Source organism: Coregonus lavaretus (assembly GCF_964263955.1).
Source record: "Coregonus lavaretus genome assembly, chromosome: 33".
NCBI lineage: Eukaryota > Metazoa > Chordata > Actinopteri > Salmoniformes > Salmonidae > Coregonus > Coregonus lavaretus.
In genome coordinates this window covers 28957530-29079425 of record NC_140020.1, presented here as the reverse complement: position 1 = coordinate 29079425, position 121896 = coordinate 28957530, and the positions used below count along the sequence as shown (strand labels likewise).

General features: G+C 43.6%; 4 protein-coding genes across 4 annotated transcripts in view; 2 read left to right on the top strand and 2 right to left on the bottom strand.

Annotated features, from left to right (window-relative positions):
• Nucleotides 1-575: 575 nt before the first annotated feature.
• Nucleotides 576-41910, bottom strand: LOC311108809 (kinesin-like protein KIF26B; the record flags this gene model as incomplete). The annotated part of the gene is made up of 15 exons (XM_084151572.1): nucleotides 576-775; nucleotides 5944-6094; nucleotides 7413-7582; nucleotides 14795-18239; nucleotides 18576-18735; nucleotides 18920-19076; nucleotides 19713-19908; nucleotides 23152-23405; nucleotides 29941-30034; nucleotides 30371-30598; nucleotides 35358-35541; nucleotides 35699-35787; nucleotides 39338-39832; nucleotides 41262-41627; nucleotides 41848-41910. The coding sequence occupies 15 exons, from the start codon at nucleotides 41908-41910 to the stop codon at nucleotides 576-578; spliced, it is 6252 nt and encodes a 2083-aa protein (XP_084007698.1).
• A 9742-nt stretch (nucleotides 41911-51652) lies between these two features.
• Nucleotides 51653-61899, top strand: LOC311108853 (heterogeneous nuclear ribonucleoprotein U-like). Its single transcript, XM_084151622.1, has 14 exons — nucleotides 51653-52281; nucleotides 53247-53361; nucleotides 55172-55251; nucleotides 55555-55694; nucleotides 55925-56024; nucleotides 56308-56420; nucleotides 56802-57065; nucleotides 57307-57426; nucleotides 57651-57779; nucleotides 58048-58216; nucleotides 58664-58942; nucleotides 59238-59542; nucleotides 59866-60051; nucleotides 61226-61899. Exons 1-14 carry the CDS (start codon nucleotides 51813-51815, stop codon nucleotides 61274-61276), a joined length of 2520 nt encoding a protein of 839 aa, XP_084007748.1. The 5' UTR covers nucleotides 51653-51812; the 3' UTR covers nucleotides 61277-61899.
• Nucleotides 61900-65225: 3326 nt separating this feature from the next.
• Nucleotides 65226-66805, bottom strand: LOC311108294 (left-right determination factor 2-like; the record flags this gene model as incomplete). Its single annotated transcript, XM_084150922.1, has 4 exons — nucleotides 65226-65550; nucleotides 65680-65919; nucleotides 66038-66281; nucleotides 66538-66805. 4 exons carry the CDS (start codon nucleotides 66803-66805, stop codon nucleotides 65226-65228), a joined length of 1077 nt encoding a protein of 358 aa, XP_084007048.1.
• A 4462-nt stretch (nucleotides 66806-71267) lies between these two features.
• Nucleotides 71268-121896, top strand: part of cdc42bpab (CDC42 binding protein kinase alpha (DMPK-like) b) — a 90374-nt gene continuing 39745 nt past the window's right edge. The window contains exons 1-5 of the mRNA XM_084151330.1: nucleotides 71268-72254; nucleotides 103012-103103; nucleotides 108647-108730; nucleotides 116487-116582; nucleotides 117463-117611. Of these exons, the coding sequence (XP_084007456.1) occupies nucleotides 72077-72254; nucleotides 103012-103103; nucleotides 108647-108730; nucleotides 116487-116582; nucleotides 117463-117611 (599 nt within the window). The 5' untranslated portion in view covers nucleotides 71268-72076. The remainder of the gene's footprint in view (nucleotides 72255-103011; nucleotides 103104-108646; nucleotides 108731-116486; nucleotides 116583-117462; nucleotides 117612-121896) is intronic.

The window sequence follows — 121896 nt, the reverse complement described above, 5'->3', positions numbered from 1 at the left end:
TTGTATTCATTTGTAAACATTTGTAGAATTTTCTTTTCACTTTACATTATGGATTATTTTGTGTAAATCAATGACAAAAAATATCACAATTAAATCCATTTCAATCCCACTTTGTAACGCAACAAAATGTGAACAAAATTCAAGGGGGGTGAATACTTAAGAAACCCACTGTAACAGTGAATATTGACCTGTATCCTGTGTCAGAAGAACATACATCATTCAGAGTAAGAGTGCTCTGTGGCATTCAGAGATGTAGATTCCACTCCCTCTTCTTCAGGAGAAGTCAACACTGAGTGATACTTCTCACTACTGTTAGGGAGTTGAAATGCAAATACCTGTGTATGTTTTCAAGTGGAATTCAGATAAGCATAAAAAAACGATGGTATTCCATCTCTCTCTCTCCTCGCTCTCTCTCTCTCTCTCTATCTGTACATCTCTCTCTCTCTATCTGTACATCTCTCTCTCTCTCTCTCTCTCTCTCTCTCTCTCTCTCTCTCTCTCTCTCTCTCTCTCTCTCTCTCTCTGTAAAGCTCTCTCTTTGTACATCTATTAACAACAATGGGAACAAAATTACACTAAATTCCCATGAATCCTTGCTGCTGTTCCGTCCGGCGGCGTCTCCTCGCTTGCCGGCGCTTGGTGGCGATGTCAAAGCACGTGACCATCATGACGTTGGCCTTGCAGAGGTTGACCCTGCTCTCCAGCCTTGCCGTGACCACCTCCAATGCTTCCAGGTGTTCCAGAGAGTCAACCTCAAATGTCTGCCACAGGTCAACTACACAAACAACACAGTGATCAGTGATGACTGGCCACCAAATAAACATTGTAAAAAACTGGCTATTTTAGCTAGCCATCATCTTACTATAACATGAACTACAGAGGCCTCTCAGGATCAACATTAGCCACATAACACCCTTACAAACACACCAGACTGTCACACCCTGGTTCTGGGGACTCTATATGTTGAGCCAGGGTGTGTAGATTCCATGTGTTTATGTTCTGTGTGAGAGTTCTAGTTGTTGCTTTTCTATGTTGGCCAGAGTGGCTCCCAATCAGAGGCAACGAGTGTCAGCTGTTGCTGGTTGTCTCTGATTGGGAGCCATATTTAAACAGTCTGTTTCCCTTAGTGTTTGTGGGATCTTGTTTCCGTTTGGTTGTTTCTGTGTTAACCGTAGGACTGCACGTTTCGTTTATTGTTTTGTTGTTATATTATCACTTAAGATAATAAAGTTAAGTATGTTCGCAACTAACGCTGCGCATTGGTCTACTCTCTACGACGATCGTGACAGAAGATCCCACCATATCAGGACCAAGCAGCGTGTCCAGGAGCAGGCAGCCTGGACGTGGGAGCAGATCTTGGACGGGCAGGGGTCCTGGACCTGGGAGGAAATCCAGGCCGGGATGGATCGCCGTCCATGGAGTGAGACGGTAGAGGCGCGACGGAGAGAGGAGCAACGGCGTCAACAGTGTCGTCGTCGGACGGACGAGAGGCAACCCCCAAAAACATTTAGGGGGGGGCACATGGCATGGACGACGGGGCTGCTGGAGGCAGATAAGGGGCGAATTCAGAAGGCCACCAGATTACGGGAGCCATTGGTGAGAAGAGGGAAGGAAGATGTAGAGGCGCGGCGAGAGGTACTGAGGTGTATTGCCAGTCCGGTCCGGCCCGTTCCTGATCCCCGTTTAAGGCCAGTGGTGTGTGTTCCCAGTACGGTCCGGCCTGTTCCTGCCCCTCGCACCAAGTGTACGGTGCGCGTCGCCAGCCAGGCCCGGCCTGTTCCTGCCCCTCGCACCAAGTGTACGGTGCGCGTCGCCAGCCCGGCCCGGCCTGTTCCTGCCCCTCGCACCAAGTGTACGGTGCGCGTCGCCAGCCCGGCCCGGCCTGTTCCTGCCCCTCGCACCAAGTGTACGGTGCGCGTCGCCAGCCCGGCCCGGCCTGTTCCTGCCCCTCGCACCAAGTGTACGGTGTGCGTCGCCAGCCCGGCCCGGCCTGTTCCTGCCCCTCGCACCAAGTGTACGGTGCGCGTCGCCAGCCCGGCCCGGCCTGTTCCTGCCCCTCGCACCAAGTGTACGGTGCGCGTCGCCAGCCCGGCCCGGCCTGTTCCTGCCCCTCGCACCAAGTGTACGGTGCGCGTCGCCAGCCCGTCCCGGCCTGTTCCTGCCCCTCGCACCAAGCCTACGGTGCGCGTTGCCAGCCCAGCCCGGCCTGTTCCTGCTCCCCGCACCAAGCCTACGGTGTGCGTCGCCAGCCCGGCCCGGCCTGTTCCTGCTCCCCGCACCAAGCCTACGGTGTGCGTCGCCAGCCCGGCCTGGCTTGTTCCTGCCACTCGCACCAAGCCTACGGTGCGCGTCGCCAGCCCGGCCCGGCCTGTTCCTGCCACTCGCACCAAACCTACGGTGCGCGTCGCCAGCCCGGCCCGGCCTGTTCCTGCCACTCGCACCAAACCTACGGTGCGCGTCGTCAGCCCGGCCCGGCCTGTTCCTGCCACTCGCACCAAGCCTACGGTGCGCGTCGCCAGCCCGGCCCGGCCTGTTCCTGCCACTCGCACCAAACCTACGGTGCGCGTCGCCAGCCCGGCCCGGCCTGTTCCTGCCACTCGCACCAAACCTACGGTGCGCGTCGCCAGCCCGGCCCGGCCTGTTCCTGCCACTCGCACCAAACCTACGGTGCGCGTCGCCAGCCCGGCCCGGCCTGTTCCTGCCACTCGCACCAAGCCTACGGTGCGCGTCGCCAGCCCGGCCCGGCCTGTTCCTGCTACTCGCACCAAGCCAGGGGTGCGAGTCGTCAGCCTGGTAAGGCCCGTTCCTGCTCCACGCACCAAGCCAGTGGTGCGTATCGTCAGCCCGGTCCGGCCCGTTGCTGCTCCACGCACCAAGGCAGGGGTGCGCATCGTCAGCCCGGTCCGGTCCGTTCCTGCTCCACGCACCAAGCCAGGGGTGCGCGTCGTCAGTCCGGCACAACCCGTGCCTGGGTCACCGGTGCCTGATCAGGTACCGGTCAGCTGCTCCACAACGGAGCTTAAGCAATCCGCTCCTTCGATGTCCAGTCCAGCTCCAGCCAGCGGGGCCAGACCGGACCAGGGGCGCTACGGGGGAATTATTGAAGGGTGGTGGTCAAGCCCGGAGCCGGAACCGCCTCCGAGGAGGAATGCCCACCCAGCCCTCCCCTGGTTTATTTATGTGGAGGCGCGGTCGCAGTCCGCGCCTTTGGGGGGGGGGGTACTGTCACACCCTGGTTCTGGGGACTCTATATGTTGAGCCAGGGTGTGTAGATTCCATGTGTTTATGTTCTGTGTGGGAGTTCTAGTTGTTGCTTTTCTATGTTGGCCAGAGTGTCTCCCAATCAGAGGCAACGAGTGTCAGCTGTTGCTGGTTGTCTCTGATTGGGAGCCATATTTAAACAGTCTGTTTCCCTTAGTGTTTGTGGGATCTTGTTTCCGTTTGGTTGTTTCTGTGTTAACCGTAGGACTGCACGTTTCGTTTATTGTTTTGTTGTTATATTATCACTTAAGATAATAAAGTTAAGTATGTTCGCAACTAACGCTGCGCATTGGTCTACTCTCTACGACGATCGTGACAGAAGATCCCACCATATCAGGACCAAGCAGCGTGTCCAGGAGCAGGCAGCCTGGACGTGGGAGCAGATCTTGGACGGGCAGGGGTCCTGGACCTGGGAGGAAATCCAGGCCGGGATGGATCGCCGTCCATGGAGTGAGACGGTAGAGGCGCGACGGAGAGAGGAGCAACGGCGTCAACAGTTTCGTCGTCGGACGGACGAGAGGCAACCCCAAAAATTTTTTAGGGGGGGGCACATGGCATGGACGACGGGGCTGCTGGAGGCAGATAAGGGGCGAATTCAGAAGGCCACCAGATTACGGGAGCCATTGGTGAGAAGAGGGAAGGAAGATGTAGAGGCGCGGCGAGAGGTACTGAGGTGTATTGCCAGTCCGGTCCGGCCCGTTCCTGATCCCCGTTTAAGGCCAGTGGTGTGTGTTCCCAGTACGGTCCGGCCTGTTCCTGCCCCTCGCACCAAGTGTACGGTGCGCGTCGCCAGCCCGGCCCGGCCTGTTCCTGCCCCTCGCACCAAGTGTACGGTGTGCGTCGCCAGCCCGGCCCGGCCTGTTCCTGCTCCTCGCACCAAGTGTACGGTGCGCGTCGCCAGCCCGGCCCGGCCTGTTCCTGCCCCTCGCACCAAGTGTACGGTGCGCGTCGCCAGCCCGGCCCGGCCTGTTCCTGCCCCTCGCACCAAGTGTACGGTGCGCGTCGCCAGCCCGGCCCGGCCTGTTCCTGCCCCTCGCACCAAGCCTACGGTGCGCGTTGCCAGCCCAGCCCGGCCTGTTCCTGCTCCCCGCACCAAGCCTACGGTGTGCGTCGCCGGCCCGGCCTGTTCCTGCTCCCCGCACCAAGCCTACGGTGTGCGTCGCCAGCCCGGCCTGGCTTGTTCCTGCCACTCGCACCAAGCCTACGGTGCGCGTCGCCAGCCCGGCCCAGCCTGTTCCTGCCACTCGCACCAAACCTACGGTGCGCGTCGCCAGCCCGGCCCGGCCTGTTCCTGCCACTCGCACCAAACCTACGGTGCGCGTCGTCAGCCCGGCCCGTTCCTGCTACTCGCACCAAGCCTACGGTGCGCGTCGCCAGCCCGGCCCGGCCTGTTCCTGCCACTCGCACCAAACCTACGGTGCGCGTCGCCAGCCCGGCCCGGCCTGTTCCTGCCACTCGCACCAAGCCTACGGTGCGCGTCGCCAGCCCGGCCCGGCCTGTTCCTGCCACTCGCACCAAACCTACGGTGCGCGTCGCCAGCCCGGCCCGGCCTGTTCCTGCCACTCGCACCAAACCTACGGTGCGCGTCGCCAGCCCGGCCCGGCCTGTTCCTGCCACTCGCACCAAGCCTACGGTGCGCGTCGCCAGCCCGGCCCGGCCTGTTCCTGCTACTCGCACCAAGCCAGGGGTGCGAGTCGTCAGCCTGGTAAGGCCCGTTCCTGCTCCACGCACCAAGCCAGGGGTGCGTATCGTCAGCCCGGTCCGGCCCGTTGCTGCTCCACGCACCAAGCCAGGGGTGCGCATTGTCAGCCCGGTCCGGTCCGTTCCTGCTCCACGCACCAAGCCAGGGGTGCGCGTCGTCAGTCCGGCACAACCTGTGCCTGGGTCACCGGTGCCTGATCAGGTACCGGTCAGCTGCTCCACAACGGAGCTTAAGCAATCCGCTCCTTCGATGTCCAGTCCAGCTCCAGCCAGCGGGGCCAGACCGGACCAGGGGCGCTACGGGGGAATTATTGAAGGGTGGTGGTCAAGCCCGGAGCCGGAACCGCCTCCGAGGAGGAATGCCCACCCAGCCCTCCCCTGGTTTATTTATGTGGAGGCGCGGTCGCAGTCCGCGCCTTTGGGGGGGGGGGTACTGTCACACCCTGGTTCTGGGGACTCTATATGTTGAGCCAGGGTGTGTAGATTCCATGTGTTTATGTTCTGTGTGGGAGTTCTAGTTGTTGCTTTTCTATGTTGGCCAGAGTGGCTCCCAATCAGAGGCAACGAGTGTCAGCTGTTGCTGGTTGTCTCTGATTGGGAGCCATATTTAAACAGTCTGTTTCCCTTAGTGTTTGTGGGATCTTGTTTCCGTTTGGTTGTTTCTGTGTTAACCGTAGGACTGCACGTTTCGTTTATTGTTTTGTTGTTATATTATCACTTAAGATAATAAAGTTAAGTATGTTCGCAACTAACGCTGCGCATTGGTCTACTCTCTACGACGATCGTGACACAGACAAGGACATGAGATAAGAAGAGATACCGATTCTATGGCAATATGAAGACTCCATGGCAATTGTTGCTATTGCATTGGTCAATAATGAAAATATGATTGTTAACACACCTTGTAATGTAAGTCCAGTTGCTTTGAGGAATAAACTGACTAGTTAATTAATAACGGATTAATCTATAGTAAACACTCACACTCTTGGTTCCATTTCCCTGGCTCCAGCATGAGATTCTGTTTGGCCAGCTCCAACTCGCTCTTCAGGCTGTTGTACTTGGCTCTCACCTCTTCGATCCTCTGCTGACGGTGCTCCAGGAACTTGAGTTTGGCACTGAAGCAGGCTATTCCCTGTTAACAACAACACAGCCAAGGACAATGAGAGCTTCAGCTAAACATCAGTTTACACAGAGAAGAGCCTCTTCAGAACAACAAACCTAATATTATGGATGCGAATACCAAATGGCACCCTATTCCCTAAATATCGTAATACTTTTGACCACAGCCCTATGGGAATAGGGTGCCATTTGGGACGTATCCTCGGACTATACCTTAGAGATCGGAAAATAGTCAATTTTCAAAGTTTAGTGTATAGTGTATATGTATTGTATTCATATACAAAAGAAAATATGTGGACACCCCTTAAAATTAGTAGATTCGGCTATTTCAGCCACACCCGTTGCTGACAGGTGGATAAAATCATGCAATCTGCATAGACAAACATTGGCAGTAGAATGGCTCGTACTGAAGAGCTCAGTGACTTTCAAAGTGGTACCATCATAGGATGCCACCTTTCCAACAAGTCACCTTTCCAACAAGTACATTTCTGCCCTGTTATTGTGAAGTGGAAATCACGCTTCACCATCTGCCAGTCCGACGGACGGATCTGGGTTTGGTGGATGCCAGGACAACACTACCTGCCCGAATGCATAGTGCCAACTGTAAAGTTTGGTGGAGGAGGAATAATGGTCTGGGGCTGTTTTTCATGTTTCGGGCTAGGCCCCTTAGTTCCAGTGAAGAGAAATCTTAACGTTACAGCATACAATGACATTCTAGATGATTCTGTGCTTCCAACTTTGTGGCAACAGTTTGGGGAAGGCCCTTTCCTGTTTCAGCATGACAATGCCCCTGTGCACAAAAGCGAGGTCCATACAGAAATGTTTTGTTGAGATTGGTGTGGAAGAACTTGACTGGCCTGCACAGAGCCCTGACCTCAACCCCATTGAACACCTTTGGGATGAATTGGAACTCCGACCGCGAGCCAGGCCTAATCGCCCAACATCAGTGCCCAACCTCACTAATGCTCTTGTGGTTGAATGGAAGCAAGCAAGTCCCCGTAGCAATGTTCCAACATCTAGTGGAAAGTCTTCCCAGAAGAGTGGAGGCTGTTATAGCAGCAAAGGGGGGACCAATTCCATATAAATGCCCATGATTTTGGAATGAGATGTAGTGTATGTATGTATGTATGTACTGCACATGGAGATTATACATGTTAGTATCATGTAATGCATTGTACGCTTGCATTGTAAGTTTGCCATTGTTCTTGAGTTGTGTTTGGCTATTTATGTGTTTGTACACAAACTCAAGAATAGCCCTGATTTCCCCTGATAAACTAAACGTGTATCCAAGCCTATCTTAAAACACCAACACTGACATCTCTTCCCCTCACCTGTTTGCCTGCTCCTCCTCTCCTCTGCAGCCTCTCCACGTCATCTATCTCATAGACCTTGATCTCGTAGGCCTCTGGGATGCCCCTGTCTACCCAGCGAGACCTGGGCCCACTGGCTGGCCTCCTCAGAGACAGGGACGTGCTATGGGACAGATGCCGCGGGTGTGAACCTACAGGTCAGATGAAATGGAATAAGATAGAGTAGAGTAGAGTAGAGTAGAGTAGTGTAGTGTAGAGTAGAGTAGTGTAGAGTAGTGTAGAGTAGTGTAGTGTAGAGTAGTGTAGAGTAGTGTAGTGTAGAGTAGAGTAGTGTAGAGTAGTGTAGAGTAGTGTAGTGTAGAGTTGTGTAGAGTAGTGTAGTGTAGTGTAGAGTAGTATAGTGTAGAGTAGTGTAGAGTAGTGTAGAGTCGTGTAGAGTCGTGTAGTGTAGTGTAGAGTAGTATAGTGTAGAGTAGTGTAGAGTAGTGTAGTGTAGAGTTGTGTAGTGTAGAGTAGTGTAGAGTAGTATAGTGTAGAGAAGTGTAGAGTAGTGTAGAGTAGTGTAGAGTAGTGTAGAGTAGAGTAGAGTAGTATAGTATAGTATAGTGTAGAGTAGTGTAGTGCAGTGTAGAGTAGTGTATTGTAGTGTAGTGTAGAGTAGTGTAGAGCAGAGTAGTGTAGAGTAGTATAGAGTAGAGTAGTGTAGTATAGTGTAGACTAGAGTAGTGTAGTGTAGAGTAGAGTAGAGTAGTATAGTGCAGAGTAGTGTAGAGTAGTGTAGTGTAGAGTAGAGTAGTGTAGAGTAGTGTAGAATAGAGTAGTGTAGAGTAGTGTAGAGTAGGGTAGTGTAGTGTAGAGTAGTGTAGAGTAGTGTAGTGTAGTGTAGAGTAGTGTAGTGTAGTGTAGAGTAGTGTAGAGTAGAGTAGTGTAGAGTAGTGTAGAGTAGAGTAGTGTAGAGTAGTGTAGAGTAGTGTAGAGTAGTGTAGTGTAGAGTAGAGTAGTGTAGAGTAGTGTAGAGTAGTGTAGTGTAGTGTAGTGTAGTGTAGTGTAGTGTAGAGTAGTATAGTGTAGAGTAGTGTAGAGTCGTGTAGAGTCGTGTAGTGAAGTGTAGAGTAGTATAGTGTAGAGTAGTGTAGAGTAGTGTAGTGTAGAGTAGTGTAGAGTAGTGTAGTGTAGAGTAGAGTAGTGTAGAGTAGTGTAGTGTAGTGTAGTGTAGAGTAGTATAGTGTAGAGTAGTGTAGAGTAGTGTAGAGTAGTGTAGTGTAGAGTAGTATAGTGTAGAGTAGTGTAGAGTAGTGTAGTGTAGAGTTGTGTAGTGTAGAGTAGTGTAGAGTAGTATAGTGTAGAGTAGTGTAGAGTAGTGTAGAGTAGTGTAGAGTAGTGTAGTGTAGAGTTGTGTAGAGTAGAGTAGAGTAGAGTAGAGTAGAGTAGTATAGTATAGTGTAGAGTAGTGTAGTGTAGTGCAGTGCAGTGTAGAGTAGTGTATTGTAGTGTAGTGTAGAGTAGTGTAGAGCAGAGTAGTGTAGAGTAGTATAGAGTAGAGTAGTGTAGTGTAGTATAGTGTAGACTAGAGTAGTGTAGTGTAGAGTAGAGTAGAGTAGAGTAGAGTAGAGTAGAGTAGAGTAGTATAGTGCAGAGTAGTGTAGAGTAGAGTAGTGTAGAGTAGTATAGTGTAGAGTACAATAGAGTAGAGTAGAGTAGAGTAGTGTAGAGTAGTGTAGTGTAGTGTAGTGTAGTGTAGAGTAGAGTAGTGTAGTGTAGAGTAGAGTAGTGTAGTGTAGTGTAGAGTAGAGTAGTGTAGTGTAGAGTTGAGTAGTGTAGAGCAGTGTAGAGAAGAGTAGTGTAGAGTAGAGTAGTGTAGAGTAGAGTAGAGTAGTGTAGAGTAGAGTAGAGTAGTGTAGTGTAGAGTTGTGTAGAGTAGTGTAGTGTAGAGTAGTGTAGTGTAGTGTAGTGTAGTGTAGAGTAGTGTAGTGTAGTGTAGTGTAGAGTAGTGTAGTGTAGAGTAGTGTAGTGTAGAGTAGAGTAGAGTAGTGTAGTGTAGTGTAGAGTAGTGTAGTGTAGTGTAGAGTAGTGTAGTGTAGAGTAGAGTAGTGTATAGTAGTATAGTGTAGAGTAGTGTAGTGTAGTGTAGTGTAGAGTAGTGTAGAGTAGTGTAGTGTAGAGTAGAGTAGTGTAGTGTAGAGTAGTGTAGTGTAGAGTAGTGCAGTGTAGTGTAGGGTAGAGTAGAGTAGTGTAGAGTAGGGTAGAGTAGAGTAGTGTAGAGTAGTGTGGAGAAGAGAAGAGAAGAGAAGAGAAGAGAAGAGTAGTGTAGTGTAGTATATTATAGTGTAGACTAGAGTAGTGTAGTGTAGAGTAGTGTAGAGTAGAGTAGAGTAGAGTAGTGTAGTGTAGTGTAGTGAAGAGTAGTGTAGAGTAGTGTAGAGTAGTATAGTGTAGTGTAGAGTAGAGTAGTGTAGAGTAGTGTAGAGTAGTGTAGTGTAGAGTAGTGTAGAGTAGTGTAGATTAGTGTAGAGTAGTGTAGTGCAGAGTAGTGTAGAGTAGTGTAGTGTAGAGTAGTGTAGTGTAGAGTAGAGTAGAGTAGAGTAGCGTAGAGTTGTGTAGAGTAGTGTAGTGTAGAGTAGAGTAGTGTTGAGTAGTATAGTGTAGAGTAGTGTAGTGTAGTGTAGTGTAGTGTAGAGTAGTGTAGAGTAGTGTAGAGTATAGTAGTGTAGAGTAGAGTAGTGTAGAGTAGAGTAGTGTAGAGTAGAGTAGTGTAGAGTAGTGTAGAGTAGAGTAGAGTAGTGTAGAGTAGAGTAGTGTAGAGTAGAGTAGTGTAGAGTAGTGTAGTGCAGAGTAGTGTAGAGTAGTGTAGTGTAGAGTAGAGTAGAGTAGAGTAGTGTAGAGTAGAGTAGAGTAGAGTAGAGTAGAGTAGAGTATAGTAGTGTAGAGTAGAGTAGTGTAGAGTAGTGTAGAGTAGTGTAGTGCAGAGTAGTGTAGAGTAGAGTAGTGTAGAGTAGAGTAGAGTAGTGTAGAGTAGTGTAGAGTAGTGTAGAGTAGTGTAGAGTAGAGTAGTGTAGAGTAGTGTAGTGTAGTGTAGAGTAGAGTAGAGTAGCGTAGAGTTGTGTAGAGTAGTGTAGTGTAGAGTAGTGTTGAGTAGTATAGTGTAGAGTAGTGTAGAGTAGAGTAGTGTAGAGTAGTGTAGAGTAGTGTAGTGTAGAGTAGAGTAGAGTAGAGTAGCGTAGAGTAGCGTAGAGTTGTGTAGAGTAGTGTAGTGTAGAGTAGTGTTGAGTAGTATAGTGTAGAGTAGTGTAGAGTAGAGTAGTGTAGTGTAGAGTAGAGTAGTGTAGAGTAGAGTATTGTAGAGTAGTGTAGTGTAGAGTAGTGTAGAGTAGTGTAGTGTAGAGTAGAGTAGAGTAGTGTAGAGTAGTGTAGAGTAGTGTAGTGTAGAGTAGAGTAGTGTAGAGTAGTGTAGTGTAGAGTTGTGTAGAGTAGTGTAGTGTAGTGTAGTGTAGAGTATTATAGTGTAGAGTAGTGTAGAGTAGTGTAGTGTAGAGTAGAGTAGTGTAGAGTCGTGTAGAGTCGTGTAGTGTAGAGTAGAGTAGAGTAGTATAGTGTAAAGTAGTGTAGAGTAGTGTAGAGTAGTGTAGAGTAGTGTAGAGTAGTGTAGTGTAGAGTTGTGTAGAGTAGTGTAGAGTAGAGTAGAGTAGTATAGTATAGTGTAGAGTAGTGTAGTGTAGTGCAGTGTAGAGTAGTGTATTGTAGTGTAGTGTAGAGTAGTGTAGAGCAGAGTAGTGTAGAGTAGTATAGAGTAGAGTAGTGTAGTGTAGTGTAGTATAGTGTAGACTAGAGTAGTGTAGTGTAGAGTAGAGTAGAGTAGTATAGTGCAGAGTAGTGTAGAGTAGAGTAGTGTAGAGTAGTATAGTGTAGAGTACAGTAGAGTAGAGTAGAGTAGAGTAGTGTAGAGTAGAGTAGTGTAGTGTAGTGTAGTGTAGTGTAGAGTAGAGTAGTGTAGAGTTGAGTAGTGTAGAGTAGTGTAGAGTAGAGTAGAGCAGTGTAGAGTAGAGTAGTGTAGAGTAGTGTAGTGTAGAGTAGAGTAGTGTAGTGTAGAGTAGTGTAGTGTAGTGTAGTGTAGAGTAGAGTAGTGTAGTGTAGAGTTGAGTAGTGTAGAGTAGTGTAGAGTAGAGTAGAGCAGTGTAGAGTAGAGTAGTGTAGAGTAGAGTAGTGTAGAGTAGTGTAGTGTAGAGTAGTGTAGAGTAGTGTAGTGTAGAGTTGTGTAGAGTAGTGTAGTGTAGAGTAGTATAGTGTAGAGTAGTGTAGTGTAGTGTAGTGTAGTGTAGTGTAGAGTAGAGTAGTGTAGTGTAGAGTTGAGTAGTGTAGATTAGATTAGAGTAGAGTAGAGCAGTGTAGAGTAGAGTAGTGTAGAGTAGAGTAGAGTAGTGTAGTGTAGAGTTGTGTAGAGTAGTGTAGTGTAGAGTAGAGTAGTATAGTGTAGAGTAGTGTAGAGTATAGTAGTGTAGAGTCGTGTAGAGTCGTGTAGTGTAGAGTTGTGTAGTGTAGAGTAGTGTAGAGTAGTATAGTGTAGAGTAGTGTAGAGTAGTGTAGAGTAGTGTAGTGTAGAGTAGTGTAGAGTAGAGTAGAGTAGTATAGTATAGTGTAGAGTAGTGTAGTGTAGTGCAGTGCAGTGTAGAGTAGTGTATTGTAGTGTAGTGTAGAGTAGTGTAGAGCAGAGTAGTGTAGAGTAGTGTAGAGTAGTATAGAGTAGAGTAGTGTAGTGTAGTGTAGTATAGTGTAGACTAGAGTAGTGTAGAGTAGAGTAGAGTAGAGTAGTATAGTGCAGAGTAGTGTAGAGTAGAGTAGAGTAGTGTAGAGTAGTATAGTGTAGAGTAGAGTAGAGTAGAGTAGAGTAGAGTAGTGTAGAGTAGAGTAGAGTAGAGTAGAGTAGAGTAGTGTAGAGTAGTGTAGAGTAGTGTAGTGTAGTGTAGAGTAGAGTAGAGTAGAGTAGTGTAGTGTAGTGTAGTGTAGTGTAGTGTAGTGTAGAGTAGAGTAGTGTAGTGTAGAGTTGAGTAGTGTAGAGTAGTGTAGAGTAGAGTAGATCAGTGTAGAGTAGAGTAGTGTAGTGTAGAGTTGTGTAGAGTATTGTAGTGTAGAGTAGAGTAGTGTAGAGTAGTGTAGAGTAGTATAGTGTAGAGTAGTGTAGTGTAGTGTAGTGTAGTGTAGAGTAGAGTAGTGTAGTGTAGAGTTGAGTAGTGTAGATTAGAGTAGAGTAGAGCAGTGTAGAGTAGAGTAGTGTAGAGTAGAGTAGAGTAGTGTAGTGTAGAGTTGTGTAGAGTAGTGTAGTGTAGAGTAGACTAGTGTAGAGTAGTATAGTGTAGAGTAGTGTAGTGTAGTGTAGTGTAGAGTAGTGTAGAGTAGTGTAGTGTAGAGCAGTGTAGTGTAGAGTAGTGTAGAGTAGTGTAGTGTAGAGTTGTGTAGAGTAGTGTAGAGTAGTGTAGAGTTGTGTAGAGTAGAGTAGTGTAGAGTAGTATAGTGTAGAGTAGTGTAGTGTAGTGTAGTGTAGTGTAGAGTAGTGTAGAGTAGTGTAGAGTAGAGTAGTGTAGTGTAGAGTAGTGTAGTGTAGAGTAGTGTGGAGCAGAGCAGAGAAGAGAAGAGAAGAGAAGAGAAGAGAAGAGAAGAGAAGAGAAGAGAAGAGAAGAGAAGAGTAGTGTAGTATATTATAGTGTAGACTAGAGTAGTGTAGAGTAGAGTAGTGTAGTGTAGAGTAGAGTAGTGTAGAGTAGTGTAGAGTAGTGTAGAGTAGAGTAGTGTAGTGTAGAGTAGTGTAGATTAGTGTAGAGTAGTGTAGTGCAGAGTAGTGTAGAGTAGTGTAGTGTAGAGTAGAGTAGTGTAGAGTAGTGTAGTGTAGTGTAGAGTAGAGTAGAGTAGAGTAGCGTAGAGTTGTGTAGAGTAGTGTAGTGTAGAGTAGAGTAGTGTTGAGTAGTATAGTGTAGAGTAGTGTAGTGTAGTGTAGTGTAGAGTAGTGTAGAGTAGTGTAGAGTAGTGTAGAGTAGAGTAGAGTTGAGTAGAGTATAGTAGTGTAGATTAGAGTAGTGTAGAGTAGAGTAGTGTAGAGTAGTGTAGTGAAGAGTAGTGTAGAGTAGTGTAGAGTAGAGTAGAGTAGAGTAGAGTAGAGTAGAGTAGAGTAGAGTAGAGTAGAGTAGAGTATAGTAGTGTAGAGTAGTGTAGAGTAGTGTAGAGTAGTGTAGTGCAGAGTAGTGTAGAGTAGTGTAGTGTAGAGTAGAGTAGAGTAGTGTAGAGTAGTGTAGAGTAGTGTAGAGTAGAGTAGTGTAGAGTAGTGTAGTGTAGTGTAGTGTAGAGTAGATAGAGTAGAGTAGCGTAGAGTTGTGTAGAGTAGTGTAGTGTAGAGTAGTGTTGAGTAGTATAGTGTAGAGTAGTGTAGAGTAGAGTAGTGTAGTGTAGAGTAGAGTAGAGTAGTGTAGAGTAGTGTAGAGTAGAGTAGAGTAGAGTAGTGTAGTGTAGAGTAGAGTAGAGTAGAGTAGCGTAGAGTTGTGTAGAGTAGTGTAGTGTAGAGTAGTGTTGAGTAGTATAGTGTAGAGTAGTGTAGAGTAGAGTAGTGTAGTGTAGAGTAGAGTAGAGTAGTGTAGTGTAGAGTAGTGTAGTGTAGAGTAGTGTCAAGAAGTGTAGAGTAGTGTAGAGTAGCGTAGTGTAGAGTAGTGTAGAGTAGAGTAGAGTAGAGTAGTATAGTGTAGTGTAGTGTAGTGTAGAGTAGAGTAGTGTAGTGTAGTGTAGAGTAGTGTAGAGTAGAGTAGAGTAGAGTAGTGTAGTGTAGTGTAGAGTAGATTAGTGTAGAGTAGTGTGGTGTAGTGCAGAGTAGAGTAGAGTAGAGTAGAGTAGAGTAGTGTAATTCAGAGCCAGGGGAGGCATGAGACAAATACAAGCCCCACTAATATCTTGACTATTTTCACTTGACAATTCAATCACTTTTCTCCTTGGGCTCATTTATTAAAGATGAGACCTATACAAAATCTTTGAAGGTAAATAAGAGGACAGGAAATGCAATGAATAGTAATCTGTGAAACACCAATGAATTACATAAAAAGCCAATATTACTGTAAAAGGCATACTCTGAAAATGCACGTCGCACACATAGCTGTTCCTCACTTCATTGCACATCAGTGTTTTTATTGTTGTTAACACAAAGGACCTTGTTTACCGAATCCACACAGCTCACACCTGCTCTTTATTTTAACACAACACAAAACGCAAAGCAGAAAACATGAATCACACACTTGTAACTACAGCGACTTACAATATGACCAGCTGGTAAAACTGGTTAAAATGCAGTCATTACCAGGTAATTTCAACCAGTTTTGTCCAGTTTTGCTCGCTGTGTATTCAATTAAGGAATTACCCAGATCAGATCTTACCGTTGCTGCTCCTCCTTTTGGGGTTCCTCTCACTGCGGGTCACACTGATCATAGAACAGCTCTTATCGCTGATAGAGTCTCTGTTGGAGGTGCTGCTCCCTGTGGCTTCGCTATCCCTAACCATGCTCTCATATCCACTGCTCACCAGGCTGTTCCTATTGGTCAATAACGCTGTCTTACCCATGGCCGGGGGCAGCTCCCCGCTCAACACGCTAGTGACATCACTGGCGTGCCCGCTGAGGTGGTTGGGCCTGCGAGGTGCTGTCACCCTGGCATAGGGCGAGGGTACAGGGTGAACAGGGTGAGCCTCTCCCATGGATCTACAGGTAGCTCCAGCCGCTGCCGCCATCTTGTCTAGAACTAGTCCTCCGGAGGCCCCGCCAGAGGGGTAGGGCTCTCTGCCGATCTGGAGGAGCTCTGAGATGCGCCCGTTGATGACCCGGACGGGGGACTTTGCTACGAGGCGTGGTGGTAGGGTCTGGGGCGAGGGGGTCTGGTTTCGGCTTAGAGACTGGGTGGACCAGAGTGGACCATGCTCAGGGCTCCTCCCATCAGGGGACAGACTGGCACTCCTGTTGATGGACTGATGGAGTTCCTTGGGAGAGAAGCTGAGGTTCTTGGTCCTGGGGATGGATATCCGGCGGACCTTAGGGCTGGTCATCATCAGTTTCCCCACCGCGGAGAGCTTAGATCGGCTGGTTCTAGGAGACTGGAGGGCTGTGGAGGTGGGGGTGTTGGGCTCAGTTATAAAGGTTGACCTGCTGGTTTTGGGAGAATGGGGTGTGTTGGGGGTGTTCTTGTCAGTCAAGGGGATGGACCTAGGGGCCCTTCTGGGGCTCCTGCTGGCCCGGGGTAGGGTGGGGTGGCTGGACTCCCCTTCCCAACTCCCCTTGGAGCTCCCCATGGAGCTCACAGAGGACAGGCTACTGCCTCGGTCCAGAGTGTGGAACTCCAGCGGTATTCTACCTAAAGAGTTGGTCCTGCTAGCCAACTGCTCTAGTTTAGCACTGAAAAGCCTACTGCTTTCCTCTATGGGGGATTCCATCTTACCGCTATCATGTCTAACACTCCGAGTGGATGGCATGGGCTCCAACGGTGAACTACTGGCTGTGCTGAGAGGACTGTTACTAGTTCTCTGTCTCTGCTGCTGCTCCAGGCTGTACTTCCGAGCTGGTGAGAATGGGAGAGGGAGGCTCTCCCTGGCCCAGGAGAAGATCCCCTGCCTGGCTGAGGATGGCCTCCTCTCCAGGGTCACCCAGGGACTACCAGGGGTGGATGATTTAAAGTCTGGGGCTTTATCTTTATACTCCTCGCTCATTACATAGCTCTCCTGCTTGTTGATATTATACCAGCCTCTTGGTAGACTGGCTGTTCTGTGGTGGGTAGCTGCAGGGTAACCAGGGATACAGTTCTCTGGTGTATTCCTGCTCCTTTCACTACTGTCTCCTGGTGTCTTTGGAGTAATTAGGGAAGATGGAACAGGTAAGACCCGGTCATAACAGGTGAGGGAACAGGTGGTAAACTCCCCTCCTCTGGGATAGCTCCTTTCTGCTTGGTTGCCACTCCTCCCACTGGCCCTATTCCCTGATGACATCATCTCATAGCAACCGGCCTCCTCCCAGGCATGTGTGTCACATGATGCAATACTATTAGTTTGACCTGGGAAAGGCATCAAAATGCTCTCGTTGGTATTCCTCACGTGATTCCTCTCAGTAATAAAGAACGCACCTTCTGTCTCCATCGCCGTTTTATTTCCTGAACCTTTTAGATTATCTTTCTTCTTGGGTTCAGCATAAGCATCCACTCGCATGAAACGGGTGTTAGAAACCCCTCGGAGATGACGAGACCCTTCCACATCACTACTCCTCCTACTGAGGTCAGCGAGCGAGGGGTTTATAAAGGAGGGCAAGACCCGGTTCTCCACCCTGGAGAGAGAAGACATGGCCTTGGGTTTGGTGTTGACTTCCACAGCCATGGTCTTAGTGGTATTAGCAGGGTCCATGGCCTTGATAGTGGAGCCTGTATTAGTAGTAGTAGAATCTTCACTAACGTTACTGATAATCCTGATGGGAAGGGAACCCAGTCCAGACCCTGAAGAAGCCTGGCCAGAGGAGGAGTGGGCATCCCTGATCCTGATGATATTCCCCGCCTGGCCTCCTCTCTCCAGTGCCCCACTGATGGTCACCTCCTCCACCATGGTGAACACCAGCTCGTCCTGACCCGTCTGGTCCAATGGCTGCTGGACCATCACCGTGATGGTGGCCTTCATTTCCTTCAGGTCCGACTCTCTAGTAGGCAGCTGGGAAAGCTGAGGAAGGATCCTCTCTCCTAGGAGAACACTGGTAGCCAAGGAGGAGGTGGTGGAGGACGAGGAGGATGGAGAGAGAGAAGGGGATAGCGGAGAGCTCTTGCCCGCCGGAGGGGTCCTGGTCTGGTGTTGCAGCAAGCCAGGCCTCCCTGGGTATCCAGCTGGCTCCAGAGACAGGGGAAGAAGAGACAGAGGAAGAGGAGAATGAGAGCTTGGCACAGGGCTGTTCTGAGTGTAGATTTCACTGTGCTGCGGCAGAAAGCTGTACTCAGGGGGGTTGCCTTGGTTCTGGCAGGCTGGATGTAAACTGATAAAGCCACAGGGGTTTGGTTGGTCCTCGTTGGAGCTGGCTGCACTTCCCTCCTCACAGTCATACAGACCAGAGTCCTCTCTCTGAAAACTGTCGACCGGAAAACTGCCATCTGTCACCAGGCTCTCTTTCTCACCCACAATGGAAAGCTCACTATACTTCACCTTCATATTCAGTGGTTTCAAGAAGGAGGTATTTTCCTCAGTCTCAGTTCTGCCTGAGCCATCTTGGGGGACTGGAGGGGACTCGGTCATGGCAGAAGGTTCTTTTAAGGATGACTTGGTAACTGTCTCACTGCCGTCGATGCACCCGAGTCGCTCCTGCAGCTCTGCAAACGTGTCACACTTAAGATTTAAGTACCTCTCACATTGGCCCACTTCTGCTGTATTCTGAGGAAGTTGTTCTTGGATGATGCTCTCATTCTTCTTCCTCTCTCCCTGCAGTCTGGGCACGATGTTTAGAAGGTGCTGCAATAGCTCTTGCTTTAGAGCAGAAAGCTCGGCGTCCTCCGATTCCGCTTCAGCCTTATTCTGTTGTAGAGAGTGGATGATGGGGGTAAACTCCGGCTGGCCCTGGCCCTGATGGGTCAGCTCCGCACTGGGCTGCTGGACCGAGCCATCGGGGTTGATGTGGATGACCGTGTCACAGGACTGGTCGCTGCTGGAGTGGTCATCCAGCAGGTCACCGTCGAGCCTGAGCTGGGGCAGGTCACTGAGGTCAGAGTCCACAGCATTGGTGGAGTGGAACGCTCTGAGAGAGAAGGGACGACTCCCTCCACTCCTCTCTCTACTCAGGCTTCTACCACTGGGAGAGCAGGATGTTGAATGCTGAGAGAGAGAGAGAGAGAGAGAGAGAGAGAGAGAGAGAGAGAGAGAGAGAGAGAGAGAGAGAGAGAGAGAGAGAGAGAGAGAGAGAGAGAGAGAGAGAGAGAGAGAGAGAGAGAGAGAGAGAGAGAGAGAGAGAGAGAGAGAGAGAGAGAGAGAGAGAGAGAGATGAAAGTTAGTGATAATTGTTTGCCTTGTCACAGAAAATAATGCTGCTAAACTGCTTAAATTGTTTACTAACAGTTAGGCCACCCAAGGTTAATTGAATAATACTTTTGACACCATTCTTGGCACCAACAATTTAATGGTAAGTAATCTATAATTCAGTAGTTGACATACTTTTGCTTTCTTCTGTGTCCTGCGGATGCGCGAGGCAATTTGGACAGTGGAGAGTGTCTCTGAGAAGTGTTCTGGTGAGTCAGTCACATGGGCCAGCACGGTAGTATGACAGTTAATATTACCCAGAGACTCCTGTAGCAGCATGGTCACTTTACTGTCTCTGTGGTGAGCACAACATACAACCATCACCATCACCATCATACATTGTACATAACACATACTGTACAATTCTATTACATACCAGTATTAAGGACTAAATGTCATGATCTACTGCTTGAATCAATTGTTTCCTTTTGTTCCATTGCAATGCAATCAAATGCAATTGAGAGTCTCCAGTATCTAACCTGTTGGGGATGTTTTTGTTTCCATTGTTGAGTAGGGCCAGTATAACACTGCCCAGTTCAGACTCAGGACGTCCAGTTCTGCTGTCACTGGTTCTACTGGTCCCTTTTATACTGTTAGCCAGGTCTATCATAATCAACCTGCTATGACCCCCTGGTACTGAGAGGAGAGAAGAGAAGAGAAGGAGAGGAGAGGAGAGGAGAGGAGAGGAGAGGAGAGGAGAGGAGAGGAGAGGAGAGGAGAGGAGAGGAGAGGAGAGGAGAGGAGAGGAGAGGAGAGGAGAGGAGAGGAGAGGAGAGGAGAGGAGAGATAATTCAATAGAGGAAATGAAGGGGGGGGGGGGGGGAACTGAGATCACCAGAGAGAGTAGTTGAGAATAGAACAAAGAAAATAATAAAAATAAACAAGGTATTCCAAGCATTCTTAGAAAACAAATGCGGTACAGTTTATTCAGTCAGCCGTATGCAAATTACATCTCCAGATGCGTATTAGCTTGATAGCTTACTCACGAGTCCGTAGGGTGACACAGTGCAAGCTACGTACAGGTCACTGACCAATAATGTAAAAAAAAGAATACGATAAAAATACAGAGTGTACAGACATTTTTACTGTCACTTTCTTGAAGAAGTACTATGACCGAAACGTTGACACAATAAGCAATGTGCATAGGTAATAACCTTATTTCCTACATACTGTAGTGCACTATAGATATAGGGCCCATAGATATTTCTATCTGATCTTTATAGGGAATAGCATGCCAGAGTTATCTTTTCTACAATGTACAGAAATAGCAACCTTTGCCACTGCCCTCTGAGAGCTGCTGTTGGACGTGCAGAGTAAAGAACATATGGGAGGAGGACGATGGTGTGGTGATGTCACTGCGAGTTCCACTCGTCGGGCCATCGGCACGGTGACGTGATGCGATGGCTGCATCCAGGAGGAAGGCAGCTCTCTCGGCGTTGGGGGCAGATACCACACTGTGGTGCCGAAGCTGGAAGAGAGGAAGACAGCATGTTTTACTTTATTTTTTTACATTTTTTTGTGTTGATTTTCATGACAGAACATAGAGAGGGAGAAAGGAGAATAGCGGTACAAGGGCACAGATGGGGAAAGACACCGGCACAGCAAGGCATGAATACAATATTACATGTTGTTCAATGTGACAATGCCAACGTGCATGTCAAAAATGTTATAAATTGATTTGCATTTTAATGAGGGAAATAAGTATTTGACCCCCTCTCAATCAGAAAGATTTCTGGCTCCCAGGTGTCTTTTATACAGGTAACGAGCTGAGATTAGGAGCACACTCTTAAAGGGAGTGCTCCAAATCTCAGCTTGTTACCTGTATAAAAGACACCTGTCCACAGAAGCAATCAATCAATCAGATTCCAAACTCTCCACCATGGCCAAGACCAAAGAGCTCTCCAAGGATGTCAGGGACAAGATTGTAGACCTACACAAGGCTGGAATGGGCTACAAGACCATCGCCAAGCAGCTTGGTGAGAAGGTGACAACAGTTGGTGAGATTATTCGCAAATGGAAGAAACACAAAAGAACTGTCAATCTCCCTCGGCCTGGGGCTCCATGCAAGATCTCACCTCGTGGAGATGCAATGATCATGAGAACGGTGAGGAATCAGCCCAGAACTACAAGGGAGGATCTTGTCAATGATCTCAAAGGCAGCTGGGACCATAGTCACCAAGAAAACAATTGGTAACACACCATGCCGTGAAGGACTGAAATCCTGCAGCGCCCGCAAGGTCCCCCTGCTCAAGAAAGCACATATACAGGCCCGTCTTAAGTTTGCCAATGAACATCTGAATGATTCAGAGGAGAACTGGGTGAAAGTGTTGTGGTCAGATGAGACCAAAATCGAGCTCTTTGCCATCAACTCAACTCGCCGTATTTGGAGGAGGAGGAATGATGCCTATGACCCCAAGAACACCATCCCCACCTTCAAACGTGGAGGTGGAAACATTATGCTTTGGGGGTGTTTTTCTGCTAAGGGGACAGGACAACTTCACAGCATCAAAGGGATGATGGACGGGGCCATGTACCGTCAAATCTTGGGTGAGAACCTCCTTCCCTCAGCCAGGGCATTGAAAATGGGTCGTGGATGGGTATTCCAGCATGACAATGACCCAAAACACACGGCCAAGGCAACAAAGGAGTGGCTCAAGAAGAAGCACATTAATGTCCTGGAGTGGCCTAGCCAGTCTCCAGACCTTAATCCCATAGAAAATCTGTGGAGGGAGCTGAAGGTTCGAGTTGGCAAATGTCAGGCTCGAAACCTTAATGACTTGGAGAAGATCTGCAAAGAGGAGTTGGACAAAATTCCTCCTGAGATGTGTGCAAACCTGGTGGCCAACTACAAGAAACGTCTGACCTCTGTGATTGCCAACAAGGGTTTTGCCACCAAGTACTAAGTCATGTTTTGCAGAGGGGTCAAATTCTTATTTCCCTCATTAAAATGCAAATCAATTTATAACATTTTTGACATGCGTTTTTCTGGATTTTGTTGTTGTTATTCTGTCTCTCACTGTTCAAATAAACCTACCATTAAAATTACAGACTGATCATGTCTTTGTCAGTGGGCAAACATACAAAATCAGCAGGGGATCAAATACTTTTTTCCCTCACTGTAGTTCTTTTGACAATGCATCTGAATAAGGAATTAACTAGTGTATTCTAGTTCCTGACTGTGGTAGTACCAAACAAAACAAAGTAATCATATATAGTGCCTTCAGAAAGTATTACACACCCTGACCTTTTCCACATTTTGTTGTGTTACAGCCTGAATTTAAAATGGATTAAATTAAAATGTTGTGTCACTGCCTACACACAATACCCTGTAATGTTAAAGTGGAATTCTAAAAAAAGAAATCATGTTTTTCGAAATTTTTACTAATGTATTAAAAATGTTAAGCTGATATGGCTTGAGTCCATAAGTATTCAACCCCTTTGTTATGGCAAGTCTAAATAAGTTCAGGAGTAAAAATCTGCTTAACAAGTCACTCAGGGATTTCACCATGAGACCAATGGTGAATTTAAAACAGTTACAGAGTTTAATGGCTGTGAAAGGAGAAAACTGAGGATGGATCAACAACATTGTAGTTACTCTACAATACTAACCTAAATGACCGAGTGAAAAGAAGGAAGCCTGTAGATAATAAAAAATATTCCAAAACATGTATCCTGTCTGCAAAAAATGTGGCAAAAAAATGAACTTTATGTCCTGAATACAAAGCGTTATATTTGGGGCAAATCCAACACTCTTCATATTTTCAAGCATGGTGGTGGCTGCATCATGTTATGGTTATGCTTGTCACCGGCAAGAACTAGGGAATTTTTTTGGATAAAAAGAAACAGAATAGAGCTAAACACAGGAAAACCTGGTTCAGTCTGCTTTCCAACAGACACTGGGAAACATTCACCTTTTAGCAGGAAAATAACCTAAAACCCAAGGCCAAATATACATTGGAGTTGCTTACCAAGACGGCATTGAATGTTCCTGAGTGGCCTAGTTACAGTTTTGACTTAAATCGTCTTGAAAATCTATGGCAAGACTTGAAAATGCCTGTTTAGCAATAATCAACAACCAACTTGACAGAGCTTAAAGAATCTTTTTAAGAATAATGTGGAAATATTGTACAATCCAGGTGTACAAAGCTCTTAAAGACTTTCCCAGAAAGACTCACATCTGTAATCGCTGCCAAAAGTGATTCTTACCTGTGTTGACTCAGGGTTGTGAATACTTATATAAATGAGATATTTCCGTATTTCATTTTAAATACATTTGCTAACATTTCTAAAAACATGTTTTCACTTTGTCATTATGGGGTACTGTGTGTAGATGGGTGAGAAGAAAATCTGTTGAATCCATTTTTAATTCAGGATGTAACACAACAGAATGTGGAATAAGTCAAGGGGTATGAATACTTTCTGAAGGCACTGTAAGATACCCTTAGTGTGACATGACACCTTAGTGACATATGTAGTAGTAACAGTGTAACTACAGTAGCATGTGTCTTTCTGTGTTCTTAAGACCTGGGGCTTCATTAAGAAAATGTTCTTATGCAGAGATTCTACACCAATGCTGCACATAGAGAAGTTCAATAGAGAGCTGACGATTCCATATTCTGCAGAACAAAGATTCAAGTCTGTTCTATAAACGTTACACATTTCTATCTGATCTGAACCGTCCACAACAATAAGCCCCGGCATCATCATTTACCTGCATTCCATAGATGGGGTCCTCGTAAAGATAAAGGTCTGCTGATGGGCTGTCCTGGAGATTGCCTGACAATAAGTCCCTGAGGGTCTCGTCCTCCCCACAGACCTCCATAGCGGACACAGACACAGCCAGGCTGGCCCCAGTCCTCTCCCTTCTCCTCCTCTCTGTGTGACTGTAGAACCAGGAGATGGCATACGGGATGACCCCTAAACTCTGGCTGCTGCTATCGCTACCCATCATGGTGTGGGACATCCCTGTTAACCACAGTAATAAGGCACACACAACACAGTCAGTTTGGGTGCTCTGTTTGTGTGTCTGTATGTGTGTGTCTGTGTGTGTCTGTGTGCGAATGTGCGTGCAAACTTGTGTGTGTGTGTGTGCGTGCATGAGAAAGAGAGAGAGAGAGAGAGAGAGAGAGAGAGAGAGAGAGAGAGAGAGAGAGAGAGAGAGAGAGAAAGAGCGAGAGAGCGAGAGAGACAAAAAGAGACAGAGAGTATCTTGGTAAACAGCTCTCGGGGATGGGGGGGGGGGGGGTGGCGCCTGAGTTGGTTTAATACACTGCTTGTTAAGACAGACATGATCTAATTACACAAACCACAACACGCTCATTGGAACTGTCAGTACATGTCCCCATTGTAAACTTGGAGGACAGAGGGGATGGAAAGGGCAGATTTCCCCCAAAATTAAGGTTCTAACAAAGCAGTGTTAATTGTCCACACCCAAAACACTGTCAAAATACCATCCTCTGAAATGGAAGTTATTTAAACAATAAGCCCCAAGGGGGTGTGTTATATGGCCAATATACCACGGCTAAGGGCTGTTCTTATGTACGACGCAATGCGGAATGCCTGGATACAGCCCTTAGTCGTGGTATATTGGCCATATACCACAATCCCCCGAGGTGCCTTATTGCTATTATAAACTGTTTATCAATGTAATTCTCATACACAAGGTATATGTTCTGATATACCAGGGCTTTCAGCCAATCAGCATTCAGTGTTCAAACCACCCAGTTTATAATAGAGAACATATTTCCTCTATTTTAAGATAATATATATATATAATATCGGATTGGATTTACATACGGCCTTTACATTGTATGCCACTGCCACTTACTAGCAGACACTTTTATCCTCCTCCATTACAGTCTTTGAAAATAAATGCCACTTAGTACCAAAAAGGGTTCTTCCCTGACCCCCACAAGGAACCCTTTCAGAACCCTTTTTTATAGAGTATACGAATGTGTAGAAGCCACCTAAGTGATCCAGTATAGAGGAGAGAGGGAGGGAGAGAGGGAGGGAGGCTCGGGAGGTACTTTTGTCCCGTATTACAGTACCATAACTCTAGTGATCTGTGTCCTAGGTTTACTCACTCTAATCCAAATGCTAATTGAATTAGGGTAAGAGAATTGGTTTTGTCCAATTAAAGGCAAACCAGCCTGCCATTATTCATTCCAGAGGGTCATTCTATGGAGGGAGAGAGATTGATATCCCCTGGCAGCCGACCTGCCGCCGTCTACACCGCCCGACTAATTCAATCTGATTTACGGCCAGTGGCGTCATGTGTAGTAGAAAGGTATAGCTCCAAGGAGACACTGCCCTTACAGGAGAGAAAGGGTTTTTATGTATTTGTGTCACACAGACAGTCGTCTATTAAAAGCCTTTAGTAAAGCTAAGTGGATTCCATTTTCCTAATAATGGAGCAGTGAGCATCTTACAGTCCATTTAGATTTTAGTCCCCTCAGCCTTCTCATCCTGACTGACAAAATATTTGCGTCTCGCCTCGTCATGTTGACGTGTTTTGCAGGCAGAACGAAGGCAGAAGAAGCTTAAAAACACTTGTGATGTATTATGGATGAATCTCCTCCTTTTATTTATCGAAGAGGTGGAAAAAGAATGGAAGATGGGATGAATACAGGAGAGGACGGATGGAACACCTCCATGTCACCACCACCACCCCCATAAGGAAAAGAGAGATGAAAGAGATGGATGAAGCACCTCCCATGCCACTGCTCATAGGAAATAGATGGATACAAGCGATGTATAAAAGACATTGATGAAAGAGATAATAGCCACTCTCCTTATGAGGTTTGGTCTTCATGGTCACTTAAAGCAATGCTACTACCCTGATGAAAAAAACAGCATAGACCAGCATAGGCTGGTCATCCTGATCAACAGCATACATGTACAGTGCATTCGGAAAGTATTCAGACCCCTTGACTTTTTCCTCATTTTGTTACTTTACAGCCTTATTCTAAAATGGATTAAATAGTTTTTTTTTTCCTTTCATCAATCTACACACAATACCCCATAATGACAAAACAAAAACTGGTTTTTAGACATTTTAGCAAATGCATTAAAAATAATAAACTGAAATATTAAATTTACATAAGTATTCAGACCCTTTACTCAGTACTTTATTGAAGCACCTTTAGCATTGATTACAGTCTTGAGTCTTCTTGGGTATGACACTACAAGCTTGGCACACCTGTATTTGGGGAGTTTCTCCCATTCTTCTCTGCAGATCCTCTCAACCTCTGTCAGGTTAGATGGGGAGCGTTGCTGCACAGCTATTTTCAGGTCTCTCCAGAGATGTTCGATCGGGTTCAAGTCTGGGCTCTGGCTGGGCCACTCAAGGATATTCAGAGACTTGTCCCGAAGCCACTCCTTCGTTGTCTTGGCTGTGTGCATTGTCCTGTTGGAAGGTGAAGCTTCGTCCCAGTCTGAGGTCCTGAGCGCTCTGGAGCAAGTTTTCATCAAGGATCTCTCTGTACTTTGCACCGTTCATCTTTCCCTCGATCCTGACTATTCTCCCAGTCCCTGCCGCTGAAAAACATCCCCACAGCATGATGCTGCCACCACCATGCTTTACCGTAGGGATGGTGCCAGGTATCCTCCAGACGTGACGCTTGGCATTCAGGCCAAAGAGTTCAATCTTGGTTTCATCAGACTAGATAATTTTGTTTCTCATGGTCTGAGAGTCCTTTAGGTGCCTTTTGGCAAAATCCAAGCGGGATGTCATGTGCCTTTTACTGAGGAGTGGCTTCCGTCTGGCCACTCTACCATAAAGGCCTGATTGGTAGAGTGGTGAAGAGATGGTTGTCTTTCTGGAAGGTTCTCCCATTTCCACAGAGGAACTCTGGAGCTCTGTCAGAGTGACCATCGGGTTCTTGTTCAGCTCCCTGACCAATGCGCTTCTCCCCCGATTGCTCAGTTTGGCCGGGCGACCAGCTCTAGGAAGAGTCTTGGTGGTTCCAAACTTCTTCCAATTAAGAATGATGGAGGCCACTGTGTTCTTGGGGACCTTCAATGCAGCAGAAATATTTTGGTACCCTTCCCCAGATTTGTGCCTCGACACAATCCTGTCACGGAGCTCTACGGACAATTCCTTCGACCTCATGGCTTGGTTTTTGCTCTGACATGCACTGTCAACTTTGGGACCTTATATAGACAGGTGTGTGCCTTTCCAAATCATGTCCAATCAATTGAATTTACCACAGGTGGACTCCAATCAAGTTGTACTAACATCTCAAGGATGATCAATGGAAACAGGATGCAACAGAGCTCATTTTCGAGTCTCATAGCAAAGAGTCTGAATACTTTAGATATTTCAATTTTTTTTTTTTATACATTTGCACAAATGTCTAAATACCTGTTTTCGCTTTGTCATTATGGGGTATTGTGTTTAGATTGATGAGGAAAAACGTGTAATCCATTTTAGAATAGGGCTGTAGCGTAACAAAATGTGGAAAAAGTCAAGGGGACTGAATACGAACGCACTGTATGCTGGTGGCTAGTGCTGGTTTTGCTGATGACCAGCCTTCGCTGTGTTTTTGCTGGTGACCAGCCTTAGCTGTGTCTTTACTGGTGACCAGCATTTGCTACGTTTATGCTGCTGACCAGCCTATGCTGGCTTGCAAAGTGATATTTAAATCCAATTAGAATCCAGCCGAGTGGGAATATCCAACTATTTGAACTTTTAATCACCCACAATCTGCCAGGGTTAGAAATATGAATAAATAACCTAAACTACTAAAACAATCTAAACTGGAACAACCATTTCAGTAATGGGTGCAACTAACAGATTGGATTAGTTTAGAACAATTATTTATGTTTTTTTATCTTTGTGTAGCATAAGATTAATTAATCAATCAACATACAGTTGAAGTCGGAAGTTTACATACACTTAGGTTGGAGTCATTAAAACTCGTTTTTCAACCACTCCACAAATTTCTTGTTAACAAACTATAGTTTTGGCAAGTCGGTTAGGACATCTACTTTGTGCATGACACAAGTTATTTTTCCAACAATTGTTTACAGACAGATTATTTCACTAATAATTCACTGTATCACAATTCCAGTGGATCAGAAGTTTACATACACTAAATTGACTGTGCCTTTAAACAGCTTGGAAAATTCCAGAAAAGGATGTCATGGCTTTAGAAGCTTCTGATAGGCTAATTGACATCATTTGAGTCAATTGAAGGTGTACCTGTGGATGTATTTCAATGGCTACTTTCAAACTCAGTGCCTCTTTGCTTGACATCATGGGAAAATCAAAAGAAATCAGCCAAGACCTCAGAAATAAAATTGTAGACCTCCACAAGTCTGGTTCATCCTTGGGAGCAATTTCCAAACGCCTGAAGGTACCGCGTTCATCTGTACAAACAATACTACGCAAGTATAAACACCATGGGACCACGCAGCCGTCATACCGCTCAGGAAGGAGACGCGTTCTGTCTCCTAGAGATGAACGTACTTTGGTGCGAAAAGTGCAAATCAATCCCAGAACAACAGCAAATAACCTTGTGAAGATGCTGGAGGAAACAGGTACAAAAGTCTCTATATCCACAGTAAAACGAGTCCTATATCGACATAACCTGAAAGGCCGCTCAGCAAGGAAGAAGCCACTGCTCCAAAACCGCCATAAAAAAGCCAGACTACGGTTTGCAACTGCGCATGGGGACAAAAATCATACTTTTTGGAGAAATGTCCTCTGGTCTGATGAAACAAAATTAGAACTGTTTGGCCATAATGACCATCGTTAAGTTTGGAGGAAAAAGGCGGTGGCTTGCAAGCCGAAGAACACCATCCCAACCGTGAAGCACGAGGGTGGCAGCATCATGCTGTGGGGGTGCTTTGCTGCAGGAGGGACTGGTGCACTTCACAAAATAGATGGCATCTTGAGGAAGGAAAATTATGTGGATATATTGAAGCAACAGCTCAAGATATCAGTCAGGAAGTTAAAGCTTGGTTGCAAATGGGTCTTCCAAATGGACAATGACCAAGAAAACTTCCAAAGTTGTGGAAAAATGGCTTAAGGACAACAAAGTCAAGGTATTGGAGTGGCCAAAGCCCTGACCTCAATCCTATAGAAAATTTGTGGGCAGAACTGAAAAAGTGTGTGCGAGCAAGGAGGCCTACAAACCTGACTCAGTTACACCAGCTCTGTCAGGAGGAATGAGCCAAAATTCACACAACTTATTGTGGGAAGCTTGTGGAAGGCTACCCGAAACGTTTGACCCAAGTTAAACAATTTAAAGGCAATGCTACCAAATACTAATTGAGTGTATGTAAACTTCTGACCCACTGGGAATGTGATGAATGAACTAAAAGCTGAAATAAATAATTCTCTCTACTATTATTCTGACATTTCACATTCTTAAAATAAAGTGGTGATCCAAACTCACCTAAGACAGGGAATTTTTACTATGATTAAATGTCAGGAATTGTGAAAAACTGAGTTTAAATGTATTTAGCTAAGGTGTATGTAAACTTCCGACTTCAACTGTATATGTAAAAACACAACAAACAAAACAGATATTGAAACAAACAATTCTAAAAATCGACTGCAATAGAGCATGCTGGAAAATATGATAATGATGGGCATGGTCAGACCAGCTTGACCAGCTAGACCATGCTGGACCAGCATAGACTAGCATGGACCAGCTTGGTCACCAGCATCACCAGCATAAACTGGTATATGTCCAAAAACACAAAGGCTGGTCACCAGTGTCCAAAACACAGCGAAGGTGTAAACCAGCATAGCCATCTATACCATGCTGGTCAGACCAGCTAGACCAGGGATGGGCAACTTTTGTAGGCCCGCATTTCTTTTTTGAGAGTTCGAATAGTAGAATACACAAGGTGCAATTTCAAAATCTTGTTAAGTCAGTCACTGACAGTCACTCAATTAGTCTGTGTCAGCTAACATTTCTAAGATTGGTAAATTAGTCTAGCCAGCTATCTAAACTTGTATCAATCATTGATTATTTTAGTCACTCTCACTCAGATATAGTATTAAAGATTGTAAACATTTCTCTCCACCCTATGGCAAAATCAGTAGAATTGCATGCAATTAGTCATGAAATTGCTAAATCAAAATGTGTTTTCTCTCCACTGTAAAGAGGAGAGAAAACAAAATGTCACTTAGGAAAATGTCAAACAACTAAATTTCACTTAGGGCCCTCAAAAGGCTAGGGCCGGCTCTGACTGCATGTGTAGGTACGCAGACCTGGGAGCCACTGCAGCCCCTCATGAGGAGTTCAGAGTTTTTGTGGCCCCTACCCCAATCAAAGTTGCCCATCCCTGAGCTAGACCATGCTGGTCAACCAGCATAACCAGCTAGACCATGCTGGTCAGACCAGCTTGACAAGCTAGACCATGCTGCTCAGACTAACTTGACCAGCATCAGACCAGCACTGACAGCATAAACCAGCATGGACCAGCATAGATCAGCATGGACCAGCTTGAATGTATGTTGGTCTATGCTGTTTTTTTCATTACTTACCCACTTCACCATGTCCAAAACACAGAATACATCCGTCTGCCCCATTGACCACAGAACGGATGACGTCAGGCAGAATACCTACACACACCTCCGCCTAGCAGAAGGGAAAAAGGAGGGACAGAAAAAGAGGGTGAAAAAAGAAGAAAAGAGGGTGAATCCATCCATCCACCTTAGCGTTCATCCCGCTGTTAAGAAACAGAAATAAAACTACATTTGAGCAGAATGAATTAATAAAATGGCTGAGTGTATCTGATCCATCAAACAACACTAACACACACGGCTGGGAAAGGAAAGAGGCTGAGAGGCTAAGATAACAGTGCTTGATATAGCGATAGCTATCTGGGAAACTGCATTTGAAGTCCAATCAGTTTTCAGGTAATCAGACAGAGATAACAAACCAACCGTACTGTACTGTACTGTACCCACTGACCTGGGTTGACTCTGGAGGGTAGGCTGCATCAAAGACATATGTCTTAGAGTGACCCTTGGCTTCCCCAACGTGTGTTGGCATGGATTCGGAGTGTGGCTGTTGATTGTGGGTGGTGGTAGGATCAATCATGGTGACCCTTCTCTTGGCTGGGTCCACTCTAAAAATGGGTGGCTTGGGCTGGGAAGGGGGTACGGTGGGAGAGGGGCAGACTCGCAGCACCACTTTGACCTGTACGGAGAGAGGAAAGCTGGTGGTGAAGATGTGATCATGTTCTTTTTCAGGGGGGCAGTTGGGAACTGGGATGAATAGATGTTGAGTGGATAAGGGAAATTATACCGTATGCATGAAGTTATGTATTTTATTTTATTTTGTATTTAGTTATTTGCGCCAAAGAAAACAAGTGATAGACAACAATACAGATAAAAACAAATAAAATAAAATAAACGGTGTGCAGGTGTGGTTGGAAGCCCAAGGGTTTATATGAAAACATCACCACAAAAAAACAATATACAATAAATAACTACAAAAATAAAAAAGGTTTGTTAAAACAGGTAACAAAGCCTACTAATTATAAATGTATAAATGAATTGATCAGTAATCAAGAAAAAATATTTATATCTGTTTTGTTTAATGTGAGTGTGCATGTGTGCATGTGAGTGTGTGAGAGTGTCACGCTCGTTGTGTTTTGGATCGGACCAAGGTGCAGCGTGGTATGCGTACATAGTCGTTTATTATATAGACTAAATAACAAAATCCAACAGAATGTGACGTTCACGAAGCTACACATACAACAAGCCAACCCATAATAGAAACAAGATCCCACAACTAAGGTAGGCAACATGGCTGCCTAAGTATGATCCCCAATCAGAGACAACGATCGACAGCTGCCTCTGATTGGGAACCACACCCGGCCAACATAGAAATACACATTCTAGATCATCACATAGATATTCACACCTTGACCAAACCAACTAGAGATCTCTATGTCAGGGCGTGACAGAGAGTTAGGCTATATGGAGGAGGTTACTGAGTATTTTGGTCAGGCTGATCCCCAGTCTTCACTTTAAAAAAAAGTATTATTCAAGTTGAATCTCGATTATTCAAGTTGGATAATGAAGATTCAAGTTAGGACTTTACCATAAGTCCTAACTTGAATCTTCATTATCCAACTTGAATAATGGAGATTCAACTTGAATAATACTTTTTTTAAATGTATTTGTCTAGTTTTTACAATAAATAAGATCGAAGTCAAGATCTACAGGTAACTCCATGTAAAGAGCATTTTCTAAAAGGTTTGGTGGAAGCTAAATGAGTATTTAAATATTCCATTTGGGGAAAAACACCAGTAAAAGCATTTTCTACACACAATAAAACTGATAGAACCAAGAAGGAAAGCATAAAAATCCATGCATTATTAAACAATCTAAATCCTAAACAATAATATCTAAAGCATCAGATGTGATCGTAGAATAGTCAAAGCAGCTGTCAATATGGGTCACAGGCAGGATGTTCTCGTTCTTTTAAAGCAGGTTGGAAATGACAGACACAGCAGTCGCATTAAACCCTATGAGTTTCCCAGCTTTCCTGATTCTATTTCCTTCTATCCACTGCTATTTATATGTTTCCTTTGAAATAGGTGTAAGAAGACGTTAAGCTAAACAAAATAGGGATATCGCACCGCTAGGCAACTGAGGAGAGATTTCAAACGTCACTGGTAAATAGCGACAAAAAGGCAGCATACTGCTGTTCACCCCTGTGAGATGGTGTCTCTTTTATACCAACCTGAACAGATAAAAGCAAAGTGTCTATCGCTCTGACTTAAACACCCATAGACTAGTGTTAGAGAGGGGATATAACTGTAGTAATTGTTATTATAGGCTACACAGTTTACACTTATGTACTATAAAGCATTGAGATCCTATAATTCAGTGTAGTGAGTCTATGTAATTCTATGCTGTTAAGTTTTAAAAACTCTTTGAGTGTCTGTAAAAGCACTATATAAATCTAATCAATGATCAATTATTATTAATTCATGTAGCTACATCCTATATATCCTGAGTTGGAACGCCACATTAACAGGTTTCTGCTGGTCCAGACATTAACTTAGATCTACTGGAAACACAGTGGATTTAAAGGCTATGAGAGGTTCTATGTTAAGTTAGCTAAGACCTCAACAGCCACTTAGATCTCTTTTGGACAGGTAACTAGTAACTGTAATGGATTACATTTAGAATGTAACCTAACCATCTATGTTTCTGTGTTTGACTTGTTGGGTCTTGATTGTCTACACCTGTTTCCCATTATGTTGTATTGTCTTCCCTATTTAACCCTCTGTCTTTCATTGTGTGTTGTGTGTGATTGTATTTTCGTCATCGGCAGTCGTTAGTGTGCGGGTTATTTTCCTCCCTGTGTGGAGGTTGTATGTACCCAGTTTACTTTCTAGTAAAGTACGTTTCCAGTAAGCTCTCTGTCCTGCGTTTGACTTCGCCCACCGCATTTCACTGACGCTTATGACACTATATTTCCATATTTCCAAGTCTATTCTTGAAGATCAATGGGTTTTTAATTAATTGAAATGACTGTAAATCTGACAGACTAGATTTTAATGTAAATATATAGCCTAATCGTTTTATTATCTGTATTGAAGTAGAAAGCAATGGGTCAGAAGCCTACATAACCCAACATCCATTTCTGGCCAGCTATGTAAACTCTAACATTGACTTATCTTGTAATAGATGTCGTTCAATTGGTAATATTCATTTTTGTCTTCTTCTAATGCCGCTTAAAGGAAAGTAATCTAAAAGTAAATTAAAGTAATCAGATTACGTTACTTTGGGTAATCCTAAAGCTATGTTACTGATAACAATTTTGGACAGGTAACTTGTAACTGTAACAGATTACATTTAGAATGTGACCTACCAAACCCTGGACATAATCCATCAGCCTTGATTATGATGATGAATCATAATAAAAGCAAGTGATGGTAGCTAGTCTGTCTACTATCTGTTGGAGGGAGGCTTGCTTTGTAACTCCTACCCTGACTCCATTCTATTGAGCTTGTGTCACGCTATATTTATGGGGGCTGAATTATTCAAGAAGCCATATACTGACATAGAGGAGAGAGGGGGAGAGACAGAGCGAGAAGGGGGGAAGGAGAACCGGAGAGAGAAAGGGAGAGGGGAGAAAGAGCGAGAGAGAGAGAGAGAGAGAGAGAGGTTCTCCCTGCATTGTTCTGGGCTGAGTGCAGGTGGGATGGAGGGATGGGATGGAGGCCTGTTATCTGTAACTCTAGACCAGCCCAAGCCGATCGTCTATGAAACACGAGGGCAGCCATATTGATTTCCACTACAGTATACCCCAGAGGGGAGGGCAGAAACAGAAAGGGCATTAACACCACATTATAGCATTTCATAAAGATGGGGGTAGTATTATGAGTGCCGATATAGGATCTTCTTCACTCCTCGACACAACCACTCTCACTTGCTTAATGACTCTGGAAACACTTTAAAAAGTAGTTATTTATACTGAACAAAAATATAAACACAACATGTAAAGTGTTGGTCCTATGTTTCATGAGCTGAAATAAAAGATCCCAGAAATGTTCCATACCCACAAAAAGCTTATTACTCTTACATTTTGTGCACAAATTTGTTTACATCCCTGTTAGTGAGTATTTCTCCTTTGCCAAGATCATCCATCCACATGACAGGTGTGGCATATCAAGAAGCTGATTAAACAGCATGATCATTACACTGGTGCACCTTGTGCTGGGGACAATAAAAGGCCACTGTAAAATGTGCAGTTTTGTCACACAACACAATGCCACATATGTCTCAAGTTTTGAGGGAGTGTGCAATTGGCATGTTAACTGCAGGAATGTCCACCAGAGCTGTTGCCAGAGAATTGAATGTTCATTTCTCTACCATAAGCCACCTCCAACTTTGTTTTAGAGAATTTGGCAGTACGTCCAACCGGCCTCACAACCGTAGACCACGTGTAACCACGCCAGCCCAGGACCTCCACATCCAGCTTCTTCACCTGCGGGATCATGTGAGACCAGCCACCCTGACAGCTGATGAAAATGTGGGTTTGCACAACTGAATAATTTCTGCATAAACTGTCAGAAACCGTCAGGGAAGCTCATCTGCATGCCTGTCGTCCTCACCAGGGTCTTGACCTAACCGTGTGGGCGCCATGTGGGCGAGCGGTTTGCTGATGACAACATTGTGATCAGAGTGCCCCATGCTGGCGGTGGAGTTATGGTATGGGCAGGCATAAGCTACAGACAACGAACACAATTGCATTTTATTGATGGCAATTTGAATGCACAGAGATACCGTGACGAGATCCTGAGGCCCATTGTCGTGCCATTCATCCGCCGCCATCACCTCATGTTTCAGCATGATAATGCACAGCCCCATGTCGCAAAGATTTGTACATTTATTCCTGGAAGCTGAAAATGTCCCAGTTCTTCCATAGCCTGCATACTGACCAGACATGTCACACATTGAGCATGTTTGGGATGCGCTGGATCGACGTGTACGACAGCGTATTCCAGTTCCCGTAATATCCAGCAACTTCACACAGCCATTAAAGAGTGGGACAACATTCCACAGGCCACAATCAACAGCCTGATCAACTCTATGCGAAGGAGATGTGTCACGCTGCATGAGGCAAATGGTGGTCACACCAGATACTGACTGGTTTTCTGATCCACACCCCTACCTTTTTTTAAGGTACCTGTGACCAACAGATGCATATCTGTTTTCCCAGTCATGTGAAATCCATAGATTAGAGCCTAATGAATTTATTTCAATTTACTAATTTCCTTATATGCTGTAACTAAGTAAAATATAAAAACAATGTTGCATGTTGCATTTATATTTTTGTTCAGTGTAGTCAGGTAAGTCAAAGAGAACAAATTCTCTTTTACAATAACGATCTGGTTGGTCAAAACCCAGGTGAACAACTGAGTACAGTTGGTTACCTTGCCAATGTTGGGTGCGTCTTTGAGTCGGTTGGCAGCTTGAAGGAGGCAGGTGGGGACTGTGGGTGGAGACCTCTGGATGATGTCCCTGTAGCAGGTGGTGTAATGGGGGGGAGGAGACACAGGAGAGGGGGCGGACATTTGGCCCTTCCTTCTCGACGTCAGGCTCAGTTTCTGGGCTGCCCTGTGGAAAAATAGGATGTGGACATTTCAAAAATACAGTAGGTACATCCTCAATTTCAGAATGATTATGTAAGACTTTTTATTAATCAATAAAAAAAACGACCTGCAGGAACCCATGTCTACTCTGTAGACATCTAACTGACTAGTTTTACACGTACCTGACCAGAAAGGAGAAAACTGCAGGAGCCATTGGACTGCTCTGGACAGCCACAGTCTCATTCTGTCCCTCTGAGAACTCCTCTGAAAACTGGAGAGAAGTAGAATGATCATCTGTATTAGAATATCCATAGCCTGGGGGTCCAGCCTGTTTCGGCTATTAGCCAACTCCTCTTTGTGTTCGTTCAATGTCATGCCAAAGTACGGCTTGGCAATGATAGAAGAGTTGCCAACAGCACATCGTATAGGACAAGGCAATGGTTGCGTCCTAAATGGCACCCTATTCCCTATTTAGTGCACTACTTTGGATCAGGGCCTTTCAGTAGTGCACTATATAGGGAATAGGGTGTGAGTTGGGACGTAGACTATGAAATAGATTAGCTTGAAGATAAATTAGTTTGATAAAGGCATTTTACTTTGATATCAACCAAGATCCTGACTACATTCTCTTACACAGATCACATAGAAGTAGAGTAATTAGACCAAGGATGAATCCAAAATGGCATCCTATTCCCTATTTAGTGCACTAGTTTTGACTAAGGCCCATAAGGCTCTAGGGAAAGCTGCCATTCGGAACGCAACCCAAGAGAAGAATCAGTGGTTAATCTGTGGATGTGGGGCATTAGAACGAAAGCACATTAGGTAAATGGGACATTCATCATTTGCTCTACATATAGACTAGTAGTGTCACACATGGGACACATAGTTCCAGGGTTTAATGGAGACATGACTCAGACAATCAGACTCAGAAACACTACTAAACCTATTCTGACCGCACTGCATCTGACTATTACACACCACATACCCCGAGGATGTGCATGAAGAGTCTGACTCTTCAACCCAACCCTGCTTTCCCTTCCCTCCAGCCCTAGGGTGTGTGTGTGTGTGTATGTGTATGTGTATGTGTATGTGTGTGTGTATGTGTATGTGTATGTGTATGTGTGTGTGTGTGTGTGTGTGTGTGTGTGTGTGTGTGTGTGTGTGTGTGTGTGTGTGTGTGTGTGTGTGTGTGTGTGTGCGTGCGTGCGTGCGTGCGTGCGTGCGTGCGTTTGAGAGTACGCTTTGGCCTACTCCCTACTCTGTATATCTACTGAAATGAAGTCACAGAGCTTGGCCGCGAGCGAAAGCGACAGCCAGAGTCTTGTTTTATAGTGTCCCCCTCTGCAGCTCTATTGTCTCATCAATGTTTCAGCTTTTTAGGGCAAGATAACAACCCTGTTCTCCTCCCTTTATTGCTACTGCCACAGGAAACATCCAGCCATGTAATGCCAATTAGAGCCATGAGGCACCCTGGGGCATGGCTAACATCTGGAATGAAATGGGGGGGGGGGCGGAAAAGTTCTACCTCTACTCTTATTTTTTTTATACCCCTCCTTTCTGACTCTGAACCCCCTGTCCCCCACACCCCGAAGATCTCTCTCTCTCTCTCTCTCTCTCTCTCTCTCTCTCTCTCTCTCTCTCTCTCTCTCTCTCTCTCTCTCTCTCTCTCTCTCTCTCTCTCTCTCTCTCTCTCTCTCTCTCTGTCTTCACCCCTCTCTCTCTCTCTCTGTCCCTTTCCTCATCCTCTCTTCTATCTCAAACTGGAATGGTGGAAACACTTCCATTACCATGAGGTCACCATAGCTTTGACTGGCATTTGCTCTGCTTCCTCCAAGTGGAATATCACATGAAAACACATCAATAACCACATTTCCATCCACAGTTTTTATGCGAGTGAAGTCATACCATATAAAAAAAATCACAACAGCTGGGAGGGAAACAGGAAGTTTCAGTACAATTTTATAAATGCCGACAGATTATTTGTTCGTTCGACATGGTGGGATCTTTTGTGTCTGTAAAATTAGTTATGCGTGGAATAGAGGTGGAAACACCTTTATGCGCAAATATTGATATAATAACCATCATATCAAAGTAAACTTGGAGTCACGCGATGATATGGTGTGTGGTCCTCCCACTACAACTCGGGAAACCATGCAGTTTATTAGGCTACAGAGGAAATAAGATATGATGAACTTCACAGGGCGGTGAAAGTGCATGATATGAGCTTGATGCTCCTTTGCAATAAATGTTGAGGGTCTTATTCTGGTGACATGATGAACGACGCTTGACTGCCGTTTTGACAAATAAAAGCATTCTTGCTCTTATCCATAATCTCATAATGTAGACTAGCCTTCCCACACTGTATCTGCTAGCTGTTAGCTAGAGCGCACATGCCCAGACCATAGTAGGCACATTTGCTATTTCACGCAACAGTTTTGTGACAAAACTGTCGGTAGAGTTGAAAATGCGATGGAAACACACTGAACTTTAGATTTTTATTCGGTACATACAAACTTCAGCGAAAAGTACATTTTGTGTGCACTACGTCATCACGCACTGATTTCTATCTGCAACAAGTCCATTTTGTGGAAACACACCACTGTTGGGAAACATTTGCATATTGTCTTTAATGCATATTTTTGAATATTCACATGAAAATCTGTCGGCAATTGGATGGAAACCTACCTAATAACACATATACGCTTGTATAATATGCTCTGCTTTGCATATTGTCTAATAGACTATGGCAGTTGTCCTCAGCTAGCCTGGTCCCAGATCTGTTTGTGCTCTATACAGCCAACTCCTATGGTCGTTGTTATGCCAACCATAACTGATCTGTGATCAGGCTAGTCCTCAGCCAGACAGCCACTCCACAGCCAGAAGCTGATAGACCAGAGACCACTTCACTTCATTAGCCACAATGCACTGAAGGAGATATAGGCTGTTTCCCAAATGGCGCCCTATTCCCTATAAAGTGCACTACTTTTGACCAAAGCCCTATGGTAGAAGCCCTATGGCTACTGTAGCCTACTCTAGGCTCCTTAAATGCTTCCATCCATCCACTTTCGTACCGGCTGTATTTACCGCCTAGCCCTGTGGGGGCTACAATACTGCACTACACATATTTCACCAGTCGTTAAATATGACCAGGCTATTGATCATCGTGCCGCCTGCTTTTTGACTGGCTGTTTTATGACGGGAAATAAATCACAACCCAATTCCCTCCATTAGCGATAAGGTTGCAAATGTTCACTTCTCAGGATCTAATTGGGGCTGATCGGACGGCGTCAATCAAATCTGACAGTGACAACATTCTCTATGAGAGCATCCACTCCACTCCTCCCCTCTCCTCTTCCCTCCTCTTCTCCCCTCTCCTCCCCTCTCCTCCTATCCTATCCTATCCTTTCCTCCCCTCTCCTCTCCTCCTATCCTTTCCTCCCCTCTCCTCTCCTCATCTGTGAATCACAGGTTGACAGTGACAACTCTCTCTATAAGAGCATCCTCTCCTCAGTCCTTACAGATAGCGACGCCCATATAAGGATGTGCAGGCAGGCAGGGGATGTGTCATGATTTTCCCTGATATACTGTAGTTGTATCCTCCATTAGAATCCATAATAAGCCATAATAAAGGAGGCTACTACAGGCATATCAGCGCGCAATGTCAAGCTTGTAGGCTTATAGATATACAATACCTGCTACGGGATGTGTCATGGTTCATGATATTGATATAGCCTCCATTAGACTCCATAATAAAAAATAGCTATTGTGATACCAAGGCAATCTTATGATATACAACCTGTAGGCTTTTAGATGTACAGTACCTGGTAGGGGAAGATGGTGACTCTGTTATTGCTGGACATTGATATGCAGGAGGCTAGATGCTGCTGCTCCTCAACCCATCTATCCATCTCAGCTGGGGTGGGCTTCAGGATCCTCCTAGGGTGGGTCTTCTGGGGGTTTTGGCTCCTAGTGGAGCCTGAGAGGTGGGGGTTAGGTGGTGCTGTGGAGGTGGCGGATCGAGGTCCAGGGGAGGGCTTGGCAGGGGAGCTATGGATCCTGGAAGAGGCTGAGAGGCGGGGGCTAGATGGTGCTGCTTTGGTGGAGGTTGATCCAGGAAGGGGCTTGGCGGTAGATGGAGTGGCCCACTTGGCACGCTCCTCCCTGGCTAGGATCAGGTGGATGGCCTCCTGCTTCAGCTGGCTCAGGTGGGCACCACAGACGTCACAGACACTCTGCTCCTCCTCCACAGCCCAGACGTCTATGGTACCGCTGTGGGCTTGGAGGTTGTCGTGGAGATAGGCTGACAAGGTGGAGTCCTATAGAATGGATGTAAAGGGAATGTACAGTATGGTTCTATGCATTGAGTCCAATTCAATCACAAAAACAACAAACATCACAGTGAATTACAAAAGCGGAAAACGTTTATAATTAATTGTCATTGATGACAGTCTGTCATTGAGGAAACTATCCAAATGTGGCATGGTACCAAGTAGGCCTATATTGACTTTCAGAATCAATCATCATAATAGCATCTGTCATAGGTTATGTCTGATGTAAGGTCTGTCATAAGTTTCTGTGCCCTTGTCCTCCCTGAACTTCCATTCCAAAACCTTTCTCCCGCAAGCTGCTAATGTCAATTACCCAAATCCCAGACTACTGTACTATTGCATAAAACAAAGTCAACCAGAAAAACGCAGATGTGCCCAAACTAACTCCAACCCAAAACTTGAGCCATCAGAGACCTAGCCTGGTAATAGATATGTTTGTGCTGTATAGCCAAACTTTGGGTTGTGTGTTTGTCTTAACAAAGAGACAAACTGATCTAGGACCAGGCAAAACAACGACCATACACCCTTAGAAAAAAGGGTTCCAAAAGGGTTCTTCTGCTGTCCCCATAGGAGAACCCTTTTTGGTTCCATGTAGAACACTTTTGGGTTCCATGTAGAAACATCTGAGATAAGGGTTCTACGTGGAACCCAATAGGGTTCTACCTGGAACTAAAAGTGTTCTACTTGAAACCAAAAAGGGTTCTTCAAAGGGTTCTCCTACAATATACGGACAGCTGAAGAACCCTTTTAGCTTCTAAGATAGCACTTTTTTTCTAAGAGTGTAGGAGGAGGCTAAACAGCACAAACAGATCTGGAACCAGGCTGTCAGCGAGCTGTATTTTCTTTAGGATTCATAACAGGTCAGATTTCATCATGGCCCTGGTCTGGAAATCAATACACTACAAGAAGCCATTATCAGATTTCTACTGACTGTCTCTGTCTGAACAATGAGGTAGTATCTCCACATAATGGCCTGTGGTTCATTTGAAAACTTCCTGTTCTATTTCATATTCCTCTCATAGGAGAGTAAAGCAAATGTTTTCGTTGTACCTCTGGTAATGAGGTCTGAAGGGGACATGAGTTGCTTTGTTAAAATATTAATCTCAGTTCACTCTAGGGTTAGCCTATGAGTCAGCTCAATGACTGGAACTGATGTCTGCTACAAATCAGATGCAATAGAAGAAGAAAAAAATATGTGACCATTTGGATTAGGCTTTGTTAAGGCAGCTCAAATCCGTGGCAAAACCTCAAATCTGTGGCAAATCTGTGGCTAATCCTCTAAATCACATTTTCTGACCATTTCAATTCAAACCCCTTAAATTATCCCCAAAGTATATTGTATCACTACAATGAATGCATGCTACTGCTTACTGCATAAAACACATTTCCATAGAAAGTGATGTATTGATAAGCCTACCTTGCATGAGATATATTGAGGAATGACGAGGCTCAGTGCTTGTCTCTTTAGTGCAGCCACAGTCGCCGTGCAATGCTCACAAATAACTTTTCCGTCAGATTTCCGAACGCTCCAACTTCCCACCACGGGGGGTCCAATAGTGTCAAATCCACTGGTAATCACAGGTCCTCCGGAACCGGCGCAGGGTCCTGTCAGAGACCCTCGGGATGGGACATCCGTTTTTGGCCACGGAACTCCATGAGGGTCGGTGTTGGACCCTGCACCCTCTGGAGAGGGGCGGTCTGTTGATTGACAGTCCTCGTGTAGTACTGTCCCGCTCCCAGTCTCAGAGTAGAATCTGGTTGATTTACATTGAGGCGCATCTGTCTGTGAAATGCAAAAATACCAAGCACCTTAATAAACTGCTAACTGAATAAAATAACCATGACATCATCATAACATAAATTGAACCTGATGTTTTAAAAGCCTATGAGTCATCAAATAATAAGTAAATACTAGAACTGTGCAACCCACTATCTAAACAACTTAAGATAAATACTGAATGTAAAGAAATAATAATAATGATATTGAATCGAGCGTCCCTTACCCAATACTTTCGGTTCCCTGCTGTGGGACATCTCTCCTTCTCTCTCCGAGTGAGAGATGCCATAGCAATAGGTTGTTGAGAAGGGAAAACGGAACAAAGCCAAAGACAAGGATATGCTGTCTACTTTAGTCAGCCTTGTTGGTTTTTTTACACGGTCTAAAAATGAAAAATATGAAGCAATTGTATTATTTTACCCCGTAAAGTATCCGCACTTGAGCGTCTTATAATGTTGAGCAAGTAGCTGTGTGAATGAAGGCGTGCGTAATGTCGGCGCGCATCAAGAGGGAGAGCGCGCGGGCATCCTACTGATTTAATTTCGTTGTGCATTCCCCTCATTATCCACAGGGAGGAAGTAAAATGCAAGCTATAAACGTGGCACTCGACCTACCTTTTTAAAACTCCTTTCTCAATGGAAGTTTGTGGTCTGTAGGCTATGTGAAATAATCTGATTCTATGATTTTGGATGTTTCTTAACGGTTTTTGGATATGATTGTGCCTAACATAATGCTTATTCGGATGATAGTGGTTTTGGCTAGAAGAGAAGTTACGTAAGTGTGTCTTGAGGACATTCCATGAACCAGAGTGCCCCAAGGTACTGTTGTGGGTTTTATGGTGGGAGTGTCTGGGAACCAGTTGGATTGATTCTCTCTGAACTTTGGAGAAAATGTGCACTCACTCACCATCTCCCACACAGATGAGTTCTCATTAGGAAATATCCTGTCAGCCATTACTGATAATGAACTCCATTTTTCTTGCTAATTCTTAGATGGTGGGAAACTATATTTTACTGTACTGTGTTCTTGTGGAAATGTTACTTCAATAACCTAACATTCAATATACAGTGCATTCGGAAAGTATTCAGACCCCTTTACTTTTTCCACATTTTGTTACGTTACAGCCTTATTCTAAAATTGATTAAATAAAAAAAATTCTTCATCAATCTACACACAATACCCCATAATGACAAAGCGAAAACAGGTTTTAAGAAATTTTAGCAAATGTATTAAAAATAAAAAACAGAAATACCTTATTTACATATGTATTCAGACCCGTTGATATGAGACTCAGGTGCATCCTGTTTCCATTGATCATCCTTGAGATGTTTCTAAAACTTGATTGGAGTCCACCTGTGGTAAATTCAATTGATTGGACATGATTTGGAAAGGCACACACCTGTCTATATAAGGTCCCACAGTTGACAGTGCATGTCAGAGCAAAAACCAAGCCATGAGGTTGAAAAAATTGTCTGTGGCGCTCCGATACAGGATTGTGTCGAGGCACAGATCTGAGGAAGGGTACCAAAACATTTCTGCAGCATTGAAGGTCCCCAAGAACATAGTGGCCTCCATCATTTTTCTGTTCAAATATTTTTTATTGGACACACACAAGAATGGTGTATAGGTATGAAAGACATGTGTACAGTTCTTATCTAAACATAAGAGAACAGACATGAACAACAAGACCCAGAGTTCTGGACACAAAACAAATATTACAAAACACGACATACAGAACAGGGACAGGTAGAAAGAAAAAGGGTAGATGTAACCCCCCCACTTATACCCCCCTTTATCCACCCCCCCCCCCCCCCCCCCCACCCCCCTATTCCACCCTATTCCCCTCCCGACTGCTCGAGTGTCGGGGCCAGCACACGCTGCCCAAAGGTATATATAAATATGACAATTGAGAGTGCGTTAAAAAGTACAAATTCACAGCACCGACTGGTCCAGGTAAGAGAGGAAAGGCTGCCAGATTTGATCAAATGTTGATAATTTATTGTTCAGAATATATCTAATTCTTTCTAAGTGTACAGTTTTTGCCACTTCGCTGAGCCATAATTTGGTAGAGGGCGCTTCCCTCCTTTTCCAAAACAACAATATTAATTTTTTTGCCGAGATGAGACTGTAAGAGATGAGTTGTTTTTGGGAGTTGGTTAATCCGTTTAGGGAGTCGGACACTCCCAGGATTATCAGAAGCGGGTCTGAGTCTATTGAAGTCTCCAGAAGTTCAGAGAGGACCCCAAATATTCCACACCAATAACCATACAGACTAGAGCATAGGGCAAAGCAGTGGAGTAGTGTACCCTGCTCAGCCTGACATTTATCACACATAGGGGATGTATCAGGAAATATCCTATGCTGTTTAGTTTTGGAATAGTGTAATCTGTGTAATACCTTAAATTGTATGAGACGATGTCTGGAGTTAATGGAGCAGGTGTGGATATACTCCAAGCTATCCTCCCAGTCTGCCACCGAAATGTCAGTCCCTAGTTCTTCCTCCCATTTTGCCTTAATGGCATCTGTAGAGGGTGCGCTAACAGATTGAAAAGCGTCATACAGACGAGATATCAGTTTGTCTGAGGTGGGGCATATTTTTATGCATCCGTCAAACATGGAAGGTTTAGCATTCTCAAATGTTGGGAGGTGTTTTCTAACATAGTCTCTAATTTGTAGGTATCTGAAAAAGTTACTTCTGGGAAGGTTATAAGTTTCCCTCAGCGCTTCAAAGGAAGCAAAGGTCCCTCCTATATATAAATCCCCTATGGTACTTATCCCCAACTCTCCCCATCGCTCAAAGGTGTTATCAAGGTTAGAGGGGGCAAAGGAGGGATTCCTGGCAACAGGGAGCATGAATGATAATGGTCTAAGCTCAAAGTGGGCTTTAATTTGCTTCCAGATTCGGACTGTGCTATGTATAATAGGATTGTTATGGTAAAGTGACATCTCCAGATTAACAGGTGACAAAATCACGGCACCAATAGAGAAGGGGTGACACTCCTCCCGCTCCATGCTAAGCCAGCTGGGTGGCGGGGTTGCGTCATCCAGCAAAAACGTAACAGCGCGGAGGTTAGCGGCCCAATAGTAAAATATAAAATTTGGGAGAGACAATCCTCCTTCCATCTTGGATTTACATAGGTGTTTTTTACCTATCCTGTGTGTTTTATAATCCCAGATGAAAGTATTGATAATAGAGTCCAGTTGTTTATGAAATGATTTAGGTATGAATACTGGGATGTTCTGGTATAGGTAGAGCAGTTGTGGGAGGAAGACCATTTTAATGGCATTAATTCTTCCGAGCAGAGAAATTGGGAGAGTTCTCCAAAACTGTATGTTTGCCTTGAGATTTTGCATCAGAGAAGGGAAATTCTCTTTAAATAGTAAGGAGTATTGTTTGGTAACTACAATTCCAAGGTAGATAAATTTTTCTGAAGATAACTTAACTGGAAGATGTTCTAGCCAGGAGGTGTTTTGCAACCGTATGGGCATTAATTCACTCTTGTTCCAATTTATTCTGTATCCCGAGAAGGTACCAAACAAATTAATCACCTCAAGAATAGCTGGAATACTAGCGTGGGGTTCTGTTACATAGAGGAGAATATCATCTGCGTATAGGGAAATCTTATTTAGAGTATCTTTAGTATTATAGCCGTGTATTGCTGAATGAGATCTGATCGCTTGAGCGAGAGGTTCAATAATTAGGGCGAAGAGCATAGGCGACAGCGCACAACCCTGCCTTGTCCCTCTGTGAAGGTTAAATCGGGGCGACATTGATTGGTTAGTGAGTATTCTCGCACAGGGGTTCCTATATAAAAGCTGGATCCAATTTATGAACCCATCTCCAATATTAAATTTCTGTAGGACCTTGAATAGATAGGGCCACTCAACTTGGTCAAAGGCCTTTTCGGCGTCAAGAGATATAACGGCAAGGTCCACGTTAGGTAACCTCTGAGAATACATAATGTTGAAGAGGCGCCTGAGATTGAAGAATGAGTTTCTATTAGGGATAAAGCCGGTCTGGTCCGAATGGACCAATTTGCCAATTAAAGTGCTAAGCCTGTTAGCCAGAGTTTTTGCTAAAATCTTTTGGTCTGTATTAAGGAGGGATATTGGTCTGTATGACCCTACCTCTTCCGGATCTTTACCCTTCTTATGTATAACTGTAATAAACGCCTCATCCAAAGTAGATGGGAGAGCTCCATCCTCATTGGCCCGAACCAACATTTTGTGCAGGTAGGGAGATAGCATGTTGCTGAATGTTTTATAGAGTTCACCAGGGTATCCATCTGGGCCCGGGGTCTTGCCACTCTTTAGAGATTTAATTGTTTCTCTAATTTCTTCAAGAGATATTTCCTTATTCAGGAAGTTAGTGTCTTCCTGGTTCAGGGCAGGAAGATTACAGTCCTCCAAAAAGTTTTGCATAATTAAGGGGTTAGGATCCGCTTTAGATGTATATAGAGTCTCATAAAACTGACGGAATCTGTCATTGATGTCTTTGGGGGAGCTCCATCATTTTTAAATGGAAGAAGTTTGGAACCAACAAAACTCTTCCTAGAACTGGCAGCCCGGCCAAAATGAGCAATCAGGGGAGAAGGGCCTTGGTCAGGGAGGTGACCAAGAACTGGATGGTCACTCTGACAGAGCTCTAGAAATCCTTTGTGGAGATGGGAGAACCTTCCAGAAGGACAACCATCTCTGCAGCACTCCACCAATAAGGGCTTTATGGTAGAGTGACCAGACGGAAGCCACTCCTCAGTAAAAGGCACATGACAGCCCGCATGGAGTTTGCCAAACGGCACCTAAAGACTCTCAGACCATGAGAAACAATATTATCTGGTCTGATGAAACCAAGATTGAACACTTTGGCCTTAATGCCAAGCATCACGTCCGGAGGAACACTGGCACCATCCCTACAGTGAAGCATGGTGGTAGCAGCATCATGCTGTGGGGATGTTTTTCAGCTGCAGGGACTGGGAGAATAGTCAGGATTGAGGCAAAGATGAACTGAGCAAAGTACAGAGAGATCTTTGATGAAAACCTGCTCCAGAGTACTCAGGACCTCAGACTGGGGTGAAGGTTCACCTTCCAACAGGACAATGACCCTAAGCACACAGCCAAGACAACGCAGGAGTGGCTTTGGGACAAGTCTCTGAATGTCCTTGAGTGGCCCAGCCAGAGCCCGGACATTAACCCAATCGTACATCTCTGGAGAGACCTGAAAAAAGCTGTGCAGCAACACTCCCCATCCAACCTGACAGAGCTTGAGAGGATCTGCAGAGAAGAATGGGAGAAACTTCCCAAATACAGGTGTGCCAAGCTTTTAGCGTCATTCCCAAGAAGACTCAAGGCTGTAATTGCTGCCAAAGGTGCTTCAACAAAGTACTGAGTAAAGGACCTGAATACTTACAGTTGAAGTCGGAAGTTTACATACACCTTAGCCAAATACATTTAAACTCAGTTTTTCACAATTCCTGACATTTAATCCTAGTAAAAATTCCCAAACCACTTTATTTTAAGAATGTGAAATGTCAGATTAATAGTAGAGAGAATGATTTATTTTAGCTTTTAGTTCTTTCATCACATTCCCAGTGGGTCAGAAGTTTACATACACTCAATTAGTATTTGGTAGCATTGCCTTTAAATTGTTTAACTTGGGTCAAACGTTTCAGGTAGCCTTCCACAAGCTTCCCACAATAAGTTGGGTGAATTTTGGCCCATTCCTCCTGACAGAGCTGGTGTAACTGAGTCAGGTTTGTAGGCCTCCTTGCTCGCACACGCTTTTTCAGTTCTGCCCACAAATGTTCTATAGGATTGAGGTCAGGGCTTTGTGATGGCCACTTCAATACCTTGACTTTGTTGTCCTTAAACCATTTTTCCACAACTTTGGAAGTGTGCTTGGGGTCATTGTCCATTTGGAAGACCCATTTGCGACCAAGCTTCAACTTCCTGACTGATGTCTTGAGCTGTTGCTTCAATATATCCACATAATTTTCCTTCCTCATGATGCCATCTATTTTGTGAAGTGCACCAGTCCCTCCTGCAGCAAAGCTCCCCCACAGCATGATGCTACCACCCCCGTGTTTCACGGTTGGGATGGTGTTCTTCGGCTTGCAAGCACCCCCCTTTTCCTCCAAACATAACGATGGTCATTATGGCCAAACAGTTCTATTTTTGTTTAATCAGACCAGAGGACATTTCTCCAAAAAGTATGATCTTTGTCCCCATGTGCAGTTGCAAACCGTAGTCTGGCTTTTTTATGGCGGTTTTGGAGCAGTGGCTTCTTCCTTGCTGAGCGGCCTTTCAGGTTATGTCGATATAGGACTCGTTTTACTGTGGATATAGATACTTTTGTACCTGTTTCCTCCAGCATCTTCGCAAGGTCCTTTGCTGTTGTTCTGCTGTTGTTCTTTCGCACCAAAGTACGTTCATCTCTAGGAGACAGAACGTGTCTCCTTCCTGAGCGGTATGACGGCTGCGTGGTCCCATGGTGTTTATACTTGTGTACTGTTGTTTGTACAGATGAACGTGGTACCTTCAGCCGTTTGGAAATTGCTCCCAAGGATGAACAAGGCTTGTGGAGGTCTACAATTTTTTTTCTGAGGTCTTGGCTGATTTCTTTTGATTTTCCCATGCAAAAAGGCACTGAGTTTGAAGGTAGGCCTTGAAATACATCCACAGGTACACCTCTAATTGACTCAAATTATGTCAATTAGCCTATCAGAAGTTTCTAAAGCCATGACATCATTTTCTGAAATGTTCCAAGCTGTTTAAAGGCACAGTCAACTTAGTGTATGTAAACTTCTGACCCACTGGAATTGTGATACAGTGAATTATAAGTGAAATAATCTGTCTGAAAAAATTGTTGGAAATATTCCTTGTGTCATGCACAAAGTAGATGTCCTAACCGACTTGCCAAAACTATAGTTTGTTAATAAGACATTTGTGGAGTGGTTGAAAAACGAGTTTTAATGACTCCAACCTAAGTGTATGTAAACTTCCGACTTCAACTGTACGTAAATGCGATATTTCCGTTTTTTTTTTTTTTAAGTAGCAAAACATTCTGAAAAATGGTTTTTGTTTTGTCAATATGGGGTATTGTGTGTAGATTGATGGGAGGAAAAAAATATATTTAAAACATTTTAGAATAAGGCTGTAACCTAACAAAATGTGGAAAAAGTCAAAGGGTCTGAACACTATCCGAAAGGCACTGTAGGTCTGGAAATTGACAGATATTTGAATGTGTGTGTGTTTGGGGGGCGGCACATGTAGCCTACATATCAATACATACACACAAACTAACTAGGTCAAATAGGGGAGAGGTGTTGTGCCGTGAGGTGTTGCTTTATCTGTTTTTTTAAACCAGGTTTGCTGTTCATTTGAGCAATATGAGATGGAACGGAGTTCCATGCAATAATGGCTCTGAGATAGTAGATCATACAAATAGAATATGTTTTTTCATTTGTAACATTGTGTGGTGATTTCAGAGGTGGCACCACAGGTCACATAGTGGTAGGGGGCTAATTGTTTTCCTGGGGCCCAGAGTTATTACTAATCTGGTAGCCTAGAGAAGCGCATGTAGCCTAGAGAAGCGCATACATGTGGCTGTGGTTGTTATCAGTAGGCTACAGTTGATCAGACTGAAGGACAGATTCATTGTGCATGAGTTGACCAAATCAGTCTAAACAACAGTACTTTGTCCCTCTTTTCAACGCTTTTGTGTCAATAAGCCGAATCAAAAGTGTTGGGGCAAATGCCAAATCGCCACATAAGGTTATCAGGTTATTGGGGGCCCTGTCTGCTGGCCTTGTGTTCCTCGGTGGCTGTTGCCGGAGCCTGATGTTGAAATGACAATTATTGATTAAATAAGGGCTGAGGACTGCGGAGAGCCTTCTGTGGTTGTTGAGGCGCATCTGAGGCAGGCGTGGAGTCCCTAATTGCGGATCTTCACAGATGGGTCAAGGGACCCAGGCAGTGGGAGAGCAGGGTTTGGGATACATGTTCCCCACTTTCAGACACACCAGAGTAGGCGGCTGTCTGACGGAGCTTCAGTCTTCTCTGCTGAAATGCTAGCACTAGTGTGGGCATTGGGATGGGTGGAAGAAGTGGGGCCTAAAAGGGTAATTTTGTGTTCAGACTCTTCTGCTAGCCTGGTCACGCTTAGAGAACGGAAGTCAAAGGCACACCCAGACCTGATGGCATCTGAGGGAAGCAGGTACACCAGACCTGAGGGTGGTGGGTAGCCTAGTGGTTAGAGCATTGAGCCAGTAACCGAAAGGTTGCTGGTTTGAATACCCGAGCCGACTATATGAAAATCTGCCCATGTGCCTTTGAGTAAGGCACTTAACCCTAGTTTGCTCCAGGGGTGCTGTACTACTATGGCTGACCCTGTAAAACAACACAGTTCACTTCACCTGTCTGGTGTATGTGACAATAAAATGTATATGTATTTTATAATAGAGCAGTTGATGGCACTTTAGGAAGGGTGTAAGGTAGGTTTTCTGTGGGTCCCAGCTCATGTTAGGATAGGGGAAATGAGGTAGCAGATAAGGTAGCGAAGGCAGCTCTGAAGAGGGAGTAGGTCGATGTGGTGGTCCTGTTAGGGGGGATGGAATGTAGGAGCATCCCAGCAGAGGGGTTGACCCAGGAGTGGCAGCGTGAATGGGAGAAAGAGGAGCGGGAAGGCAGTATTTCTCCATCCAGAATTCTGTGAGGAAGGTCAGTAGGTATCTGGGGAGTGAAAAGAGGGATGGGGTTCTGTTGACAAGGCTGAGGTTGGGTCATTGTGGATTGGGAAATGAGTTATTGTTAGTGTGGAAACACCCAGATGGGAAGTGTGAGGAATGTGGGGAGGTAGAGACTGTGAAGCATGTCCTGTTATATTGCAGGTGGTATGCTGAGGATGTAACCGCATTTTCGCTTGTAACAATTTTGGGCCCAAATGATAGGCAGAGTGAAATAGCAAGGAAGCTGTTCTCGTTTCTCTATTCCACCGGTTGGCACCTACGGGTGTGAGGCTATTAGATACTTAAATGTGTAATTCGCACTCCGACCTGAGAAAGGCAGCAATACAGCGTCTAGTCTACCGGAAACGCACAAGAAGAAGAAGAATACGGGCGGGGTAGAAGACTAACAAATGAACTGTCAGTATACTCAGTTAAACTGTTGGCGATAGTAGTTGCCCTCCAGTGGGTGGAGGACGTACAACCTGTTAGAATTATAGTATTCTCAGATTCCCTGTCTGTATTGAATAGTTTATCATCTGGTAAATCTAATAGGAGTGACCTACTATTGGAGGTATTCATGTTATTATGGAGAATTACATTTACATTTACGTCATTTAGCAGACGCTCTTATCCAGAGCGACTTACAAATTGGGAGAATGGGTGCAGTAGTGAGGTTCTGCTGGGTCCAAGCACATTCTGGTGTGGAAGGGAATGAAATTGTAGACCAGTTAGCCAAAATAACTTTGGAACAAGATATAATTTATATTAATGTTCCACTGGGTAGAGGTGAGGCCAAATGTAAGATCATAGCCATTTTGATAGATGTGTGGTAGAAGAGATGGGACTTTGCCCTCCAAAGAAAGGTCAGTGGACCAAGATTCAAAGGTCAGATTAGGAAGAAAGAGGTGGTGTTTGCTCGATTGCGTTTAGGACATTTTACATTGAACTCGTCATCTGGTTGGCAAGCATGTGAATGGTTTGTGTCTGGAGTGTATTGTCGATGAAACGGTGGAGCATGTGTTGTTATATTGTTGTAAGTATGTTGAAGAGAGGGAGAGATTGAAGTGTAGGGTTATTGAGGTTAGGGGGGGTTGGAAGGGATTTTGGGGATGGGGGGTCGTTTAGAAATTAGTAGGGCTCTTTTTTTATTTTCTCAGAAGTCCTGCGTTAGGTAGGAGGATTTAGAAACGTTGTAAACCGTGATTGACCACATACTCCAGCACAGTAGGTGGCGGCATGCACCTTTAACGTTGGTTTGCCATTATATCATAGAAGGAGAATTCGGGAGGGGTTTGCTTCCATTGGCGCCCACAAGCCGGTGAAAAGGACTGTAAACGCTACTGCCATTTGGCGCAGTTAAAAATACATGAACTTGCATAGCGTCCTTTACAGAATTTCCCGTCTTTGTTGTAATTTTACTTTATTTTAACATCGTGTTTCGGTTTAGTGTTTTTATACAGATATCAAAATGAGTTCAATCAACGTAAAAAAACTGAAAGTAAACGAGTTGAAGGACGAGCTGAAAAAGCGTCAGCTGTCGGACAAGGGGTTGAAGGCCGAGTTGATGGACCGGCTGCAGGCCGCGCTTGACGAAGAGGCCCTGGCTGGAGATTCTCCCCTTGGGCTGGAGGCCGCGGAGGGAGACGACGACGACGCCGCCGCCGCTGATGACCAAGAGGACATGGGGGAAGATGAAGACGAGGGCCCGGTCGAAGAAAGCATGGAAGCCAACGAGGAGGAAGAGAATGGAAACGGAGAGGGAGACGCCGCGGTCGTGGACGAATGCGAGGAGGAAGAGAACGCGGCCCAGGAGGACGAAGAAATGGGTGAGGGAGAAGAGGAAGAAATGGATCCAATGCTGAAGGAAGGTGTGGACGACATGGAGAAAATTACGTTGGATGCAGAGGATGGTGAGCCTGGAGACCATCCAGCAGAGGGTGAGTCGCTGGTTCCGTGATTTTTGAAAATTATTGGGCTGGGTGTCACATGTTATTGCTAACGTCGTTAGCCTATAGTATGTCGCCGGGTGCGTTCGCGAAATTAGTTTCGTTGTATATTTGTTAGCTAGTTAACGTTAGTGTAGCTAGAAAATTGGGTAAATATTGTTTAACTAGGTCCTACTACATTAAGTCAGACCACCATTGGGCTCACGCTTGAATTACTTTTTTGCTGTTTGGGTGGTTAGCCTAGCTAGATAGCATAGTTAGCTAGCATTCTTTTGTGTAGTTGCTAACTAGCATGGCTAACTCGCGACGCTAGCAGACGGTGGACAAGATTCGGCAGGTGCTGGTTTTGGTAGGTTAGTGGTTCTAACTACGACTTAGTATTATAAATGTGTCTACAAACGGGTTCTAATAAACTGGTCCTAGTAGAAATGTAGCTAGCTAAAAGCAAACCGTTTGAAAACAGTAGCTAGGTAACTGAATGAACAAGGATTAGCTAGCTAGCTGTCAAGCTAACTAGTAAGCTAGCCGCGTATGGCATTGTGGGGGAAGGGGGTCAATGGAGGATAGTCTGCAGTTCAATTTCGGCTTTCTTGGCTGACTTGCCGCAGTAAACCATTGTATTGACCCCAACATCAGGGACAGATTGACAATGGTCTATTTTCCCTACCCATTTTAATAACTCTAACCGTAGCTGGGTTATTGTGCCCATTTTACTATTTTGTCGTGATTGTTTACATCTCTTTACATTTGATGTTCTGTATTGTTGACCAGCTGCAATGTAATCAACCCTACTCCCTGGTCAAAACAGCTGTAGCCTTCTACTGTCTTTCTTCAACTTCAGAAAGCTATGGGGTCCTAATGGACAACAAGTTAGTCGTCTATGTGGGCCCACCACAGCCACAGTGCGACCTATCAATAAAGGAGCACCTCATTATATTCTTCTTTTATTTCCTAAGGGGATGCGGACAGAGACACGAATGCTGATCAGAAGAATAAGAAGGGTGTTAAGAGACGCCGGGAGGAACATGGAAGGGGCTACTTTGAATTTATTGAAGAGAACAAATACAGCTGGTAAGGATGGGAGACAAAATGGCCTTCGGTATGTCTGAAGCGCCATCACAGCTATGTGAACTGTATTGGCTTTAAGCGCCAATGCATTAATTAGCGCCAAAACCCTCACTTAACTAACTTTTGTCAACATTATGTAAATTTCATACATGTTTGAATTGAGGGTCATCCCTGGCTTTTAAATGAACCTTACCATTATTACAAATGCAGTGCCCACATACACCCCTTATGGACTGCATAATGTAGTAAGAGAAATGGACAACAGTTTATGAATTTTCTATTGTTCCACATTCACTCTCTTTGTGCAGGAAGGCTTATTGTGTACACTGACAGGGTGACGCAAAGCTGCAAAAAAAAAAAACTAATGGAAGAGTAGCAGATGATGGGTTGGGAGAGGTGGGGTGGGGGTCGCGTAAGGGCACACAAGGATGTAGCACTTTTTTCCGGACGCTCGAATTAGAGATTGGTACTCTCCACTGACCGCTCATTGTTCCTGCTCGCACTGTATTGTCTTTTTTGAATGTTTGTTTTTATGTCAAAGTATGTCTCTCTCCACCGTGTCATCATTATATTCAGTGTGGTTGATGATTTTTTTTACAGGAATGCTTTCTCACTCTACAGGTCACTTTAACCTAGCCCAGGACTTAAAATAACTTCAAATGGAGATTCCCCATTGAGTATGCTATTTAGTCCAGGACTAGGCTGACCTGTCTGGGAAACGACCCTCCCCCATGTGTGTATCTGGAACCCTATTTTGTTTTCATTGACCCAGTGAGCGGTTATCTTGTCATCTCAGAATGTCACTCTAGCTTGTGTAAACAAATAAAGGACCTGGTGGCTGATCCTTTGACTGTGCAGCAGAGCCCCTTGTAGCTGTTGGCTAAACCACACACTATACTGGCTTATGCTCCTTGGTCTGACCAATGTTGAGATAGGCCAATGGGTCTGACCCTACAGCACCAGTGGCCATTGTAAGGACTGTGCAAGATGACCAAGTACAGGTTTTGATGCAAAGATCGAAGATCACCGCTGCATTATGGCGTTCCTCCTGTGCCGGAGGCAGGGTTTAGTTCTGCAAATGCTTCAGTCTACATTCTGTGGACACACTCATCCTCATGTTTTGATACTCCTAGTCAATATTTCAAGGCTAGTTTCATAAACACAACTTGGCAACAGCTTGATTCTGGTTCTGAATGCCTTTGTTGGTAAGTTGGTGTGGCACAACATTTCCAAACAAGTTCAGCTTTTTATCACTACAGTCGCTGGGTTATTAGAACCTCTTGCCACACACTGTTGAAGCCCCTCTAGGCTACGTGGAGCTAGCTTGCGAGCCTCTGTCTGTTCCAAGACCACGAGGCAGCAGCTTCATTTGACCTTTAGTGAGAGGAGCTCCACACACAGAGTTAAATATATCCAGCAGCCCTTTATACTGCATGACCTTCCAGCAATCTCCAAAGCCATAAACACAGTTTCTGCCCATAGTGAGGCCTATTGGCTGTTAATGCTTTTTATAATAAGAAATATAGCCCCAAGGACTAGTTTTATTTTCATTTTTAGCCATTGCTTTGAGGCACCAGTGGACCACTGCAGGTAAGTGATGCTGTTTCATCATGATTGTCAAAACCAACAGACTCAGTAGCTTAAATGTTGGAGTTCTATTTGGTTCCATTTCTGCCCATAGTCTGAACTCTTTCCACTGCTAGCCCTCTCGGAGGTCACAACCGGATGGCCGCCCTGCGAGTGCATTCTGGTTCCGTGCGAAAAGTTCTAAATCTCAGACGTTGTGGCTGACTGGCTGTGTGTTCTCTTTCAGGCCTAGTCTCAAGTCTCCACTACCACCCCTGGAGGAGGAAGATGAGGAGTTTGACGATACAACAGTCTGCCTGGACAACTGTGAGTCATGTTTGGTGTATACATGGACAAACGGTGCTGGGTTTATTTAATCCCTCTACAAACACTTTTGCAGAAGTAATGTGCCTACACCCAATCCCAAATCAACCCCTAGGCCCTACTACTGCCCCTATGCACTTGTGAAGATTAGCTTGCCAGATTGCCTACACCTGTTCAATATTCTCAAATCTCCGCTAGTGCATAGCGGATAGGGCCTAGGGGCCGATTTTGGATATGACACTAGAATCTAGACATATCAGGGGACTGAAAAGAGGGAAGTTACGTGTTTGTTTCTTTGTGTCCCAGATAACTGCGACCTGCACTTCAAGGTGTCCCGGGACCGTTACAGCGCCTCCTCTCTCACCATGGAGAGCTTTGCCTACCTGTGGTCTGGGGGCAGGGCCTCGTACGGGCTGTCCCAGGGCAAGGCCTGCTACGAGATGAAGGTAAGGAGACACGCTCGGCGTCTTTAGCCTAGCCCAGTTTTCATTTCATTAGTAATTGGGAATTCATAACATTCTGACCTCAGAAACCCATTTATCGTTTGTTATATCTCCATTTTATCATTTTAAATGCACCAGTAGATTTTTCATCGCCTGGTTGTGCTATCAAATGCCTAATGTAGGCCATTATACTATTTGCTGCTATTATGACCAATGTAATATTGTGCCTTCAGATAACTGAGAAGATCCCAGTGAAGCACATCTCCAGTAAGAACATGGAGGTCCATGAGGTCCAGGTTGGATGGTCCCTGGCTACTGGCAGTCTGCTCCTCGGTCAGTCTCCAATGGGTTATGGTTTTTTTCCAAAATATAATGGTTCTTATGGGATGTTGGCACCCTCTAGAGGTTGTTAGGGAGCATGACATGGAACTGGAACATAGCCTGTGTGTCAGTTGTATTTTGCAAGGCGACAATGCAGTGTTATGGAATGAGTGCAGAAACACTGAACTCCCAAAATAATTTAAATGACAAAATTCTAGTTCTAATTCTAGAGTTTTAGTTGCATCACCTATTCAGCTGTGTATCATGTCTGATGTGAGTTATATTGCCATTACAGGTGAGGAGGAGCATTCCTATGCCTACTCTGGCAAAGGCAAGAAAACCACCAATTGCGTGACTGAAGATTTCGAGGAGACTTATGACGAGAACGACGTCATCTGCTGCCTCATCGTAAGAACTTTCTTCATTTATCCTTACTAGTTGCAATAACGTAATATTCTTAATGCACAGGCCGATGATTTAAATGAATATTCAGACTTTCACGTGGTGTCAAGAATTCCTCGTCAATGAGGCCTGTCAAAAAAAACAAAGCATTTCGATTACATGATAGTCAATGATGTAAGTTGTCTGCAATATCCTCAGTTTAGGAAGTAATCCTGTATGTCCACATAAACCCATCAAAACCAACCAATAACTTCGTTTTCTATTGGGGGATTATACGTGTGGGATGAGAACTTCCTTGTTGGTACCTAACATTTTGAACTGTCAATGCTATATTGTACATTGAAACTACAAGCTGAAAATCCATATTTAAAAAATAATCTATTGCAGAACTTTGAGGGCGAGGAGGTGGAGATGTCCTTTTCTAAGAACGGTAATGAGCCAGTGGTGGCCTTCCAGGCCAGTAAGGATTCCCTAGCAGGGAAAGCTCTCTTCCCCCACGTCATCTGCCACAACTGTGCTGTGGAGTTCAACTTTGGCCAGATGGACACGCCCTACTTCCCCCAGCCAGAGGGCTACACCTTCCTGCAGCAGGTAGCCGTGGACGACCGTGTCCGTGGACCCAAGGCACCCGACACCAAGAAGGACTGCGAGGTAACTATGGCAACCCAAAACATCACTGGCAGTGATTTGATTGACGCAAAGGCCTCCCTAGCAATGGGATCTATCCTTAAGTTTAACATGTATATTTCAGAATAAACCGCTTGTAAAATGTGTATCAGATAATGATTCACATATTTCTAGGGCCTTTTTCCTCAAACTCTGTTGATTTATTGTATGTGCATAACTCCTTCCACCACTGTTACTGATCAGTTGTGTGTGTGTGTTGTGGTAGGTGATTGCCATGGTGGGCCTGCCTGGCTCAGGAAAGAGCACCTGGGTCAACAAGCACATCCAGGAGAACCCTGGGAAATATTACATCCTGGGCAGCGACACCATCGTGGAGAAGATGATGGTCAGTGTTATACTAGGTCATGGTGTTTCTAGCCCTCGGTATTTTAGAACAGGTTCTCTCTGCACCCGTCTTACAATGAGGTCCTAGTAGTTAACTTCCAGTCCTATCCTAATTGTTGTATAAGCAGTCCCTGGCCATTCCATCTTCACTGTAGGCCTATATCCTGTCCTGCATCTATGTTGAATCTTGTAAGTCTCTTACGCCATTCATTTTTATGTATGTAGATTGGCAGCTTGAAGCGTCAGGCGAAGGACACAACAAAGCTCACGGCCATTTCCCAGCGTGCACCTCTATTCCTGGGCAAGTTCATTGAGATCGCTGCTCGCAAGAAGAGGAACTATATCCTGGACCACGTAAGGCTTGATATTCCATCATAGCCAATGATTTCTTACAAGTTGAACACTGACCTTTTAGTACTTATTGTGAATAGAAAAGTAGATATTTGAATACACATGGAACATACAGTACATACAGGTAAAAATGAGTACATCATTATATAGTGTAGACAGATCTTCGGCTAGTACTTAGTGCATAAAGTGCCAACAAAGCAGCCCAAATCATCATTATTTATAATCACACAATGAGTCAACATAAGTAATTTCTCCTCCTTCCTCTGCCCAGACCAACCTGTCTGCCCCAGGCCAAAAGAGGAAGATGTGTCTATTTGCGGGGTACCAGCGGAAGGCTGTGGTGGTCTGTCCCTCAGACGACCACTACAAGGAGAGGGCCCAGAAGAAGGCCGAGAGCGATGGCAAAGAAGTGCCCGAGCACGCTCTCCTCAAAATGAAAGGTAACAACGTGAGATGAGCTACTTTACTACTAAAACTGTTAAAAGTAGTCTCCTACTGTGCTAAAAAGCTAGTGACTTTACGTCTTTAGCACTAATCCAAAAGCCTTCAGAAAGTTTGTAGGAATACATAAAGGGTACCCACACACGCACACTGATAGTCTCCCAAAAACGAGTTTTGTTTTCATGTAAGCATGGCTAGCCCCTTTTAAGCTTTGCCCACTTGTGGCTGTCTGTATCACAAGTGGCCATATCAGGGGGGCAGAGTGACCCTCTCTCCTAAACCCTGGGTCAGGGGCTGTACCCCTGCCTCTGGACCTGGCGGGAGGAACACAGCAACTTCCACACCAGCTCTCACCATCACTACAAATCTCGTTTTTGCTATGATGGACATCATAAGATGGTGTTCTTAAGCTGTCCATGAACACCATCTCCTTGGCTCTTCCCTAGGATTCTTCACCCTGCCAGAGGAGGGCGAGAGCTTCGCTGAGGTGAGCTACGCTGAGCTGCAGAAGGAGGATGCCTCCAAGCTGGTGGAGCAGTACAAGGAGGAGAGCAAGGCGGCCCTGCCCGCTGAGAAGAAGCCCAACCAGGGGTCCTTGACCCCCAAGAGAGGAGGTGGTGTCCGGGGGGGAGGCAGAGGCAAGAACCAGTTCAACCGCGGAGGTGGACCCGGCCAGAGAGGAGGTGGACGAGGTGGCTTCCAGCAGAGGGGCAACTTCAGAGGAGGTGGGGGTCATGATTGTTGGCCATATTGGTCAGATGATTAGGGTTTTGGCATGGCAGGTTTTGACCCTGTTTTTAGCCTTGCTAAATTGCTAAAACTTTCCTTGTTTCATCTGCAATGATCTGATAGGACTGGACAGGTGAAGGCAAATCAAACCTCTTGATGGGCCTCTGCCCTTTCACTTAAGTTTTTCCTGTAGTTATTAAATAGTGGAGATGAGCACAAAATTAGGAAGCCATTTTAGATCATTAAGATTCAACCCCAGTCTAACCGATGTCCATGTCTGCCTCCACCCAGCTCCAGGCCCACGTGGTGGGTTTACTCGCCCCCCTCGAGGGTTCATGCCCCCTCCAGCATTCAGAGGTGGATTCGCCAACCGGGGCAACTTCAACAGGGGCAGTGGACTCATGGCCCCCCAGGGAGGGGCCCCAAGAGGGGGACCAATGAGGGGCCACAGGGGTGGTGCCATGAACAGAGGCGGTCCTCCAATGAGCCGAGGAGGCGGAGGTCACATGAGCCGAGGAGGCGGAGGTCACATGAGCCGAGGAGGCGGAGGTCACATGAGCCGAGGAGGCGGTGGAAACAGGGGCAACTTCAACCAGGTGGGATTGGTCGCAGCAATGGAGAATTACAAGTTTGCTTTACTTTATTTGGGTAACCCTCTATAGAAGTTGTGTAGATGCTGAAACTGTTGACTGTGACAACTCGTTGATATTCAGCAATTTGGTAAGATTAGAGTTGGTTAGTTGATACATTTATAAACCATCTTTAGGGAACTATCCAAATAAGGTGTTATCAAAAAGTTATTGCTATAATTGTGTATTTACATTTTAAAATTTTAGTCATTTAGCAGACGCTCTTATCCAGAGCGACTTAGTTAGTTTATTAGCGAGATGTTAATACGTTTTCTTGTCTCTCTCCCCAGGGGTTCCAGCCCAGAGCAGGCAACAGCCGTGGGAATTTTGGCAACAAGAATGGCAGCGGCGGATTTGGGGGCAGCAGGAATGGTGGAGGACGTGGTGGGGGATTTGGGGACAACAGGACCGGTGGAGGACGTGGAGGATTCGGCATGGACAAGGCTCAGGCCTTCAACCAGAGCTGGCAGCAAGGGGTGAGTCTCTGTTTTGAGGTCAAAGGGAAATCCTAGCTTGTTAGCCTTGTACTGCAATTGAATGTGTCCTCCCATGTTTGTAGTTTTTTTTTCTTCTCTCACACTATGGCTGTGTTTACACAGGCAGACCAATACTGATCTTTATTCACTAATTGGTCTTTTGCTAATAACTGGGCAAAAGATCAGAATTGGACTGCATGTGTAAATGCAGCCAGGGTCTATAGAGCCCCACTGTGGAGGTGTCATAAAACCTAGCGGTCAAACAGGGAAATGGTTCCAATCGTTTTTCCACCATTCATATTTCCCATAGGGGATTTTAGAAACACTTAAAATAAGGGCTGTGTTTTGTGTAGGCTTACCCTGGCGTGATGTTTTGATAACCGTGTAAATCTCTCTAGGACAAGGTGACTTTTATCAATATATTCGGCTCTATTTACGGATTCGAAAATGCTAATTAGCATCTAAGTAGACGACATGCAAAACTACAAATCCCTGCAAGCTCCTGCACGTCATATCTACCTGACACCTTTGCTAACAGGGATTGTCAATTTAAAACCTGCACAAAACAGTTAACAGTATTGTCAATTTAAAGAAATGTTAATCACTTTATTTAGCTAACATTAGATAGTTAATCCAGAGATTCTTACCTTTGCCTTGTTTCGGCAGTCTCTTCCAGATCATGGCATTTGTAGTTCTTTATGATAGCCACATTTGCAGATAATTAGCATTTCATTTTTGGGGGTAAATACATGCAAATATATTGATAAGTCACCTTGTCCTAGAGAGATTTACACGGTTATCAAAACGGCACGCCAGGGTAAGCCTACACGAAACACAGTCCTTATTTTAAGTGTTTCTAAAATCCCCTATGGGAAAAATGAATGGTGGAAAAACAATTGGAACCTTATTTCTGGCTATAAGGTGAATGGACCAATTTGTAAGTCATTCTGGATAAGAGCGTCTGCTAAATAATGTAAATGTAATTTCCCTGTTTGACCGCTAGGTTTTATGGGTATTGTGACTATTCATTCTGGATGGTGGTGTATACTTTGAGGCTGAGAACGCAAACTGGGGACGTTTGCATTGTCAGGCCTAGTGTCACTTTTTAAGAGTTTTTTTTTTTTTTTTTTTTTTTTTTTTTTGTCTGCATCTAATTTTCTTTCTGTGTCCCCAGTTTTGGAACCAGAAACCATGGAGCCAGCAGTATCAGCCAGGATACTATTAAAGACTTTCTGATCAAAAGGACTGGTGGCCATTAATGGTAACCCACCACTAGCCACGGACCCCCTGCCCCCCCCCCTTTTCTAGAACCCCCTTTTTAAATTAAAAACAAAAGACAAGACGATGGAGCAACATTCCACATCTAAGGAGAGGAGTCTCTCTTAAGCTTTATGGGTTTTTCATTTGATTTTGTACATTTTATGATATTTTCCCCACATTTTAAAGAAATCACATGCTTTTAAAAATCCCATGTTTGAGAAACATACATCACGAACCGCAACATTTTTGCTCTGCTTCAGTGACATGTTTGAAATATTTTCAGGGTTGTGCATTTTCTGTGTAATGTGATTTTCTTTTATTTTTACAAAATGTAAATATTGTCTTGCTTAGTTGCATTTGTTTGTATAAGAAGTGGGAACACTTAATAACCGAAAGGAACTATCTTTTGAGGCATGGTAGCTATAGTATTGTTAGTGATTGTATATGTAGTCTGTAAGCAACAAACAGTAATTTTGCTTCAAACAACACTTTGTTTTTGTCTTTTTATTTTATTTTTATTAAAACATCAAGCATGTAATCTAAACTTCGTAGATTTACAATAAACAACCCATTTTGCTTTTTGCAGAAGTCTATGGCTTATGACTTTTACTTGAGTTCAAAGGTTACCTAAAGTATCTTTTGAATGGGAAATGGCCTGGTTTGCTACTTCAAACAACAAGGACATCTGCCCTATCATATCTACACAGTTAGCACCTCACAATGTGCTACTTATTGATGTAATTCATCAATTAATACACAACTCTTTTCTTTTCACCTTTTAATGATACAGGTTAATCTCATTGAGACTCTTTTGCAAGAGATACCTGTTCATCTGGATGCATTGTGCTTTGAATAAATATTTGAGCAAAGCCATTTCTGTAGGATATTAGAAGCAATTTTAAATACTGCATTATCCCTTTTGATATTGTCATTCTTTATTTTGTGATTTTGTATATTTCGTTATAATAGCGCACATTACTGATCATGGCTCTGACGAGGCTTGATTCTCAGGTGTAAATTGAAGAGCGGTTCCTTTTAATTTGTCCATGAGAACTTTTTGGTTGATTGGTGTGGCATTTTTGGTTTAGGTTTTGATTAGTGTGAGTATCTCAATTGTGTTCTTGCCTCAACCGTTGGAGGAGAATGTCAGAGGAGCGGGACATATGGAATTGAGATTCTCCCAGAGTCAATGACCACAATCGAGTTGGCAAGAGCACTAACAAATCTGGGACCAGGCTAATTTGAACTATGCTTTAATGGAAGGGTACACATTCTGTGGCTGGTTTAGCACATATGTTCAACACTCAGGTGTAGGCTATATTGAAAATGGGTGGTGATTTAAAAACTACAGCGGTTTGCATTTACACCAGCAAATAAAGGCCTACATTTCAGTGTATACCCACCCATACCCTCACTGCTACTAGAAGTGACCGTGACATTGAAACACACACTACAGCAGACATTGAGTTTTGTATGTGTAATGGAGGTTAGAGACCTGAAGTCTTGCTTTATTTACATTTGAGTGTAATTTATCCAGAGTGATTTACAGGAGCAATTAGGGTTATGTGCCTTGCTCAAGGGTACAATGGCAGATGGTTCACCTAGTTGGATCGGGGATTTGAACCAGCGACTTTTCGGTTACTGGCCCAATGCTCTTATCTCTCAATGCTAATGCCCAGGCTAAAGCTCAGTGGGCTAACAGTCTTATGGCACACAGACGATCCAGGTTCAAACCAAGTCAGTCACATATGGTTGAGGTGTGTGAACCCTCTGTTCAAATGAATTGGTGGCAGTGTAGCACAACAATGGCATAGCTCAGGCTGAGTAGCCTACCAGCAGTGTTAAAGTGATGTGTGTTCCACTGTAACATTGTGTTGCTAGATCATTGAAAACAAGACAAAATTGTATTGTCAGTATATTTAGTAATTGTTTCATTAGCTTATTTAAAATTGTATGACCAGGTGTGCTGTATAGTTGACTTTTTTTTTTTTTTTTATCATGTCAAATTGCATGGATGTCCATGAACTGATTTTAAGTATTCTGCTCAATAATGCAAGTTAAAAATACCCCAACCAAACATAGATTAAAAAAAAAATATTATTACTATTTCAGCAGTGTGTGTATATTACCTCTCAGCGAAATATTTTCAATATACTCATTCATTACGTTGTAAGTAACTTACGGCTTTTCTCTTCCTGCTGAGAGTTCTCTTTTTTTATTGGACAATGTTTTGATATTTGTGTTGATGCTTCAGTTATGTTTTCTAAGTATTTTTGTCATATTATCAATAAAGTGAATGATTATAAAAAAACAAGTGCTTCTTCCTCCAAATCTCCAAGGGAAGGTTTCCTGGACATACAGTGGGGAGAATAAGTATTTGATACACTGCCGATTTTGCAGGTTTTCCTACTTACAAAGCATGTAGAGGTCTGTAGTTTTTATCATAGGTACACTTCAACTGTGAGAGACGGAATCTAAAACAAAAATCCAGAAAATCACATTGTATGATTTTTAAGTAATTAATTTGCATTTTATTGCATGACATAAGTATTTGATCACCTACCAACCAGTAAGAATTCCGGCTCTCACAGACCTGTTAGTTTTTCTTTAAGAAGCCCTCCCGTTCTCCACTCATTACCTGTATTAACTGCACCTGTTTGAACTCGTTACCTGTATAAAAGACACCCTCGGTCTGGGGCTCATGCAAGTTAAGCACTGTAGTTAAGCCTAGTCCTGGACTTGATCAATGGAGAATCTCCATTAAAAGTAATATTTAGTCCAAGACTAGGCTTAACTGTGTCTGGGAAACCGGCCCTAAAGGTCCACTTTATATCTGAAAATGTGATATAGGAGGAAACCTAGCTGCCTATTGCTATAACATATCAGAAGTCTGTGGCTGACACAAGCTTATTTTCCAAACCAAGAGCACACAACAGGGTGCCCTCAGCTCTAAAGCCTTGAGTACCCCATTAAAATGACAAGACCCCCGCAGTCTGCAATTGAGCCTTGATTGTCTATGGAGTTCTCTCTTCTTGACTATGTCTGGGGCCTATTTATCTGCTAAGCCGGATGTAAACATGGAGATGTAAATATGGCCTCTGGGTTTGTGTGACAGTGTCTGTTCCCTATATGGCCACCGGCTCATCCTAATGGAATCAAACAACCAGCACACTCAGCCTGGAAGCTGATGTAAATTATGCTCAACAAATCTATTTAACCATGACAGTCCCCGCCTAATGCTCTTTCACTGAAACAAGTTATAAGTCATTAGATAAATAATGGTTATTGACTTATCATTACCAACTAAATACAGTGCTAAATAAGGATGACAAGGTTTATGAAGGCTTAGCTGAAGTCAAGTGTATCTGTGGTGGGTGTAAGGATACCTTAATGGCTGACATAGTGTAATTTTCCCAATCGTGCCTCATGAAAAATAAGAACAAAATCATACTTCTTAATAAAAAAATGGTTCTATTTAATCATGAAATTCATAGTATTTACAGCTCAAAAATATAACATCTGAGATCAAATCATTCAGTTTCTTCTGAGTGGTACAGTATACCATTCATACAAAGGCAAAATTATGAATTCATTATTTACAAAATATAATAAAGTGCTTGGATAGTTTGTCTCAAGAGATCTGCCATGCTCCCTCTGATTACAGCCTTCAGCTCGCCCTGATCATTCCCATTTTAAATAGAAAAGTACTGGAAGTGCATTTGGAAGGCCCCATGTAGCTCAGTTGGTAGAGCATGGCGCTTGCAACGCCAGGGTTGTGGGTTCGTTTCCCACGGGGGGCCAGAATGAACAAATGTATGCACTCACTAACTGTAAGTCGCTCTGGATAAGAGCGTCTGGTAAATGACTAAAAATGTAAAAATTGAATTGTCCTGGCCAGTCCCAAACGCTTGACTTCAAACTATGGAGATGTTGTCCATTGTACAGGCACACGACTCCACGATCATGTTGGGGAACTCCGCCACTTCTATCTCGGTGTAGTCGCCCTTCTTGACCAGGTACATCATGGGCAGCGGAGCGCTCTCTGCGATGGTACACTTCCTCTCCCCGTAGCCGTAGTTGCGCTTGGGCTGCTTGCACCCCCCCGCGCATCTAAAGGCCTGGTACCCAGCTGGCTCGATGATCCAGTACTGGGTCCACGTGAGCGCGCGGAAATTGATGAAGTATTTCTCTCTGCAGCACTTGTCCTTATATGGGTTGTTTTCACAGTCGCCTCGAGACCTATGCGGAAACCAAATAGGGAGTCGTTAGTTAACTTGTACTAATTAATGTGTAGCCTAAAGGTATGACAATTGTCACCGAACCGGTGTTACACTATTTATACATTCTACATATCAAAGCGCGCCTTACCCAAACTCTTCGAGGTTGAGTGTGTAGAGGACCAGCTCAGGTTTTCCCAAGGTATTGTCCGCCTGGTCCTGGGTGGTAAAGTGGACACTCTTGGCAATTTCTGCCGCGTAGCTGCCAGGTCTCTCGCCCTCTATCCACACCTCCAGGTGCATAGGTGTTTTTTGCTGCGTCTTTGACCAATAGTGCAAAGCCTGAGTGACATCAAAGCTTTTCCAGCCGGTCTCATGGATAGGGATCAACCTACAGGAAATGGTTGATTAAAAACCTTGCACATACAGTCTAAATGATAAGAACAAAGAACAACACATAGCCTAACGGAAATGATCTGGACACGACATGGCTTTGCGTAAAATCTTACCGTGAGTCCACCAGAGAGGTTCTGTTAGAGCCGTTCTCCAGCATATCTACCCAGTAGATGGAGACTCTGGCGTTGTTGACCGGCCGGTGGTTCCTTCTCTCGGGCATGGAGCGCTTGTTCGGGGCTTTATTGTACAGTTTCAGTTCTGCCATGGTCACCTCGCTGTTTTGGGGGATGCGGTTATCCATGTCGAAGACCATCCGTTGCCGAGTGGTGTCCGAGTACACAAACTCCCCAGAGATATCTAATAAAACAGAACATAGAAATGCTTAGGTGTTGAATATAAAATCCGAAAAAATATGAGTGGGTTGGAATGGACAATTGCATAAACAAAACTATGAGTGCGCACAAAATGCCAGTGCATAAAAAAGTCATTTGTGCGTCTATGCCAAAAATTGGTCCGCAACATCCAAGTAAATATAATTGCTAATTTATATAGCAAAATATAATTCAGATATAATAAGCATTTTATTTATGTCTGTACTGAAAAATGATTGTACCTGCATTTCCTCGAATTCCCCTCAGGATCCCCGCCAAGCTTGGCAGAGACCTGCGCCGCCTGTCGTGGTGCAGCTTCAGCATTGACAGATATTTATTCTTAATGTGCGCCGGGATGACAAGATTCTCCAAATCCCTTTTGTGAATTTTCGGAACATCATCCAGCCCAAGTTTTTGAAGCAGGACATCCTTCATGTCGTTGTGCGTAAAAGCCTTGGAGACGGTGACGAAAGCAGCAGCGCACAAAACGCAAGCACGGAGCAAATCCATCGTAAATCTTCCAAGAGGGTGCCGTGTCCAGCAGAGAGAAGAGAAGTACAGTAGCAAAGTAGCTCAGAGAGAGACAGTGGCACTCTGACATCGGGCCGGCCCTTATAAGCCCCTGGCCCTCCCAGTCAGTCGTTCGCACAATGAGGAGGAGAGGGATGGGGGGGGGGGGGGGGGGGGGCTATCTCAACAAAGGTGTGACATTAAAAGCCACCTCCTGGTCAAGACATCAGAAGTGCCATACTTCAAAGGCAACCATCTCCCCAAATTATGTATTGTATCTGTTTCATGTATTGGGTCATTTGAACACCATTCCTCTAGAATCATACAGGGATTTATACAATTTATAGCCTACAATTTGATACAAAGCATTTGTAACATTCAGTCTACTCCATATCAATGGGAAGTCTAGTGATGTTTGTCACAAAAGCATTAGTATGCAGAGACATTTGTGGTAAAAAGACAGTATAGTTATTGGATTGTTGTGGGTTGAAAATATTGAATTGATCCAGAGGCATACATCTATTAGCCTACTTTATTTGTAGTAGTTCTAAGTAATGTTAGTTTGCAGGATGAGATGATTACAAATTGGTTGGAGTAAATGTCTGCATCCTGTTCCTATATTTCAAAATCATCACAAAGGATGGACACTTTTTGATTGATGTAATATTTTGATCAATACTAAAGTACATTCTTTTAAAGAGGCTAAATATGACCATTGCATAACACTTTTTCTTTTATATATAATAATATAATATGCCATTTAGTAGACGCTTTTATCCAAAGCGACTTACAGTCATGTGTGCATACATTTTTACGTATGGGTGGTCCCAGGGATCGAACCCACTACCCTGGCGTTACAAGCACCATGCTCTACCAATTGAGCTACAGAGGACCACATTGAGCTACAGAGGAAAGGCATTATAACAAATGCCTTTCCATTGACTCTTCTCCTTCATGTTGTCTATGTCTGCACATGTGTTCCCAGACAGCCCCTGACCCTGTGAACCTGGGCTGCACCCTCTCAGTATCACCGTTGTCTACACACCCTAATGTGTACATTCCACTGGACAATGTAAAGCAAGCCCAGTCTGGCAACAGTCTGTCAGTGTGCTTATTTCTGTCTGTCTGGCAGCCATTTTAGTTGATCAGGGGTCCAATTTATGGCCCATCACTGGTGTGGGGACTCTGGGGAGGAGGGGGCAAAGGGATTCTATGTTTATTCCAAACCAATCACCCTTCTGCCCCTCCGACAGATTAAAATTATTAGCCAAACAGACAGTTAATCCAAGAGCCGGGGTGAGGATGTGGATTGGGAGGCTCTTCACATGTTGGTGATTATCTGATTCCATTGCAGGATTTGCCTTGCCTTTTTTGTCACGCAAACATTAGAAGAGGGGCTGGTGGCCCTAGAATGGGCCCTGTCTGTGTTTGTGTATTGGGGCTTATTTGCTTGGAGATGTCAGACAAACTAAAGGAGGACACAGGAAGGGCAAATGACAGATGACTGTCAGGGGGACCAATGCTAGCCACATCTGAAAACCACACTTTATGCTCTGTAGCGACTATATTCTAGGCTATTTTAATAATTAAAATACCTGAAATGTAGCTAAATTGGTAGAGCATGGCGCTTGTAACGCCAGGGTAGTGGGTTCGATCCCCGGGACCACCCATACGTAAAAATGTATGTGCACATGACTGTAAGTCGCTTTGGATAAAAATGGCATATTATATTATTACATACTTACATCCAGACCTGGGTCATGTCAAATACTTTCAAATAAACTAGTTGGTAGAGCCAGTATGAAAAAAATAAAAATAAAAAAATAATAATGTATGCACTCACTAACTGTAAGTCGCTCTGGATAAGAGCGTCTGCTAAATGACTAAAATGTAAAATGTAAATGTAAACTAGGTATGATTTAGTTTACCCAGTATGTTGCCCATGGAATAGTGCCAAAAGTGCAAACTCCAAGCTCCAAAGGATTTGACATTTGACCCAAGTCTGCATACATCAATCACTACATCCTTAAATCTACAGACACATGAAACAATCATTTAAGAAATATTAAATCAGCACTACTGATTTACAATGTAGGTTACAATCATATCCACATCAGTGAACATATGATCTTTCCACACAAACAAGTAGTTTGTAATGTAAGGTTGGAATATGCAATAAGATTGTCTGATGATTAGAAACACCACAGTAGACATGTGAATTCTGACCAGATACATTGGGTCAGCCTATACATAGCCTAGGGATCTCAGTGATCTCTTGAAAGCACAAAACGTTCCCTTCCACTTCCACCCCTAATTTAGTAAATTAAGATTCCTCTTGTATGATATTTGGCAGTCTTTCCCCCTTCCCTTCCCAATCAAAGCCAAGACAGGTCCCTGGTTCAAAGCACAGATACATCTGATTCTCCCAACGTGCCATTCCTCTTCAATCAAAGGCCTGCCAGCTCTTACAATCAACAACAATAGTGTTAATTAACATCTTACATCTGCATTAGAAAAGCTGTTCAATTTATCTGTGATCAGGCAGCCCAACTCTGATCTTTTGGCCAATTATTGGTCTTTTGACCAATCAGATCAGATCTTTTGCCAATAATTGGGTAAAAGATCAGAATTGGGCTGCCTGTGTAAACACAGCCAAAATCCCCCTCCATATGCCCATTATCACATGATTGTTAAATCAAACATATTTTCTCCTTTTATGGTTTGAAATATTATAATTATATGGAAAGAGGCTTAAAATTAAATTGACCTACATCTAAAGTACAGGCCTACTGTACATTTGCATGGATGTGACTTCAGCAGAACATCAGAAGACTAGGCCTATTATTTTGAGCATCTCAAATGAGAGAAGGAGGCTGTGTGTAAAGGTCAATATTGAAGTTGTAGCCCTAATTATTTACATGACATTACATTGTTGTCACTAACTTCCTGATTATGCTAGATCCTGCTGTACCCTGCCTTATCTCAACATCAAATATTTGAAGAAATGCAATGCTTTGCACCTGAATTGCTCCACTTGTAACTAACTGCCCAGGATTCAAGTGGGGAATGTAGGCCAATAATCATCGAGCAAGTCTGAGGAGGACGAGACAGGAGTGGCCAGCAGGTTGAAAGCGCTAGACATGTGCAGGGACAGACAACATTCCACTTATGGTTCAGTCGTATAGGCTATTTAATTGACCCGGCTATAGCATAATTGTGTTCATTTAATTTGTATCACAGTTAACATAGTTTCAAAAAGAATAGGCCTATTTGCTTTCATCCTTGTAGTTTATTTCGGTCTGTTCAGAGACTATAGGAGACTGTCAAACTTGAAGAGGAATCTAGGCTACAATATTATGCATCTGACTACTGTAGATGCTCACTGGCAGAGATTCCTTATTTGTCATTGTTAATATGAAATTATTGACAAACTTGATGTAAATAAATTAAAGTAACTTTTTAATCATCACCTTGTGGATGATTGACAAATCTACGGATCGGTATCTGTAGTACCCAGAGAATTTAAAGCTGCAAAGATTCGCCAGGGGGCGCGATTGTTCCAAGTAGGTCATCAGATCCAATTTGCCACTTTCTTGACCCAGTGCTAGCATGTGTTACAATAATAATAATATATTTTTTAACTTAATTATTTCACCTGGGCCCCGATACGCTTGTTTATGGCAAAGAATATAACACAATGATGTTATACCTGCTAGATCAAAGGGGGGTGGGGGGGGGGGGGGGGGGGTGGAATACATTTGTATAGTTTCTGAAAACTCTTCTCAACTTTGAAACCCATAACATGTTTGAACTATTCTCTTTGAAATGTAAATGATTTTCATGTTGATAGTTCAACACCATTATGTTAGCAGTACTTTTATTTATCATAATAAGCTGCAAGAATACCAACATTGATTGATAGGCTCGCTAAAAGATAATGTGGAGATAATATTAATATTATTGTCAATCAATGAAGTCAATAGTTAACATATTTGACATCTGGTGAGGTCCAATTATTCTAATTTTCCTGCCTAGCCTAAAAGATAATGTGGAGATAATATTAATATTATTGTCAATCAATGAAGTCAATAGTTAACATATTTGACATCTGGTGAGGTCCAATTATTCTAATTTTCCTGCCTGGTAACTAAAGAAAAAAGCTAGCCAGGTAAGCTACTATGGGTGTAGCCTATCCAAAAATTATTCGGTGTTAGTTGCTTGCTCAATATATTGTGCATTAAAAAAAATATGTTTAGGCAATTAAAGGGCCAGGTTTTCATTCTTACCGTAAATGTGTCATTCCATTCCACACCGACCGCCACAGTTTCCATTCACAATATTATTGACTATCCTTCCAGTATACCCTCGCGCCCCACAGCCACAGCACAGCAGATGCTGTGACCGTCGCCATGATGAGCTGGGATTTTGCCTGCAGCAGCAGCAAGCTGTAGCGCGAGACGGCAAGCGACCAGGGAGGCAAGGGAGGAAGGCAGTGTCCTGGATTGGTATGAGCAAGAATATAGCTTTTTTCTTGACAGGAAAGCGCTCAACACGTCCGAGAAACCGCATTTTCGACGGATACAGCAATGGACATATACTCGAACCATCGTTTTAAATTGTGAAGAGGGCCAGGCTGATGATTTTAGAAGAATTGGAATTAAAGGAAAAAACTAGCTAGCTAAGCCTTTCGCCCTTCTATTCTCAGACACAACAGAGGAGGGGCATTGGGGCTTTGTAGCATTGCAGATCTAGTGTTGATGCATTTTTGTCGCTGCAGAAAATTGATAACCACAGATATCAACAACTCAGGGGATTGCTATAACTGCATTGTCACGGGTAATATTTTCATTGGGAGGATTTTTGCCAGGAGAAGACTAGAAAAATACGAAAGGAAATAATACCAGTGGCTTTCATTAGGCTAACAATACGTCAAAATCTGCCGGCCAGGGCAGGATCTGGTAATTGTGAGTTCTTTATGTGTCTTGGGGGAATAGGTTAGCTAGTTAAATAAAATGAGGAAAATGTACATGTCTCGCTCACCTCGGAGATACTCTATCGATACTTTTGTGAGAGGTGGATCATGATATATCTATTTTAGCTCGCAAATAACTTGCTTGGATCAAAACTTCAAAGTTTTTTTCATTTTGCTACAAGGTGAGACAAGCTAGGCTAACATCTGTTCGTCCCCGGTAAGCCTGAATATAAGGCTGAACTATTTAAGTGAGTTTCTATAATTTCCACTACTACCATCACCTGACTACAGTTCGAATCATGTCGGGAGAGGTCCGTTTGAAGAAACTGGAAAAGCTGATCCTGGACGGCCCAGCTCAGTCAAATGGCCAATGCCTCAGTGTGGAAACGCTATTGGATATCCTTATCTGCCTATATGATGAGTGCAACAACTCACCCCTCAGAAGAGAGAAAAACATATTGGAGTTTCTAGATTGGGGTAAGTTTTTTCCCCTTTCTTTTTATGTAAGATGATAATGTTGGTGCAATGTGGCCCTCCCTTTCACCACACTCCATTTATAGTAGTAGAGACCTCAGCACTAGGCCCATGGAGGATCTGCTATCCTCTTAGCCTAGGCCACCTCCACACTTCAGTTTTTAATTGCAAGCTAGTTGTCGGGCCATTGACCTTTTGTAGTGGAGTATGACTGCTTTGAGGTACTTTCTATCACACTTGATTCGTGACCCATAACAATTTAACTTTATAAACTAACAACACAATAATGGTGACATTGTTGCCATTTGTTGTAGACGTGGTGGTGGAAGTAGGCAGGCAGGGGCCTAGCGCGAGCCCAAAATGTCATGGAACGTTTGCAATTTTGTAACCTCTCCCCACTCTCACAGTCATTGAAAAGCAAAGCAAAGACCACACGCACACACAACTAACTCAATAATTTGTTGAATAAACGAACTGTGTTTGTGGCAACATCGGGGTTATGGTTCGAGCACGTATGTGGAATGCGAACGACTCACCTTTTCTCTGACTGGCCCTGTGGCAGCTCTGTTGCCGGGGCATGCCTTTCCAAGATGACAAAATGCCAAGTGTGATTTCATTTAGACATTTCCCCGTGTTGACACAATGACACAGCCAGAGTCCAGGGGTGATGGCTAACTAGGTGGGAAACACTTAAATAGGTACTGCAATAAGGTCCTTAGAAAGATTGCTTTTATTCAGGACTCACTCATTTCACTGACAGTAGCTGTAAACAATGGAAAATATTTCATATTTACAAACACCATAGAAACTATCAAAACGTACTTGTCTGCTTCATATAGGCTAAGGGGTTGTAGCCTACTGAAATAAAGCAGCTATCCACCTTTTTGTGTCCTTCTTTTGACTTCAAAGCTCCCAACAAGGTTTGATGACATGATATGACAGGTGTTTCGTAACAGAATGGACACCCAGGCCTATTACATGAAACAGCATTCCCCAAAGATGGATGAGACACTTAACTTCAAAAAACACACTTCACTCTATAACTTTAATGTTCACAAAACATGATACTTTAAACATAGGCCTACATCATCAATAACAGATTGCCATTATTAAACATAGTATACTTTTAGGTTATAGGCCTGTAACTACGCAGCCTAGTTATGACTTAGGCCTATTTGTCACCACTGGCATCCCCTTTAATTCTCAGCCCACAACAGTAAAGACAAACATTAGTATAAGGTTTGCTTTTCATCACTTAGTTGTTTGGTGACCCCATTTTGGTTGAAATGGAGACCCTTGTATAAACTGCAGCCGTCAGTGAATGGACCAGGCCTAGTTCACCATATCCTTTTATTATGTCCTCATAACACTCACCACCTGAGATGAGGGCCAACAGCGCAGTAAGCAGAAGATTGGAAAGAGGCTTTACTCTTAAGGCTCAATTATGCAACATGTAGGTCTAACATCATTGTATTAGCTGCTTTTTTTATTTGGTAATGGAAAATTGTTAATTCTAAATACTGATAATGACTGTTACAGCACTATACAATAATAATAATAATAATAATAATAATAACAATGTTATAGGCCTAATTCTATACTATATGATACTATACTAGTATGTACTTCTTTGTAGCCTGAGAAGTTGTCCAGATATGAGTTGGATCACTCACAGAACAGAAGAAACAACAATCTCTGTTTGAATTAACTTTGGTTATGGTGTGGTGTGGCTCTGTTTACTAGTAGAAGAGCTCCACCTCTGTTTATGCAGTGGTTGTGGTGGTGAGGATATCTTACACACACACACACTACCCAGGCCAGGTGCAGATGGGCATGGTAGAAGCTAAAAGGGTCCGTGGATGCCGATGATGAGGGTTGATTGTGATGCCAAGGGTCTGGACATCCTTGTCATGACTCTTGTTGTTATACTGTTTCCTGTGTGGAGATTCCACAGCGGCAGTTTACAGGAAACACCGGGACTGGCAGCTGGGCTCTTTGGGCACATGATGTCATACCAGGATGTGGCTCAGCTCTGTATTGTGTTGGTCACTCCTGTACTGCAGTGAGTTCACAATCACAAAGGGGTACTATGGAGTCAGAGAATGGCCCATGTCATGTCTCGCCTCACAGTGGGTGCCTTCCCTGAACCGTCTCTCCATATCAGACAGTTGAAGTGGCCTAAACATAGCAGACCAGCAGTCTGTCACATTTTTACGCCCTCCTCCATACTTCAAATAGCACACATACCCGCTTCTAAGAGGAGGTTCCCAGCTCTAATCTACTAAACAAACTACCTAACCAAAAGAAAGTGAAGCTGAGGATAAATACTATTTTACAGCTGCAGAATGAAGCTAAGCTCCTACATACTGGCTCTGGTTTTTCTCACCTTTCCCTCCCAGAGGGTACAGCTCTGTTTATTAGCAGCCTCTGAGGACCAGGAGGTTGGTAAATGGCTGGCTCTCTGTCTGTCTGCTCTCCCCCGGGGCCCCCCATACTCCCTCTGCCGCTGGGGTGACCCCTCAATCCCCCTCCTCTCCTGACTGTGGAGCCAGCTGGCCAGGCTGTATTTCCACAACATTTTTGTGTGAATATGAACACACACATACACACACTTACGCAGGCTGCACACATACACGCACACACCTCCTACTACCTGTCCAAATAGGTAAATGGCATATATGTTAAATAAGAAAACTAATTTCTGCTTTCTGTTTCAAAATGTTTTCTCATTGTTGTTCATTTCATACTGAAAATGGCCCTGGAATAAAATGTTTTCTCTGTGGTCTAACTCACAAGTCACAACAATCGTAAAATGTATGATGGTATAGACACACACACACACACACACACACACTCAGGCTGAATAAGGAGCATAACTGTACTTCTAAATTAGTAAAACCCAAAGGAACAATTAGCCACTCTTCCATTTCCTCCCTCCCTCTGCCAGCCTAGTCTAGACCAATGACACAGAGCAACATTGTTTGCCCAAATAATGTATCACTTGAAAGGATGCATTTATGCAAGGCCTGCTAGTTGAGCTGTTCTGGCTGAAATGGATGCAGAGCCAACTGGAAAATATACTTCTGTCTTTCCCCCTCACTTAGGCCTACTGGGCTGGGGTTTCTCTGGTAGCAGGGTGGAGGGAGAGGACCCAGAGGGCTTCCAGTAGTCTGTTAAGCAGGGTTTGGATCAATTTATGTTTCAATTAAGTTTATTCTGGAATTAGATACTGGAACTGATAAAAAAGCGTCACCTACTCAATGTGTCCCAAAACATATTTGTAAACAAAATATTGGCTGTTATCTCGGTCAGGTATCACATATTAGATCCGTGCCCAGATATACTACATTCAACCTCGGGATGAAAACTATTAGCATCTCTTAAAACCGGTCCAGCATCTTAAAGTAGGAGTGCTGATCTTTTAGATCATGATGAATACGATTACATGACGGGTGGACCTGATCCTAGATCAGCACTCCTTCTGGGCTGAGAAGCTGGGCCAGAGTTAATAAATAACATGCAGAAAAACCAGAATCTCTCTAGGCTTTTAGTTTGGTTCCCCTCTATCACAAGATGTTGCTTCCACATACAGAGGGCTTGGCACAGAACACCAGCTGTAATAGTAGGGTTATGCCAAATAATTCACCTCCGCTTGCTCCCAGCCTGGTTTTCTCTATCTCCTTCTCCCTCACTAGCTTGTGCCCTCTGTATGTTTTGTGTGCCTTACTGGGTCTAGTTGGGAAATAGGCCTACAGACAGACGTACTCACACGCACACATGCGTGCACCACAAACACACACACACAAACTCTCACGCACAGATTGATGTGAAGCACACAGACTGTGCATTTCAATCATTCTTCAACTCAAACAGGACCAACAAAATTAACATTGCCACCTGCCAAGTTCCCCAAATTATACTATTAAATAGCAATAAACAATGTATTTTGTGGTGAGGTGTTTAACGTCAAAGGTGTTGTGATGATGGGTTAATTATGGGGCACAGGCAGGCCAGTGAAAGCCTGTGGTAGCTAGCTAATGAATGAGAAAAGAGTGGGTGCTTTATGACCCCCTGTGCGTGCCATAGCCAGAGCATCCCTGCATTTTGTGGAGACTCAGCTCAGCTGTATGTGAAAGCGCTGACTCAGCCAAGCCCCAGCCCTTTACAGCTCGGCTGTGGAATTTGGATTGGAGGTGCAATGTGAGGAATAAAGCATCTGTTTAGGGGCTAGCTCTTTGTCCCTCTCCTCTCTCTCTCTCCCATGCTTTCTTTCCTTCTGTCTATCCATCTTGCATCTCTCTTTGCAATTTCTCTCCGTCTTTCTTTTTCCATCTCTTTCTTGCACCCTCCCCCGTCACTCCATCTGTGCCTATGTCCCTCTCTTGCCCCCTTCTTTTTCTCTCCATCCATCCTTCCATCCCCACCCCCTTTCTTCCTCTCTACTCCTCCATCCCTCTCCCTCCTTCCCTCCCTCTCTCAAGCCCTGTGTTCAGGTATGGTGACCAGTCAGTGTGTGTGTTGGTTATGGCGGCTGAGTCAGTGTGACCGTGACGGTGCAGCAGCCGCCCAGAGCCCAGCGGTGTTCAGTGTTCTCTGACAGCACTGCTGCTGCTGAGTCGCATCTCTGCTGTACAGCACAACACAGAGCTCTGTAGCTATCTGGTTGTACACACTGTGTATGTATACAGTATGTAAGCCTATATCAGGGACTGGGACACACTGTACCAGGATCAGTGGCAATGGACAGGATAGTGCCCATTTTAGAAGTAGAATGGAGGGAATATGTGGTTATGGACAGTTCTAGAATACATACGATTTGCATGAGTCATCAAATAAGGAGGCACAGTAGTCTGTTGTTTTGGAATGATAAGAAATGCATTGCATTCTGAGAGATCATGTGAGAAGTACAGGCTACTAATTAATCAAATGTTCCAAAGGTGGTGCTATGTTCAATATGGCTGCTGACTGGCGGCCATCCACATATTGTGGAGGATTGCTTTGAGTTGCAATGTCCGTTGTTCTTTTTCTGATCCTATATTACCACCTAGCATTTCTCTGGGAGTGGGTAGAGTGTGCCCTTGACTTTTAGTGCGTTGGTGATTTTGAGGGTGACCGTATCTATTTTAAGGTCTACACTGCAATGTGTGCAGCAGTGGATATTAAGGCCTATGTACTGGTCCGGTACTCATTTTTCAAATGATGAAATTGATCTGGTGGTGGTGGCTAACCTACCTCAATGTTGTCGTCAAGCTAGATTTCCCTCATAAAATGAAGCTCCTGTCCTTTGCAGACTAATCACATTACCTGTTTGTCTGCAAGTTGCTTTCTGTACTACATGCTGTCACATGGTATGTATGAGGTAGCTGTGACATAGTGAATGTTTCTGGGGGTTCTTCTACTCAGAAGTGTGTGTGTGTGTGCGCCTCTGTGTATGTGACTCATTTACGTGCCTTTTTGTAGAGCAAAACTTTTTATGGAAGGTACTACGCTGCGTACAGACCCCCCCGTGCACTCAACGTCATATAGATACATAGAGTTTCCTAGGCCTATTTGGCAGGGAAACTGTGAAGCGAGCTGTTGCCTGTTTCTGTTTGAGTCTTTTATTAATGTGAAACAATGTTGTTCCTGTTCGCCGCTTTTCATTAAATAATGCGTAGCTGTTCATTATATGGCTTAAAATACATTATTTCATATGGGGCAGTATATTATATATAGGCTGTAGCGTATCGAATTTTGATCAGTTCTGAAAATAAAACGATTCATGCAACAAAAAAAAAATTGGGTTAAAGGTCGACATTTGGATGTTTCATAAAAGAATCTGACACAGAAACATGAAAACATTAAATCATTACCTTGATTCTTTCTTACTAGAACTTGCTGTAAATAAAGCAGACATTAGCACTTTTAATCACTTCACTGTCATTCAGAAATTCTTTACTGGATAAGCTGATGATGGTCAACAATAGGCCTATCACAGTAGTAGGCCTGACTAAAAAACTAGCCGCCACAAATGCACATCCAACAAGTAGGCTGTTAGCCTATGCATAATTATTGAAGAGTGACGAATCAACTTAATGTGACTGTTTCGGTTACCCTAGGCTATAGAAGCATTCGATTTTGCAATCACATGCATCATTTTGGTAATGCGAACATTGATTGCTGATAAATGTTTCCAGCTGCCTTTTAGAGCTTCATCAGAATATTGTCCCACTGATGGCCAATCAGGTTTCGATGGGCTTCTTATTGTGTTCAGATGATTGATTAGAATTAAGCTTCCAGAACATTCACACCTAGCTAAACTGTTCAATCAGCACACAGTCTGGAAACTTTCCTACCTGTGCAGGTCAGTCACATTTCCATCTCCAATTTTCATATAGAAAAAATGCATCCAATTGATAGACTTTCCATATTGGTGCCGATCACTAGTAGCCTAATAATACTCCTCCAGTCTATGGAGAGATATTCAATAGGCCTATGTTGCTGACAAACTGCATTGTTGAGGCCTTCGAGGGAATCGGCCTGAGTAAGCCGCTGTGCTGAATATCTAATAAAAAAATGAGTTCTGAAAATGTATGAATCTGCGCAGTGCCTTGCTAGTCAACGTATAGGCAGGCCTATGCGGTTTGAGTCTACTTTTCAGGGAAATAATATTATTGTAGGCCTAGTTTTTTTATAGACAAAGGAGAGAGATCAACGTGTGAAATAATATTAACATGGCCTACTTAATCTAAAAAAATGTTGCCAGCTGTCTCCATCCAATCGTGCACAAGCGGGCGCGCGCTGACGAAAGAGTCGCCTACAAAGGAGTTCGCTGCATCCTTCGCTGTAAAATATAACGCTAACGGGTTGTGGCGATGTTTCGGTGTGCCTCTTGAGTGTGTGTGTGGATCCTGTTGTTGTGGTGGAGTGTTCCCTGACAGCTTCCTCCTTGCGGGGTCACAGGAAGCTGTGGCTAGAGGAGCAGTCCAGTAACGCTGCCTTCCCTCGCATGACACGACATCATCAGGAAATCCTCCGGTCGCTCTGATTGTCATCTCAATTGCCTGTGGGATAGGACATCTCTGCTGCTGCCGCTAGGCCTGTAAATAGACAGAGAACTCATCTGTCTGTGGCTCTGTCTGTGGCTCTGTCAGGGTCTGTGGCCATGTGTGGCTCTGTCTGTGGATCTGTCAGGGTGGGAAATGTATTTGCATGGAAGAGCCTCAAGACTGTGTGTCCGACAGCTCTGCTCATCTGCAGCTTGGTTGTGTGTTTTCCTCATTATCTTGAGATGACTTGCTTTAATAACCCCCCCCCCCCCCCCCCCCCCCCCATACACACACAATTTTTAGCCCCATGGTCCTTCTGGCTACAGATTAGTAAATCACTTCACACTTCAATAATTGTAATACTGAATTTACGTTGAGGTAGAAAATAATTAGTTTTTTTACAAGCTTTTCCAGCTGTAATTACTTATTTTAATGATAATTACCGGCCATATGCTCAATCTTTTTTAATTTAGACCCTCCAGCTAGATACTTAACCTTAATTGCTTTGGTGAATAATATCTATCTGTAAAAAATAAATAGGCCTACATCAGGGGTTCTTAAACTTTTTCAGCCTTGGACCCAAATGAGAAATTCTCTTTTCCTTATGAAAAACATGTAACTATATCGGTACATTTCATTGCCCTTATGCCTAAAACAAATGCAATATAGACTAAAACAAATAACAATGAAATGAAATACCCATATAAATAGCTAATCATGTTTATTTATCCCCATTAAAAACACTCTTACATATCTGTCTAGGTTGGAACTGTTGCTGTTAAAATACTATAAATCATTTTCATTCTGAACTGTAATATACTGATTAATCACATCACACAGATGTAGACCAGAAAACAAACAAACACAAACAAACACACACACACACACACACACAAACAAACTCCTAATAAGAGGTGTGTGTGGCTGGTTGAATTTTTCAACAAGCAAGCCTATTCTGGGCTCAGTTTTTGACAGTGCAACCCTGAGGTCATGCTCAGCATTGAGTCTGTTTCTGTATTTGTTTTTAAGTACGCCAGAGTTGAGAACCCTGACTCGCATAGGTATGTGGTGCCAAACTGGATCAGAACATCTACTGCTTTCTCAGTCAGGCAGGAGACCGCTTCCTGCTGTAGATGAGCAACCAGAACTGTGCGAGTGGGTTTTCCTGAAAAAGCATATAGTTTCAATCAGTTTATTCCAGTTCAGAATAAAAATGATTACTTGTATTTTAACAGCAACAGTTCCATCCTAGACTTCTTTTCAACAATCATTTCTGCAGTAAGATGTACAGTAGGCCTGATCATTTTTCATCTGTGCTGTTACTTACAGTAGCTAGCTAGCTTGCTTTGGCTAACATTAACGTTAGCAAGTTAGCTATTAGCTGTATACAAGGATTGTTTGACAGAGAAACTCACATTTACTACTATGAGAGCGAGTACTCCCTTATTTCTGCTTATCATCATCACCTGATGTAAAATGACAACAATGCCTTGCTAGCTGACTTACTCTTCCACTGTGGAAGCGCTGTTTCCTGAAGCATTCTGCCCTGTTCTAAAATAACTCCCTGGGTTTACTGTCATGCTGTGGATGTTTGGTCAGGACGTGTCGTTTTAATTTGTTCGTTTTGAGAGACTCATTACTAAGTACTTCCCCACACAAAGCACATTGTGGGCGCTCATCGTTTTTTTTTCAAAGTTTGTATGAAGCCAAGAGAGAGAAACTCATTGCTGTATTTGCGTTTCATGACGATTGAGCTCAGTCAAAACTTGTGGCTAGCTTGAGTCCATTCGATGAAAGGGGTGATTGATGGCGAGTGGGAATTACAAGTCAGTGGCTGACAGTGCATCATCTGCTGCTGAACAACAGCGCTGCAGCGTGTGGGTCGCGGGGTGATCGTCAAGAAAACTGCCGGAAAAATATCAGGTAAACCACGAAGCACACGCACAGCTCCCTCCCACCCGCACAGCTGCCAAACTGATCAGAGACACCGTCGCTAAGCAGAGAGCGCACTGAACAGAGAGCGGCAGGTCCAGTAATTAATGAAATAATTATACATTTACTCTGACACCTCATGACCCACCATTAACAGGTCTGTGACCCAAAGTGACCTATACTTTAAGGAAAGCTGGCCTACATGGTCCAGGTTTGTGCAAATTGGTCTCCTAAGTGGGCCTCGATAAGCCTGTCTGTTATTGTGAGCCAAGTATAAGGCCTATAACGCTATTCAAAAAGCTGTAAAGTATAGCTGGTCTTTAACTGAAAGTACAAAAAAATTTTGGTGGCACTTTACAGCACAGAATAAAGTGGTAATAACATAGCAACAATCTGGTTATAGTATGGTAGTAAGTTACAGTTACAATGAAAATATTAGAGACCGCACTAGCCTACTCCAATAAGGACCAACTTAGTTTCTTCCTTGTGGTGGCTAGTGTCAGTCACTGTGCTGTGTATACTCAGTAAAGATTAGCCTACTTATGAACTTTATGTCCTCTTGTTAGGAACTCCCTCAACAAAAACATGTCTGTTCTGTCGTCAAGTGGATAGGAATGGGCAGATCAGGTGTTGTTGTTGTGAATGGCTCATATGCTGTGGACCTACATCATGGATTGGCTTCTTTGACTTGTTACTCAGTCCTTTGATTATGTTATTATGTCAGAAACAAGAACTGAACAACCCCTGGCCTTCAAAAGTCAACCTGGTTACAACCACCTGACTGCGGTCAAACACTTCTTTGCCTCTGGCACTCATCCAATAGAAGCAATTTTGCAATCTATTCCCTTTGAAATATAATTCATTTTTGAGCAGTTGCATGTGTCTTTTCTCTTCCTCCTGAGCAAGGTGCACGTCGAGACACGTCCGAGCTGTAGCCAGCCAGATTAATCTTTTTGAGGATGCTTGCTTCTAATGGTTGCTTACAAGTCTCAGCATTGACACCTTAGTTTCTTCAGAGAGATATAATTAGTAGTGTTCCCTGCCGTAGGGATTGGTTGTGGCCTAGAAAGCGTCTGCTATGCTGTGAACTGAAGGACTGCAGAGGAGTATATATAGCCTAGGTTTTTGTCCCCCTCATTTATTCTTGTAGGCAGAAAGTGGTAATTTTGTGGGTTTCTTCAGATTTTCAACTCAGCAGCACCCTTTTGTAAACATATTATTGTATCCTTGTTCGGAACCTAAGCCACCTGCAATGGATAACGGAAAACACATAGACTAGCCCTAGATGTAGGCTAAAGAGAAAGGTCTAGCCTACATCATGTCACTGTCCTCAAATAGTGTCTGGCCTAGAACCCTTTCATCATATCAGTCACAGAAGAAATAGCTTGCAGGTCAGTAGTATGTAATACTTCCTTCCATTTTTACCTGGGTTAAGTCATGATGGTGGAAACAGCCCATCCAGTTATTAGCCGGTAGTGTAATACTTGGTGTTCTGTGATGATGCAGTCCGTACAAAGGTTAGCTTAGTATGGGAGATGGTGTTACACTTATCTCCACCACCCCCAAATAGTCTCTGTAGGACTGCTGATCTAGGATCAGTTTGGCCTTTTGGATCATAATGAATAAGATGCTATGTACAGGGGGGACCTGATCCTAGATCAGCACTCAGGGCCCAGGTCCTCTTTCCTATGACAGAGAACCTCCAGCCAGGGTGCACCTCACCTCAGCCACTGTTGGTTTGGTTTCCCACAGAATGAAAGGGTTAGAGTTACCGCTACTGTCCGTGATGCATTCTGCCACGGCGGGAAGGGAAGAGGAAAGTAGGGACAGACATTTTAATGTCATTCAATGAAAACCTGGATAATCTGTAAAGTAAATGGCAGTCTTTTTTTCCACGGTGACAGATCGGTGTAAAATGAAGGGGATATGTCAGGGCTGAAGCTAAGGGTTAAATCGGTGTCATGTCATCTCAGAAAACAGCTGTACAGTATGTGGGCTTAGACTAGTTCTCCCTCCCTCTCCTCCATTTTGAGCCTCTATCTGTTTGCTTTAAGCCGGGGTAGAGAACCTACGGTACACAGCTCGAGGGCTGCAGCAAGCAGGGTGTGCTAGGCTAGCCTTCCATTGTGTTTCGGGTCATTTAGGTAATTAACTGGGGAGAGAAAGTCGTCTCACTTGCTTCTCAAGGTTACAGTTGTTGGTTTCTGGTTGAATTAAGCCTATCCCTTTTTCACATCTTGAAAACTAGGTTAGGTCATCCATATCCTACATAGGGCAGCACAATCAACTGACAATATATTTTGAAACTGAAAATCAGCATTGCACTTAGCTGTTGGCCTTATTCATGTGTTCTATCTAATTCATTCTGTAATGGGGCATGTTGTAAGGGCATTGGGACTGAGAACCCCCTTCATCACCTCCCAGAGCAATCTGATATGTAGGCCCCAGCTCTGGCCTTTGAGGACTTCTAGAGACCCATACATGTATTTGTTCCTTCATTTGAGAAACAAGCACTTGTGTTCTGCTAACAGTAAAACCAGCAGTTTCTCTCACAGCTGCCCATGTCACCCTCTCTCACTCTCCCACCCATTCTCCTGCACTATGGTCCACATGACTCAAGAAGACGTGCTGAAATCTATGACCGGGATGACGCCAGTATCGCAATACACATTAATATTTAATTTTAATTTAATTTAAATAATATGCCATTTAGCAGACGCTTTTATCCAAAGCGACTTACAGTCACGTGCGCATACATTTTTACGTATGGGTGGTCCCGGGGATCGAACCCACTACCCTGGCGTTACAAGCGCCATGCTCTACCAATTGAGCTACAGAGGACCACCTTAGTACATTAGTATCGTGGCAAGGAAACAAAACACAAAGCAGATTTAACTTCTTTAGAAAAACAGCCCTAATGTCTGGAAATGAACATAATTATGTTGTCATCCAGAATCCCATTTATTTTCCAAGCAATAGCACACAATATTTTACATACAGCAGGTTTTTAAAGGCCCAAAGAGTCTGATCTGCTTTGTGTTTTCATTTATGCCATGGAAAAAATATTGCGATACTGGTATCGTCCTGGCTCTACTGAAATCCCCCCTAAACTGTAAAGTCCCCTCTAAACTTATCGCTCTGTGTTCGTTGGGGTTTGTAATGACAGACGATCATCTGTGTGGCATGGTAGGTATGATCCCACTTCTGACACCAGTGGAGGCACTTTCCCGACCACATTTGTGCTTACATTATTGCTGAAATGAAGACGTACAGTCAGAATTTCTCTCCCATTGCCCATACAGCCTAGACGTCTCTGATGCTTAAATTCTTTATTTTTTTTACAGAAAAGTGTAATTTGTTTTTGTCCAAAGGTTTTGTGTAGCTTCAAAATTATACAATTGTCTAAATAAACAGTGCATCTATCAATCTAGGCTGAAATCTTCCAGACCGTTCATGTTGAGCTGAAGTCTCATTTTGTTTCACACATTTAGGCTACGCCAAAACAGAAACTCCTGTAAGCCGATGTTCTCATCATATTTGCATTTTTGTTTGATGTGTAGCCTTGCAGTAGTCATGACTCATGACACAACTCTGATCTAATCTATTGTTTGTCTAGTCCCTTTATCCCCAATACTTCTCTGCTGCTTTCTTAATATTTGAAGTACATCATGTTTGTGTGTTTACCGCAGCAACCGTGAGGCACACCCTGTTCTGTTTTAAAAAGGCTCTGACTACAGTGGGGGAAAAAAGTATTTAGTCAGCCACCAATTGTGCAAGTTCTCCCACTTAAAAAGATGAGAGAGGCCTGTAATTTTCATCATAGGTACACGTCAAAATGAGGAAAAAAAATCCAGAAAATCACATTGTAGGATTTTTAATGAATTTATTTGCAAATTATGGTGGAAAATAAGTATTTGGTCAATAACAAAAGTTTCTCAATACTTTGTTATATACCCTTTGTTGGCAATGACACAGGTCAAACGTTTTCTGTAAGTCTTCACAAGGTTTTCACACACTGTTGCTGGTATTTTGGCCCATTCCTCCATGCAGATCTCCTCTAGAGCAGTGATGTTTTGGGGCTGTCGCTGGGCAACACGGACTTTCAACTCCCTCCAAAGATTTTCTATGGGGTTGAGATCTGGAGACTGGCTAGGCCACTCCAGGACCTTGAAATGCTTCTTACGAAGCCACTCCTTCGTTGCCCGGGCGGTGTGTTTGGGATCATTGTCATGCTGAAAGACCCAGCCACGTTTCATCTTCAATGCCCTTGCTGATGGAAGGAGGTTTTCACTCAAAATCTCACGATACATGGCCCCATTCATTCTTTCCTTTACACGGATCAGTCGTCCTGGTCCCTTTGCAGAAAAACAGCCCCAAAGCATGATGTTTCCACCCCCATGCTTCACAGTAGGTATGGTGTTCTTAGGATGCAACTCAGCATTCTTTGTCCTCCAAACACGACGACTTTAGTTTTTACCAAAAAGTTATATTTTGGTTTCATCTGACCATATGACATTCTCCCAATCCTCTTCTGGATCATCCAAATGCACTCTAGCAAACTTCAGACGGGCCTGGACATGTCCTGGCTTAAGCAGGGGGACACGTCTGGCACTGCAGGATTTGAGTCCCTGGCGGCGTAGTGTGTTACTGATGGTAGGCTTTGTTACTTTGGTCCCAGCTCTCTGCAGGTCATTCACTAGGTCCCCCCGTGTGGTTCTGGGATTTTTGCTCACCGTTCTTGTGATCATTTTGACCCCACGGGGTGAGATCTTGCGTGGAGCCCCAGATCGAGGGAGATTATCAGTGGTCTTGTATGTCTTCCATTTCCTAATAATTGCTCCCACAGTTGATTTCTTCAAACCAAGCTGCTTACCTATTGCAGATTCAGTCTTCCCAGCCTGGTGCAGGTCTACAATTTTGTTTCTGGTGTCCTTTGACAGCTCTTTGGTCTTGGCCATAGTGGAGTTTGGAGTGTGACTGTTTGAGGTTGTGGACAGGTGTCTTTTATACTGATAACAAGTTCAAACAGGTGCCATTAATACAGGTAACGAGTGTAGGACAGAGGAGCCTCTTAAAGAAGAAGTTACAGGTCTGTGAGAGCCAGAAATCTTGCTTGTTTGTAGGTGACCAAATACTTATTTTCCACCATAATTTGCAAATAAATTAATTAAAAATCCTACAATGTGATTTTCTGGAAAAAAAAATCTCAATTTGTCTGTCATAGTTGCCGTGTACCTATGATGAAAATTACAGGCCTCTCTCATCTTTTTAAGTGGGAGAACTTGCACAATTGGTGGCTGACTAAATACCTTTTTCCCCCACTGTATATAACTGCGACCCAAATGGCACCCTATTCCCTATATAGTGCACTACTTTTCACCAGGGCCCCCTGGTCAAAAGTAGCGCATTATATAGGGAATAGGGTGCCATTTTTGGAATGCACACCATATAGTGCCCTGGCCTACTATTATTGTGGAGGGCTTGGGGGGACATGAGACGGGGGACGACATCATTGCTCTGGGAACTCTGGTGGCACTAGTGTGCAGTGCCGTATTAAACCCAATTTAATGCTCCGACGCATGTTTACGTGCTATGTAAGTGATTCCCAGGATCCCAGACGCATTTATGTGTTTCGGTACTTATTAATGATTTAAACGTTGCACTCTCCTCTCAATGATGGGCTGACATATCCAGTGTTTCCCCTGCAGTCATTTATATGTGGCGCTGCGACACGGCAAAATCTTTGCCGCCACTTCAAAAAAAGATGGAGCATGAAAACATATTTCTGCTGAGGTGCACTTTGATGTTGCTAGAACATTCCACATGAAATGTTCCTCTGCAAACAAAACGAATAACAAATAGTCAAATCTGACCCCATAGTAGAATACTTGATCTATTTACCTAGTTGGCTTGTTGTTGTGTGTTCTATGCAAGATAAATATTCCTTGAGGCACATAGGGAGGGAAACGTGCATTCTGACAAGCAGTCAATGCACAAACATTAACATGGTCTTTGTTCAAAAGAGGGGGATCCCAGCATTCCATTCCTACTTTATTTATTTCTCAACTTTTAAATATGCAAGAACTGCATCTTTTTAAACCCAGAGTTTTTAGCAGCGCTATGGTTAAGCACATTACTGCTCAGCAAATTGCAGCGAGTTCATAGTGTAGAATGGGGCTATATGTAACAACGCTCAATTGTAGGGTATATTGGGGTAACAAATTGTGATGAGACGGATTGCATTTTTACCCCAAATTACCCTAACATTATATTCACTGTGTTTGTGCACGTTTTTTGGGACATAAAATTAATCAAAAGGAGGCTAACCAGTTCAAAGATCACATATGGGATCTAACAAATGATTAGCCCAATAGCAGATGGGCAACACCATGCTTCAGCCCATTTATTTATAGTTTCTATGCACCATCAGTTGGGCTACAGGTGATAATGCTTATTGCTAATAGCATACCTTGTAATATGGACCACGCATAGGCTACAGTGCCTTCAGAAAGTAGTAACACCCCTTGACCTTTTCCACATTTTGCTATATTACAGCCTGAATTTAAAATGGATTACATTTTTTTTGTCACTGGCCTACACACAATACCGGATAATGTCTTAAGTGGAATTATGTTTTTCGAAAATGTTTACAAATATATTAAAAATGTCTTGAGTCAATAAGTATTCAACCACTTTGTTATGGCAAGCTTAAATAAGTTCAGGAGTAAAAATGTGCTTAACAAGTCACATAATAAGTTGCATGGACTCACTCTGTGTGCAATAACAGTGTTTAACATGATTTTTGAATGACTACCTCATCTCTGTACCCCACACATACAATTGTCTGTATGGTCGAGAAGTGAATTTCAAACACAGATTCAACCACAAAGACCAGGAAGGTTTTCCAAGCCTCGCAAAGAAGGGCACTTATTGCTAGATGGGTAAAAAAATAGGGCTGTCCCCGACTAGAAAACAATCTTAGTCAACGGAGAGTCGTCTGTTCTTAAATTTTCAAAAGTGTATTTTTCCATATATAGACACGTTCTATGCGTTTTAGTCAAATCAATGAAATGCACTGAGCTTGTCTGATGCTTTAAGTGTGCTGTTTGAGGAAATAATTAAGACACACAAATGACTAGAGGGAGTCTGGCCGCAATTGATTTGATTGTGCCGGGCTCAGACCAATTCTTTTTGACAGCGAGTGACTGTGTGACCAGCACCCGTTGTCTCCCTCATCCCTGCTCCACCACAGAACATCAACAGTGTTTATCGCGCTGTCCGTGTTGCTGAAGCTGCAACAAAATTACAGCCATTTCTGACTGAAAAGTTCTGTTACCGAAATCCCTCATTTGTTCAGGTAAAACATTCCCAATAGAGTACCACAGTATGAGTCATAATACAGTATGAGTCATAATACCCATAAAACCTAGCGGTCAAACAGGGAAATTGTTCCAATTGTTTTTCCACTATTCATTTTTCCCATAGGGGATTTTAGAAACACTTAAAATAAGGACTGTGTTTCATGAAGGCTTCCCTAGGCGTGACATTTTGATAACTGTGTAAATCTCTCTAGGACAAGGCGACTTTTATCAATATATTCACCTGTATTTAGCCCCCAAAAATGAAACTCTAATTAGCTGCTAATGTGGCTATCATAAAGAACTACAAATGCCATGATGATCTGGACAAGACTGCCGAAACGAGGCAAATGTAAGAATCTCTGGATTAACTATCTAATGTTAGCTAAATGTAGTGATGAATAAATTGGCTACATTTCTTTCAATGGACAATTCTGTGAACTGTCTTGTGCAAGTTTTACATTGACACAATACCTGTTAGCAAAGGTGTCAGCTAGCGATGACGTGCAGGAGCTTGCAGGGATTTGTAGTTTTGCATGATGTCTACTTTGACGCCAATTAGCATTTTCGAATCTGAGCGTAAAAAGAGCCGGATATATTGATAAAAGTCACCTTGTCCGAAAGAGATTTACATGATTATCAAATGTCACGCCAGGGTAAGCCTACACAAAACACAGTCCTTATTTTAAGTGTTTCTAAAATCCCCTATGGGAAAAATGAATGGTGGAAAAATGATTGGAACCATTTCCCTGTTTGACCGCTAGGTTTTATGGGTATTATGACACCTCCAGTGTGGGGCTGTATTCCCTCAACCCTTGCTCTATTTACGTGACACATGTATGCATCGCATGCACGTGACCAATAGGGCCTGACCTATAGCATATCATAATCACATCAATACATTCGTTATAACAAACTCTGAACACCGTAACACATGTGACAGCAAAATGGATGCAGATGACGTGACAAATAAACTCTAAACGAGGGAATGTTGTGCTCAGGAGGTAAAGGGGAAGTCAGATGTGTGGAATAAAATGTACTAGTTGTGGAAAATACCGGAGATCAAGAAAAAGAAGGTAAGGAGCAAGCGCTGCATGCATATTATGTGTGCCAAACAGGTGCTGTTAGATTACAATATCATTTTTCGGACCATTTGGAACAGCAAAGACTAAAAACAGTCACATGCATTCGTGAATGCAATTGCCGACATGGAACGGTTTATTTATTGTTTACGCTAATTATTTAAGGGTCGCTTTATTTTAAAACTAAAATGCTTGATTGCATTTCAAATCATGAATGACTCGTAGGCTGTGTGATGACATGAACAAATGAATGATTGATTGATACAGTAGCCTATATAAGTATTGAAATATAGGCCTAAGTAAGTTACGGTATTAAAATGAACAGGATGCGCTCGTAGGCCTACAGCTCGATGGTGTTTATAGAAGGCTGCTATACTAAGCCTACTAATGATAATGACATTACTTATTATAAATATGATTATAATAATAGTAATAGTAACAATAAGAAGGAGATCAAGAAAAAGGAGGGTTATTATTATAAATATAATTTTCCTGACAATTTGGAACAGTGTAAACAACACTAAATAAATTATAATACCAGAGAGGCTGCTCTAACGAAAGAAAAGTGGAACGCTTTTGTTACAGCATAGCAAAGATTAAAAACAGTCGGATTTGTGAAATTGTTTATCCAACATGTTGTGGTTGCGTGAGGCTTGGTGCTCACTGAATCAGTAGGCTATTAAACAAACATTCAAACAGGCAACACAAGCAGGATGGATGATTTATAAAGCCAGGCACATTTAACAGTTAGGCTGTTGATTTATAGACCTAGGTAAGTTGGGGTTTCCTCTCTCCTCACTTTTCTTAGACAATTTAGGCAAGGACTGTTTTCTAGTCTCCTAACTTCACTGCTGCCTCCGCCGCATTGTTCTCAACACCAATATGCTGGGTAACTTTGCTATTATGCACATAGCAACATGGTCTAGGAAAAGGCGCCAATTCAACAACGGACTGATGTTTCAGAACCGTGAACAGTGACCACTATCCAACACGGGAGAAAGCGCATTTGTTATAAAATAATATCATTTGTATTGGTGTTGCACCATTATTCTTATTTAATATACCCATATACAATTTCAATAGCACGTCTTAGAGTGATGGACTGTGCCATCCCCACGGCCTCCACAATGCATTAGTCTACTCAGAGGGGTACAAATCAGACACCATGCCGGAGAGGAAGGAAACTGCTCAGGGATTTCGCCATGAGGCCAATAGGGACTTTAAAACAGTTAGTGTTTAATGGTTGTGATGGGAGAACTGAGGATGGATCAACAACGTTGTAGTTACTCCACAATACTAACCTAATTGACAGAGTGAAAAGAAGGAAGCCTGTACAGCAGGGTTCCCCAACATATATATATATATATATATATATATATATATATATATATATACACACAGTGGGGAGAACAAGTATTTGATACACTGACGATTTTGCAGGTTTTCCTACTTACAAAGCATGTAGAGGTCTGTAATTTTTATCATAGGTACACTTCAACTGTGAGAGACGGAATCTAAAACAACAATCCAGAAAATCACATTGTATGATTTTAAGTAATTAATTTGCATTTTATTGCATGACATAAGTATTTGATACATCAGAAAAGCAGAACTTAATATTTGGTACAGAAACCTTTGTTTGCAATTACAGAGATCATACGTTTCCTGTAGGTCTTGACCAGGTTTGCACACACTGTAGCATGGATTTTGGCCCACTCCTCCATACAGACCTTCTCCAGATCCTTCAGGTTTCGGGGCTGTCGCTGGGCAATACGGAATTTCAGCTCCCTACAAAGATTTTCTATTGGGTTCAGGTCTGCAGAATGGCTAGGCCACTCCAGGACCTTGAGATGCTTCTTACGGAGCCACTCCTTAGTTGCCCTGGCTGTGTGTTTCAGGTCGTTGTCATGCTGGAAGACCCAGCCACGACCCATCTTCAATGCTCTTACTGAGGGAAGGAGGTTGTTGGCCAAGATCTTGCAATACATGGCCCCATCCATCCTCCCCTCAATACGGTGCAGTCATCCTGTCCCCTTTGCAGAAAAGCATCCCCAAAGAATGATGTTTACACCTCCATGCTTCACGGTTGGGATGGTGTTCTTGGGGTTGTACTCATCCTTCTTCTTCCTCCAAACACGGCGAGTGGAGTTTAGACCAAAAAGCTATATTTTTGTCTCATCAGACCACATGACCTTCTCCCATTCCTCCTCTGGATCATCCAGATGGTCATTGGCAAACTTCAGACGGGCCTGGACATGCGCTGGCTTGAGCAGGGGGACCTTGAGTGCGCTGCAGGATTTTAATCCATGACGGCGTAGTGTGTTACTAATGGTTTTCTTTGAGACTGTGGTCCCAGCTCTCTTCAGGTCATTGACCAGGTCCTGCCGTGTAGTTCTGGGCTGATCCCTCACCTTCCTCATGATCATTGATGCCCCACGAGGTGAGATCTTGCATGGAGCCCCAGACAGAGTGTGATTGACCGTCATCTTGAACTTCTTCCATTTTCTAATAATTGCGCCAACAGCTGTTGCCTTCTCACCAAGCTGCTTGCCTATTGTCCTGTAGCCCATCCCAGCCTTGTGCAGGTCTACAATTTTATCCCTGATGTCCTTACACAGCTCTCTGGTCTTGGCCATTGTGGAGAGGTTGGAGTCTGTTTGATTGAGTGTGTGGACAGGTGTCTTTTATACAGGTAACGAGTTCAAACAGGTGCAGTTAATACAGGTAATTAGTGGAGAACAGGAGGGCTTCTTAAAGAAAAACGAACAGGTCTGTGAGAGCCGGAATTCTTACTGGTTGGTAGGTGATCAAATACTTATGTCATGCAATAAAATGCAAATTAATTACTTAAAAATCATACAATGTGATTTTCTGGATTTTTGTTTTACAGTGGGGAAAAAAAGTATTTAGTCAGCCACCAATTGTGCAAGTTCTCCCACTTAAAAAGATGAGAGAGGCCTGTAATTTTCATCGTAGGTACACGTCAACTATGACAGACAAAATGAGATTTTTTTTCTTCAGAAAATCACATTGTAGGATTTTTTATGCAATCACCCGAACTCAACCCAAGATGAGTTGGACCGCAGAGTGAAGGAAAAGCAGCCAACAAGTGCTCAGCATGTGTGGGAACTCCTTCAAGACTGTTGGAAAAGCATTCCAGTTGAAGCTGGTTGAGAGAATGCCAAGAGTGTGCAAAGCTGTCATCAAGGCAAAGGGTGGCTACTTTGAAGAATCTCAAATATAACATATATTTTGATTTGTTTAACACTTTTTTTGGTTACTACATGATCACATATGTGTTATTTCATAGTTTTGATGTCTTCACAATTCTTTTGATGTCTTTGATGTCTTTCACGCTCAACAGTTTCCCGTGTGTATCAAGAATGGTCCACCACCCAAAGGACATCCAGCCAACTTGACACAACTGTGGGAAGCATTGGAATCAACATGGGCCAGAATCCCTGTGGAACGTTTTCGACACCTTGTAGAGTCCATGCCCCGACGAATTGAGGCAGTTCTGAGGGCAAAAGGGGGTGCAACTCAACATTAGGAAGGTGTTCCTAATGTTTTGTACACTCTGTGTATATCACACATGACTAAATTAATGTTATGGAAGTCCCTTTGGCATAGCCTGGGCGGGCTAACAGACTGCAGATTGTCTGATTCCTGGCCAAGTCTTTTAGTATCGCCACTCCGCCTCTCCTCGCCTCCACATCTGTGTACTTGAGACTGGAGAGCCCCTTGGCCGCGACTTGAAGGGCCTGGTTACATTTTCATCTGTAATTTGGGTAATTTACAGGATGTTTTAAAGCTACTTGCAATTAAATGGCTAAAAGGTACTTTTTTTAAGTTGCCTGGCTGGTTGACGCTTTGGTCACTCTCGTTGAAGCAGCTGGGGTAGCAGCCTACTTAAAAAGTACAGATTTCATTTTTGATAAAGGCACCACTGACTGTGCAGCTGTTTCCCCTGCCAAATTTGTAGCCTAATTCGATTATTTATTTAACCAGGAAGTCCAGTTGAAATAAAGAGTATCTGAATCCTTAGAGAACAAGAAGGCAGCTTTAGTTTAAATGAATTAGAACCAGGGGTTGGAACCAGTTCAGGGAAGAGAAGAGAGAAACGGAAAAGAACAAACATTTTCGAGGAACAGAATCGGGAACGAAAGTGATCTAAACTGTTCCGGAACAGAACCGTATTTTTAAGCATGGGAACTAGGGATGTTAATGGTTAACAGTTAGTCAGTTAGCCAGCCAAAAATAAAATAACAGGAACAGTGTCTTGGTCGACCGGAATTATTATTTTGCCGAAAATATTGTACAGTGAGTTTATAGAGTTAGTAAGTAGCTTACTTATGTCAACTAATGGCTGTCTCTAGTCTGAGTGAGCTGTGAGCAAGCCAGAGCGGAGACTTGTTGCTAGGCAACTCACAGACGCAGGCTGCAGGGAGCAGTGGGAGAGAGGGGAGCAGCAAGAAGCAGCTAACAACAACAGCTAAACTAGTAACCATTAAAGTTTCACATCCTTTCTCTCCTGTTCTACTTGTTTTCATATCAGCTTTCTTTCCTTGTCCTGAAGCCAAAGGCACAATCCTAGTCATATTAACAACCATCCTAGTTGTTGCATATTTACTTTTTCCCTCTTTCAACGTTTTTAACGGAGATGTTCATCTCTGTCACATGAAACTGCTTGCATCAGGTGCATCTTTTAGAATAGTGTTTTCCCGCAAATTGCATTTTGGCAAATGTTTGAAAATGATGTATTCCATTCTCTGCTTCATTACAGTAGGTGCAAGTTCAATAATATGAGAGGATTGCTATTGTCGCATGTTTTTTAACCTCTTAATGAAAAATGTCCATTCTTTCCATGCATAGTGTTTTCTGTTGGCACTCATTTGACTGTTTGGAACGAATTTAACCGTTTGTTAACTGGTTAATGGGGGTTGGTTAGTTGGCAACAAAATTGACAGAAATGTGCATCCCTAATGGGAAGCAGGTAATAACTTCCTTTTACGTTCTGAGCATTTTTTTTCTAGTCTCACAAAAAACATAACAAAGCACCCATGCAAAGCCCTCACTGTCACTCAGAAAATCTTTGCCAGTGTGTGTGTGTAGGCTAACTGCCCCTCCCCCTACGAAGTATAGGCTAGAGAGATTTCATATTAGAAAAGAATGGATTAACTTTTTGTCACCTTTCACATTGGATTTATTAAATACAAAAAGGTAAGATGTTTATTTCAAATCTTGTGCCTCTCTGCACACACAAGCTTGTTAGCTAGCTAGCCTACTCTGGTCCAACGTTAAGCCAACTCTGAAGTTAAAAGAAATCCCTTCATGCCCAGGCACTTCAAGCCAAGCCTCCTCCATCACCCTCTCTTGCTCTCTCCCCACCTGCAAATTTCAGTCACATCTCGTGCCCTACACTTGTATGACATCTGTCCAATGCATGTGGAAACAACTATCGCTTGCCCGCTCCATAGCAAGCTGCTCTATCCGCAATGATTGGTGAACTAATTTAATGTTGAGCTAAATTTAAAATAAATATTCGATTTCAGAGGTTTAAAAAGGAACAGAAAGGAACAATATAAACCATTACTTTTTTGGGGTTCTAACCGGTTCAGAACTTAATTTCGCTGGTCGGAACAGTGGAACGGAACGGAGAAAAAAAACAGTATGGAACATAATTTTGGTTCCAACTCCTGGTTAGAACTGTTAAAGTATAGTATACTCGATAGTCCCGCGTCCTCTCTTTATTTAAATGTGGTGACGGTTGGAGAAATCATGTGAGCAGTGTTGAGAATTCCAAAAGTATGAAAGCTTAAGATCTTCCAAGGTCGAACTTATTATGAGAAACATCCTTCCAGTAGTGCTGTGAAAAGCCATTCCCAGATCTGGCCCCTCTCACTCCCCCTCTTTCCCTCCCTCCTCTGGAGGTGGCATTTTTGTGTCGTTACCTCACTCTGGCCGTAAATAATCCCTCTTATGGCTTCCAGATGTCCCCTCTCTCTCTCTGTACATCACTGCGCTGCATAGATGTGGGATCTACTGTCCCCCTCTCTCTCTCTCTCTCTGACTGCCTTCCCTCTTTCACTCTCGCCTTTCCTCTCTCTCTCTCTATTTACATTTGACATTTTAGTCATTTAGCAGACGCTCTTATCCAGAGCGACTTACAGTTAGTGAGTGCATACATTTTCCTACTGAGAGACTCTGTCTCTCTCTCTTTCACTCAATTCAATTCAATAGACCAGCGTTTCCCAAACTCGGTCCTCGGGACCCCAAGGGGTGCACGTTTTGGTTATTGCCCTAACACTACACAGCTGATTCAAATTATCAAAGCTTAATGATTATTTGAATCAGCTGTGTAGTGCTAGTGCAAAAACCAAAACGTGCAGCCCTCGGGGTCCCGAGGACCGAGTTTGGGAAATCCTGCAATAGACTATTGACATGGCAAGTTAAATTAAGTACACATATAACACCAATGATGTGGTTAACTGTAATAATAATAATAATAATAATAATAATAATAATAAATAAAATAAAAAATTATAATAGTAGGCCTGGTACTAATAGTAATGATATTAACATTAACAGCATCTACAGCAACAATGGTAATGATAATAATAAGAAATAGAAGTAATAGCAGTAGACTAGTTTTAACAAGACTGAAAAGCCACATGGCATGAAAGCCCAAACAAAACAAAATGGCAAATACTATTGTTACATTTATGTACTTTTCACTGGCTGTCCCTCAGGTTGCGGCAGGAGGACGCATACTGTATTTGGCTGCCAAAACTGCACATTTTTTTCACCCAATATTTTTATAGCTTCAAATTCTTTGTAGTGAATGATACTTTTGGGAAAGAAAGATTCTCTTAGTTCTGAGTACACACTCTCTCCCTCTCTACTGTACTTGTTTCTGTTTCAAGTACAGAGAGGGTAGAGCAAATATACATTGGCACATGTAGGCCAGCGCATATGGAGGGGGACTCGTTCAAATGAACACGCACATACGTGCTTACGCACACAGGCCTAGGCTTACACAAACACACACACACACACACACACACTATTGAAAGTGCAGTGCCCTAGGGTGACGCCTGGTTACCATGACATTTGTGTTTCTTTAGCTGAATGAACACACTTGTCTACACTCTACAGTAGTACAACGTTTTCATTCAGCTGCATCGTAGTGTCTGTGGATAATAAACTCACTTCTTCTAATGGACCTAGATCTGTCTGATAATCTGTCTGAGATAAACCAGTCCGTCTATGGATTAGTTGGGCCTACTCATGTTTTTCCAGTTGCACTGCATACGTAGTCACTCACAGACAGTGCTTCTAACCAACGAAACTGAAAGTCTCATGGCTGTTTTGAGTGTGAGTGCATGACATTATGTACACTCTTTCTGCTAACTGTGAAGTCACTTAGTTTGAAAGCTTTTGCAAAACTGTCGGGGGAAAAAACAGACACCCAGTCAGTCATTTTTTGGTTGGATATTCACGTTTAAAGCGCTACAAACTGGCTTGCGCCACACCTTGTCATAGCAACCGTTGCTATGTTTGGCCGACCTGTATATTTTGATAGTTAGTAAAGATGTATAGCCAGAACTGGAAGTCCTTTGTCTGAAGCTCAAAGTAAAAAGGGTGTGATGTCACAATGTACATTACATTACTTCACTGTTAGACAAATCAGCACATGACCCTTGGATACATTTGAGCGAGACTGGTGTTGTTTGTGTGTCTGAGACTGCTTGTGTCTTGTGTTACTGTGTCTTGTAAAATCATGGCAACAAGTAAAGAAGTGGTGGTGGTGGTACTGGGGCGTAATAATGATTGCGAGATGAAGGATTGGAGAAAGGCCCAGTGTGTGCCAAGCTAAGCGTCGGCTCGTTCTACTTCCCACAATGTGGTGTGGACGGACATAAGGAAAACAGACTCTTGTGAAATATTTATTGAAACCCCAGAAATTATTCATGCCATTTTTCCGAGTTCACAGGTACTACCCGTGACTCGCTCCGTTGAGGAATGGTCATCAGAAACAGAGATTATGCTCCAGAGTATGCGCAGAACAGCTGGCAGACATATTCACGGTCATTTTCAACCTCTCCTTATCCCAGTCTGTAATCCCCACGTCTTAAGCTGACCACTATCATTCCTGTTCCCAAGAACTTTAAGGCTTCATGCCACAATGACTACCGCCCTGTAGCACTCATTACTCACTGTAATCATAAAGTGCTTTGAAAGGCTGGTTATGGCCCACATCAACTTCATCATCCCAGACACCCTAGACCCACTCCAATTTGCGTACCGCCCAACAGATCTATAGACGACACAATCTAAATTGCACTCCACACTCCACACTGCCCTCACCCACTGTTGGTTAAGGGCTGTAAGTAAGCATTTCACTGTAATGTCTGCACCTGTTGTATTCGGCGCATGTGGCCAATACAATTTGATTTGATTTGATTTAGATAAGAGGAAATCCTATGTGAGAATGCTGTTAATTGATTACATCTCAGCGTTTAACACCATTGTCCCCCCATCCACATCGACGGGGCTGCAGTGGAGCGGGTCAACAGCTTCAAGTTCCTTAAAATGGTCCACACGTGCGCACAGTCGTGAAGAAGGTGCGAAAGCGCCTCTTCCCCCTCAGGAGGTTCTAATCCTCAAAAAGTTATGCAGCTGTACCATTGCTAGCATCTTGACTGGCTGCATCACTGGTTGGTATGGCAACAGCACCGCCCTTGATCGCATGGCACTACAGAGGGTGGTGCGGACAGCCCAGTACATCACTCCCTGCCATCCAGGAACTCTATATCAGGCGGTGTAAAAGGAAGGCCTGGATAATCGTTAGACTCCAGCCACCGCCATAGACAGTTCTATCTGCTTCCTGAACAGCTTCTATCCCCAAGCCATAAGACTTCTAAATAGTCCCTGTAGCCATTTTGTTAGCCATCTGATTTGACCCTTGTATAACATGTTTTTTTATTTTTTCACTGTCTCTATGCACACTCACAGGACTCTACACATTCACACACACTGACACTCCAACACACACGCACGCACACACACACACACACACATACACAAACACACACCCTTTATTTGCTCACACACACACATAACATGCCCACACATTTATACTGACTCTACGCACATGCACTCACATACAATCATCATATACGCTGCTGCTACTCTGTTTATCATATATCCTGATGCCTAGTCACCTTACCCCTATACATAAACTACATGACCAAATGTATGTGGTATGTGGACACCTGCTCGTCGAACATCTCGTTCCAAAATCATGGGAATTAATGGAGTTGGTCCAGGCTTTCCACTAGATGTTGGAACATTGCTGCGGGGACTTGCTTCCATTCAGCAACAAGATCATTAGTGATGTCGGGCACTGATGTTGGGCGATCAGGCCTGGCTCGCAGTAGGCGTTCCAATTCATCCCAAAGGTGTTCGATGGGGTTGAGTTCAGGACTCTGTGCAGGCCAGTCAAGTTCTTCCACGCCGATCTCGACAAACCATTTCTGTATGGACCTCGCTGTGTGCATGGGGGCATTGTCATGCTGAAACAGGAAAGGGCCTTCCCCAAACTGTTGCCACAGATTTGGAATCACAGAATCGTCTAGAATGTCATTGTATGCTATAGCGTTAAGATTTCCCTTCACTGGAACTAAGGGGCCTAGCCCGAACCATGGAAAAACAGCCCCAGACCATTATTCCTCCTGCACCAAACTTTACAGTTGGCGCTATGCATTGGGGCAGGTAGCGTTCTGCTGGCGTCCGCCAAACCCAGATCCGTCCGTCGGACTGCCAGATGGTGAAGCGTGATTCATCTCTCCAGAGAACGCGTTTCCACTGCTCCAGAGTCCAATGGCGGTGAGCTTTACACCACTGCAGCCGATGCTTGACATTGCGCATGGTGATCTTAGGCTTGTGTGCGCCTACTCAGCCATGGAAACCCATTTCATGAAGCTCCCGACTAACCGTTCTTGTGCTGACGTTGCTTCCAGAGGCAGTTTGGAACTCAGTAGTGAGTGTTGCAACCGAGGACAGATGATTTTGACGCGCTACGCGCTTCAGCACTCGGCGGTTCCGTTCTGTGAGCTTGTGTGGCCTACCACTTCGCGGCTGAGCCGTTGTTGCTCCTAGACATTTCCACTTCACAATAACAGCACTTACAGTTGACCTGGGCAGCTCTAGCAGGGCAGAAATTTGACGAACTGACTTGTTGGAAAGATGCCATTCTATGACGGTGCCACGTTGAAAGTCACTGAGCTCTTCAGTAAGTCCATTCTACTGCCAATGTTTGTCTATGGGGATTGCATGGCTTTGTGCTAGATTTTATACACCTGTCAGCAACTGTGTTGCTGTAATAGCCGAATTCACTAATTTGAAGGGCTGTCCACATACACTATAACGTATATACCTCTATCACTCCAGGATCCCTGCACATTGTAAATATGGTATTGGAACTGACCCTGTAGCTTACTTAGTTCTCGTGTTTTTGTTCTATCTTGTTATTCTTTGCACTACATTGATATTGATTTCTGCATTGTTGGGTTTAGAGCTAGCAAGAAAGGTATATCACTGTACTTGTGCATGTGACTAACTTGATATGCACTCTTACAGTATATATAATCACAGAAGGGACATCGGTATTCATATTCTTCATACCACACTGAGCAACTGAAAGCCCCACCCCGCCTTTCCTTTATCAGTAAAAGTTGTTGTGGGGCAATGGTTTGGTCTGATGTTCTCTCTGGCTGGCTGTGACCCTCGCTGGGATTCTGACATGGGAGCCAAGGGCCTCTCTGGATAAGCCTGGCTCACGATGACCGTGCCAGGGATGGAAGGCTAACCAGTGGATGGATGAATAAATGAAGGAATGAATGAATGAATTAATTAATGAGTATTTGATGTAACCCTTGTATTCTGCTTGTGCACAATGGTCCACCTAAGCAAAATGCTGCACAGATCTTCAGCTCCATCCATCAGTAGTCCTAGGCTATATCCTAACAACTAGGCCTATAGGCATTTAATAGGTCTGTATTATGTTGAAGAGTATCCAATCTGCTGCTCAGTAGTCCGACCCTGCTGAACCAACTAACCAACTGGCAGTCTACCTCAGGTTTAATGGAGGATCCAGTAAAAAAGGAAGTGGATGAATGGCCATCCTCTACAAAGTAGGGAAAATGCTGCTTGTCTGTTGACTCCAGATTACCTTTGTGAGTCACCCAGAACGCTAGGCTAGGTCAAATGTAAGGGTAACAATAGACAGTTTTATCACTGCCCTCTGCACTTCCAGACCACTGTGGTTTACTATAAAGATCTCAGCGGTCATGATCTAGATTGACCCTATATCAACCCCTCAGCATACAGGACTGACAGGCAGAAGGACACTCACCGGAAATCATTACTAGTGGCTAAATCCATTTGAATTCAATCACTATTTGACAACACCCCTTCTGATTTGAACGAAACCTTCCATACAAATTTGCCCATTGTAGAAGTGCTCAGAAAGTGACTTTTTGGACCTGAATGCCAAAACATTCAAGAGATAAAGGTGCTCAAAGTTGACTTATTTTGCATACCCCACCATACCATGAGACATCCATGTTTTCATCACTGGAAAATATAAAGGGTTGAGATCGATATCATTTTAAAGCTTACAGTGAATATTTTTTTTTAAATAGAAATGGTCATTACATTTTTTTTTTATTATCTAAAAATGCATGAACTCTGATATTATTTTCTAATTCGCCAATGTTGCAGCTTAGACCCTATTTTACATCTCAGGTTTTATGTTGTGCCTGCCATCGGTTGAGACACAACATGCTCTTAAATACAGGGTGGGTGTCGTGCTTCGTTTTTTGTCTGATAAATGTAGTAAAATGGGAATCAAATTGAAATGTCAACTTTCAAATGGTACCACAAAGATGGTTGGAGGTCCACACATCAGAGAACGTTGACTTGAATGGGAATATCTCTCGATTTAAATTATACTGCCAGTCCTCCATAGTAAACCTATTGAAATCATAGAAATATAGTTAATATAATAGACATGATGACCATTTTAAGTTGATATTCGACGGTGGGTGGAATGTCAGCCATCTTTGTGGTAGTAATTAGAAGTTAACATTTAACATGTCAACGGTTTACCTGTACCAGCTAAAATGCAGTGGTATGAAGGGATAGGTCCATTCTGTGAATTCTATTTCTATGATTTGAAATGACACCCACCCTTTATTCAAGAGCATGTGTCTCAACCAATGATTTATATATATAGTCTAGATGACCGGTGGCTTCAATGCCTCTCAATGGCCAATACACAGTATCAGCAATCCAGGGTTTATATACATCACTGGTCTCAACCGACAGCGGGCACAACACAAAAACTTCAGATGTAAAGTAGGGTCTGAGCTACAACATATGTGAATATGAAAAAAATGGGAGTAAACAAATTTTTTGATAATTAACGTTAAAGGTTAAAATAAAACAATTGGGGCCTCCCGAGTGGCGCAGCGGGTCTAAGGCACTGCATCGCAGTGCTTGAGGCATCACTACAGCCCTGGGTTCGATCCCAGGCTGTGTCACAGCTGGCCGTGACCGGGAGACCCATGAGGCGGCGCACAATTGGCCCAGTGGCGTCCGGGTTAGGGGAGTGTTTGGCCTGCCGGGATTTCCTTGTCCCATCGCGCTCTAGCGACTCCTTGCGGCGGTCCGGGCAGCTGCAAGCTGACTTCGGGGGCCAACTGGACGGTGTTTCCCCCGACACATTGGTACGGCTGGCTTCCGGGTTAGGCGTGCAGTGTGTCAACAAGCAGTGCGGCTTGGCAGGGTCGTGTTTCGGAGGACACATGGCTCTTGACCTTCGCCTCTCCTGAGTCCGTAGGGGAGTTGCAGCGATGGGACAAGACTGTAATTGGATATCACGAAATTGGGGAGAATTATTTTGACATTGTTTGACAACCCTGTTTGTAAGCTTTTAAATGATATCATACTCATCCATTGATGAAGACATGGATGTCTCATTGTATGGTGTGGTAAGCGAAATGGGTCAACTTTGAGCAACTTTATCTTTCTGACCACTTCTTCCATGGGCAAACATGTATGGAAAGTTTTATTTAAATAAAAAAATGATTAAATTCTAATGGATTTACCTGTGTGCCACTTGCTTTGTGTCAGATTGTTTTAATATCCAGCTAAAAATGTATTTTATTGTTTTTATGAATTTAATCATGATGATGCGCAACTATTTTAGTTTGCACATTCTCAGGTCAAGTTCAATGTTTTAAGACCCCAGAATTCTAACCTCTCTCGCTCTCTCTCTCTCTCTCTCTTCCTGCAGCCAAACCCTTCACCTCCAAGGTGAAACAGATGCGCCTGCACAAAGAGGACTTTGAGATCCTCAAGGTGATTGGACGAGGAGCCTTTGGAGAGGTATGTTCTTTTTTTGTTGGTGCCTTTCATTGTACTTTTTTATAACCTTTATTTCACTAGGAAGTTTGAACCTCAATAGAAAGCTCGCAAGACATCAGCAAAGAAAAAGCATTTCAAGTGTAGCCTACATAGAGCCTAGAGACAATTACAACAACAGAACAATGCATGTAAAGACAATATAGTTCCTCAAGAATCTGGGCAATTGGTGATATATAGGCTATTTGATAGTTGGTGCACAGTGTGATCCCAGCAGCAAGACATGGGTCACTAGGCCACATGCTATATGCATGACTCAACATGTAAGAGAATGCTTTAATATTTTCCTCACTGTCGTTGTGAAATGTTTTTTATAAAAAAAGAATAGAAAAGGAAACTAACACTAACCCTTATTTTTCTTCTTCACGGCTCGGGGGCATGAGTTGAAATATAGTTATTATTATGTCTTCTACTGCGTGTGATGTCAAACCTGGGGAATGTTGGAGAGCTAGGCAGGTAGCTAGCAATGGCAGCAGAAACTCAGCCGTGTAAGGTTACATGATGTGTGACACATGGTCTTTGTATATTATAGCTAGCTGCTGTGCTGCTGGGTTCAATACTATTTGAAATAATTTCAAATAGCCTAATTTATCTGTGGTTGATTGAGCTTGCCTTGCTTCATGGACCAATAGAATAGTTCCAAACTGGTAAACCCCACCCATCTGACACTCCAAAAAATCTAAATCAAATTGTATTTGTCACATGCGCCGAAGACAACTGGTGTAGACTTTACCATGAAATGCTTACTTACAGTGCCTTCGGAAAGTATTCAGACCCCTGTACGGGCCCTTCCCAACAATGCAGAGTTTAAAAATAAAATAGTAACACGAGGAATAAATAAAATACACAAGAATGTAACTATATACAGGGAGTACCAGTACCACATCAGTGTGCAGAGGTATGGGGTACTTGAGGAAGATTTGTACATGAAGGCATGGTAAAGTGACTAGGAATCAGGATAGATAATAATAAGAGTCAAATAAAGAACAGAGTAGCAGCATCAAATGATGAGTGTAAAAGTGTATGTGTGTGTGTTTTTTGTCGGTATGTGTGTGTGTCAATTTAGTTTGTGAGTGTGCGTAGGGTCAGTGCAAGATGGGGTCATTTCAGATCGGGTAACCATTAATTGACTATTTAGCAGTCTTATGGCTTGGGGGTAAAAGCTGTCTTGGCGCCTGTTGGTCCAGGCATGTTAGCGAAAACGCTCAAAGTATTTGAAAGATTTTGAATAGTGTTTGAACCCAGGTGTGGTGGAATGGGTTGGTTGGAGCTCTGCCCAGTGCTGCGGCCCATATGGCCTGTTTCAGACCCTTTTTTACTGGGGTTTTATTTCACAGTGAATGAAAGAATAACATGGTTGTGCCCTGGTCCTTAGCCCCGTGTCAGGCTAGCAGTGGTGTCCGCCCGTGCTAGAGTTATATCTGTGGCTCTGACGTTAGCTAAGCTACAGCCTCACGGTTGACTCTCTACTTATTTTATTTATGATATAGCCCCTGTGGTGTACTGTACCTCTTTTAGCACCTTGTGTTGAAGTAGGCCTAAAGGCTTCCTTCCGCATGCTTCGGTTCGGGTTGGCACCTAGTCAAACTCGGCTAGGCAAACCAAACGAGTGTACTCGCGTACACCCTTAAAAGACCTCCGCTTGAAAAACGAGAAAAAAGTGGCAATGGTACTGTTTGTCCATCTTGAGACTCCGTAGCCAGTATACACTTCCTCAAAACAGTCAGACTTAATCTAAGATACTGTAACTCAAGAAATCTGTTACAGATTTTTATGTTTTTGCCGAGGAGATCTTAGTCGCACAATTTTACATCAAACTAAGATGTTTGGTGCAGTATTTCTGAAGTGCAAAATGTGCCTGAAAACGAGTGGTCTATCATTGAATGACAACAAACACTTAATTGAAGAATCCCTACTGTTGGCCAATCACAAACGAAGGGGCGTAGACTTCGGCTACTGAACTTCGGTTTGCCTCGAGAAATAATTTTGTGTCCAGGAACTGCCAAATAAACCCTTGCCGAAGGCCAAAACGAACAAAACGGGCACAAAATGTCGTCATAATATATGCACAAACTGTTCCGAACTGTTTCGGATGGGAAGCATGCGGACGCCTTTTGTCTCTGTGCCTCCTGTGCTGTGTCAGCGGGCCTGTATATTTCATATAGCCTAGCCTACATGCTAACCAAATCTACTGAGTTAGCTGGAAAAGCAGCAACAAAGTAAGTAGCTGGATTTGTTTAATTAATAAACAAACATTTACAATCACAGGCCTATTCAGTTCACTGTATATTTTCAGGCCTATTCACAACAACAACAGTGTTCAGTGGTTGGCAGGCAAAGACATAGCTTAGGCCTAGATCTATGTAATGATTATGAAGACATCATGATTATAAGGTCTCTGGCCAGAGGTCCCTCTTACAGTGCCTTTGGAAAGTATTCAGACCCCTTGACTTTTTCCACATTTTGTTACGTTACAGCCTTATTCTAAAATGGATTAAATACAACATGTTCCTCATCAATCTACATACAATACCGCATAATGACGAAGTGAAAACAGGTTTTTAGAAACAGAAATACCTTATTTATTTAAGTATTCAGACCCTTTGCTATGAGACTCGAAATTGAGCTCAGGTGCATCCTGTTTCCATTGATCATCCTTGAGATGTTTCTACAACTTGATTGGAGTCCACCTGTGGTAAATTCAATTGATTGGACATGGTTTGGAAAGTCACACACCTGTCTATATAAGGTCCCACAGTTGACATTGCATGTCAGAGCAAAAACCAAGCCATGAGGTCGAAGGAATTGTCCGTAGAGCTCCGAGACAGGATTGTGTCAAGGCACAGATCTGGGGAAGGGTACTAAAACATTTCTGCAGCATTGAAGGTCCCCAAGAACACAGTGGCCTCCATCATTCTTAAATGTAAGAAGTTTAGAACCACAAAGACTCTTCCTAGAGCTGGCCGCCCGGCCAAACTGAGCAATCGGGGGAGAAGGGCCTTGGTCAGGGAGGTGATCAAGAACCTGATGGTCACTTTGACAGAGCTCCAGAGTTCCTCTGTGGAGATGGGAGAACCTTCCAGAAGGACAACAATCTCTGCAGCACTCCACCAATCAGGCCTTCATTGTAGAGTGGCCAGACGGAAGCCACTCCTCAGTAAAAGGCACATGACAGCCCGCTTGGAGTTTGCCAAAAGTCACTTAAAGACTCTCAGACCATGAGAAACAAGATTCTCTGGTCTGATGAAACCAAGATTGAACTCTTTGGCCTGAATGCCAAGTGTCAAGTCTGGAGGAAACCTGGCACCATCCCTATGTTGAAGCAGGGTGGTGGCAGCATCATGCTGTGGGGATGTTTTTCAGCTGCAGGGACTGGGAGACTAGTCAGGATTGAGGCAAAGATGAACGGAGCGAAGTACAGAGGGATCCTTGATGAAAACCTGCTCCAGAGTGCTCAGGACCTCAGACTGGGGCGAAGGTTCACCTTCCAACAAGACAACGACCCTAAGCACACAGCCAAGACAACGCAGGGGTGGCTTCGGGACAAGTCTCTGAATGTCCTTGAGTTGCCCAGCCAGAGCCCGGACTTGAACCCGATCGAACATCTCTGGAGAGACCTGGAAATAGCTGTGCAGCAACGCTCCCCATCCAACCTGACAGAGCTTGAGAGGATCTGCAGAGAAGAATGGGATAAACTCCCCAAATACAGGTGTGCCAAGCTTTTAGCGTCATACCCATGTAGACTTGAGGCTGTAATCACTGCCAAAGGTGCGTTAACAAAGTACTGAGTAAAGGGTCTGAATACTTATGTAAATGTTATAGTTTTTTTTTTTTTTTTGCTTTGTCATTATGGGGTATTGTGTGTAGATTGAGGGGGAAAAAAACGATTTAATCAATTTTAGAATAAGGCTGTAACTTAACAAAATGTGGAAAAAGTCAAGGGGTCTGACTTACCGAATGCACTGTATGTCATTCCAGTGATAAGCCATCATAGTGTAACAAGTATTTTACCTATATTCATTTAGCAGCGGCACACCGGAAAATATGTTAAGCATTTATTTATTTATTTATTATTATAATGCCCAAGGAAGACCCTACGGAGGAGTGAGGAGTGGGAAGAGAAAACGGAGGGGGAAAAGAGGACATCAGGATGTTTTTATTTCATCTCATTGTCAACTGAGAGCGAGATGGCGTCTGTCTGTGCGCTGGGAGAGAGATCTTGGCATCTGTGTGTGATGTTTGGGGTCTCCTGATGAATGTTTTTTATATCACTACAGCATAGAGCAGCCAGTCAGCCACCCTGCATGTCAAGCTCTCACACATATGTTTGAGTGGTGAAAGCTAAGAAAACAGGGAGGGAGGGAGTATACGCTATACACAGGGCCACTGCCAAGAACAGTCCTCTCCTCCTTTCCCCCCCATCAGTTCACCAGGGAGAAACACAAACAGCAGAGGAATGTTATCTTTGCATTTAGCGTTCTCCTTCTTTTTCTCCCGCTCATTTAATGGACTACAGGCTCCACTCGAGTGTGTGTGTTGCCTGAGTTTTTGTGTGTGTTGCATGTAATTTTCTGTGTGCGTTTCGTGTATGTGAATTGCGTATGTGTGCGTACATACATGCTTCCTTGTGTTTGTGTGACTGAGTGGATGATTGGTGGTTTAAATTCCTCCTGTGGCGGACGGAGGGAGTTGCGGGGAAGCTGAAGTGAAAAAGGCTTTCTCTTGTGTCTTCTGGCAGGCAGACAAGCAGGAGGGAGGAATCCTGCTAGCTGAAGTCATCTGGCCTTGAGTTGCAACTCAACTCGTTTTAGGAATGCTTTTGTTTACTACACTCAGGACTAACAATGGGGGCTGTCTATGGTTGCGTCAGAGACGTTAGCACGTAGCAGTAGCTTATCTAGATAGGTATCCTATCCTTGCTGGGTTGTTCCATTTGATTTCAATCACTTTTTGACCGCACCCCTTTTGATTTGAACGGAACTTTCCATACATATTTGCCCATGGTAGTAGTGTTTTTTTGCATACCCTACCATGAGTCATCCATGTCTTAATCACCAAAAATGTTACGTTTGATATAGTTTAAAAGCTCTGAGTTTTCTTGAAAAAAACGTTTTTATTCTTTAACATCAATTATCTAAACGCGTAAACTCTAATTGTTTTCATTTTCACATATGTTGTAGTTTAGACCCTACTTAACATAATCTCAGTTTTTTGTGTTGTACCCGCCATCAGTTGAAACACAGCATACTTTTGAATACAGGGTGGGTGTCATTTCAATCATAGAAATATAATTAAAAGAATGGACATATCCCTTCAGACCACTGCAATTAGCTGGTACATCATTGACATTTAATTTGAATTGACAAACTGAGATTCTACCTGAACTTCTTCCTATGGTTTGACCTATTGAACATGACAGGATAGATGTAATGAATATAGTGGATGGACACTTTCTCTCTTCTCCTCTAACTCTCCCTCTTTCTCCCTCTCTCCTCTGTTTCCTGTAGGTTGCTGTGGTCAAAGTGAAGAATGCAGACAAGGTGTTTGCCATGAAGATCCTCAACAAGTGGGAGATGCTGAAGAGAGCTGAGGTGAGCACTGGATACCACCAACAACAGCCATAGCATTACAGCAATAATCAGGGCTACATGCTAACAACAGCCATAACATTACAGCATTACTCAGGGCTAAATGCTAACAACAGCCATAGCTTTACAGCAGGGGTGTCAAACTCATTCCATGGAGGGCCTAGTGTCTGCTGGACACCTAGACAACCAGGGAGGCGAGTTCCTTATTAATTAGTGACCTTACTTCATCAATCAAGTACAAGTGAGGAGCGAAAATCCGCAGACACTTGGCCCTCCGTGGAATGAGTTTGATAGATGTGCTTTACAGCATTCCTCAGGGCTACATACTAACAGCTATAGCGTTACTCTTATAAAATGGGTTAAAATCATGTATAGTAACTAACCCTAGGTGTAAAATAGTAAATAATGGTTATTTCTCCGAAAGTTTTAAACTGTCAAGAGGAGTAAAACAAGGTTGTCAACTATTGGCATATCTATTTATTATGGCATTGAAATGTTAGCTATTAAAATCAGATCCAAAAAAAATATCAAGGGATTAGAAATCCAGGGCTTAAAAACAAAGGTGTCATTGTACACTGATGATTCATGTTTTATTTTAAATCCACAACTTGAATCCCTCCACAGCCTCATAGAGGATCTAGATAAATTTTCTAACCTCTCTGGATTACAACCAAATTATGATAAATGTACTATATTACGTATTGGATCACTAAAAAATAAAAAATTTACATTACCATGTAGTTGACCAATAAAATGGTCTGATGGTGATGTGGATATACTCGGAATACATATCCCAAATGAAATAAGTGATCTCACGCCAATAAATCTTAATAGAAAGTTAGCAAAAATAGATAAGATCTTGCTTCCATGGAAAGGTAAATACCTGCCTATTTGTGGAAAAATCACCCTGATTAACTCTTTAGTATTATCCCAGTTTACCTATTTGCTTATGGTCTTGCCTACGCCTAGCGAACAGTTTTTTTTAATTATATGAGAAAAAAATATTCCATTTTATTTGGAACGGCAAGCCAGACAAAATTAAACGGGCCTATTTATATAATGAATATGAATTCGGAGGACAGAAATGATTAAATATTAAAGCATTAGACCTATCACTAAAAGCTTCAGTCATACAAAAGTTATACTTAAATCCGAACTGGTTCTCTAGCAAATTAGTAAGATTGTCTCACCCCATGTTCAAGAATGGCCTTTTTCCCTTTATTCAGATTACAACCTCTCACTTTCAGTTATTTGAAAAGGAAATCATCTCCCAAATATCACTATTTCTAAAACAAGCCATAGAAAGTTGGTTGCAGTTTCAAGTTAATCCTCCAGAAACGACAGAAAAAATATGCAAAAAATATTGTGCTTAAACTTAAATATACTAATTGATAAAAAAAAAAAGGTATAATCTTCGTAAATGATATCATAGGTAGGGCTGGTGGAGCTGCACATGCAGCTAACAAAAACATGGAAATGTCTGCTCTACCCAAAATTACAACCAAATAATTGCAGCATTACCGCAAAAATGGAAGAGGAAAGTGGAAGGGGGAAAAAGTAAGGAAGTTGTCTGTCAGCCCTGCATTAAAGAACATAATTGGTTAAAGAAAATTGTGATAAATAAAAAAAGTATACCAGTTTCATTTAAGGACCAAAGGATTGACAGCCGTCCCATATAGATTGCAAAATAGTTGAAGAGATTTTCGACGTACTGATTCCATCGCATAGTGTTTATGAACTGATACGCAAAACGACACCGGATTCAAAACTTATACTTTTTTTATGTAAATTATTATACAAAATTCTTGCTACCAGTAGAATGTTATTTATATGGGGGATACAATCTTCCCAGCTCTGCAGATTTTGCTGCGAAGAGACAGAATCATTAGATCATTTGTTTTGGTACTGTTCATTTGTAGCTTGTTTTTGGTCACAGGTCCAGGAATGGCTGAAGGACTGCAATATTTACTTGGAGCTAACCCTGCAGATAGCATTACTGGGTGATCTGAAAAGTCATAGTCAATCGATCAATAATATAATAATACTTTTAGCAAAAATGTTTATTTTCAATTTACAATCTGTAGAAATAATGAGAAAAGAAGGGTTCAGAACTTTTGTGAAACATCACAGTACAGTTGAAAAATATATGGCAAATAGAAATCCAATATGGATGGTGTTAAGAGATAGATGGGTGGTGTTGAATGGAGTTGAAGGATGGGACTAATAACAACTAACAACAACTAATAACAACAAGATAACTAATGTAAAGCATACTGTGTCCATAATATGTATATAGGTTATAGGTTGAGAGCTTTTGTGAAAGAGCACAGTTAGAAAGTTATGGCATATAGAAGCTAACCGGATGGACATCATGAAAATGATCAGAGAGGTTGAGGGTAGAGGAAGTTCAGGAGTAAAAACAAACAAAATAGAATTATTGTAAAATTGACTGTGTCCATAAAATGTATATATTATGTATAAGCTGGAAGTAGAGGCCTAAGCATTGTTGTTCACTAGTTTACTCCAATTAGGGAAGGGGTGGTGGGTTTGGAAAGTAATAAAGGGAAATATATATTTTTAAAGGATATGTGTACAGTGGGGAGAACAAGTATTTAATACACTGCCGATTTTGCAGGTTTTCCTACTTACAAAGCATGTAGAGGTCTGTAATTTTTATCATAGGTACACTTCAACTGTGAGAGACGGAATCTAAAACAAAAATACAGAAAATCACATTGTATGATTTTTAAGTAATTAATTTGCATTTTATTGCATGACATAAGTATTTGATCACCTACCAACCAGTAAGAATTCCGGCTCTCACAGACCTGTTCGTTTTTCTTTAAGAAGCCCTCCCGTTCTCCACTCATTACCTGTATTAACTGCACCTGTTTGAACTCGTTACCTGTATAAAAGACACCTGTCCACACACTCAATCAAACAGATTCCAACCTCTCCACAATGGCCAAGACCAGAGAGCTGTGTAAGGACATCAGGGATACAATTGTAGACCTGCACAAGGCTGGGATGGGCTACAGGACAATAGGCAAGCAGCTTGGTGAGAAGGAAACAGCTGTTGGCGCAATTATTAGAAAATGGAAGAAGTTCAAGATGACGGTCAATCACCCTCGGTCTGGGGCTCCATGCAAGATCTCACCTCGTGGGGCATCAATGATAATGAGGAAGGTGAGGGATCAGCCCAGAACTACACGGCAGGACCTGGTCAATGACCTGAAGAGAGCTGGGACCACAGTCTCAAAGAAAACCATTAGTAACACACTACACCGTCATGGATTAAAATCCTGCAGCGCACGCAAGGTCCCCCTGCTCAAGCCAGTGCATGTCCAGGCCCGTCTGACGTTTGCCAATGACCATCTGGATGATCCAGAGGAGGAATGGGAGAAGGTCATGTGGTCTGATGAGACAAAAATTGAGATTTTTGGTCTAAACTCCACTCGCCGTGTTTGGAGGAAGAAGAAGGATGAGTACAACCCCAAGAACACCATCCCAACCGTGAAGCATGGAGGTGGAAACATCATTCTTTGGGGATGCTTTTCTACAAAGGGGACAGGACGACTGCACCGTATTGAGGGGAGGATGGATGGGGCCATGTATCACGAGATCTTGGCCAACAACCTCCTTCCCTCAGTAAGAGCATTGAAGATGGATCGTGGCTGGGTCTTCCAGCATGACAACGACCCGAAACACACAGCCAGGGCAACTAAGGAGTGGCTCCGTAAGAAGCATCTCAAGGTCCTGGAGTGGCCTAGCCAGTCTCCAGATCTGAACCCAATGGAACATTTTTGGAGGGAGCTGAAAGTCTGTATTGCCCAGCGACAGCTCCGAAACCTGAAAGATCTGGAGAAGGTCTGTATGGAGGAGTGGGCCAAAATCCCTGATGCAGTGTGTGCAAACCTGGTCAAGACCTACAGGAAACGTATGATCTCTGTAATTGCAAACAGGTTTCTGTACCAAATATTAAGTTCTGCTTTTCTGATGTATCAAATACTTATGTCATGCAATAAAATACAAATTAATTATTAAAAATCATACAATGTGATTTTCTGGATTGTTGTTTTAGATTCCGTCTCTCACAGTTGAAGTGTACCTATGATAAAAATTACAGACCTCTACATGCTTTGTAAGTAGGAAAACCTGCGAAATCGGCAGTGTATCAAATACTTGTTCTCCCCACTGTATGTATATGTATGTTTGTGTATATGAATGTGTATGTATGTATGTATGTATGTTTGTGTGTGTGTGTGTGTGTGTATATATATATATATATATGGTACAGCATATATGGTATGCTGTACCATATATATATATATTTATTTGCGAGATAAAAAAACATATGGGGGATTGGAAGTGATGCAGACAATTACATTGATGGAAGTTACAATCTATCTGCAATATTAAAGCTGATCTACCCCCCCCCAAAAAACAACAACAACAACAGCCCTACCATTACAGTAGGGTTACATGCTAGCAACAGCCCTACCATTACAGTAGGGCTACATGCTAACAACAGCTCTACATTACAGTAGGGCTACATGCTAACAACAGCTCTACATTACAGTAGGGCTACATGCTAGCAACAGCCCTACCATTACAGTAGGGTTACATGCTAGCAACAGCCCTACCATTACAGTAGGGCTACATGCTAACAACAGCTCTACATTACAGTAGGGCTACATGCTAACAACAGCTCTACATTACAGTAGGGCTACATGCTAGCAACAGCCCTACCATTACAGTAGGGTTACATGCTAACAACAGCCCTACCATTACAGTAGGGTTACATGCTAACAACAGCCCTACCATTACAGTAGGGCTACATGCTAGCAACAGCCCTACCATTACAGTAGGGCTACATGCTAACAACAGCTCTACATTACAGTAGGGTTACATGCTAACAACAGCTCTACATTACAGTAGGGCTACATGCTAGCAACAGCCCTACCATTACAGTAGGGTTACATGCTAACAACAGCCCTACCATTACAGTAGGGTTACATGCTAACAACAGCCCTACCATTACAGTAGGGCTACATGCTAGCAACAGCCCTACCATTACAGTAGGGTTACGTGCTAACAACAGCCCTACCATTACAGTAGGGCTACATGCTAACAACAGCCCTACCATTACAGTAGGGCTACATGCTAACAACAGCCCTACCATTACAGTAGGGCTACATGCTAACAACAGCCCTACCATTACAGTAGGGCTACATGCTAACAACAGCCATAGCATAGGATTTAAGTTAAACTAAACCTAGCAATGAAAACACCATGGTGACCATTTTTAACTATTAAGATAATTGCAACCATTGTTGCATTACTTGAGTCCAACTAGTCAATGTTCTTTTGGGAGACAAAAACACATACTTGGTTTCATATCCTTCAGACTAAATGCATTCCCAACCATCAGATGTTACTGTATCTTGTTCATAGCATACAGAGAAAAATAAATCATGGTCAAAAATTAATGTGATGTTGAATGAACTGTCATAAGTATAATATTGCCTGTTTCCCTCAGTCTCACCTGGCCTGAACTTAACTGAGCTAATCAAAAACTAATTGTTTAAGAAAAACAAAACAAAAAAAACTGCCATAGCATTACAACACTACTTAGGACTAAATGCTAACTGGAGATAGCATTATGTAACTCTGTCTTTTGCATAAAACATGCATTACATAAAACATGCGAAGCAAGATTTTCATTATATTTTCAATTATGTGTGCAAGTCTCAAGTTTAGAGTATTAAATGTGAAATTGATTACATCACTTCCTTATTTATTTTTGATTTTTTTACCATGTGAGGTGTGTACAGTATATCTATTACTGCTCTGTGCTTTTCTCATTGGCCTCCCCTGACAGTCATGCAGACATTCACAGTGGTGCCTGTGTGTGTGTGCTTGCGCGTGTTTGTGTGTAGAAGTTCCCAGAACTACCCACTGTGTGTCTGGCTTTCTCTGGACATGGGAAACTGTCTGCAATAACAAACCTTCAGAGTCAAACCCATGTACTACTACTACTACTACTACTACTAATGCAGACCTTTACATACACTACAGGACCAAATGTGGACAGCAGGTGTATGTGGACACCTGCTCATCGAACATCTCATTCCAAAATCATCTGCATTAATATGGAGTTGGTCTCCCCTTTGCTGCTATAGCAGCCTCCACTCTTCTGGGAAGGCTTTCCACTAGATGTTGGAACATTGCTGCAGTGACTTGCTTCCATTCAGCCACGAGCATTAGTGAGGTCAGGCGATTAGGCCTGGCTCGCAGTCGGCGTTCCAATTCATCCCAAAGTTGTTCAATGGGGTTGAGGTCAGGACTCTGCGGAGGCCAGTCAAGTTCTTCCACACCTATCTCAACAAACCATTTCTCTATGGACCTTGCTTTGTGCATGGGGGCATTGTCATGCTGAAACAGGAAAGGGCCTTCCCCAAACTGTTGCCACAAAGTTGGAAGCACAGAATAGTCTAGAATGTAATTGTATGCTGTAGCGTTAAGATTTCCCTTCGCTGGAACTAAGGGGCCTAGCTCGAACCATGAAAAACAGCCCCAGACCATTATTCCTCTTCCACCAAACTTTACAGTTAGCACTATGCATTGGGGCAGGTAGTGTTCTCCTGGCATCCGCCAAACCCAGATTCGTCCGTCGGACTGCCAGATGGTGAAGCGTGATTTATCACTCCAGAGAACGCGTTTCCGCTGCTCTAGAGTCCAATGGCGGCGAGCGTTACACCACTCCAGCTGATTCTTGGCATTGCGCATGGTTATCTTAGGCTTGGGTGCGGCTGCTCGGCCATGGAAACCCATTTCATGAAGCTCCCGACAAACAGTTCTTGTGCTGACGTTGCTTCCAGAGGCAGTTTGGAACTCTGTAGTGAGTGTTGCAACCGAGGACAGACCATTTTTACTCGCTATGCGCTTCAGCACTCGGCTGTCCCGTTCTGTGAGCTTGTGTGGCCTACCACTTCGCAGCTGAGCCGTTGTTGCACCTAGACGTATCCACTTCACAATAACAGCACTTACAGTTGACCTGGGCAGCTCTAGCAGGGCAGCAATTTGACAAACTGACTTGTTGGAAAGGTGGCATCCTATGACAGTGCCACGTTGAAAGTCACTGAGCTCTTCAGTAAGGCCGTTCTACTACCAATGTAGAGATTGCATGGCTCTGTGCTCGATTTTATATACCTGTCAGCAACGGGTGTGGCTGAAATAGCCGAATCCACTAATTTGAAGAGGTGTCCACATACTTTTGTATATATAGTGTAGTCTAGCTACAGGCAGAGCACAGAGGCTGGCTTGCTCATAGAGTTAGAATGAGCTTTCCCTTTGTCCACAAGTTTGTTAGAAAGTGTAATTGAATTTATATACTTAATTGACCCCCAAACGTTCTGAAAGGGGGTTTCCCACGTAGAGATAGACTCAAAAGATTATATTTCTATGGTTTCCCACCACTAGCAGACACAGGAATTCAGTACACACACAAGTTTGAACAGTGCTTGACTTCGATTGAAATCGGTTGAACTCTGCAATACTTTTTAGCTGATATTCTATAAGGTGCAGGAAGTCAATCAGAATAAAATTTGAGGTGCCGGTCCTCAGTTCTGGTGAGCTCCTGCCCAAAAGAATCACTGGGTTGGACCAAAGAGTGATGGCGCATAGTGTGTGCCAATGAGAGTAGCTACATTCTATTCATTCTGTTTGTATGACGGTTGCCCTTTGACCTCTCCCTCAGACGGCGTGTTTCCGGGAGGAGCGGGACGTGCTGGTCAACGGGGACAGCCAGTGGATCACCACCCTGCACTACGCCTTCCAGGACGACAACAACCTAGTAAGATCTCCACTAACTTCAAACGTTTCATAGGCTTTCAATATACTGTATGTCAATGAGTTTCATATGGTGACCACTTGAGCATGAGGAGGCTAAAGAATAGTGATGGGTCAGCTGATTGACTAAGCAGCATTCTAATGGACTCTCAATTGCTCCAACTGTTTCTCCGACTGCCCTTCCCCCTTTCACATTTCAAGGCTTGCGACCCAAATGGCACCCTGTTCCATATTTATTTAGTGGGCCTGGTCCAAAGTAGTGCACTCAATAGGGAATATGGTGCCATTTGGGACGTAAGCCAAATGGCAGGGGTGCTGGGCACTCCCATAACGATTGTTAACCTGGACATGCCCCTCAGTGTTGCAAATGTGACATTTGGTCCAGCATGTTATCTTTATGTCAATCCCAAGAGTCAATGTGTAATTGAAACCATGCATGGATCCATGTTGGAACGCTACCCCTCCATCCATTTCCCCATTTTCATGTTTTCAGTATGTTTTAAGGGGTTGTGGCGGTTTGCTTCCCAAATGGCGCCCTATTCCCTTTATAGTGCACTACTTTTGACCGGGGCAAAAGGCTCTGGGCAAAAGTAGTGCGGTATATAGTAGAATATGGTGCTGTTTGGGATGTACACAAGCTGTAAAGAGGCCGGGAGGAAGTAAGTAATAGGATGACAGTTGAGGGTAAAGGAGTGATAGATTAGGTTGAGAGAATGGCAGGAGGAGGAAGAAGAGTAAGGAGAACGGGGTAGGGCCTAAAGAAAGTAAAGATGGAGGGAGGAAGTTGAGGAATACAGAGAATGTTACTTGTACACTATCATACAGTCAAATTATTATCACTACATTGTCAGTGATAATAATATGATACTTTCCCCTCTCTACAGTATCTGGTGATGGATTACTATGTGGGTGGGGACCTGCTCACCCTGCTTAGTAAGTTTGAAGACCGGCTGCCAGAGGACATGGCTAGATTCTACCTAGCTGAGATGGTGCTGGCTATTGACTCAGTGCACCAACTGCACTACGTCCACAGGTGAGTCACTCTCACACACACACACGTGAGCGTTTGTTAACGTGTGTTGTATTAATGACTCATGAAGATTCATTTGTCCAAGCCACCTGTATGATCACTGAAATATTTGGCTCCTTTGTGGCTCTAAAGCTAGGTATTGTATCTCCCGAGTGGCGCAGTGGTCTAAGGCACTGCATCGCAGTGCTAGCTGTGCCACTAGAGATCCTGGTTCAAATCCAGGCTCTGTCGTAGCCGGCCGCGACCGGGAGACCCACGGGGCGGCGCACAATTGGCCCAGCGTCGTCCAGGGTAGGGGAAGGAATGGCCGGCAGGGATGTAGCTCAGTTGGTAGAGCATGGTGTTTGCAACGCCAGGGTTGTGGGTTCGATTCCCACGGGGGGCCAGTATGAAAAATAAAAATGTATGCACTCATTAACTGTAAGTCGCTCTGGATAAGAGCGTCTGCTAAATGACTAAAATGTAATGTAAATGTATTCAAAATATGACCTTCCTTAGAAAAGAGAAAGTGTGATCACATATGTCAAGTCACATTAACATAATAATAATATATACCATTTAGCAGATGCTTTTATCCAAAGCGAATTAGTCATGTTTGCACACATTTTTTAACGTACTGGTGGTCCCGGGAATCAAACCCACTATCCTGCCGTTGCAAGCGCCATGCTCTACCAACTGAGCAAAACTCTCAAAATCTAAATAGATGTGTTGTGGTGGTCCCCTGATTAACGCCCTGGCTGTGAGGGAGTATTGTGATAAGGGATGTGACAGCCAATAGGAAAAGCCCTCAGCCTCAAAGGCTCATGGGATATCTGGTGCCCGTGTGGTGGAAATCACTCTCCCTCTCACACACAGGAAGTGGTCACCAGACTTCATCTGCATAATTACTCTCTTGACTCTGAAGAGGCCTCGGACCAACAATTTGTTTGTGTCCCCAAAAGCGAGGGAGAGGGAGGGAGGGCTGTAAATAGAGGACAGAGGAGAGAGAGAGGGGAAGAGACTGATAGGGAGAGGGAGGGGAGAGAGAGGACAAAGAGAGATAGAGGAGAGGACGGATAGAGGGAGGAACAGAAGAGAGGGGAGGGAAAGAGGCACACAGGAGTTAGGGTGTGCCTGGCTGGCCTGTAGTAGCATTGATCTCCCATATCAGAGCAGTAGTATAGACTCAGTGTAGCATTGGGGACCCACTAATTGTATGGTGTTTTAGGGGGAGGCAGTGGGGGGAGGGGTGGTGGTGGTGGTGGTTGACTTGTCATTCCCCTTTGAGGCCCTCTGAGACGTTTTGGGACGGTAATGACATGGTGCACGGGGGTGTGGTGTGTGTGTGTGTGGGGGGTGGTGGGGGTGTGGTGGGCCCTCTCATGAGAGATTGGCACGCTTGGTATGTGGAGGGTGGATACAGCAAGGGAAGGTCCCCTGTTCTCTCTCTCTGTCTGTGTGTGTGTGTGTGTGTGTGTGTGTGTGTGTGTGTGTTTTGCTGTGGGTGTGACTTACTGAAAGGACATTGCATTAGGCTAATCCTGTAATTTATCTAATATAATGCCCATTAGAATAGCTTGAATCAGTGCATATAGGCCACATTTCTGAAATAAGGATGGCCTAGTTATAGAAATGGTCTATGTAAGTCAAATAGTTCAGTCCTGTCTATGTTAAGTACCGCTGTAAGCATAATGCCTTGTCAGTGCCACTGAAACATAGCACACTGTTATAGCTCACTGTTATAACCTAATGGTTAAATGAAATGTTTCTTTTAGTTTTTTTTTACAGAGTGTAGTGGCTATCCCCCTCCTCATTAGTCAGTCTCTAGTGTGTGTGTGTGTGTGTGTGTGTGTGTGTGTGTGTGTGTGTGTGTGTGTGTGTGTGTGTGTGTGTGTGTGTGTGTGTGTGTGTGTGTGTGTGTGTGTGTGTGTGTGTGTGTGTGTGTGTGTGTGTGTGTGTGTGTGTGTGTGTGTGTGTGTGTGTGTGAGGCTGATCAGTGGTCAGTGATCTGCATGACCTCCCACAGGGACTAGCAAACACTTCAATGGACCAACTCAGCATGACCTAGCTCACTGTTAGCAGGGCCAGCATCTGGCCTGTGTGTGTGTGTGTGTGTGTCAGTGTTGTTTGTGTCAGTCATTGTGTGTGTGCACGTGTGTCATGTGTGCTATGCACATGCCTGTGTGTGTGTGTGTGTGTGTGTGTGTGTGTTTCTCTCTATTGATCAGGGCCATATGTGTGTTATATTATTGATCAGGACCATGTGTGCTCTACAGCCCTGTTTCCTCCCAATGATCTAAGGGACCAACCTCTTTCATCAGACGGACCACTGCACTGACCACTGGCCACAGACATCTCATTACCTGTTAATATCATAAAGCCACCATGGTAACAGTGGCAGGAACAATGCCCTGTTTGATGTTGTAGAAATGTTCATAAAAGGTACCTAAATCAGCAACGGCCAATGGTGTGTATATGTATGTAAGGTATGTATGTACGGTATGTATGCGCGTGCGTCCAAACAGTGGTGATGAGGTCCCATAGAACCCTGTGTGTGTGTGTGTTTGTCTGTGTCCCTTTCCCTATCTCTGTCCCTATTTCCGTAAGGAGACGTGGTGTGTGTGTGTGTGTGTGTGTCTGCTTGTTTGTGTGCTGGGGTGGATTGGCCATCTGGCAATTCTAGCAATTGCCAGATGGGCTGGACAATTTTTTTGTTGGGTGGGCTGGTCGGAATTGACCCCCCCCCCAAATGAAACAATGAAAAAGGTGACATGGCTGGCGGCTCATGGGCCTGCTAAAATGTTTTTTTTTTTTTTTTTTATCTATAATGAGCCACTTGGCCCTACCAAGATGGGCCAGCCCGGTTTTCTGATAAACTGAGCTGAGGTCACTTAAACTCTCATTCAAAGTCAAACGCGGCATCAGCAAAGAGCCCTGCTCCAACTATGTCATCAGTTAGACAGCCAAGTTCATGGATCATAAAAAAAGGGTGCCTATAAATGTAGCACATTCTACATTGTCACCTCACTCATGATTTGGTCAAACAGTAAAGTGCAATATCCTCATGATTCCTGTAATGAAGGTATCTGCCCTGTGCCCTCAGTGGGGCCTGCTGCTGTAATGAGCGAGCCACTCTCCTCTCCCCCCATGTGTTCGAGATAAAAATGCATTCTGATCGTATAACATTTCAAAATGCAATTGTGAGAAAAACACAGCTTCGGATTCTTCGTCCCCTTGTCCCTGTTGAAGAGAGGAGGGTCTCAGCTTTCTGTAGGGATAATTTATTTCTCAACTCTCCATTTTAAGCTCAATAGCAACTATTTTACAACCAAGATATTTGATATGGCTTTGAGATATGGACCGGCGCGGATGTGCAAAATGTGCACCAGCTGTTGCGAGGGCATAGGCCTATAGGTCTCATGTGTAGTAGCCTACAACTGCAACGTGTTTTTAGGACATAACATTTACTGTTGGATGAATACATGGCTACTAGCAGTGGGTATTATATTTAGTTAGCGATCTAGTTAATGTGCTTTGAGTGTCCACTTCTCAGGTGTTAAACCCCAAATTGAATTAGCCTAAGATATTTGTTAGTACACATAAATATGTATGTAATTCATAAAAAAAAAAAAAAAAAAAAAAATGGAAATTCTGTAGTTCTATTTTGACAGTAAAGTATAGCAACTAGCCTTGTCAACCCAAAATGTATGACAATCATTGGATTAGGTTGCACATAAAAATATATTTAATCATGCATTCCTGCTTGGACGAGTTAGATGAAACAACCTATTTCTTGAATACCTTAGTAGTCTGTTTATCATACTTCTTAATACAACACTATTAATTACTTTATGATTACTCATGATTTGGGTCCGACCAAATCATTGGCTGGTGCCACTAACTGTAAAAGTTGGTGGCACCAGTGACACCAGGAGAAAATGTTAGTCTGGAGCCCTGTAATAGTAATGAACACTTAGGATAGGTGTAGATTCATGGGAACACATAAGAGATGCACTAATTTGCAATATAGCCATTAGCTTGGCTTTTATAACGTCTAAGGTAGGCTTGGGCAGTATCCATATTGTCATACCTAACATCCCAGGATATTCTGTAATACCAGCACTGAACCGGCACTGAACGCCACTGTGCCCCTGAGATCCGTAGGTTAGCAATGCTAACAAGTACATGTAAAAGGTTGAGGGAGAGTGCAATTTGCATGCTGACAACAGGAATGTCCATTAGAGCTGTTGCCAGAGAATTGAATGTTCATTTATCTACCATAAGCCGCCTCCAACGTTGTTTTAGAGAA

What these genes read in the sequence shown, in the direction of transcription:
- LOC311108853 (XM_084151622.1), top strand. Translation starts at nt 51,813, where the DNA reads ATGAGTTCAATCAACGTAAAAAAACTGAAAGTAAACGAGTTGAAGGAC. An exon ending in TGGAGACCATCCAGCAGAGG is followed by an intron (nt 52,282 to 53,246) that starts GTGAGTCGCTGG and finishes TTATTTCCTAAG; the next exon opens with GGGATGCGGACAGAGACACG. An exon ending in GGAACTATATCCTGGACCAC is followed by an intron (nt 57,780 to 58,047) that starts GTAAGGCTTGAT and finishes TCCTCTGCCCAG; the next exon opens with ACCAACCTGTCTGCCCCAGG.